This window comes from Anas acuta, chromosome 4 (assembly GCF_963932015.1).
Source record: "Anas acuta chromosome 4, bAnaAcu1.1, whole genome shotgun sequence".
NCBI classification, from domain to species: Eukaryota; Metazoa; Chordata; class Aves; order Anseriformes; family Anatidae; genus Anas; species Anas acuta.
The window spans coordinates 72496458-72612885 of record NC_088982.1 but is presented as its reverse complement, the minus strand read 5'-3'; the positions used below and the strand labels follow the sequence as shown (position 1 = coordinate 72612885).

General features: G+C 45.2%; 2 protein-coding genes and 4 long non-coding RNA genes across 11 annotated transcripts; 3 read left to right on the top strand and 3 right to left on the bottom strand.

The window, feature by feature from the left end:
• Positions 1-5566: 5566 nt before the first annotated feature.
• Positions 5567-19787, top strand: PITX2 (paired like homeodomain 2). Of its 4 annotated transcripts, none has more exons than XM_068681977.1 (4): positions 5567-5637; positions 10810-10865; positions 17375-17580; positions 19040-19787. In XM_068681977.1, the coding sequence occupies exons 2-4, from the start codon at positions 10820-10822 to the stop codon at positions 19601-19603; spliced, it is 816 nt and encodes a 271-aa protein (XP_068538078.1). In that variant the 5' UTR covers positions 5567-5637; positions 10810-10819; the 3' UTR covers positions 19604-19787. The 4 variants fall into 4 exon arrangements, with proteins under 4 accessions (XP_068538078.1, XP_068538077.1, XP_068538079.1 ...); XM_068681976.1 differs by lacking the exon at positions 5567-5637 and adding an exon at positions 8440-8580; XM_068681978.1 differs by lacking the exon at positions 5567-5637 and adding an exon at positions 16080-16330 and having other exon boundaries at positions 10810-10881.
• On the bottom strand, positions 7267-8392 carry LOC137856521 (uncharacterized). Its single transcript, XR_011096535.1, has 2 exons — positions 8211-8392; positions 7267-7995 (listed from the first exon to the last, which is right to left on the bottom strand). It is a non-coding gene; the product is annotated as an uncharacterized lncRNA (long non-coding RNA).
• Positions 17853-21107, bottom strand: LOC137856522 (uncharacterized). 2 transcript variants are annotated; one of them, XR_011096537.1, is made up of 3 exons: positions 20831-21107; positions 20581-20724; positions 17853-18082 (listed from the first exon to the last, which is right to left on the bottom strand). It is a non-coding gene; the product is annotated as an uncharacterized lncRNA (long non-coding RNA). The 2 variants fall into 2 exon arrangements; XR_011096538.1 differs by lacking the exon at positions 17853-18082 and adding an exon at positions 20176-20477.
• Positions 21108-21123: 16 nt separating this feature from the next.
• On the top strand, positions 21124-77231 carry LOC137856523 (uncharacterized). Its single transcript, XR_011096539.1, has 3 exons — positions 21124-21340; positions 75956-76039; positions 76205-77231. It is a non-coding gene; the product is annotated as an uncharacterized lncRNA (long non-coding RNA).
• On the bottom strand, positions 47415-81206 carry ENPEP (glutamyl aminopeptidase). Its single transcript, XM_068681974.1, has 20 exons — positions 80257-81206; positions 75269-75410; positions 72674-72805; positions 68544-68664; positions 66284-66438; positions 65542-65655; positions 64083-64217; positions 60341-60406; positions 58431-58496; positions 57276-57427; positions 53776-53855; positions 53295-53422; positions 53124-53179; positions 52127-52277; positions 51480-51553; positions 51271-51372; positions 50987-51157; positions 49614-49754; positions 48598-48676; positions 47415-48347 (listed from the first exon to the last, which is right to left on the bottom strand). The coding sequence occupies exons 1-20, from the start codon at positions 80931-80933 to the stop codon at positions 48186-48188; spliced, it is 2904 nt and encodes a 967-aa protein (XP_068538075.1). The 5' UTR covers positions 80934-81206; the 3' UTR covers positions 47415-48185.
• Positions 81207-85293: 4087 nt separating this feature from the next.
• LOC137856517 (uncharacterized) lies at positions 85294-114672 on the top strand. 2 transcript variants are annotated; one of them, XR_011096534.1, is made up of 2 exons: positions 85294-85505; positions 112470-114672. It is a non-coding gene; the product is annotated as an uncharacterized lncRNA (long non-coding RNA). The 2 variants fall into 2 exon arrangements; XR_011096533.1 differs by having other exon boundaries at positions 85294-85509.
• The last annotated feature ends 1756 nt before the right edge of the window (positions 114673-116428 follow it).

Genomic DNA, 116428 nt, shown 5'->3' with positions numbered 1-116428 from the left:
CACGGCTTGACAAAAGGAGAAGCCTATTTTTCAGGCTTCCCATCTCTTTGCAGAGACAGTGCAGTCTGCTACTGAGCGTACTCAGAAGAGATCTTATCGTGCCTTTTAAAAGGATTTTTCCCCCAAACCAAGCAAAGTGGGAGTGGCCAGTGTCATCTATATTCATGCCATGTTTTATAGCTCAAACATCAGATTGCTCCTGCTGTAACTCAGTTTGTAAAGAGTGTTTGGGGGGAATGAAAACAAAGCAAAAAAAAAAGTTATTTTTTTCACTGCTTGTAGATCAAAAGGCTTACATGCTGTACTTTTACCACAAAGCAAATGTTTGTGCTATGTAAACTCCCAACAACTGAGATTATAATGAAAGCACTAACAGACATTTTTATTGACCTACAGCTCACTTATAATCACAGGTATGTTCAGTAGCTTTTAAAATCCAAGAGGACAGAAATAACTTCCTGGCTGTTCTTACTACGCAATGTTTTCTGAGCCTCCCTGCTTTAATTTGGGCTTTCATTTCATGGCGAGGTGGTTGCCACAAAGTATTCATCGCCCCTGTGTTCCCAGTGCTCTGAGGCAAAAAGGAAAATAAATTAAAGTCAAATGGGCTGTGTGAAAATGTTTGGTCTCAGAAATCAGGAGGGGAAACAATAACCAGAATCAGCTATAACTGCCCAGGAGCAGGCAGAGACAGAGAAATCAGCTGCAGAAAGATCTCCCTATGACCCCTGCAATTTTTGTCTGCCAAATTTAAAAGGCCTCTTTCTTTTCTCCCCAAAGGGTACATGGGGAATATGGTCATTTAAGGAGCGCAGCGCTAAACACAGGAAGGCAGCGTGACTCTTATCCCCAGAAATGGTGGCATGAGTAAACCCAGTCCAGGACGGGAAAAGCCTGCAAAATAAGGGCAGTAGACAGCAGACGGAAAAAGTGAGATACGCCCGTGTGGAAAGAGTTCAGTCGCGAGATCGATGGCTGCAGTTACCGCGAGCGACTCCATAAACACACATTCCTCGATAATCCACGGAGCATAGTTAGTTACGGTCGGCGGATCGGGGATGGCCTGGCTGAGTGGAGAAGTGTTTTGCATGGCAGGCTGTCCTCACAAGGCTGCACCAATACCGCCAGCGAATGCAGCAGGAAAGGAGCGGGCTACGCATTGTAATGGACCTCACGTGTGCTCAGGAGGGCAGGGTAATGCTGGCACCTTGCTGTCCTGGGAGGCAAGGCTCCTGAAGGGAGAGAAACCTGCTCAGGGGTTCTCCTCTTCCCCTTCCTTGTCTACTCGAGTGGTTTGGACACACCAAAAGTTTGGGTCATGGGGTTTTGTTGTTGTTGGTGGTGGTTGGTTTGTTTTTCTCGATGCTTGCCAAAAAGGAGCACTAAGAACCCTTTATCTGTCCTCTTCGAGTCAATGTCTTTCTGCCTGGGGGAAACGAAGACACTCCTATAGTCTACCTATAAACTTGTCTTTCAGTTTATGGCTTGGGTGTTTTGCTAGTGTTTTTTTTTTTTTTTTTTCATTTTTTTTTAACCAGGATATCTTTCCAACTTTACCCTGCATTTTATTATACCTACATTCTGTTTCCAAACACATTTTGATAAGCTGTCCAAACATGCCTAAAAGTATGGCTTTATGTGATTGCCACGATGTCATCAGGAGCCATTTTATCTAACCTACCATGTTAAGCTAACCATAAATTTGAATAACAGATCACATCATAAATTCCATCAGAACAAATATTTTTCTAAAAGCATTTAACATTTTCTCTGATGGGGGATGCCAGAACTGCTTCATATAAAAGTAGTAAACGGGGAAGGAAAAAAAAAAATGAAGCAGTGTTGAACTGGTGAAGAAAATTTACCACTACTTTTCCAAGCGAAACACTTTTTAAAAGCGCTGTCTAATAAGGAGCCAGCTCTTTGACACGCTACGTTACAGCGAGTAAGCGGGCTTGGCCGAGCTCCCAGACAGAGAACAACCCTCTGGATGCCACCGCATTTGCCCTTACACGAGCGATTTCCCCAATCGCCGCTTAATATTTTAACCTTTTCGGGGCATTCTGGGGAAGGCCGAGGCACTAGGCCGGGCCAGTGCTGGGTGCTGCTCTTCTCTGTCACACCCAGCAGGAAACTGTTCGGCGATGGCATGCCCGCACCCGTTTCCCCGTGAGGAGGCACGGCGGCGGCGGTGGCAGCGAGGTGGTGGCGGTGGCGCCATGATGGCGGCAGGTTTGCCAGGCAGCTGCCCGTGAGGTGATCGTGAGCCGGCCCAGGCCGGTCACGGCTGGTTCCAGACGGGCAGCGGGACCTGGCCATTGTGCTTCAAAATCTTCTGCTCTGATACTTCAGAGTGTCTCAAATGCACGCAGCACCCCTTTCCAAACATTTTTACCAAGAAAAGATTGCAGCCATGGGGTGGGAGACGTACTCTGGGGCCTCCATGGTGAATGGGGAGGACGTGCGCCTGAGAGACTGTGGCCATATTGTGACAGGGACACCCCTGAGGGGCTGTGGTGACCCACACCAGGCAGGGACAGCCTGAAGAAACTGTGTCTGGGGGATGACCCACACATTGTCTTGCCCCACCACAGCCAGAAAATGGCTTTCAAGGACGCCCAGTGCCATTTCCCTCATGGACTTGCCATCCTGACAGTGAAGGTGGCCACATCCATGCCACACCGCCTGTCACCTTCCAGCACAGGGGGTGTTTCGGCAGAAAAGGGTGTGCAACCTGAAATGTCAGCTTTTTCCCTCCACAGCTGGTGGGAGGTGAAGCAAGGGAAGGGAACGTGACCACAGGCAGAGAAGACCCTCAATACTTTATACTGTGTGGTTTAAGCTGCAGTTGGAGCACTACCGCAGTGATCTCAGTGACCAAGGCTAAGTTCGAGGTGGGTGTTTTATAAGGACAGTTTCTACTTTTGCTAAGGAAAAAAAAAAAAAAAAAAAAAAAGAGAGAGAGAGAAAAAAAAAAGCTTAACTCTCAGCAAATCAACTAAGTTTTGAGAATTTTATTTTGATGCTATTTGCTCAGGCTTGTCTGACCCTTCAGCAAGAAATTGTGTGTGTGGGGAGAAGAGATCTGTGGTGAGAGATGGAAGATTTCTGACGTATTCTTCAGCCCTAAGTCGTTTTACACAAAAACTAGTGGCAATTTGAAGATGTTGGAAAGTAGAAAGAAGAGAAAATTATTTGCTGTGAGGGACAACATGAAATGAGGTGGATACTTACTGTGCACATCTACCTTTTTGGCCACAGCAACATACGGTTCAGCAGACACCAAAGGCCACAAACAGACTGGACACAGATCATCACACTGGATGAACACAAAACTGTATGAGAGGAGAGCGAGGTGTAAATGATGCAGATATACCTCATCTTCTTCAGTGTGCTTCTTCATAGTTACTTCATGTTACCCAATAAACAAAACAAAAGTAAGAAGAAATACTCTCTTTTGGAACAAAATAATATTTGGATGATTAGGGATCATCACTTTCCCTCTTCTCCTTCAGAAGCATTTACAGCCCACAGCCAGGTACCACACACGTACACTTTAGGCTGAACATTTTGCAGCTTGTGGGATGGAATGGCACCAAAAAAAAAATCAAGCAAAATACAGGAGAAGCGGTTATGTGACAAGCGTGACAGAGGCTCCCTGAAGAGGGTGAGCACAAATACTGCGAGCACTCACAGCATGAGGAATGAGTCCCTGCACGCCGTGGCAGACAGAAGGTGTGACATCTGCATGCTTTCCGGACAAGAGCAAGAGAGAGGCCGGTAAGCTGGGACACTCCAACAGTAGCGGCTCTGTTGCTCTATACCTGTTTTTTGAAAAATGTGACATCCCCTTCAGCCTACACCTGCAGCGCTTAGCAGAAGGTCTAATTTTACCAAGTATGGATGAAAATGAATTTAGCAACTACAGAGAGATCCCAGGTTTCTGTAAGCTTTGGAAGAGATGTTCAAAGCAGCATAGAAAGCCACGTCAAAAAAAACTCTAAGTGGCACCCCTTCTAGGGTTTCTCTGCTAAGCTCCCAAATCCCCCAAATTTGGATCCAGCTCCTATAAAATAACAAGGAGTAGTTTCATTCATTCCCTGGGCTACAACATGACACTATTGACAAGGAAGTCCAGTGACAGTATTGCAGAGTCAGACACGTAGGGAGCAGACAGACATGTTAAGTATACTGTGCTGGACACGGGATATGAGCAAGCTATGGGCTGAAAAGTCCTGTCACAAATGACTGAAGCCATACAATGAGGCTTGAAAACTAGTGCTAGGCCGCCTAATCCTTATTGATAAGTGTTGCCCCCGTACAAACCAGACTTTGAGGAGCTGAGGCTCAACAGAGAATGTAAGGCTTGGGTCTAAGCAGGCAATTCTGGTTGCCATAGCTCAGCAGCTGACCCACTGGAGGGGGACACACACCGACGGGTGGCACACACCGACAACAGGGAAGTTACCAGCCCTGCTCAGAGGGGAGACATGAACTGGTTGGACTGGCATTTGCTGAGAAAGGACAGTGCCCCCACAAAACTAACAAGGGTGGCCAAAGCACTAAACAAAAGCCAGCTGAGCATTCCCAGCCTGGGTCTGGATGCTGCTGTGGGGTGGACAGAATGAGAGAGGCCAAGGTAGGTGCTAATCCCATCCCACAGCTTCCTTACACCGAAATAAAAAGCAAATATATTTGAAACAGAGAAGGGAAAAAAAAAAAAAAAAAAAAAAAAAAAGGAGTGAGGGAGGGGGAAGATGCCCAGAAAGGATGGTTTGCATTGTCCTGGAGAAACAGCAGCCAGAGCAGGAAGAAGAAGGAATGTGCCTGTGTGTGCACACCATGTGGGACAAAGGCAGCGTATTTCTCTCCAGCCCTGCTGAAGAGCCCTGCTGACATCTGTCAGCGCTGTATGTCTGCCTACAAGCAACACTGAGCACGATGCTCGCTCTGGTGCCGTCGGTAACAGGTTTCTCGTGTCGATTCCCTCATCCCAGTCGTCCTTTTGGCTCTCCTCCTCAAGCCCTGTACATCCAGTTTCAGTGATACCCCCTGCAGACGCGCACACGCACCCCGTGTCCTGACCTCTCCCTCTTTTTAGTCCTCACCCCATCACCCCGCACCCCTGGGACCCCGCACCCTTGGGACCCCGGCTCGGGGCTGCGGGGGAAGGGGGCGACGGCTGCAAGGCTGCGGTGGCAGCGGGAGGCAAGGGGAGTTTCTGAATGGTTAAAAAAAGTTCTCGGTGAGCAAACTGTGCTGCTGTCAAAGATTCTCCCCCCCTCACACACACCACCCCCCTTCTTCTTCCCTTCCCTCCCCCCGCTCCGTTTTTATTTTTAAGGCAGTTGATGCGGTAATTAAGAATTTGGTGAGAGCCCGGTCAGGTCACCTCGTTTCTCAGATCAGAGCCCCATCAGAAATTCTTTCAAGTGTCCTTCTGCGTCGCCAAAGATGACAACAGCAAATCAATAAGCGCTTGAAATGAAAGGGGCTGCCGGCTAGCCCCCGAGGCTACAGATTTTCGCACCGCCGCTCTTTCTATTTTTTTTTTTTTTTCTTCTTCCCTGAACTTCTCTCGCCTTCGCACTGCCTCTCGCCGAGGAGCTGCCTTTTCTTGCTGGTCTCATGCCGGAGGTAAGCTCTCTGCTCGCAGATCTGTCGCCGTGCGGCTGCCACCCGGGGACACCGGCACCGGGCTGGCCCCGGGGAGCAGGGGCTCCGAGCAGCCCTGCGGTGCTGCCGCTGCCTCTTCTTCCCTCTCCTTCGGGAAAAAAAATAATATATATAATATATATATATAATAACGGGAGAGGGATCGAAGCGAGGACAAACAAACGCAGGAGTGGCGGTGCGGAGCTCGGGGTGCTGCGTGCTAACGGGGATCGCCCCGCTCCGCTTCGCACCCGGTCCTGGCTCCCCGTGCGCCCCGGTGGAAGCAGCCTGCTAACGAGCGGCAGCAAAACCCGGGACCTTTTAATTAGGGGACTCATTAGGGGACTCAATACGGACGTTTATACGTTCCTTTAGCTCGAGTGGTTAAGCGCTAATTTCGCAACGCTTATAAAAACCCGCCAGGCGCGGTCTTTTTCATTTATATGCAAATCGGTGGGTCCGCACGAAACGCTGAATTTTTGAACAATTATCGGCCGGCCGGACCAGCGGGTCGGAAACCAGCTCTGGGCAGGGAGAAAACCTGCGGGCAGCCCGGCAGATCGATAATGCCTGAGCGCGTTAAACGCGGCGAGCTGTAGGTATTTACCTACTCCTCCGCCGGCAGATAAGGAGCTCGGAGGGGTGGGAGGGGAGGCTGAGGGGGGCAGAGGGATAGGACTGCTTGCGAGGGCTGCGATCGCGGTCCAGGGATGAAGAAAGTAACTGGTGGGGAGCTGCCCCGCACTGCCCGGGATAACTCCCCTGTCCTCCGCTCCCTCGGCCGCTGGATGATGCCGAGGGATGCCTGAAACGCGGCGCTCCGGCCGGGCAGCGCCTGCCTGCTTTGGGTGGGTGGCCCGTTTCTTTCCTTTCTTAATTTTTTCTTTATTTTATTCCCTTCCATTTCCCCCGTTCCCGGGGCAAAACCCCGCCGGGAAGGCCGGGCAGGACGGAGGGAGGCCGGGGAAGGAGGGAGGCCGGAGAGGGTGCCAGCCCCTCGGGGGTGTCGGGGCCGGGGGGGCCGGGCTCTAAATACCGACACCGCGGCCTCCGCTCGGCCGGCCGGCTGCGATCACATTTATCGCCTCGACAGAAGGGGGGAGGAAAATGGAAATCCGGGTATTAAGTCGGCTCCGCGGTTTCCAGCCACCCTGGACCCCCTCTTCCCCGGCAGCATGGCTAATGTATTCCCCGGTGACTCCGGGCATTAATTAGTTGTTTAATAGGAGTATGACTAAAAATGTAAAAGAAGGATTAGGAGCGTGGAACGTATGTCCAGCTCCTTCCAAACCCGCTCTTGGAGGCGATGAAAATCCCCCAATCCCCCCCCCCAGGCTGATGTTTTCCCCGGGAGCCATTTGCATTGCCCACCAGCTGCTCTCACTTGGGCTCCGCGGGCGCGCAGCGGGGCAGGGGGGCGATGCGCCCCGAGGGGGCTGCGCACCCGCGCAACTCGTTGCCAGTTCTCGGGAACAGCCCGGCAGGAGCCGGGAATGCCGCCCGCTCCCTCGCCTTCCGCAGAAAGCGCCGGGAAAATGGATTTGGCTCGGCGGAGCGGCCCCAAGGACAGAAACGCGGGCAGCCAAGGACACGCTTAATTCATTTATTTCCTCCCCCCCCCCCTCCACCCCCATCCCCATCCCCACTGAAAACTCCCGTTTCACGTTTGCGCGGCCGGCGAGGGGAGCCCAAAGCCTCCGCTCCTCCTGTGCGTGTAAAATCTCTTTGCCCTTCCCGGAGGGAGGCTCGGCTTCCCGGAGCCCCCCTCGGGCAGCCTCCCCGCTCCTGCCCCTGCCCGACGGCAGCTCCGAGCCACCCCCGGCCGGGAGGGGTTCAAACGGATCAGGTGCAGCCTCCGAACTGGGAAAGCTCCTGATTTCTTTTTTTCCTTTTTTTTTTCCCCTTTTTTATTCCTTTTTCATTCATTTTTTTTATTCCTTTTTTTTTTCCTTTTTTTTTCCTTTTTTTTTTTTCCTTTTTTTTCCTTTTTTTTTTCCTTTTTTTTTTTTCCTTTTTTTTCCTTTTTTTTTCCCTTTTTTTTTTCCTTTTTTTTTTTTTTTGTTTTTCCCGGTGGTCCCTCTAGGAACAAAAACCCGCTGAAAAGCGCTGCGGGAGAAGCGATCGCTTCGCTCGGCTCTCAGCGAACACCCCCGGCTTCGTTAGGTTGGGAGGCATCGAAAGCGGCACGGAAACGAAATCGGCTTCCTCCCCGGCGCAACGTCGGTGTCGTTTTTGGGGGGGCAGAAGGGGGGGGAGAAGCAGCCGTGGCATTTTCTCTCCGGCATCCGTGAACGAGGCGCGGCGAAAGGCGCGGGGCAGCGGCGGGATTGCGGCTCTGCGCTGAGCGAGCGTGTCCGGGCGACACCCCGGGGGGGGTTAAAAATAACATCAAATAGAAAAAAAGTAAGAAAGATTAAAAGAAAAGGGGGAGCTGTGGGGCACCTCGCCACCTCGTCCTCGCACACACCTGGAACCAGGAGCGGGGAGGCTTTGCCCGCAGTGATTTGAGCCCCCAGGCGAGGTGCGGGGGGGGGGGCGCGGGGGTCCTCGCTCACCTCGCGTCTCCTCTGCCCACCGAACGCTGCTCCGGCCGCTGCTCCGCCGCCTCCTCGCCTTCTTCCTCCTCCTCCTCCTCCTCCTCCTCCTGCTTGCTGCTGCTCCTGCCCCCTTCGCCCTGCGCGCCCCGCGCAGCGCCGCGCAGCCGGGCCTCGCCGCGGGGGAGGCTGGCGGCCTCGGAGGAGGCTCCGTGACGTCAAGCCGGGGGCGGGGCGGGGGCCGGGGCCGGAGGGAGGCCGGGGAGGGAGGCCGGGAGGAGGCAGGGAGGCGGCGGAGGCTCCGCGGCCCCGCAGCCCAGCGCAGGAGCCCGCCGCGGCCCCGCCGCCCCCCCGGCACCACCGGCAGCAGCAGCGGAGCGAGGCCGGCCCGGTGAGTTAAAGGGGTAGGAGGGGGGGCAGAGGGGTCGGCTGCTCGTCCCCGGAGGCTGCCCGGGCTCGGGGGGTAGCAGCCGGCCCGCTCGAGCTTAATTTTGGCTTTTTTACCCCGCTCCGTCGTGCCGCTTGACCCCGGAGAGGAGGGCGCGGGGACGGGTCCCCGCCGTGCCACGGGGGGCGGGCAGCGGGGAGCCGGCCCCGCAACGCACAGCCCCAAAAAGCGGCCCTCGGAGGGCTCAAGGGGGGCCTGGGCCCGCTGTCGCCCCCGGGGAGCGGCGGGGCCCGGCTGCGGAGCGGGGAGGGCCCGCACGGAACCGACCCCCCCCCCCCCCCCGGGCAAAGCCTTGCGCCGAAATCGCCGGCCTCGTTATTTCGGGCGCCGCTGAGATATTTGCCGGGGGTGCTCGGCGTGTTTGTGTGTTTATTGATTTGTTTTCCTCGAAAGAATAGCGAAAGGTACGAAAAAGGAGGGGGGTGAAAAGAAGAAAAGAAAAAAAAAAAAAAGAAAAGAAAGAAAGAAATGTCGTGCGGCACCGCTTTGTTGTTCGCGTCCTGCAGTTTTTATAGTGGCCGGGCTGCGAGCAGGTTGTTCCTGAGCGGAGCCGGCCCAGCAAGAAGGGAAAAGGGGAAAGGAAGGGGAATGGGAATGGGAAAGGAAAGGGAAAGGAATGGAAAATGAATGGGAAAGGAAAAGGAAAAGAAATTGGAAAAGAGTGGAAAAAGAAAGGGAACGGGAAAGGAATGGAAAAGAAATGGGAAAGGGAAAGGAACGGAAAAAGGAAAGGAAAATGGATAGGAATTGGAAAGGAAAAGGAATAGGAATGGGAAGGAAAATTAAAAGGAATAGGAAAGGGAAGGGAAAAGAAAACGATTAGGAATGGGAAAGGAAAAGATAAAGAAAAGGAACAGGTAGGGAAAAGGAAAGGGAAAGGAAAGCTCGCCCGATGTGTGCGCTCGCTGGGGCTGCGAGTGTGGGGCTGCCGAAACGTTGAATTGCGAGCGGGGAGCGCACGAAATGGAAATGGAATGGAAAGCGGCGAGCGGAGCCGCTTTTAATTGAGGCGCCGGGCAGGAGACAATAGGAAAATGTTTCTCGCTCCTCCCGGCCCCGCTCTGCGCTGCGCTTTCCAAATTAAAAAAAAAAAAAATCTCAAATAAAGGGGGCCTGGAGGTGAGGCCGGAGCGGGCGGTGGCAGTGGCACCCGGCAGGGCTGTGCCCTGCGGGGGGACCGGGGAGCTTTGCAGGGCTCCGGGGGGACCGGGGAGTTTTGTAGGGCGGCGAGGAGCCGGGGCCGTCCCGGAGCAGGGGCGGGCGGCGCTTTTCTCGCCGCCGTCCCAAATAAATCGGGCGCGGCTCCTGCGCTAGGCCCGGCTGCCGGGGGAGCCGAGCTGCTCCCAGGCCGCGGGTAGAAACGCTGTGTCATATCGGGGCTCTCGGGACTCCCCGTTTTCCGCCCCTTTTCTTCCTTTTTTTCGTTGCTTATTATTTTTCCCCGGCCCCCTCTCCCCCGTGTGCCGCCCGGGGCCGCTCGCATGGCCGGGCAGCAGCGCGCTCCCTTCACCCGTCGGCAAGGAGGCGAAGGAGGAGGCTCGCCGAAATGATGGTGCCATGCAAATTTCCCCCCGAAATTACCATAAGTAAACATTTGAAGCCTGGGCTAATAAAATCCCATCTGTGTTACTTCATATCGAGTTAGTAGGGAGCTGCGATAATGAATTTTGTAATATCTCCCGAACAGACATCTCAATCAGGCGCTAATCCCGTGATTTTACTCCCCAAGCCTCGCCGGCCGGGGCAAGCACGGAGCCTCCGCGGCCGCGCATCTCCCTCCGGGCAGAGAGCCCCGCCGGTACCCTCGCCAGGGCTCCTCGGGCTGGGGGGCTGGCGACCCTCCTCCTCCTCCCCAAAAATTGAGAGGCGGAGGGAGGGAGGCCGAAGCTGCTTCCCAGCGGGGAGAGGCCGCTCGGGAGATGCGCGGGTCGCGCTGCGAGGCATCTCCTGGGCAGCTGGGCTTCTTGATTGCTGCTGCTACTACTATAATTGTTGCTGTTGTCGTTGTTATAATTATTCTCGTTATTATTATCGTTGTTATTATTATTCCTATTGTCGTTATTGCTATTATCGTTATTGCTGCTATCGTTGTTTCTTATGTATATGCCTTTTTCTTCACGGAGAGTGAGGAAAGCACACTTTTACCAACCCAGCGCCCTTCGTCTCTTGCAGATACCGGGTGATGGAGTCCAACTGCCGTAAGCTTGTCTCGGCCTGCGTCCAGCTAGGTAAGCCACACCATTTGCACCGCGGCCCCCTGCCCGGCCGGTGCGCAGCGGGGCGCGCAGCGCGGCGGGGATGCTCCGCTGCTCGTCGCCGCGCATCGGCCGCCGCTCGCCAGCCCGTCCCCCGTGTCCCCCCCTGTCCCCGGGGGTGCAGCCGGCCAACCCCCGGTCCCGGTGGTCGCTCGGTGGCCCCTCCGCGCCCCTCCGCGGGCCGGGAGGCTCCGCTGCGCTGCGCGCCCTCCTGCGCGGCACCACGGCGCCCTCTGCTGCCGCGCAAGGGGGGCGATGGGGGGGCTGCGGCTGCAGCTCCCCAAAAAGTGCGATCAGCGCTCCCCCCCCCGCGCACACGGCCGGTTTGGGGTTTTTGGCCCTTCCTTTCGGCCCCCAGCTCCCCAGCCCCAGGGGTCGGCACCCCCCTGGCGCAGGCACCTCCCGCGCCCCTTTTTGGGGAGCCGGGTGGGCGAGCCCGAGGGGCGGTAAAGCAAAACAGCAATGCAAACACATTACAAAGAAGAAAACAAGCGCTCTGTATTCCGAGAGACTGTTTAATCCAAGATAAACGTAATTTTGTTTAAATAAAATATATTAACCTGAATTAATAATACGGGAAACTAGACTGAATTAATAATGTACGTATTCCTGGTCTCGTGGTTAAACACTTCCTCGTAAGAACACTGCATTAACCCTGTTTGGCCAAACAGCTCGCTGTTGCTCGAACAACATGCAGGCGTTTGGGGAATAGCCACGTCCCATCCCGGTCCCACCCTCCCGCCGGGACCCGGGGCGCGGTTTGGGAGCCTCTCTGCAAGCCCCGGGAAGGGGAAGAAATGAGGCTAGAGGAAGGTTAGCGAGCGAAATCCGGGGTAATTCCAAACGGGGAGGCATTAGGAGCCAATAATTTTTAATCCCGGAAACATACGTGATATTAAATCGGGCGCAAATAGGCTTTACCGGGCCCTGGCAGTTCTTCCCTCCGCCCGTAATAAGTGTTAAATAATGTGGAAAGGAAGGGTGACATCGCTTTATATATGGTTTGGAAATAAGAAAGGCCTTTTTACCCTCCCCTGACTTCTCCTCCCGCTGAACAGGTGGTCTTAATCAAAGCCCTTAGCGCGATCTAATGGGAAAGTGGGGACCTTTCTGATATAATAAATTTATGAGCCCTTCCACGCCAGCTTTATTCGGCTAAGTATTTATAAAAGTAATAGCCACATACGCTCCCTGACATGGTAACTTTTACTTCCCCTGCCGAGAAACAAATGGTTATTTTCTTAACCATCAATTATGAAGCCGGATTATTGTCGTACACGTAAAATTTCCTGCCTCGTTACCGTATCAGGCAGCCTGCTTTTCTACCCGTCGGGCTGGAGGGGAAATCTCTATCTAAACACCTTTAATGCCATTCATTAGGAGAGAAGTCTGGAGTAACGCCGGGCTGCCTGGCCCCTAAAGCCTCCCGATGTGCGCCGCCTGGGCACAACCAAAATCGCGATTTTTTTCCTCCGATTCCGAGAGGGTTCAGCCGCGTTTTGTTAGTTTTTTTTTTGTTTGGTTGGGATTTTTTTTTTTTTTCGCCTCTTTGCTTCGCTTTGCGTTTAATTCCGGAGCGCCCGTTGGTTCCGCAGTGCCAGGACTTCGGCTTGAACGTCGGAAAAGGAAAAAGTCTCGTCCGTCTGTCGGCCCGATATAGGGGCAGGGCAAGCGGGCAGGGATTTGGGGGGGGGTGCCCTCTTCTGACAGCGAACCTTTTGGGAAATTGCCGCTGCGGGGAGGTGATTGCGCAAAACAGGCGCACAAGGCAGGCAGCCGCTCGCCGGCGCTATCGCTGATAACGGGGAAAATGGGAGATTTTGGGGCAAAACAGCGCTTCTGCGGGAAGAGGGAGAGAAACGGGGTGGGAGCTCCCCGGAGTGCGGCGAGGCTGCGGGAGAAGCGGCCCCGTGGCCGTCCGTGAACGGGGGGCACCCGAAATGCGGCGGGATGGAAATAATCCTGCGGCGAGGGGGTCGCCAAAAATCGGCTTCTGGGTGCCCGGCCCCGCACGGTTACGCCTCGGGAAGCACCCAGCGGGCTGGCAGGTTTCTGGGGGTTTTATTCCGACAACTTTGAGGTGGGGAAAGGGGGACGCCGAAATTATGGCCGTGTGCGCGGAGTTGTGCGTGTGGGAGCCGAATTCGTTGGGTGCCCGAGCTGTGCCGGAGGAATCCCTGCCAGAAATCGATAACGCGGGGACTGCTGAAGCAGCAGCCTCCCGAGATAAAGCGCTGAAATTACACACCGCCTTGTAGCACCAGCCGGCATCGCGAATTGATTGTTTCAACTCTTTTTAACAAAACAAAATCGTTCCTCGGGCTCGCTAGCCACTAACTTAGCACCGCCTTGAAAAATGAAAAAATAAAATAAAATTAAATTAAATTAAAAAAAAACAGCGCTGATTCAGCTAGAGCTCCGGAGAGAAGGTGCCCGGTGCCCTGGTGCAGCGGGGACCCGGCGGGCGCCCAGCTTGGCCAAAATAGAAATGCAAAATAGAAGTTATTCGATGCGCTTCCGACGTGTAATTTCTTTTTTTTATTATTATTATTTTTTTTTCTCTCTCCCCGCCGGCGTCTGAGGATAATATATGCAGCAGTTGTTAGCCTCACTCCAGGGAAAACTAAATGTATAACGAAAGCTTATTCGTGAGTAGGAATATACTAATGGAACAATCTGATGTCTTCTTAATCCTATGTAAAAAGCTCTGTAGTCTTCCTAATATTGACTGAATGGGTAATTAATGGCTCTTCATCTCGGAGAATACCCGGTAATCCGAGCTAGGCGAAAGACAACAAGCCAAAGGTAAAAGACAACAGGACTAGCTGGAGACTCCACAGAAGAACCGATTTATCCATTTAGGAGAGTATTACGCCTCGAAACAATGATCCCATAAGTAGATAAAGGAAAAGTGGGAAAATAAATACCTGCGGGCGGCCCCGCACCCCCCGGCACGGCGGCAGGGCTGGCACCGGCGGCGGGAGCTCGGGAAAACCCTCGGGAAAAACAGGATAAAGTAGGGGAGGGGAGGGGAGGATAGGATAAAGTAGGATAGAGTAGGGTAGGATAAAGTAGGGGAGGGTAGGATAAGGTAGGGTAGGATGGGATGGGATGGGATGGGATGGGATGGGATGGGATGGGATAGGATGGGATAGGATAGGATAGGATAGGATAGGATAGGATAGGATAGGATAGGATAGGATAGGATAGGAGAATAGAATAGAATAGAATAGAATAGAATAGAATAGAATAGAATAGAATAGAATAGAATAGAATAGAATAGAATAGAATAGAATAGAATAGAATAGAATAGAATAGAATAGAATAGAATAGAATAGAATAGAATAGAATAGAATAGAAGCAAGCACGGCCCGGTCGGTATGTGGGTGAGCCGAGCCCAGCAAGAGAAAAAAAAATTAAAAAAAAAATAGAAAAAAATAGAAAAAAGACTTTTGACGTTTTAATTGAAACCTTTACCGCTAATATATTACTTGGGCGACTACAATTAGGTTGTTTTTCGGTTGGCTGACAGCTTTTAAAATATGATTTCACTCGGGAAATAAAAGCTTCATGTGAGCTTATAGGTGGGTATTTTTGGATTTCCGTGATTTATGGTCACCATGACAACTACCGCTGCCGGGTGGCTCCCCTCCTGCCCGGGGTGGAGGAGTTTCGCCCTTCTCCCAAAGGGGAGGCCGGGGCCCCGTGTTACTTTTCCCAAAGTAACTAAAGCTGTATGAATACAAGAAAAAAAAAATAGAAATTGGGCTCGTTCGAAAGCTGCCGGGAGGGCTGCGCTCCTTACCTGAGCACCCCAAAAAGAAAGAAAGGAAAGGGAGGGGGGCACCGGATCCCCCATCCCTGCCTCCCCCCCTGCCCGGGGGGATGCCCGCGGCCCCCATACGGTGGGGAAGGGCCCGGGGGGGGTCTCTGGGTGCAGGAGCACGGCGGGATCGGGAGGCTGAGGAGAAACGGGGATCCGGTTGGTAAACAACTGGTGCGGAGCGGAGCCGGATTCATATTGACTTAGTTATAGGTCATCTGCTGCCGGTGCAAAGGGAGGAAATATTTACTTTACACATATACTTTATGATCTTGGGGGAATTAGAGGAAATTCAATAAGAAAACGGCTAGAATCATTTTAAACCCCCTATTTAAAAGACTTAAGCAAATTAGAGTCTTATCAGATTAAAATCCACTACAAATGTAAGAGCATTGTCTCCGTCGAAACGCTGTGGGGTCTGAGGGAAGAGATTCTTTGCCAAATCTCAGGGATAAAAACACGTCATTTAAACACCAGATAATGAGCAGAATGTAAATTAATTTAACCTTCTTTACTAACAGCCCCCGCGAAAGTAATACGGCTAATTCGGCGATAAGTAAGGAGGGAAGGGGAGGATGCGGATCTCCCGGGGACGTCGGCGACCGAGAGGGGGAAAGGGGAAAAACAGCGGGCGCGGGTGCGGTGATGGGGATGGGAATGGGAACGGGGACAGGGATGGGGACAGGGATGAGGATGGGAACGGGGTTGGGGCTGCGCTGCCCACCCGGGGGCGCCCAGCCCCGCGCCCCCCTCCCGGCCACCTCGTCCAGCGCCTCTCCCTCCTCGCCCCGCATCCCCCGCCGGGGCGCACACGGGGTCCGGGCTCTGGGGGCCGGCAGCCCCCCGAGGGGCTCGGGGCTCGGCGTGGGGATGCCCGGGGGGGCTCCGGCTCCCCCCGGCGGGGCGCGGGCGAGGCGGGGCGCGGGGCGGGGCGCGGAGCGGGGCGGGCGCGGAGCCCCGCGGAGGGGCGGAGAGGGGCGGGCGCGGGTGACGTGCCGAGCGGGGAAGGCCGCCGCCGGTTTAAGATGTCAGGCCAAGAGGGAAGCGGCTGAGCTGATGCGGTGCGGGGCTGGGGGGCGGCGCGGCGCGGGTCCCCGCCGAGCGCCCCGCCGAGCGCCGCCGAGCCCCCGCGGCGGGACGGGGGCCGCCGGCCGGGGAGCAGCGGGGGCGCCCTGACGGCTCTCGACGGAGCGGAGCCCCCCGATAGCTTGCCACCGTGTCCGTCCCCCCCCCGTCCTCTCCCCCGTCCCCGCCAGCGGGGGCTCCCGGCCGCCCCGCCGCCAGCCCCCCGAGCGGCCGCGGGTGCCCCCTTGCCCCCCGCCACCCCTTGGCGCACGCACGCCTCCTCCTGTCATCCCCCAATCCGGCGTCCTGTCGCCGATGAGCTGCATGAAGGACCCGTTAAGCCTGGAGCGCCTGGGAGCCGGGACTAAGCTGTGCTCCTCCTCACCTTCCTCCTCCTCCTCCTCTTCGTCGTCTTGCCACCACCACCACCAGCCCGCGCTGGCCATGGCGACGGCGCTGGCGCCGGGGCAGGCTCGCTCCTCCCTGGAGTCCGCCAAGCACCGGCTGGAGGTGCACACCATCTCCGACACCTCCAGCCCCGAGGCCGCAGGTAAGAGGGGGCGAGCGGCCGCGACCCCCAAGTCGCCCCCCTGCCCGGGAGCCCTTCGCAGAGCCCCGGTTCCCAGCCCCGGAGTGTGGGGTGGCGGCGGGGACACGTCTAGGGTGGGCGAGGGGTTTGGATGCAAGGGGAGAGCGGTGTGCGTACAGACGGGCGAGCAGTGTCCATGTAGAGGGCGAGTAATGTGGATAGAGACGGGCGAGTAATTTGGATACAAATTGTCGAGAAGTGTGGATGCGGACAGGCGAGTAATTGGGATGCAAATGGGAGAATAATGGGGATGCCGACGGGCGTAATGTGGATACAGACGGGCGAGTAATTTCGATACAAATGGGCGAGCAATGCGGCTACAGAAGGACGCGTGATTTGGATATAAATGGGCGAGCAGCGTGGATGCAGAGGGCGAGGAATTTGGCTACAGAAAGCGAGTAATGCGGATGCAAACGGGCAAGTAATTTCTACACAGAGGGCCAGTAATTTGGTTAAAACCGTGTGAATAGTGCGGGTGAAGAGGCGAATAATTTGGATACAGACGGGCGAGTAGTGTCCGTGTAGAGGACGAGTAGTGTGGATACAGACGGGCGAGTAGTGCGGATGCGGAGGCGAATAATTTGGATTCGGACGGGCTAGTAGGGTGTACGCGGGGGCGAGTAGTGCGAATACGAACGGGCGAGTAATGTGGATGTTGGGGGCGAGTAATCTGGATTCAGACGGGCGAGTAGTGGGGATGCGGGGGCGAGTGATTTGGACACGGCCGGGCCGCAGACGGGCGAACACCGCGGGCTCAGGCGGGCGAGCGACCGGGGCCGGGGGGCGAGCAAGCCACCGAGCCACGGGGCGACCCCGGCGGCTGCTGGCGCCCCGCGGGGAGCCCACCCTTGGGTGCCGGCGGCGGAGGCCGTCCCTGCGGGTTAATCATTTACCCAGCCTCTCTCGGGGCGAGGCTTCGGGGGCCGAGGTGAACTCGGTTTGGGTCCCGTCGTTGGTTTTTTTTTTTTCCTACACCCCCCCTTCTCCTCCTCCTCGCCCTTGCAGAGAAAGAGAAGAGCCAGCAGAGCAAAAGCGAGGATGCGGGGCCCGAGGACCCCTCCAAGAAGAAGAGGCAGCGGCGGCAGAGGACTCACTTCACCAGCCAGCAGCTGCAGGAGCTGGAGGCCACCTTCCAGCGGAATCGCTACCCGGACATGTCCACCCGGGAGGAGATCGCCGTCTGGACCAACCTCACCGAGGCCAGGGTTAGGGTGAGTGCCCGGCTCCGGCCGGCGGGGGTCGGGGGGGCGAAGGGGAGGGGGCCGAGCCGTTTGCAGCTGCTTTCGATTTCGGGTTGTGCGCCAGCTTCAGAGCCTTTGCACAAAAGCAGCGCGGAGCGGGACGTTTCTGTCAAGGCGAGACAGATTGGGATCTTTCTCTCTCTCTCTGGACTCCGGCTCGCTGCACGTTTCGCCCTCGCCGTGCGCCGCGTCCTGCTCCTTTTGATCGAAACCCTAATGAAAACATTAGCCAAGAAAGCGACTTGGAACAGGCTGCAACCTGCGCTGCCTCTAATGAGAAAAAGATGTAAAATACACAAGGGCTTTCGCTTCACTCGGAGGCGCTCCCGACGTGCCCTTCCTTGCGTTTGCTCCCGCGGTTGGTTTCACAATTCGACGAGCGCCTCGCCGCCCTTTCCCCCCTCCGAGATTTATGGGACCCAGCGCCGCGCTGCACAGATCCCCCAGGCCAGATCCTGCCCGCGTGCAAACGCTGCAGGGAAGAGGAAAAAAAATATATATTAAAATCATATTTTTTTAAAAAAAAAAACAAAAAGGGCCGAACCCCCAGATTTTCGGAAATCCCACCTCAATCCTTCTCTCCGCTTGGAGCAGGGCTGCAGGACAGGCGCCGGGGGCTGTCGGCTCGGGGCAGCCCCGGCCCTCCTGGGACCCCCCCCCCCCCAGGCCAGGGGGGGCTCGTGTAAACACCCGGGGGGGCTCCAATACACACAGCCGGCGGCTGCCCGACGGATCAGACACCCAGATGTGGATTGGGAAAGGGCACGTTTCCCCCATTGTCTGCGGGGAGGGTCCCTTAGATCTTCCTTAGCACGTTGTTAAAAGGCGATTTTCTTCTTCTCCCTTTTTTTTTTTTTTTCTCCCTTTTTTTTTTTTTTTCCTTTTTGCCAAAGAGCAGTCGAACAAGTTTGTTTAGAAGTGGTTTTCGGCTCTGGAAGCTTTCGCTCAGGAGGAACTTGTAGCTTTAACAAACTGAAGCAACGATTTATTAGTTGCTGGCTTCCCTCTCCCTCCCCGTAATAGGAAACATTGCCTTAAAATTCCGCCGCTTTCCAGGCGTTTTGCCCTCGCTTTTGCACTTTTTGTGTTTCCCCTGGACGACTGCAGTTTGGAATAAGCCAAGAAGGGAGGAAAAAAAAAAAAAAGAGAGAGAGAGAAACGAACAAAAAGCTAAGGAGCAGAGAAAGACGCGGCGCGGAGCGGGGGGCCCGGCCGTGCCCGGCGGCCCCGGGTGCGGGGATGCTCGGGGCCGGGGCAGCGATGCCGGGCTCCGTGGAGGAAGAGGAGGAGGAGGAGGAGAAGCCCACGGCCACCTGCGTGTCTGTAGGGCACGGAGACGCGGGGACGCGGCCCGGGCTGTGCTGGTTGGTGATGGTTTCCCACTAACCCGCGTCTCGCATCTCCCTTCCCTCTCCCCCCGTTCCCAAAGGTTTGGTTCAAGAACCGCCGAGCCAAATGGAGAAAGAGAGAAAGGAACCAGCAAGCCGAGCTGTGCAAAAACGGCTTCGGCCCCCAGTTTAACGGCCTGATGCAGCCCTACGACGACATGTACCCCGGCTACTCCTACAACAACTGGGCGGCCAAGGGCCTGACCTCCGCCTCCCTCTCCACCAAAAGCTTTCCCTTCTTCAACTCCATGAATGTCAACCCTCTGTCTTCTCAGAGCATGTTCTCCCCTCCAAACTCCATCTCCTCCATGAGTATGTCTTCAAGCATGGTACCCTCGGCGGTCACCGGGGTCCCCGGCTCCAGCCTCAACAGCCTGAATAACTTGAACAACTTGAGCAACCCCTCCCTGAATTCTGCCGTGCCAACGCCAGCCTGTCCTTATGCTCCTCCGACACCTCCGTACGTTTATAGGGACACATGTAACTCGAGCTTGGCGAGTCTGAGACTTAAAGCCAAGCAGCACTCCAGTTTTGGCTACGCCAGCGTGCAGAACCCCGCTTCCAACCTGAGTGCGTGCCAGTACGCCGTGGACAGACCCGTGTGAGACGCAGCAGCACAAAACACTGCATGGGAAGCCCTCCCCAAACCCCCCAGAGACTGAGAAACGCGCTAGAAAGTGATGGGCACTGGAGAGCGGAGAAAGGAGGAGAAAACAGAGAGAGGAAAAAAAAAAAAAAAAAAGAGAGAGGGAAAAAGGAGGGGGGGGGAGGAAAAAAAAAAAAAGGAAACCACTGAAATAAGATAGTTCCTTTGTTTTCAAAGGACCTCCTACAGATTCTGAGATCTTTCGCTAAGAGTATTTCAGCAGTTACAAGGACATATATATATATATATATGGACAAATGTTTGACTGGATATGATATGACATTTTAATGTTACTATAAGCTTGTTATTTTTTAAGTTTAGCATTGTTAACATAAAAATGACTGAAAGGATGTATATATATCGAAATGTCAAATTAATTTTATAAAAGCAGTTGTTAGTAATATCACAACAGTGTTTTTAAAAGGTTAGGCTTTAAAATAAAGCATGTTACACAGAAGCGATTAGGATTTTTTCGCTTGCGAGCAAGGGAATGTATATACTAAATGCGGCACTGTATGTTTCTAACATATAATTATTAAAAAACAAACAAAAAAAAAAACATTGTGTGAATATCAGTTTTAGAATAGTACCTCTGGTGGATGCAATGATGTTTCTGATATTGCAATGTAAAACATGCCCTGTGTATAACATTTCGTACAATATTCTTGTTTTCCTTTTCAGCGAACATGACAAATGTGTTTTATTTCATGGGAGTAAAAATATACAGCATACGCTTTTGTCTGGATTTTTATTTTTTTTTTCTTTCCGAGGGGCGCAGCGGTGACTCGTCTGCAGGGACTGACTTAGCTGCCACGGGACCTCGTCCCCCGAGCCTGATTGAGGGGCACTGGTTTAGGTTGTGGGAATAAATGGCAGCGTTTTTCGCGTGGAAAAAAAAAATATATATAAAAAAATAAACGTATAGGTAAAACTCACGCTGAGGTCGCATGCGAGAAGCGCTGCCTCCTGTGTGCGCCGGGCGGCCGGGCTGCCACTGCTCCCCTGCGCAGCCCCGAGAAAATGGATTATTTGACATCGCCAGCCCCGAAGTTGCTGTATCTCGAGCATAAATTTCTCCCGCTGTGAAGGAAGCTTTTATTACATTAAAGGAGAGGGAGGAGGGGAAGGGAGAGGGGGGGGGGCGAAGAAAGAAAAGAAAAAAAGCAAAGCCAGTTTGCAAACAAACCGCTCCCGTGCGAAATCATCTGTCCCCTCGGCCGCCCCCTGCGAGCACCTTCTCCCCGAAGCGGGGAGATCCTTCATGTAATATTACATTTCTGCTTCCAAATCCCCTTGCAGACATTAAGAGAAACAAAGAGCAGCCCAAATAACCGCAGCCCCGCCGAGCGCGGGGGGTGAGAGGTTAGCCCCGAGTTTCCTGCGCCTCGGCGCTGCGGCGTGTAGTTGAAGGGAAAGGTCGTGCTCTCGCGTGTTTTGTTTTAAATAATAGTGACCCATTAATTCTAAACCTGCTTGTTCGTGAAATTATACAGGATTATAGCTCGCCAGCTCCGGACAATGAAGGCAAATCAAGATGAATTGCCGCTCGGCCCTCCCATCGGCTCGCAGCCGGGCGGCCAGGAGGGGCCGGCGGGGGCGGGGGGCGGCCGCAGGGACATCGCCACCACCACCGCCACCACCACCGGCAGCGACACCGACACCGGCAGCGACACCGGCAGCGACTGCACGGGGCGAGGTGCGCGGGGGGCGGCCGGGAGCGAAGCCCCCGCGGCCTCCCGGGGGCCGTCGGGGCGCACGGGGGAGGATGGGGTGCGGGGAGCGGGGTGCGGGGTGCGGGACCTCCCCGTCCCCTGTTCCCTGTCCCCTGTCCCCCGTCCCTCCCCGCGGAGCTGGTTTCGTCCCCGAGGCCGGGGAGACCCGGAGGAAGGGGCGGTGGAAGGGGGGTGCCCGCCGGGGGGGGCCCAGGATGGACGGGGAGAGGAGCGGAGAGGGGAGAAAAAAGAGGGGAGAGGAAAAGGGGGAGAGGTCAGGCCCACAGAGAAACCTCTCCCCAACCCAAAAGCGGAGTCCCCAACCTCCTCTCTTCTCGTTTTCCCTTCTATTTATTTATTTATTATTTCCTACTTTTTTTTCTTTCTTTTTTTTTCCTTTTTTTTTTTTTTTTCCTTTTTTTAAATTTTTCCCGGCCCCCCGCCTCTCTCCGTGCTCTTTTCCCGTGTGCGAGCTGCGGGGTCGCGGTGCCGCTGGAGCTGCAGCCCCCGTGCTGGGGGGTGCGGTGGGGGGAGTGGGGGGAGGAAATTTGGGGTGTCCCCCCCCTTCTGAGGCCGCCTCTCCATGCCTCGCCGCCTCCCCGGCGAACTCCGCTCCCGTCGGTTTTCCTGCGCCGTGTCAACACCTCGCCAGGGTGAGTGCCGGGGGCTTGCGAAAATGTCCCCCTCCTCCTCCTCCTCTTCCTCCTCCTTCTCCTCCTACCGGGGCCGGGGACGACACCGGGGGCCGGAGCCAGACGGGTGCCCTCCTGCAGCCCCCCCCGAGCCGGGGGTGTCGGCTCCCTGCCTTCGCCCCGCCGCTCTTCTCCGTGCCATCGGCTATTTATAATCCTCCCCTCGCTCCATAAAATGCCTGTATATATATTTAGAAGACGTGCGTGCACGGAGGAAGAATATACATATCTTATATATATATATATCTACCCGTTTGGAATAATATATGTACCGTTTCCGGACCAAAAAAATATTGGATCAGAGTTTTCCACTCTACTGTGTAATGGCTCAAACGATGAAAAATCAACGTGACCGCTCAGAGAGGACATAAATCACTCCGAGTGTAATCTGAATTTCTCTTTCTCCCCCTAGCTGAAGCCTTGAGGGTCATCATTTTTCTGCGCCACTTGACCAAAGATATAATGTTTTGATTAGGTCGTAAATCAAAATCTTGGGTTGTGTGGTGTGTTTTTTTTTTTTTTTCTTCATTCTTTCTTGCTTGCCTTTTTTTTTTTCTTTTTTTTTTTTTTTTTTTTCGGGGGTTTTCCTCCTTATCAGCGGTGGCAGTGTGAACCTGGAACAATGGAGGCCGTAGAGAGGAGGTTGGAGGGGAGGGGTGGAAAACACAACGAAATGGGGACTCTGCACAACGCCCGCTGCGGGAAGCAGGGGGCGGGGGGCTCAAACAACATCCCCCAACCCCCCCCGACCCCTAGACACCCCCCCCGGCCTTCGGGGAAGGCCGCTCCCGGCCTCCCGCTGTGCCGTCTGCCCCCAATCCACATCCCCACATCCCGGCGCGCAACCCCTGCGCAACCCCCGCGCAGCCTCCGCCGCAAAGCCGGGGGGCTGCGGGGCTGCGGGGCGCTGAGCCCGCTGCTCTCTTTTGTTTTCGGCCGCCTCCCTGGCGCACTTTGAACCCTGGCGGTGTGCAGGGAGCAGCCCCGCTCCTGTCCCGCCGCAGTTCCCCCGGTGCCCGCTGCCTCCCTCCTTCCCCCTCTCTCCTCTCCGCCTTATTTTCCTGCCGCCCCTGGGTTTTCCCAAATCCCTCCCGCTCTTGCCCTACCTGCGCTTCTTTTTTTTTTTTTTTTTTTTTTGTCTACCTACGAAATAAAAGAGTTTTTACCCCCCTCGCTATAGACGCAGCAGCATTTTTGGAGGGAAGCCACCTCCTCGGGGAAACGGAGGCGCGCACCGGAGCCCGGGGCAGGGCTCGGGGACCCGTCCCGCGGGATGCGCGGCTGCGGGGCTGGGGCCCGAGCAGCCCCCCGAGGGGTGGGGATGGGGATGGGGCCGATTTGGGATCGAAGCCCACCTTCGCCTTGCTCAACGCCCGCCGTGGGACGCGTGTTTTGCGGGGGGACGTCTGAAATTTGCGCGCCCGGCCGAGGGGGTCGGTCAGTACAGCCCACGAAGGGTTTCCACCTCCGGGCTAACCGGCTGCCAAATTTTCATTTTCTATCTGCGAGCCCGGATCGGAATTAACCGCTCCGGACGGCCGCGTCTTCTCCTCGAGGAAGAAAATAGAGGGGAGTAGAAAAAGATCCTCCCCAAGTACAGGCAAAGCCTTTATTCCCAGCACTTTTATTTCGGAAGGTCTCCGAGGTCGGGTTTGGGGAGCTCGGCCGGGCAGCGCAGGGGATGCTCCGCGGCCAAGGCACCGGGACGGGGACAGGGGACAGGGACGGGGAAAAATTAAAGGAACAAATTAAAAGCCCCAAAGCAAAGCCCCCAGCAGCCCGCCTGCTCTTCTCCACCCGGGGTCCAGAGGGATGCTCGGTGGGCGCACCCGGACTCGGACACGCACCGGGTTCCCCTAAAACCCTCCCTGTCTGCTTCCATGAGATCTCGGCGAGGTTTTTCCCCTTCTCTCAGCCCTGCACCCGGTCGGCCCGAGGTGAACATCTACCGGCCGGAGCGGCCCCGCACGCTGCGGGGAGGAACGGGTCTTCTCCCGGCTTCCAGTAAAACGTCCCGTAAAGTCCACCTATAAATCTTGGTATGCGCTTCGCGTCCTGCCCTTGCGACGGGGTATTTGCCACCCCCATCCCCCCGCTCCCACCCTCCCCCCAAATCCCTCCTGCGGTCTTAACCCCGGCCCCGCACGGCCCGGGTGGGGCGTGGGGAGGGGGAGAGCCGCCCCCCGGTCCGGCACGGCACGGCACGGCACGGCCCTGCGGGGCTGCCCCCTCGCCCCCCTCGGCCCGATTGGGTGTGTGTGGGTCACGAAGAGATGCCCCTATATAGCAGCCAGACCCTATACGGCTCGGCCGGGCTGTCCGGTGCAAATTCGTTAGGTGGTTTTCTCTGGGTTAAATAGAAAAAAGAAAAAAAAAATGAAAGAGAAAAAAAATAAAAAGAAAAAAAAAAGAAAGAAAAGAAAAAAGAAAAAAAAAAAAAGATTATAAAAAGGATGAAAGGAAAAAAAAAAAAAGACAAAAAGGAAAAAAATAAATTAAAAAAAAAAAAAGGAAAAAGGAAAAAAGGGAAAGAAAACGAAAAAAGATTTATTTATTTTTTTTAATCTGGAGTTGCACAGCCTCAGTGGTCAAAATCGATGAGCGCGCAGCGATCGATGCCGCCAGCAGCCCAAGGCCGTGACCGAGGTTTAGGCAAGCGGGGAGGGAGCCGCTGGGCAAGGCCCCGGCCTGCTGGGTGTGCGTGTGGGGCAGTGGCAGCGCCCGGGGAAACACGAGGGTGGAGCCGGGCTCATCACTTGATGTGTATATTTAGTGCGGTGGTAGTCCCACGGGCTCGCAGGGGACTACTTCCATGCTTAAAGTTATTCGCATGCTTGAGTGATTTGCTGGATTGTGGCCATATGTAAAGCAATAAATATAAGTGGCTACTTCTGTGCAAATAGAGAGCCAGAGGTCTCGCAAGTAATTTTCCAGCAGATCCAGACCCCGTACTGTACAGATAAAAGCCAACGCAACTCTTTTCTTTCATTCCATTCAAATAAAATAAAATAAAATAAAATAAAATAAAATAAAATAAAATAAAATAAAATAAAATAAAAATCAGCAACACACGCACCCCAATTAAGGTCACTGGGACAATGCAAGCATAAAGGAGCGTGAAACTTTTCCCTTATGCAAACCCTCACAGAGCACTTCCGAGGCTGCATTGCAGGGAGAGGAGCAGTGATCTGCAAGTCCCGCACCCAGGCTTTAGTTCTGAAACCATTCCCAGTCTTCCCAGGCACAAAATCCCACACCAGCCTTGCTGGACGCAGGGCCCGAAGAGCGAGGCAATGCCTTGGGTGGCATGTCGGTGTGAGAGGGGACCGGCCCCCATGGTACTCCTTTGAAGTCCGCAGAGGCTGAACTGGCAGCACGGAGTGGGAGAGGAGTTCCCAGGCAAGCAGGGACTCTCCCTCCAAGATTTGGGGCAGCCGGATCCCTGTTGTGTCTCCAGGGAAGGCCGTGTGTGCTTCCCACCCCTTGTGGGGATGGGAAGAGCCATGGAGACAGAGGTGGCTCTTCTGCAGTTTATCCTCTATCCACAGAGCCCAAATCTCTAGCAATTCACTTTTTTTTTTCTTTTTTCTTTTTTCCTAGTGCAAAGTAAAACAGAGTTTGATTAAAATAATAATATCCAGCTTTTGGCAATGCTTCCTATAAATTCATGGCTTTAGCCTGGACTGTCTCATGGCCAGACTGTAAATTTTTGCATTCTAACTCGCTGTGACAAATCTCTAGCCCCAGTCATTGTTATTTCCTTCAGCTTTCACATCCTGCTGGCAAAAAAACCTCCAACTCTGGTATTCTTCCCCCAAAACAGAAATTCCTACCACAAGGGCTGTTACCCTGAGAACATTTTTTAATAAACATATTTGGAAAATGAAAACAAGACACATAAAATCTATGAGCACGGCTAGCATCAAATGAAGACTTGGAAGCAGTTTCAAGTAGTGTTACAAATAGGAAATAGCTTTCCAGAGATAAAAATGCACCACGTGTTTTGTTAACACCAGCATTCGGCCGAGCTTTGCTCTCCCGGCTTATGAGGAGGTTGAGGGACACCTTTGTCCTGGCTGAGGGGCTTGTGACTGCTGGCTGAGCCGTGAGGGCAGGGATTCGAGTGATGTGGGGGTGGCTGGCCACGGCCCTGTCAAAACACGGTGGCATGATGCCATCGGGGTGACAGCCATCCCCACACATCAACAGCGATGGCCTTGTGGTCAAAGTGAGGGAACGGAGAGGGACACTTGGTGGCATTGGTCCTTTCTGCAAATTCTGGCCCAGGCACCTGGGGTGCCATGCGAGGCTTCAGCCCCTGACAGAGTGGACAAAATGGCTCCCACTGGCAGCCGTGGGTGTCGTGGGGTTTGTTGTTTTTTTTTTTTTTTTTTTTACAGCAAAAAGGGGTATTAATTACCCTGAGAAGCAGCCTCATGGCTGACTTAGTGACAGTCGCAGGCTCTCAGCGTCTTACAGGGTGTTTCCTTTTAATTGTCTAGGGCACAGGGAACGTTGCATTTTTCTGTCTTCATAACAAAAAGGCTTCAGAAGCTGGAGCGCAGCTCCAACAGCTCTCCCTGTGACAATAGGAGGCTTAATTCTTGCGACGGCCAGACACTGCCATTGGAGACGGCCCAAATCCCCTCCGGTGGAGCTGGGAATTCTGGGGACATAAATAACGCGGCTCCGGGACCCCGGCGAGCAGTGTTTACACGGCCGCCTTACAGGCCCGCCGCACTCAGCGCCCTGCCTTCCTCCTGCTCGGCGGGGAGAAGGGGCAGCCATGGGCTCGTGGGTCCGACAGGGCTCGGCAGGAGCAGGCCGAGCATGGCTGCAGGCTGAGGAGGAGCGGAGCCTGGCCTGGGCTGCAAGCAGGCCGCGTTACGCGGAGCGCTCCTGTCACTCTTCTCCTCCGGTGGGACAAATAAAGGCAAAGGAGGAGTCAGAAGAAAGGGTGAAGCAGCTTGGGAAGAGGCAAAGAGGTCTTGTTTCTGGTTCCTGTGAGACTTGTAGCACAGAGGCTGTCACCTTTGTCGAATACATCGCCACAGAGGCCACTGCGTGGTCATATTAAGAAGAGCCTATGTGCTGCCCAGATCAGCTTAGCACGCTGTGCTACAGGACAGATCATTATGAATCTCATTCTGTGCTGATAACACCCAATCCATTGTGATTTACAAATAATTATTATTTTTTAATGTCAGCCTTTACCTTTCTTCAAAAAATATGGTCAAAATAACCTTGTGGAGGGCAAATGGAGCAACTGAGTTGGTGACCCTGATGCAGTTTCTGTAACGGTGATGATGATTCTCATCATTTGATTATTGTTACTCTATATGGCACCTGAGTAATCTCACAGCAAAATTAAGATTATACAAACATGAAAGCGGAGTGTGTGGGGAGATGTGGGCAGAATGCCCACCACGAATACCAAGACCTTTATGAGGAGAATTGCAGAGCCCAGTGCAGGCCCTGAGATGAAAACCCGGGGTTCAGCCCCGCCACAGTTTGTGTTATAGGGACTTGTGGGGCCCTTCCCTCTGCGAAGACCCTGCCCAGGGGGCCGGCCTTGGTGCAGTGCAGTCTCCAGCAGGGCAAAGAAAAACCCGGCTCTGCCCCTCAGGAGACGCCCAGCTTGAGGCTGCCAACATGGGCCGTAGCCAAACCGGCAGGAAGGATAAAATCACGGAAAGCAGTCACTGATATCCCAGAGAGGGATTCAAGGCTGCTTCTGAGAGTCCTCTGTGCATAACGCTACTCCGACGGCACTTAACTCCTCAGGGCATTAGCTACAGGGTCCTGGCTGGGTGGCCCTTGGGGTTAATGTGCTCAGGTCCCTCACCACTGCTGGGGGAGGCTGCACGACCCCAAAGGGCACTTTGTGCTTTAGGCTGTGTTTAGACACTCCTGCAGGAGTGGCAAGTGTACTGACCTGTCTTGCAGGGACCTCTCTTTTCCTCAAAAGTGAATTCTTCTGCCCCAATTCCCTCTGAGGACAAGCAGCGCAACCCCAAGCTTGGGTCCCTTATGCAGCGAGGACATCTGCCAGCTGCTGGGCCTGATGCTTGCAAGTGTGGGGTGACCCCATATCCTCAGCGTGAAGAGAGGGTCAGGTGTGCACACCCCATCTCCTGGACCCTCCTACATGCAGACTGCTGGCCTCTCCTTCGCAGCAGCAACTCCTAAAGCTCATCCCAGCAGACTGGGTGTCCAAGTGGCTGTGCATCTGCTGAGTCAGCCAAATGCCAGACGCCAGGGCTGGTGCCTGCTTCAGGCACCAGGACGAGGTGAAGCCAGCGAGCTGTGTTTAAGGCGATGGATCTGGGATGCTTCCAGACCGGCACCCGGAAAGCACTGTGTGATTCATATGGCATACAAGCCTGGTTCAGATGGAGTCCATCGTGTACCACTTTTGCCTGCTCTCACCTGAACTGGAATAACGATTGTTTTCCACATGGTGTGAAGATAAAAGCATGTGAGTAGTTGTGAAATGCTCATCTGACATGGTGAGGAAGAGCATTTCGCTATATGGACATTTCATCCATAATTTCTACCTAGCAATGGGTACTTATTGGGCATAATGCAGGCATTCGTTTTAGTTAATGTTTTTTTTTTTACTGGCATACGTAAGATTAGCACTTTCAACTCCAGGCTTTTACACAGGTAAGAGCATAATCTTCATAAAAGGCTCTACAGACAAAGTGGCTTGTTGGCCCGTCAGCTTGAAATAACCTACCTGCACTAAGCACCACAAAAGGTTTCGATCAAAAAGGTAAGCGTAGCTGCAGGAGCAGCTGACTCAGAACGAAGCAGCCACCTCACTACAGCATCATTAAGGAAAGACTTTAATAGGCTGGGACAGATTTATAATAATTAATACAACTCACTCATTATCTGAGACAAGGCATCTACAGCACACAGCATGTCTCTGCGTGAAATTTTAGACTTATTTGCACAAGTGCGGGCTGATTACATTACATGTAAGTAGCAGGGTGAAGCAGGACATTTGGTCCAAATGCGTGTAAATAGAGTACCTAATAGTTTAAAGAAAGCCGTGTCGCGGGTGATTTATGCTTCCCTACTTTGTCAAATCACGTAGACCAAGTTAGACACTTTCATTTCATCTCCCTGGGGAAAAGAGCGCAGCGTTTCGGAGACTCGTCTCCAGAAAAAGTGCCACAGTGTTGGAGATGCCAACTTCTCATTTTCCCAGTGGGTGGTCTGCTGCGAAATCCCCAAAAGGCGAAGGATCTCGAGCTAGCCAGGGCCTCCCTTAAGCTGAGGCGTTTAAGAGATTTTTATGTGTAATTTAAGATGTTTGCTGAGAAATAGAGACTCTGATTTAACTATTTGCAGCTTATGATTTTTCCATTAGAAAAATCTTAAGGAACCATCAGCACATTCCATATTTGACTGACCACAAAATCACAATTTTTTCCCTCAAATCTATTGCCCCACAGCAGCGTCCTTTGTTCTTCCCCTCTCTCATTTGGTTTGCACTCATTTGGAAATTGCTGGGGAGGACACTCGGCCACTGTTGCTCACACTGAGCAGTACGAGTCCCTGAAAAGATCGCCACTAGCTTCTCCTGGGACAAATCGTGAGGCAAGGGCTTCATCTGTGAGGCTGGCTGGGCTGGCTTCCCTGCTCAGCATGTCGTGCAGCCCCAGAAAACACTCTGAGCTTTCACCCTGCCCTCTCCACGCAGGCAGCCCTCCTCTACACCACGGGAGCTCAAATTGGAAGGAAGGCGAGCGGCATCCCTGCACGTAACCTTCCCCTAAGTGCCAGAAATGCTGGAGCTACACGGCAATAGACAAATGCGACTGCATCTCCTCATCAACCTTATTTGTGCGCTGTATTTTCGTAGGAAATAGAGAAGCGTTGCTTCTGTGTTTGTTGCAGTGCAGCAGGGTGGTCCTGTTTAAGCAGTGCAGAGAACCTCGAGCCGGTTTCCCCTCCCGCTCCCCCCAGTAAGGTCTTTGCAAGGAAGTAGATGTGTGAAGGAGCAGCAGACAAGACAGAGACCGGAGCCAGATGTTCCTCCGAGAGCTGCCTCCCGACTGGGATAGAAACCCAGCTGTTCGCTGACTCAGGGGGATCGCAGGCAGAAAGCTCTGGGATTTGCCGTGTGCGCGCGCCAGAGGAAGGCACAGCCCCAGCTTTCCTACCCTGACTCTTCCCAGCTTGCAGATGGAGGAGGAGGCGTGTGCTTGGCTGGGAAAAGGATGCTGCTGGGACGTGAGCCTCGGCTCCCCGCAGCTTGCTGGTGAGGTAGGTGGGCGCATTTCTCCCTGGACTCGGTTAAGAAATCCTGCTCTGGGCAGTGTGCTGCTGCCTTAAACAGTCTGGCACTTTGTCTAATTTAGAGGAAAAATGCCGAGGAAACTGCTGTGCTATAGATATGCCGTAGGCTGACAGCTTGTGCCTGGCTAGTGAAATGTATTAGATATTTCTGGGCATATTTACAAACATCTCCTAGTTAGGATAATAAGCCACTTGGCCAAAGTCAACATTAGCTGCAGCACACATTATCCCCTCGACCGAAGCATACCTTCCATCCAAAAATCATGGTTCAGCCCCCAAAAGCCTCCCTGTTCCGACCTGCGTTTAATACCATCGATCTAGGCTGAATTTTCCTGCAGCACTGGTCCGTCAGTGGCGGTCCCTGACCGAGGAGGCTGTTTGCTGGCATGGAGACATCTACCAACAACGTGCCGTGAGGAATGAAGAAAAGCCTGACCTCGGTGTGGTTTTCTCTTTGTACTTTTCCCAACATCCAGGAACAGGTGCCATACGTACAAAAGCTCCACTAAATGAACATCTGAGGCTTTTGAGTATAGATCCTGGAGACGTGCACCATTGCCCAGAGGTCCATTGCCAGCGTCAGAGGAAAGTCTTGGCGGCTCCCCGGGCACACTTTCACTCACGGCCAGGATTAGGAGCACCTCTCGTCCTGCTTGATAAAGCCCAGCATGGGAGCGGATTCGACCTGCTCCTAGGAGGAGTGCAGCTCAGCAGTCACAGCATGGCCTGCCCTGCTCTGTGCTGCCCCCGAAAACCTCGCTGGAAAGCGGCAGCGTTGGTGATGCTGTCTCACAGCTTCAGCTCCTGGATAGGAAGAGCATCAGGGCTGAAATAACTGGAGAAGGGGACTTTACTGACCACCACGGAGATCCCTCTGAAAAAAATAACTGATTGGGATTTTATACTAATTCTTCTCATTGGTAGCACAGCGTGCTAGTTTCGCAATGCAATAATCCCAAGGAAGGCGGCTTCACATTCAGCTGAGCACTGCTAGCCAAGGCAAGGTGAGAAATTCCCTGCTCGGAAAGGCTGCCATTTAAATAGATAAGGCAAATTGTAGGAGGAGAAGCAGAGCTAGAGAAAAGTGAAAAGACTTGCTCAAGGTCACACGGCAGATCAGTGGCAGATCAACAAAGCTGTCTGGTTCTCTGACCTGCCAGTCTGCTGTCCCGCAAGGTCCTTGGGATAAAGGCTCTAATAGCTCCTGCTGTCCCCGTGCCCACGGTGAGGCTGTGCAAACAATATAGCACAGCGTCACCTCTGGCATCCCAGAAATGAGGATTCCATATTTTATATGCTCAGAGGAGGAGTCCCTAAGGTGGCTAATTTGAAAGCGGAATGGTTTGTTAGATTAGTCATTTGTTTTTAAAAATTAACTTTTGGAAAGCGTAGCTATCCCAAAGTCTATTTCTTTCCATGGTGAGACGAACACGCCGGTGACCATAATCGTGGCGAAAATATAGGATAAGGAGCTCCCCCCCCACCCCCCATGTGCTATTTTAAGTTGGCATGTGTTTACAGAGATAACATTTGATGTCATAGTTGCCACATTTGACAGAGAAAAGCCTGAGAGAACCATTAACTATAGGACGAGTCAGCAATCTAAGGCATCTTTGTCCTTTGCTAAATGATTAGCTCAAAGCAATGCTTCTTCTGAAGTTTCCACCCCAAGAAAATCCTGCAAACAAACACTCTAATAGCTATTATAAAATAAAGAATCATTTATACATAACTGAATTTTACAACTAGGCAAAATCAACTCATCTTTACTGCCCACAGGAAAAAATATTTATTTTCCCTTCATTTCTAAATGCGTTACGGTGATGTTAACTACAGATTTGAAGGCATCAGAGAATGAGAGAATAGAAACCAGAGACAAATAGGAGTCAGGGTGCCAGATTACTTTTTCTGCTCTACCACGTTGTTGCTCTGTAGCCCTGAGCATGGCACTTAACCTTCTGCCTCAATGCATCCCTATGCAGAAGGCAGTGACGATTTCTAGTTCACACAACGATGCTTCTTCTGCCAGAGCCCCTATTCCTTGAACCTCCTCAGGACAGGATTCAGGAGAAAGAGATCTGCTTGTGAAGATCTGGGAAGAAGCTTTTCCTCAATAAATCCAGGTAATCCCCAAGAAGCTCAGCAAATCCTAAGGGATCATATAATGCAGTGGATTAGGCATAGCTGTCAGGAACCACGTTCCCAGCGGGCTGCTGGCCACAGCTCCCTCAAAGCCCCTTGAAGGGAAGGGCGATGCTGGTCCACCCAGTCCATGGGACTTCTCTCAGATCCCTCCAAGGACCAGAGGAGCCAGTGATATTTTCACCTGCAGCTCAGTTGGTTTCTGGACTGGAAAACTCCCTCGCCATAGCTGAGAGAAGGGGAGGACAAGAATGGGACAGGGACAGCTTAATTTGTCTCTGAGGGGAAGGCAGCACGCAGATGGTCCTCTGAGCAAAGGGATCTGAGCAGCTGGGGGGAGATCCCACCCTGAAGCATACTTAACTGCTAATGGGTTAAGAAGAGCAAGATTATTTTTAACTCACTACTTGTGAAACATTTTTCCTTTTCCTTGAAGAAGTACTTTGGCAAAAGGTGTGGCACAGATGCCTGTAATAGTAAACGCGGTTACTGGGAAACATTGCACTCCATCGCATCCGTAAGAATGCAGAGTTTCCTTTTGTAAAAGACTATTTTAGGCACTCAACATTTTTCCATGCTTTCCTTCCTCCTAAAAACATCCCTGAAGGCTGTCTATCTTACGGTTGATGATTTATTTATCTTTTGGTTAAAGATTCAGCAGAAATGGCTCAGCCATTATTTTCCAGGGGTAATGAAATGAATCTGTCATTCGGCTCGTTTTCTAAAGGGAGAAAAACACCTCCGCCCCACTGCAGAGCACTCGCTTGCATGTGCTCGGGAGCAGGGATGTGAATTTGCTGACAGGGTTACTCTGGTGTCAGGAACATGCCCTTTGCTTTCCTAAATAATATCAGCCAAAACCGTGATATTCTGGTTTGGACGTACTCTGGAGAGCCTCGTTAGAGCCGGGCAGCTCAATTCTCTGAAGGTTACACGTGCCGTAGCCCCCGCCAGCTCTCATCAGGCTACGGCTGTTGTAGGAAACACAGATCGACGTGTTACGGAGCCAAAACGCCGCAGCACATCCCAGAGGGTTCCCCGTGATGATGGCGAGCTGGGGGCTGCTGCTTGCTTCACTTTCTGGACCCAGCCAGTAATCCTTCAGACAGCCCCCGAGGCTGCACTTTTGAACCCCAGCTCTCCAGTGCGGGCTTGGAAGATCTTGAGGAGAGTTTGTGGCCAAGAGACCGCCGGCATCGCCACTCGCGTGCTTGTGGGAGGAGGCCAGCTGAGCGCAGCAGGGAGGCAGATCGCGGTGGGCATCTGGAGAGACACAGGCAAGGGGCATGTAATGCTGCACTTGCCAAGAGGATTAAGATACCCAGGCCAGGCTGCGATTGAGGGCTGAGCGCTTTCTCCACAGAGATGACAGAGAGCTGGAGGTGGATGGCCGTGCCCAGCTGGGGACCGTGGGAGGCAGCCCAGACTCCATGGCATTAAGAGGGACCCCAATGGATTGCATCCCCTCTGGAGTTTGTGAGCACTAGCAGAGGGCAATCGGCGTGGGTAGGGCAGGTGAGGGCACCGCTTGTAGTTAGAGGACATCCTCGTTGACATGGAAAAGAGCATGGAAAGCAGCTCAGCCGAGTGGCTTGCTCATCAGTCAGGGACTGGATCGACTGCTGTGAGGCCTTTGGTACCCAGGACTGTGCCTACGTGCTCAGGTCTGAGAGTGGTTTAGACTTCCACAGCACAAACGTGGGTCCCAGGCACGTCCCCAGCCCACGTCAGGACAGGCTACCAGTTTTTGGAATCCAGTTTTTGGAGTCAGCTATCCAGCTCCTGAAGGCTGGCAGAAGGGAACCCCACATTTTTCTTCAAAATCTTTTCTTGAAGCCCTGTTGAATCCAATGGAAGTAATTGCTAGATGTGTTGCTGGTAAATAATAGCAGCAGGATTTGTACCATGTAGCAGTGAGTACCCCAAGAACAGGGTGTCACCTCCGAGCTATCCCAGTTTTGTGGAAACTTCCTGACTTTAGCCTCTCTGTGCTCATTTCACCAAGTTAAAAACAAAGACAATACTTTTCCTTTCTTTTCTTCACCAGGAAAGTTTTATTCACCCTCTACCCTCAGGAAAATAGAGTCAGGAACAAAAGAAAAAAAAAAAAAGAAAGAAAGAAAGAAAGAAAAAGAAAATGAAAACAGAATTAGATTTTTTTCCTTAAAAACTCTGAACATTTTCAAAACCAAACATTTTTCATAAAAAAGCTCACATCTGTTATTTATAAAATTCCATTTTTATGTGTTTTTTTTTTCTTTCTTTTTTTTTTTTCTTTTTCTTCTTTTTTTTTTTTTTTACTGGCTCCCATTCAGATACCAACAAAACAAATCAGACACAAGTATTACATGTTGTACCAGTAAGTGCTGGAGTCCCTGGAAGAACATAGCAGCGATTACTTTTTTTCGCTAAAGACTTGGCAAGGGAGGTGTGCTTGGAGGAGGGATAGAAGGAAGAGAGGTAGCCTGAGAACAAAGACAAGCGTGATTAATAGAGTACAACCCTCTTTATCTTCTTTGTTCCAGATACCAAAAATATTCAGGTGAGTAAGGAAAAAGGCAAGTCAGCGTTACATCTCTGATGAGAGCCGGAGTCAAATGAAGCAGGCTCCCAGATAAACCCATTTACTTTTTCAAATAAATATATTCAAGAAGGCACAAGCTCGTCGGCTTGGGCACTAGGCTTATTTTTAAACATTTATCTAGTCCGCATGCCAAGCTCCTAGATATGCTCACCAGCAAAACTCTTAAGCCCGGTGCGTTATAGCTGCAGACTGCCTCTCTTGTCTTTCTTGGGGAACCCACCATTTCGGCCCCAGCTCTGCACAGAAGCTGCATCGCTCCGACCGCTCGGGCGTAAGGGCAGCGGCACAGCCTTCCCCCTCTCCCCCATGTCGTGTCTGCCATTATACCCGCATAAAGACCCCATACCAGTATTATTATTCCTCGCCAGGAAAAGGAATGAATTGCAAGCACCTTCCTGCCACTGTAAGTGAATTGATACCAGGAGCTGTAGATGCAGTTAAAAGACCCCCCAGTGCTTCCCCCCCCAAAGTCTCCCACGCAACCGACACAGTTCCACTTGTACAAAATCTACCTGTAGAGCAGGCTTTTATGGGCCAGGAGCCTTTACCCTTCTTTAATCCACTTAGATTACCAGCGGTGCACTGCTAATTCACATGGCAAAGGGCAAAGGGCTTTCTGCAAAGCACAACTTTTTCTTGTAGCAGAAATAGATGAACCCACTTGCCTCTAAAGAATTGATTACTTGATGCCTTTGTGGGTTTTGTAGAGCACTCTGCCCGTGTGAATTAGGTGTAGTTTGGTGAATGTGAAAGCTTAACCCCCCTCTCTCCCCCCAACCACGTGTGGGGACGGCAAGAATTTGTGTTTAAGTTCAGGACTGTAAAAAATACAATGAGATGTATTTTTTTAAAATATAACTTTTCTGCTTCTACATGCAATAACACACATTTTAAACTAACAGAAATACAAAGCTGTCTGAAGTTTTATGAAAATGTCTGTCATGCTAAGAATCTCAGTCTCCACTGAACTGGCAACACACATTAATGAGAAACATTAGATTATGAATAAAATCATAAATTTGTTATGTTAAGGGCTAACTTTGTCCTGTAAACAGTGCTGCTAGTCCCAACAAGCCTTGGTCCAAATAGAAGTTGCTTATGAAATAGACAAGAAAATGTTATGGATTTATTACATATTAAATATGCTTGTACTTTACGTATAGAACTTGATTTTTTTAGGCACTCTGGATTTTCATTAATAGAAATCAAGCAAATCAGAGTTCAAGCTGTTGCTGTTGCTTGAGTTGAGCTATGCTGCTAAAGACATTTTCACATGTGACATGCTCTATGTACTACCAACCGTTTGGTCACATCAGTACTGTTTGACCACATGCAATGAAGAGAATGGAAATATATACACTGTGATTGGTGTCACCAGGAATGATGGAAAGCTGGAGGGGGGTAACACACGAAGGCAATTTGTGCCCATCTTTATTTAAATTTTTTAAACTTCCCTTGGTATTCAGATTTTTCTTTCTGCAAATTTTCTCAAAACAGTGGGAGATCCCTGAGCAATTAACCGAAGCTGCTAATATTTTTAAATTTCTAACACTGAACTCAGTTGGTGGCATTATTCATGTAGTTAAAGTTAAGCTTGCGCTGCAGTACCTTGCTGAAAGAACCAAATAGATTTTTCCCTGCTCACTCAGCAAAGGAGTTACGTCAGTGTTAACAAAAAGGCTTTCCGTATGAACCGATTATTAGTCACGTTCTTTTGGTCTGTCAGATTTACTTCCTCCTTGCCTGACGCCACATCTATTAAATCTCCATTCACCTGTAGAGTAAGGCAAGTAGAAAAAAAACAGACTTTGTGTGTGTGTGTGTGTGAAGTATTACCAGAAAATCTCAGTCTGGACTCAAAAAAAAATATGGTGGATTAGTAGAGATTAAGACTACAAAAAGTTATTTTCTCCCACTATTCAATCACATTCGGGGGCAGCCCTAATTCTGCATTTCCTTGTGTTTGCTATTCTTTTAAAAGCTTCCAGCGAAAACTGAGATTTGATTCTCTTGACAGCAAAATGTCCATGACTGTAAAAGAAAGGCTATTTTTCTAGGCTGTGATGGAGATAAACATCGCACAGCCCTTCTTTTCCTCTTCCCTTCCTCAGGCTCTGTTTCAGCTCCTTACGCTGTGATAAATGGCCCTTAGATCCAGGATCCTGCTGTATCGCAAGCGCAGCTTCCTTAAGTATAACATCATGCTCTCTGTACCAGCATGCTGCTAGCGCCTAGTGTGGAGTGCATACCTCCATCCTGCCCGTGGTCGGCCTCCTGAAATGCAGCGAGGCTGTGGTTGTAGTCTGTTAGCTGCACAATTCAGATCTGAAGAATAAAAATTGATCGCTATTCGGGTAAAGCACAGAGCCTCCATCATCACCAAACATAACTTCAGTGCTGATACTTTCTTCTAATAGTGATAACATTGCTCTAATGCCGTATTTTACACAACATAGGGGGCAGCTATGTTAATGTGCCCACTCACATGTGGACCTTTTCAACTCCAGCCCTTCAAATTTTATCACACGGCTGCTGCTCCACAGAGAGAAGGCTCTGCTTCAGCTGACTGAATGGCAGGTTTATGGCTTTTAAAGGCTGCGTCCGAAACACGCTGAAGCAAACGCATTCAGAAATTCTGTATTCAGTGACTCTTTGCTCAGTACATGAAACAAAGAGCCAGCTTCTGCACTCCCCCAGATGCACAAAGTTTTTAATTCTGGACATGCAGAGAGACCACATCCCTACATTTTGTCCTGACACAGAGGCAAGGCGTAGCCAAGGCAGACAGCAAGACCCGGGAGCAAAGAGGTACTTGGGGTCAGGCTGCATAAACACGGTCAGTATTAAATCTGTATTATTTGCTTATGCCTCGGTGCCTCGGGTCTCTGAGAACCTCACTGTGCTAGGCACCATACAAGTCCAGAACAAACTTACCCAGATATAGACTTTGAATAAGGCAAGCATTGAATCATGACAGATTTAGAACATGTCCGCTAAAGACAGCATTAAAAATATTTTAAAATCCTGTTTTTTTGAGCAATACCACCCCCACCCGCTTCAGAGGGGAGACCTTGTCAGGCACTAAATAAATGTTTACAGAAAAGTGTTTATGACTCAACATTAAATAATGATTTAAGGTGAAAATGTTGACAGACCCTGAGTGCTAGCGATACATCTAAAAATCTCGATGCATCTGGGAATTGATTTCCTTTTACAGCCTATGATAAAAAAGAGAATAGCTCTATGCATGTTTTGAAGTAAAGGCACAAAACTTCACAGCAAGTGCCAACCAAAATGATCTGCAATCCCTGAAAACAAGGTTCTCTACTGGAAACAGGGACAAAAACTCTACTGTTGATGTTTCAGCAGGAAAAACAACACAGAAAAACATCTCTGTATGTTGCATAAATACCTTTTTTCATTCATAACTCATTGTTTCCGAAATCAGGACTGTTAACTAGAACTGGCTTTTCATTTCTCCATTCCCCTTGTCGCTTTATCTTAAAATGTCTATTTGCTTCAGAAAAGCCTTCTTAATTTTGACCCACTGGTGGCCCAGCTAAGCACTGAGCTAATATTGACTAATATTTCAAAATAAATTGCTCCCTCTAGTGAGACCGCCGTAGTACTGATGCCTGGCAGACGTGGCGGGGGGCGGCCTGGGTGAGCTCCTCCGTGCTGCTCCAGCAAGCCCTCAGCCCCTCGCTTGGTTTTTGCTCCAGACAAGCTTACAAGGAGCCTTCCCTGAGCAAGGACTGCTCAATAAGGCCTTCTGCATTTAAGATAAAATTATTTACAAAGGCTTATGCCTCCTACACTGTTAAAACCTTCCCTAAAAGAGCAGGCCAATTAACCAGCAGACCTTTGGAGAGCCACACGAGCTCGCCGAATGCTGAAGTTTTTGCTGTGGATGAGTTTCATACAAACAACACTGCCAGCACCCTCTCCTTCTCCTCTTTCAGCTCTGGGCTATTTAGAAAAAGAAAATCCAGTTAAAAGTAGACCTGGCTTCAAATATGAGCTGAGTTCTTCAGGACACCTCCCTACACCCAGTGGCTTTCAAAGTAAAAAATAATAACTTTGCAGGGTCTTCAAAAGACCCCTGAAGCAAAAAGACATTGAAAGGAAACAAAGTTAGCTCTCCTTTTGGTACCTGTCGAGAAGGTGCCACCAGATGAGGCCCGCTGCCATGAGTGACAAGGCCAAAATTCTGCCATGCTCCCAGGGAGGGGCTTTTTCTTTAAAAGAGTAAAAATTCAAACTCTGTGCAGCACAACTGTAATAAAGCAAGGATTTGGAAAAGGCCACAGGCCCTCCCAGGACCACATCAGGGAAAGGCCACCTGGTGGGAGAGGCAGGCCTGAGGGATATGGGAGGGCGGACATGTTAGAGTGCTGGCAGCCGCGTGCTTCATGCTTGCTTTTCTGACAGGGCAAACTCGACGCCCCGCCTTTAGGATGAGCCGTTCAGCACAACTCATCTCCAACATCCCTCCTGGCTGTTGAGCAGAGCAAGGGGCCCTTCTCCTTCAGTGCCCTGAGGCACCATGGTGAGGCCCTGCCAGCTGCCTGGCGCTGCTGGCAATGGGTGAATGATGGCTGGGGGCTCTTCCCCCTGCGGGTCCTGGTCTCCCAGCCTCTCTCTTGCTCTTCACCCTCCCCTGTATGACAGCACAGAAGTCTCACAGAGTTGCCAGGGCTGCAAACACGGTGGTGAACGTGGGTCCCGTTTCTGACAGCAAAGCTCAGCTCATCTGAACGGCTCTTCAGAGGTCAAAGCAGACTCATACTTGTGGGAGAACAGCCATGGACAGTGATGGTTGAGCTGTTCTTCTGTAAATGACATAATGACTTAAAGGCAGGTGGTAAGGTTTGTTAAATAAATATTTCTTAACTTCTTTTCAGCGAGGAATGAAAGAACATATCAATCTTAAAAGCAATGGATTAAAAAAGACAAACACAAACCTGTTTTGGAAATACTGAGCTCAGACTGAAAGCGCTTTGTTGCGGGCTACTGGCAGCTGGGTGGCGTGGTCCTGGACAGGAGATGTCCTCTGGGGGAGGATGCGGCTCCTCAGCCCAGGCTCTGCCACGCCAGAGGCTGTTCCTGCAAGCAGCACGGCTCCTGCTGCAGCCCCACCATGTTTTGCTGAGTGCAGGGGGTTATCCAGTCACATCATTGGCAGGTGCTTTTTTTCCAAAGCCCCCTGAAACACACACACGTGTATGTTCGTAAAGAAAGTCAAGCTTGCAAGGAGATGTAATATCTTTTTAAGAAATCAGGTGATGTAAGTGGAAAGAGCTAACAGATACCTGGCACAGAATGGTCTGAGTTTATGTGCGTTTCTCATCGCTGCAAATAACACCTGCCTGTTTTTGCTAAAAAACTTTATTTGGCTGAAAACAACTCCTTGAGGTAAAAACCATCACTCTCAAGCTCAATTTGCCTGCTGAGCACAGGCGTGCAAGCCAGTTCTTTACAACTGTCAGGTTCTGAGTGTTTGGCTTCTTGGTCCTTTATAGTAGTGCCCTGCATTTTTTGGAACATAACTTGCATTTCCAGCAGTTTCTAAGGAATTGAATGGCTAAACAAAATTTTCAAAAGCAACATAGAACCTTATCTTATAGGCATTTTATTTTTTGTTGTTTATTCGTTTGACTCGTATGATTACAAATTTTAGCTTAACGATTGTCATTTATTCTAGGTTAAGTAGTCTTACGTGGTGTTACTTAGAAGTGCCTGCATAAATGACTGGTGTTATTCCTAAGATCCTTAAGACAGCTTTATTTTCTTAAGGTGTATTTCCAACAGTTAAGCACGCTGTCTTAAAGCAACTATAATTAAATGCAATGACCGCTTACCGTCACTAGAGGATGCTCTTAATACACTGTGGAGAAATAAGAATAGGAAAATCTTTTTCACTGCATGTTCTCGTCTTCGACCAAGGAGTATGGTTTTTGTTGTTGTTGTTTTCCTTTTACGAGGGGGAAAAAAGTTCATTTCTATCTCCATGATGCTTCTGCATGATTATCCTATTTATTTCCATCCTTTTAACCATAAAATCATTCTAGCTGTTACAACCCCGTGAGATTAGGAAATGCACAGACAAACCACATTTCCCAGATCACCATATTCATTTTTTTTTTTTCTGGTGCACACAGAAAACAGATTATAATTTTCGAGTTACCTGTTAAGATGTATTTGAGCAATAGCTCCTAATTATAGTAGTAAACATTTTAATATTTTACCTTTACTTTACTTTTTACTACATTTACTTTTTACTTTACTACAAGTTTATGTTTTACTTTGATATATGTTTTGGGGGGGCAATACCTTTCCCATAGCAAAATGCTATTATTTTTCTAATATGTTTTCTGGTGCTTACTCTTTCTGTCCTAATCTTCCCCATCTGATTTGTCTTTGATGGGTTGCATTCATCTCCTATGTAAGGAGCTACATCTCAAACAATTTTAAAAATACTTCAGTATTTTGCCAAGAACTCTTCAATAACTTGTGCAGAGCTGTTAATGTCGAAAATAGGCATGTTTAAACAAACAACACCCAGGATAGGACGTGTGTCACCAGGACATGTCTATCAAACTACTTTGGCAACTTAAATGCCTCTCTGGTCCCCTGTCCTGCACATTGTTTCTGTGTTCACTTGGACAGCCCAGAAGGTACTCCAGAAATGTTGTGGTTTTAATTTTTTCCCGAGTGGAATCACCTGTCCATCAGATCAGAATAAGCAGATTGTTTTGGACTGATGTTGTGTTCTCCAGCCTTTCCAAATGCACAGATGACCAAACATTTCTCTCTTTGCTCTCTTCCATTGTAATCATGCCTGTACAGATGCGGCCGTGGGGAGCAGTCTGTCTGATGTTAGCATTGGCTTGTTAGCATAGCGTGCTCACATGAACAACGTCCTTCATCCTAGCCCCGACTTTTCCGGCCAGGCTGCTCCGATGCCAACTACGACATGCTGTTTGGCTGCCTACCTGATTTCCCTCTCCTGCAATCTGATCTTTGCCGGGGCTGACCTTCCCCTAGGTTGTGTTGTTCCAATGCAAATTGCGTGTTGTTGGCTCTGCTGGCTGTTCCGTGTTTGTAATAAAGCAGTGACTGACTCAGTGTTGATGAAAACCTGCCCCTGCTTGCATCGGCCTTTCTCAAATTGCGCAATTGTGCGCTTCTGTTCTGTGGCTAGGCCGATACCTGAGGGTGTAGTTTGCTCTGGTTCACCTCCCAGTTTGTGTTGGTTCACTTTCCTGCCTGGAGCTTGTCTTTCCTCCCTTGCAGTCTGGCCGGGAAGCTCGGCAGCCCGCGTGTGAAGCCAGCAGTCATGTTATTTTGGGGCACTCGCTAGGGGAGCACATTTTTGTTTGTTTGTTTTTCTCCTGAACTAGGGAGGAGGGGAGTGAGCCTATGCGGCTTGAATGGAGCTTTGTTTTGGGCAGGGGAAACGAAAAGCTGAAATCTTGCCTGGCCTGACAACTGTGCCCTTCCACAGGACTCAGCCTTTTGCTTTGGGGTCCGTGAAGTGGTAAAGTACAAGAGGGGCTGCCTTTACCGGAGTGCCAGAGCAGAGGAACGCCCCTTACGTGCAGCGGTCGGAGACCTTGTGCGGGAGGTGGACGACTTGGTGAATTATTGTGTCTGCTGGAGAGAATTTCAAACCGCATGCCTTCCCTTTCGGGCTGTTGCTCAAACCGCTGTGCTCGACAACTCTGATCCTACACGTTTGTATTTGTGTAGGGCCTATTAATGCAGGTCTGAGCTTATTAGCAGTCTCCGTTGAGGACATCCATCTTTACTTCACGTAATAATAAAATACAGCAGCCTGGCATTCCTGTGTTTTCAGATGCTCATGTGAAGGACCAAACTAGAAAGCTACACATTTGCTTTTAGTCCTGGCTATTATTTAAGTACCATGTGGGAATTTGAAAGACCAGGCCTGGGATATTGTCACGGGGAAGAATTCTCTTGCATTTCTGTGGAGGAGATGGAACAGAGCCTTGAGCTGCTTGCTTTCTTTGTAAGTGCTCCAGCCTAAGAAAAAGGGAGCTGATGACTTTTCATCAGTGATTTTGTAGCTTCAGGTCCACAGTGTTTTCTCCATCTGAGCTTGCTTAACGAACCTGGGTGGGCCGTAATTTCAGTTTGCTGAAAGAGAGCATTTGCTAAAATAAATGAATCAAATCTGGTTTTGGCTGCCCACCAGACACCTGCAAAATCTGCCTCCTAGACTGCCACAGCAACTATTTTGGCTCATAAGAACATGACCTACGGCGTTAACAACTTCTTGCCATAACGTCCTGCAACTTTTTCTCTGGCTATAGCTACAGTGACTATCCTCTGAAGAGAGTCCTGCAGCTGTTTTGTGTCAGGCTCCCTCTTTGCAAAGGACATGAAAATACCCTGAAGTTGCAGACCTGCTACAGGTGTGAGATCTGTAGCTCTGTGATATGCAGTTCCTGGCTGGATTGGCTTCTTCACCAAGCTGTTTGAATGAATTTGACAGCAGACAATGCAGAATGGGAAAGCTGCTGTGGCAGGACCTCATGATATGCAACTGGCCTTGCACTCCCTGGAAGAAAATATATCTGTGACTAGACTCTTGTCCACTGCAAGTTGTTTAAAAAAAATTCAAGTTGCCGGAAAGGATATTTAGAAGTCACCTGGGCATTTCATCCATCTCCAAAGAAAAACTAGCATTGATAATTTAAGCTAAAGCAAAGGTTGTATGGTAGATATCACACATACACCTCCACCATCTACTTAAAATTAAGGTTTAATTCTTATTAAAATTAAGAATCTTGTATCCCCAGCCTCCCTTTTGTGGAGTTAGGCTCCAGTGCTCTCTCATGCCTGAATCTCTTCCTTTCCCTGTCTGCCTGCTTCTTGAGACCACCTGTACACATTGCTTCAGCATCATTAAACCACCAGCAAACAGACAGAAATCCCTGAACATCAGTGTGTGAAGAACAGGGGGTTGATATTGAAAAGATTTCTGTGTGTGAGAGATTACTGAAGCAGCTAGTGAGTGCTACTTAAGGGCAGGGTCTCTCAGACACTGTGCCATGGTCTTGTTTCTCAGGATTTGTTCTGCACTCACAGCTCTTCAGAATATACTCTGTGAAGCCAGAACCTCTCAGATTTATCTGAACCTAATACAATTCAGGTGCTTTGATAAATAGATTTTTTTTTTTTTCCAGAATGTACCTTGGAAATGCTCAGACACCTGAGCAGCCGTATGAGTCACTGCGGTACCTGTGAGCTGGAGAACACCATAGTCTCATCCAGCTGTCTGTTCCTGTACCAGTTTTCCACATACAGGCATACATTTAGGTGCTGTAAATGTGGGTGTGAAGTTGGAACACCTCCAGGTCAACTGCCTAAACACTAGGGAAAGCAAACACAGCCTTGTTTGACTAACTTTCATAATTGGATATGTATAACAACACAAGATGAAGTCTTAACCTGACAGCAGAGTATTGCTGCTGATAGCAATGGGATGAGGCTCTGTGCTTCTGATCCCACTTGGCTGGGCTCTCCCGTGCCCTCTACAAAATACTTTTCGCCTTGAGTCCCCCAGACTGCTGGCAGATGCCATCACCCAACGTGATGGTAGCTAGGAGATGGCACTGGTCGTTGCAGGATGACTGGAGGGCTACTTCCTAATCGTGTCCTGTTTCAACAGAAATACCATAGGCGCATGGTGGTTTTTATGTATGTGTACTGTGTAGTGATCTTAACTGCTGTTTTAGAAACTGACTCAGCTGGGGAGTTGTAGACCCCTTGGCATTTGTTTTCTTCTGTGCAGCAATGTGATGTTTTCGGTCCCTTCTTTACCTGAATCAGCAAGATAAAGCATTTTCATGTGCCTCTCAAATGTACAGCCTCGCGGGGCACACAGGCTCAGGCTCTATAGGACACACAGCTGTGGCTGATACGAAAAAGATTTGTAGGGCTGGTGTAAGGCAACACTACAACAGTCACAAGCGGCCCCTCGTTAAGTCCACCACACCACACTTTGGTTACTCAAAGCGTCTCTTTACCTCTCTGCATGCAATAGCCTTTGCTTCAGTGCAACAGCAGCAGCAGAGCCTCCAAAGCTGTGCGGGTCTGAGGGGCCAGCCAGTTCTGCACTCCCTCACTTGGCTTTATCAGTGGAAATTCCTTCCTCGCTGATCGAATGACCGAGGGAAAATTATCTCTTTTTAAAACAGTTCACATTTCTTTGGATTCAGTTTCAAATTGGCATTCTTAAGCTTATCACAGACCATTTGTAAAGGCACTAGTTCCTGACCGAAAGATTTAGCATGTACCAGATTTGTTATCCGTCTAGGACAAACAGTCTGAGAGAGGCACATGCCATACACTACATTCTCCATGAACTGTTTAGGGTAGCAAGAGCACCGCATAATCTAGAGACCATTATTTAAAATTGACAGAACCTTTATCGTGCTATAAAAGCAGCCTTCTTCTGGGGCTTTTGGGTTTACTTCCACATTCACCTACCTACTTAAGATCAGTGCAGACATCCAACAAACCTTTCTGGAACATCAGAAGCACCCAAGCACTGGCCAAATGTCTCTCTGATCAAGTACCACTCAGGCACAAAAGCTGCACGTGGTCCTCCTGTCTTCCTGAGTGGGGCAGGACTGCAATGACAGGAGGCAATCGCTTGGTTCACTACTTTAAATCCTTCTCTCCTCCATGCACGCAGGGTCATGCGCCCAGTTCTTGCTCAGGCTTGTGCTCGGCTTCCTGCTCTCTCTTTGCCTTAGTGGTATTTTTCTGTTGTCTCTCTCTGATTGACCTTTTTGATTTTTTTCTGCAACAGCGATGCACGGTACTACCGATATGTGCCTTGTCTTGCATAGTGCTGTGTCTGTGGGTTTGGGATGAAGGCTGGTTTTGTTAGAGCTTTCCAGCACCGCAGCAAATCCACGTGCCTTCTTGTGCTTTCCCTGATGAGAGCCTACCCCTGTAGCTAACAAGGAAGGCAAGTTTGAGCCCACTCCATGGTAGCAGCACCTACGTATAACAAAGGTTAGAAATCTCTTAAGGTAACTGCTTAATCTTAGCCCAGCCACACGTTTCTGCAAATTGAGGCAGAAGCATAGGCACAGTTAAAGAATCAGTTCTTTCTGCCAGATTTCAGTGTCTGCTCTTAAAGGGAAAACTGCTGAGCTGGCTGCTTGAGCATCCTTGTGTCAGTTCTGCCTTGTTCCACATGGCGGTCAGCAGGAGTTAAATACCTGCCACTAAAACAGGCAGCACCTGCAGCCCAAGCAAAATTCTGTGGGCTGACCGTACGTACTACAGCCCTACAACCCCCTGACAGCATTACAGTGTGGGGTGACCAAACCTTGACACCAAGAGAGGTGTCACTCGCTTTTGGGCTTCCAATTCACTCACTGAAAATGGAGGATGATGGAGGCGAACCCATTCATCTCCTCCTGAGCAGGCAGCTGAACAAGGCCAGCCCCACGGGCTGACCTGCTGGTAGTTTTGCTTCACTCTCGCTGTCCTCTGTGTATCAATCCGAAAATAAGAAAACCTGGCAGAAATTGCTTGGCCCTTTGCTGCCTCCTGGCCTTGAAGAGAAGCTGGTGCCTGTAACCAGTTGTCACCACTGTTAGTCAGCATCCTGTCATGTTTTGTTTGTGGGAGGCAAGTGGCTGCTGACATTTTCCTTTGACAGGATGGCTGACTTGGTCACCAGATCAGTCTGGGCTTGTTGCAGCTATTTGGGTATCTAGGGAGAGGCCCAAAACTGTACCAGCCCTGAATCTCCTGGGGGAGTAGGGTAAAGTGTTTGTTTCCACCTGGATATGTGCTTCTCTGGAGCCCCCTGTGCAGACCAGCAGCCCAAAGGCGGGCAGAGCTTGTTCCCCAGCATTTCTGTACATCAGAGACACCTCTTCAGCATCTCCAGCTTTTCCTTTGCATAGCATCGCAGGCTAAAAGGAAGAGAAGTGCTTTTCCGTGCTTCTGTCATCCCGACTCACTGCAGTTTCCAGACAGCTGTGCCTCACCTCTCCCAGATCTACCTACGGGGAGATGCCTTGTGGTCCTGCTCCCAGGGCGTCCAGCTCCAGCTGCTTCCCTTCTGCTGCTCCTTCCCACCCAGGAGACCAGGGAGAAGGGGCTGATGCTCACATCTGCTGCCTGTATGGTGTCAAGACACAGCTCAGAGGGAGTAAATGTTTTCCCCTTAAAAGTCACTGAAGCTATATGTAGCCCATAGCTGGGCTATGAAATGGCTGCTTTTCTGTATGCCATGCAGTTTTCCCACTTTATTAGAAAGAGACTGAGACTTTCAGGTAGATTTTCTAAATTTTATTTTTCCCTAAGAAAAGAGACAGCAAGTACCATCTGTCTTGTTTGCAGTAAAGGCTGCTGCAAGTTCTTTTGACAAGATTTAGAAATAAGGCAAAAATAACTAGGACAACCCCTTCCCCAAGCTACAGAATCCCAAATAATAACATTGAAAAAGAAGCTGATAATATCGATCCCTCATGTACCAGTAGTTAAACTTCAAAAATCAATGGAGATGGAAGCTTAACTGGCCTTTCTGTAGGACAAGAATGCAAAGCTAAATCCCAAATGTAGATTTTTTTTTTTTAATGAATATAAATATAGGGGGCGATTCTCAGACAAAGTTTAAATCACTGCCTAATTCCCTTTTCTCCAGAACAAAGCTCCCACAAGGTGCACATGGAAAGGAATCCCTGAGTGTAGTAGGTGTACTTCTGTATCAACCACAAAGTAGGTTTTCAGAGTGGTGTACGGAAGGCCTGAGAGCCACTTGATAAGCAAGGACCCCAATTCTGCCATCATTTCTGCCTTGAGTAACTTGAAATATTTGTCCTGTTTATTCAGGCAAATGAATCTCTCAAAATATAAAGCTATTCATATGCACAAGCGCTGGCAGGATCCAGGATCAGCAGCTACACAAACATTGCTCTGGCAGTGGTCTCCTGAGTGGCTGCAGAAAAAATATCAGACCTCGGTCCCCTAAGGTACCTAGGTGAGAAATCCGCATTGCTAAATATCTCCGAGGATCTGCACACCCAGAATGAGGGCCTGGTATTTTTAACTAAATCTTGAAGAGCCTTTCCATGAGTCTAGCCATCTTTCTATCTCCTCCTTGTTATCTTTCAGCCATTGAATATTAGTCTTCACCTGCTCGATTGACTGACTCCGGGATGATTCTCCTGCCCCAGCATCAGGATATTTCTCAAAGAAATTTTCCATCTGGAAAAGAGAGAGAAAAAGAATTGGCATGAAGCAAATAACGCCACCATCGGGCAAGTAGGATTTTACCGGGACCTGATCAAGTGCAGTTGGGGGTGAGAGCAAAATTTAAGCTCCAGCTAGTAGCACTGGGAAAGCTTTACAATAATTCCTACTGCTCTAGATACTTAGGGAATAAAAAGTCCATTTTTTTGACCAGTAGCTTTTAAAATGTGATGGCTTGGAACCAAGAGAAGTGCTGGCACCATACCTGCCAAAGCTGGAGTTCGGTGTTAAAGGTTTGGCTGATGGTTATTATTCGGCCAAGGGTTCTGTCATTTATAGTGAACCTAGGGGGAAAAAAAAATGTTTGATGCAAAGCTGTTCTAAATAAAAGGCAGAAATAATTATCTGAAGCTTAAACTTCTAACAGCTCTATAATAAAACATGCACCCATATTTCAGCATTTTTGGAAACATGTGAAAAATGGTACTCCTAGAGAATATCTACACTGTTCTTAAGTAAGTCTAGTAATGGGATGATTTCTTCTTGGGGATTATTATTATTTTAATTTATGGTTTATTGTCTCACATTGGAAATTGGGTGTTTCGAGACATTTTGGTCCTCCCAGGTCTATCTCCTGCTGTGGAATGAACTGCTTAGTGATACACTGTCTGGTTCACAGCTCTAGGCTAGCAGGTGGGTTCTGCTTCTGTGCCCTCACCCAGCACTTAGAAAAGGGAAGGAAGGAGAGGGAAGTCACTCCAGCAGGGAGGAGCAAAACTAAGAGGTTTGGTATTCCACTGCTCGTCTGTACCTCCTGCTGCTTGCTGTTACCACCAGAAGGGTTTTAATTCTAAAATTACTGCTCTGTACACTGTCTTCTCGTTATGAAATCAACAGAAGGAAAACTCTACATCAGAGTGGAGACATGACTGACTACTGCAGAGCATTTCCATGCAAAAACAAGAGATTTCTACACGCTTAGGGAACTTTCTGTACTTTTTCATCACCATTTATCAGTAATGGTCATTTAGGGAAAGAATGGTTTTTGAGTTAGCAGCCAAGTACTTTTTCACAGAAGGTGGCTATAATTGTGTTGGTTATGCTTTCGGTTTTCATTATGAAAAGCAGCTGAGCAGAAGAACTGCTTGCTTTTACAGAAATGAAAGGAAACTCACAAACTTTGCCTTTCCAGAGAAAAGTAGAGGCCAGTGATTATGGCTGTACAGTGACAACAGAGGAAGGCCCATAGACATAAACTGTTCCATGAGATCATTAGCGTACCTGTCAACTAAGTATTCCCAGTTAAGCCGAATCCAGTCCCAGACCATTGTTTTCCCATAGGTGTTATAGGAGATGTATCTCAGGACTGTGAACACATCTTGTCTTTTGATGAAGTTGGTGTCGTAAACATATTTTATATACCTAAAGGAAATCCCGTCAGAATCAGTGCCTTTCATGGTTGTTACCAGGGAAAGCAAATAATAAGTTAACACTTTCAATGCAGACTTAACTGATGACAAAGAGAAATAATGCAGTGCTAATGCCTTTGTTTCTTAAGCATTTGCCACCACAATGTACAGTCATTTCCAAGCAGGAACATTATTTTTGTCGAAAGCATTTTCATGGTGAAGTACACCAATCTAAAACATAACTACCTGTTGAAAACTGTATTAAGACATCATAGAGTATTGAAAGTAACCTGGACAGTTGAGCATCTCTTTAGAAAAGAAGTAGAGTTCATGCCTCTAAGTTACTTGAAAATAGCCCAAATCTTTTATTTTGTATTTTTTGAACAGTTTTGATGGCTACAAAGGGGGGATCCCTCAGCACTCACGTGTGCAGGGCAATGAGGAGCATGTTCATGGCTTCTCAGCAGCAGAGCCTTTGGCTGTCATGTGTTGGGATTATGATTTGTCTCTTTTTTTCCTATATGCAGGTGGCAGGAACAATTTGTCAACCCGTTTGTTCTTTTTCGCTCCCTTAGTATTTTAATAATAAATTAAGAGCCAAATTTTCCCTGCTTTAGGAGGGATTCTTTATTTTCTGCAAATTTAGGTTGATCTAGATAATTAATTCATGCCTTCATCATGTCAGTGATTACCTATAGAACGGCTTTAGGTTATGGCTCTTGTGGCCACAAGAATTTATGAATACAGCTGCCTCCTACCTCTATTTTAATTACTCTAACATCCGTTTGCTCTTCCTGAACCTCCTGTACTTCCTTGTTTCATCTTGTCTAAACTTGGGTCTCATTCATGCAGACACTGCTCCTTTTTATGATATTTAGACAGGGCTCCAGCAAAGTGGGGTATGGTCCCAGTGAAGATGTTTGCCTGCGGCTCTGCTCTGTGGTACAACTGCACGCAAAGGTATCAGATAAGCTTAAAGGGGTTGGTGTGGCCATGCAGAGTGAAGGCTGATGATCGCATGCAGCAACAACCACATGTTCAACATCTTTCCACCAAAGGAGCAAGGCTTTTTTTCTACTATGGTACAACCTCAGTGGGGGGTGTTAGATAACTGCTTGAAACCGTGTTGCATTCCTCATGCTGTAATCTGACAGAATGACAGCACAGGAGAGAGGAGAGGTGAAGGAGCAAACGGTGAATAGTTGCGTCTCAAGGGAAAGGATAATCTTTGTGTATGTAAATCACCTGTCCAAAAGGCTGATGTTACGCACTGACGCCAGGCCATACAGCATTTTTTCTTTTTCTTGTGCTAATGAAGTATTCTGGTACATCTTGAACATGTAATTCCACGATGACTCATTGCCGGAGTTCTGCATCCCGTAGCGATATACCAGGAGTCGGAGGTTTGCAGCAATGCTAGCATAAAGAAAAGAGCACTTTAAGATTTTTCCCCCTTCCCTGCTTGAGATCTGTGACCGCGTCACAGGCAGTGTTATTCACCAGCCCCCCAAAAAAACATGAGCTCTCACGTTGTTCCTTGTAGCCATTGCTCGAATTGTTGAGAAGCATTGCTCAGAGACTCTGGGTCATTCATGCTGCATGCAAAGTCGAGAACAGATGCACGTAGAAGCCTTTAAAAGAAAGAGAGGGGAAGAGAGAGAGAAATATTCCTTCTGCTTAGCATTCTTGGAATCCATCAATAATATGATAAAAAAGAAAGAAAGAAATACTGTTCAACCTCTCCAAATGGTCTCCAGAATCATTCCAGCCCAGTTTATTCACAATGGGTTTTACCAGATGGCTAAAATAGTCCTGTAGTAGAAACAGAGTTTGGTTATTTGTATAGATTTTATTAAAGAACAGCGTATTTATCTTCATAGGTTATTCTCATTCATTTTCCCAGAACTAGCATCTCTAAAACAAAAAGTAACACGAACACACACACACAATCTTTCCAGATCACTACAGCATGTCAAATGTGAACATGCTCACACACTCTTGCTTGTAGGACTGAAGGGCAAAGTCAGTCAGAACGGCAGAGTCTGCTTCTCTCGAACTTTGCCCATGCTCCAAAATAAAAACCAAACTTTTTTTTTTTTTTTTTCCCAGGGGTAATCCTGGGTTCCTGAGTTCAGGAGACAGTTATCTTAGTGACCATTAAATTAGACATCATTTCTTTCCTCCAAGTACATAGACTTGAATTGATCCAGGTAATTCTGAGATTGATACTAAGCAGCTTTCAGGACTTTTTTGAGTATAGTAATAACAAGTAAATCCTGATAGTTCAGCAACATTTAAAACCACTTGAACTTCAATATTATTGCCATTACAGATCCTGAACTGTCAGATCCAGTAGTGCCCTGCAGGAATGTATTTTTGCTTCACCTGAAACTTGGGATAGAGATCTGTTTCGTCTTCAAGCATATTTGCGATGTAAGATACAGATGATATAACTCTTTGCCAAGGTAAATAGTCTTCTTCATTTGTTAAGTATTTTGTGAGCTCCAGGGGAACAGAGTAACTCACAAGTCCGGCTCTGAGGAAGGAGAAAACATAACTTCTGTTATTTTAATGAGTCTGGAGAACTCGCTTCTTTTAAGATGCTAGATGGCTACTCACTTTAGAAGGTCCTAAATAATAAATTTTGACAGGGGGAAACAGACTGGTGTGTAATGTGGAGCGCATTTTCCAACGAGATCACTGAGGACCACTGTTGGTCAATGCCTAACTGCAGGAGCTCTCACTGTAATGAGAAGCTGCCCATGTTGTGCAGCAGCCCAGTGCACCCACAAGTGGGCAGCCCTCAACTGAGTACATTAAATCCTGTCCCACAACAGAAATGGCTAGTTCTGGAGACATCCTGAAAGGCTGAGGAGCTTCAGACTTAATGGGCTGTCACAGAGTTCACCTAAAGTTTATCTGCATCAGCATGGCTGGGAGCAAGAGCTAGAAGTTTCTAAGCAAGTTTCTAAACAAGGTAGCTGAGGTGGGAATTTCCTAATGCCATGCTGTGCCTTGTAGGCATACCTCTGATTTTCTGGACACCTGGCTTCTTCTGGAGTGCTTCTATCATTGCTTCCTACATGCCAAAAGCACCCCTTTCTAAGAACTCCTCCTTTTTCTTCCACTGAGCAGAGAGGGAGCATTTCTCTTGACTATGTTGGTACTGCAAGTTACCAATGCATACTTGTATTTGTTCTTTTGAAATGACAATATAAGTAAAAACAAAACAAAATTTAAAAAAATGTAAAAAAATCAGAAATTTTCTTTCAATTTAATTCTAATTAATTCTAAGTTAATTCTAAGTTTAATTCAAGTTAATTCCAAGAGGCAATGGAAAGTGAAAAAACTGTGTTGAAGTCTCTGTGGGGAATTAGTTTACCTTGCTAACGAAAAGGCATCATCCAAAATCCCTGCACGGCTAGCAGTTGATAAATTCTGTATGAAAAGAGGAAGAGGATGATCATGAATGTGTAGATTATTTGCAGATACAAACTGTCTCTACAGACTTCTGTAAGAGACCAACAAGACAAGTTAATGTTATGACACTCACGCCGTGGCCATTGAGCAGAAGAGCACTTAATGTGGTCCAGGTTTGATTATCATAATTCACACGATAAAATCCAATGTGGTCTGGATTCACGTTCACAAAAGAATTGGGAGATGATGTTATTGTAATTCCTGCAAAACAAACCAACAGTGATCAGTTTGTGCGTCTTATGCGGAATAGGACTTAGTGGAGATGTCTTGGCTCCAAAAGTAGTATTTGGTTTCAATGAACATCAAAATGAGATCCAAACCTCAATTATAATTATTATAATTACAATTATTGTTATTATAAATGGCTGGGAGGAAAGATGAGTTATTATAGACATTAATGAATACCAGCATTTGTGTTAGAATAGTGAATTGTGGTAATTACTTGGGGCTAGCTAGTTTTTAAATTTAAAATGGAGAGCTCTGTGATTAGGCTGAAGATTGACATTGAAAAGCTTTATCGGGGCATTGCTAGTAAAAGAGTAGGGGAAGTTTACCTGCAGAATCTGATGTGTTGTACAAAGTATAATTTGTTGAATTCCCCAGTCCCCATTTCACTGGTATATTCCATTTGTAGCTGAAATTATTTAAAGGGAAAAAGAATCAAATGACATTTGAAATCAAATGCTAAAAATAAAACTCCAGTGTATGCTTCTAATGGGCTTAATGCGTGCACCATGTTTTGTGAAGCCAACTGTGTATTTATGCACATATAAATATACCAAATACCCCTTGTAAGCCCCCCCAGCTTTTTTTTTTTTTTTTGATTATGTGTCTGCACAATCTGCCAGATTCTCTCTCTCTCTTTTTTTTTTTTTTTTTAATTTTATTTTATTATTTTTTTTAATCAATGGAACTGCTAGGGCAGTTCATCATTCTTCATCTCTTGGTAACAGTGCTGGAGTGAGTAATTACCTGTAATCAGAGAGAGATTGTGTGGATGAATTTCTGGTGTACTCTACTTTGTAGCTTATTATCATAACTCTGGAACACGCAGCTTTAAGTAGTATCTGTATGTCATATCAGGTAATAATCTAGCAGGGCACACACCAATTAATTTAGTAAAAGATAATTATATGTGGATGGTTCATGTCAGTGTTAATATGGCTAGGGTTCTCTGCAGACACCAGATAACCTTTATAACACGCACCTGAAACAAGTGGTTAAGTGTTATTAAACCCTTTTTACAGATGGGAAACTGAAAGAGCTTAAGCAACCACTGCTGCACAGTCAGTACGACCTCTTGCCATTTCCTCTCTCTTCTCCTTCTCTGGGACAACCGTAATTCCTTGACTGTAAAGGACTGAGGGCCAAATGTGACCTTACCTCTTGCTCCTCAATCCCACAAACACCCCAAGTGGCCAAGTGCCGGCTTCTCAGCCTGGGCTATGCCCTGTGTCCAAGCTGAGTGAGGACAGCCCAACACTTAGACATTTGACCAAGAGTATGACCGGACAGACAGAGAAGTAGGAGAGCAGAGCAAGCCATGGGCACACCTGCAGTGCCACCTACATAGGGCTGCTAAAATTAATAAGCTATTTTGTTCCATGTTAGAACATTGCAGTCCATCCCAAGGGGATATTTATTCCAGCTGAAGTGCCCTGGTGACAAGTGCTACAGGGAAACGTGAGCCTTCTTTACAGCCCTGGATTAAGTGGCTGGTCGTTAACTTCTAGGAAATACCAAAATGAGGGTTATGGCATCTCCTGCTGCCTCCAGGAAGAAACATCAGCTATTGTTTTGTATCTTCTAAACAAAAACATTTTAACAGATTTATACACTTCGAGTTTTTACTAGTACTCTTATGGAGCTTACTGCTGTGGAATTTTGAAAGGTTCTTGTTTGGCCAGAAGCCTCAGTATTGTGTTTCCTCGGGAGAAAGCCCATAAAAGACAAAAAAAAAAAAAAAAAAAAAAAAAAGCGCTTGGAAATGCATTTAGTAGTGGGGATTTTATTTAGTTTCCTTTGCATGTTCTTGAGATTACATGCATAAATACTTTTCCTGAACATCGGATACAATAGCTATGTCCTCTTAATTGTGCACATTGAGGACGTGTTCCTGACATGCTATGCTGCAGCTACATTTTTGCCCAGCAGCACTATTGTAAGAGCACAAGCTTTCAAACTTCTATTTCTTCTGAGTGCCAGCATGCAGCAGAGGACTCTTTCAAACCAAACAAACTTGAAACAAGCAGGCAGCTTATGATACCATCCCTGCAGGGTTCAGAGAATAAAGCATATACAAGACTTGGAGTCTTCACTGCTTAAATCAAAACCCTGCATCCAGATGTGAAGTGGGCTGGCCCCATCTGGGGTAGGATCTCTTTAAAACCTTTCTCACTCTCATCTCCGAGGGTTGAAGGAGGAGGTAATGACTTTCAATGGACTTTTAGGCAAGGGAGTAACTCTGTCCCAGGATAGATAATATCAGCATACTGATATGTATTATTACTGCCTTTCATTTCTAAGTCATTTATAAAAACTGCACATTGAGAATCAAATTTCCCTGTTGCTTTAGAAATGGCAGGTGCAGTGCACAGTTCAGGTTCTTGACAGGTTAAGGTAGGAACCATGCTGGGATTTCTTCTCAAAAAATAACAAATGGCAAGGTACTGTAAGTCCTGAAGTCAGGCAAAAGTCAGATTTCTGAGTTTACTATCTCAGAGCATAGTGCAATAAGTCAAGATTTTTAACACAAAGAGGTAATTTTTGTTTGAATAGTCTGTAACATCAGTCTTCATCTGGCACAGGGCTGGAGTTTGCAGCTAGTAGTGCTTCAAAACCAGCAAACTTTTCTGCTTGTGTTGGGAGAAGTACAACATTGCAAATGCTTGGTTAATAATCTCATCCCGACTCTTTTGATACCTATCCAAAACTGCCAATGCCATGGGCCTTCCCATTGCTCAAGTGTTTTCTTTTAAAGCAGAAACACAATTGTTTCTTTGCTTTCTCATTGTTCTTGCTCTTTGTATTAAAATAACTAGTAGAAGCTAGTGGGAAATGCATTTGGGTTGACTTGGTTCGTGTTCATACATGCAATTTTTACTGGTTTAGTTGTACGGGGCTAGTTCAAGGAATGAGCAAAACTTTCCTAATGTGGGGTAATTTGAATCTTTTTCACTGAAGCATTAGCAAAGTTGCATTGCCTCAAAATTGAGGCTGGCTAGGAATATACACAATGTCAGTTTGGAACAGTAACTCAGTTGGTTAATGCTATGGTGTAGCAGGGTCATTTTTCCATGCTGTTCCACCACCCCACAGGCAGGGTTCATCTCCCCTTAAGTTGGTCATCTGGTAATTAATAAATATGCTTCTCTTCAGTATCCCAGCTGTCTTGAAGAGGGTAGATGTATATCTAGAGCTGGTTGTCTGGATGTATTAAGTCTGAGGAAGCTATTTTTGACTATTGTTTATATGGTTAAAATTAAACAAAACCACTCCGAACTAAACAGGAGGAAAAAAACAGCTCTGGATGAGGTTTCGTATCATTTGTACATGACCAGCTATTTTGCAGGAATTCATGTTTTTAAGAGATGTAGAGAAGACCCTGTACTGTGATATATTGTACATCCCCTGCCATACCAGAAAAGGAATAAGCTTTCATGGTCTAAGATACCTGGTTCATGGTATCTGGTTTCTGGGCACAGACAATTTTGTGCCATTTTCCTTTGTTCTGGCAGGCAGTGATTTGTAGTTGCTCAGTAGATGCCTTGCAGTCATCTGAGCTGTCCATGCATGGGACTGAGATCTTGTGAGAGACCCTGTCCAGTTTCACTCTGCTGTGTTTGAGAATGAAGCCCTGAAAAAAGGTCTGATGTCATGCTAAATTTGAAATATTTGCATCTAAATCCCTGTTAGTTTCTTTTAAAAACAAGCTCTGAGAGTAAGTTTACCAATAATGTGCATTAAAATGCCTACTTTCACATCAGTAAGAGAGGGTACGTACCTCTACAGTATTTCTACCTGGTTTGGACAGACATTTACAGTAGGCTCTTACCCCAGAGCAGAGGGAGGAGAAGAAGGATCTGCACTGGGATCCAAGAGGAAACGTTTCTGGCTGAATACTGAATTACTTCCCATCTCCAGTACAGGGTAGCCCATCTGCCTAGTCCATGTGTCCATGACTTTGCTCACAGCTTTGTTACTGGTCTGTGAATGGTGGGAGAAGGTTGCAGTGAAAAAGCAAACTCAGGCCAAAGAGGAAAAACAACAACAAAAACAACATAACAATCTCTGAAAGAAGGAATGATCTAGAAACTTGAGCACAGCCAGAGCAAATGAGAAGTACATGGAAAGGAGACTAGCTACTAACGCAGACAAGAAATAGTGAATATCTTTTGAGGCACGCTCTTAGTCTCTCATTTTTTTCTGAGGAAGGAACAGAAGAGGTCAGAAAGGATATAAAGAGCCTTTTCTTCAATGCCAGAAGTTACCTTGCAGCATACCCTGTTTTGAGTGTGAAGGAGAAGACATTATTATCACCAGCAGCTACAGTAAAATCAAATTTGATCCCTACTGTGGAGCGCAAACTTCTACACTAGAGACAGGAGTTGGAGAAAGCTGCCACTGAGATAGATGGAAAGGAAAAGTCCAGACAAAACAAAAAAGAAAAAAAAAAAAAAGAAAAAAAAAGAAAGAAAAAAAAAAAGAAAAAAGAAAAAGGAAAGAGCAGAAAGTGATGGCACAGAGAATGACCCAGCTGGGACTCAGAAGCTGGAGATGGAGACAAGCACCAAAACTTCTTGGTAATGGATACTGTTGAGAGCTTTCAAGCTGATGACTCTTGTTAGAGATGAAGGGAAATATGGGATGTAAGTGTGTGGTGAATGTGGAGTGTTTTCACCCATCAAATGAGTTTGGACTGGAGGGGAGATGCTACAGAAGCAGTCCGTTTGTTAACAAGACCTCCTTTTTTTTTTTCTTACTCCACTCCTCACACTCTTCTGCCAAAACTGAAGAAATAATTTATATTTGCTAGAAATGAGTTGTGTTGGAATATACTGAGAAGCTGCCTAGCTTGTGATCGCTCATTGACAGAAGAGCTACAGAATAAAAAAAAAAAAAAAAAAAAAAAAAAAAGGTTGGGAAATTGAAATCAGTAGGGTGAGATATGAAGCTTGCATTAGTGGGGTTTGATTGCCGCAAAACATACCGATTCCAGAGCTGCCCAAAAATCCTCTGTCTTGGCATTCTGGAAATAGTGGTTCTCCAAATATACCTAGAGAGAGGTAGAAGACTATGAAAATACTATCAGCTCGTTTTCTTCTCCTATGAAAACAATACACACATTCAAATAGGATCAGTTGTACAGAATATCTGTGGGGGTAGTTGTTGAACCCGGAGGGACTTTGAGTTACTAATACACTGGTGTATTTCTCTGTCTTTACCGGCCACATTCACCACACAGGGTTCCTGTAGGATATCCTACAAATATTTTAGGCTGTTCTAAAAAAAATAAATATTAATAATAATAAAAAAAATCTGTTGTCTTAATTTGTTAAGTTCAGGAGACAGTTGCTTTAAGCAATCCTTGTAGCTTTGCATATGCTGAAAACACGGAGAAGGTCCTCAGAGAAATACTGAAAAGGTCATTCTGTTGAATAAAAAGTATTTCCTAGTGATGATGTTGTAGGTGGGAAAGTATTGAAATGTTTTAAATCACTCATAACATGGTATGATTGATTTTTACATACATAGACAGACATAAATACACCAATTTCCCAGGAGACAACTTCACTTCTTATTAACTATTGTTTTAAATATGTTCATCTCAAAGAGAAAACCAGCAAAGACCAAAGTGCCATCAGGGAAGATAAAGTTGCTCACTGAAGAGATATTTCTGGCTCTGTGCATAAAGCTCCCCAGCACATTCCCCCTGTGCTACCATGGGAGGTTAAATGGATCCACATTCATCCGAAAAAGCTCCTTTGCCTTCCAGTGTGTCCCGTAATGCTGCAAACCAGCAAGTTCCAGTGTGACTCACGTATTTGTACTTTAAGGGTTCTTTGCATTTGATTTGAATGGACACCTGTTGCAAATTTCTGTCTAACGAAAGAGGTTGTTAGGAGGAGGCAGCTATTGCAGGTTTCACGACCTGGGGACTCCTGTAGCAGGACAGGCTGGTCACCTCTAAGCTGGGATCAAACTGGCCATTACGAGGAAAAATGGTATTTAGGCAAGTGTCTGCCCATCCTAAACACTGTTCCTGTCTTGAGCCTTACCTGCCTGTCGGTAAGTGTGCTTTCCTACCCTGTTAACTGGGTCCTGGTGAGGTTTAGTCAGTAGATGGTGCTGTTTGTCTCACTGTTAGCCTCAGCTACCTGCTTTTGTGTTCTTGAAAGCTCTGAGTAAAGAGGGAGTATTTGTCTTTTGTGGACAAGGTGGCTGCACTTTCCCATACTGTACAACTGTCCTGACTGAATATATGAAAGGAAAAAATACAAGGAAAATGCAAGTTTCCTGTTATGGCCAAAAAAGTGTTTTCTAGAAGGGGGGGGAGCTAAGAGCAAGTTTGGTAAATCTGCACTGTAACTTTTCAGGGATGTTAGATGGTGATTCTGAGGATGAGATTACCTTTCAGGGGGCTCCTTTATCCCATTTTTAATTTCTCTAATTTTATATCACCACATTTTAATTCTGCTCTCTGGGGCTGGGTGCTCCGTCAGGTCTTAGGGCCTGGATGATCCTCCATCTGCAAGAGTCTCCCTGCATATTGGGTTTGGGTGGATTGCAGGACTGAGGCCATATAAGCTTCAGACATGCTTTACAGCTGAGTGAGGGGATCCTAGCTGACAGCAGGACAAACAGCTGGGTTGAGGAAATTTCTCTATTATCGGCTGTCATGAATTTAGGACCTCACTGATGGGCTGTCAGATCTTCCTGCAGTTCCCGTTCCCATTCTGTGGGAGCGTGGAGCGTCCCCTTGGCATTGTCCACTCAGTACTGCAATGAGTTACATATTTCTGCTACTGACAGAGAGCCTCTGGCATTGACTTTTTGCACAAAGGCTTTGTTGTTGCCACCCGAGGAAGCCTTTCTGCTGTGTTTAGGTGCCACTCATACCTGACACCCTTTCTGGAAGAGGTCCGGCGTAATCCAGTCTCGAAGCATCCTGAGAATCGATGCACCCTGAGGACAGAGGGAAAGGGAAGAAGGTCATTCCATTTTGCTCTAACACTGCATTCCCAGTCACCTAAAAAGCAACACGTGAACGAATGTTTTATAACGCCAAGGCAGAAACCATCCATCTGAATAAGGAAGAAATCAGATGCCCACCCCTGAGCCTTGCAGCTGGGGGTAACTGTCCCACTCCTCTGCCACTTTGTACAAGCAGGGTTCCCTGTTTCACTTGCAACAGGAGCGAGGGCATCTGGGGAACCAGCCCCATCCTGCCTGAGCAACGAAGAGAGCTCTGCAGTGTGCCCAGCAGGTAGGGAACTCCTAAAATGCTGCAAGTCTGGGGCACCACTTGTTGGGGGAGCCAGCTCCAGATTCAGAATGAGCTTTGCTTAGGACCAGTGTAAGAGCTTTTGTCTCTGACACAGGGTAGAACTGGGATCAGAGAAGTGACTTATTTGGGTCGAGGAAATAAAACAATTACGACCTTGAAAGAAGAAAGAAACCAAGGGAATACAGGAGAGAGAAGCAAACAGGCATGTGGGACAAAGAACAGAATAGGCACCAAATGAGGAAAAACAGAATCAATGCAAACCAATTCTAAAATGCAAAATATGATTTGAAGATTAGTATGTTTTCATTTTCCCAACTAAATCAAAGGGCAGCTGAAAGCCTAATGCTATGAACGGTTTAAAAATCCAGTTGTCCCATGAAAAAAAAAGAATGTTATCTGAATTCTTAGTAAATCCTGTCTCCTCCATTTGTGTGTCTGAGAATAAAAAGTTGGCTGCACGAGTAACAGGATAGTATCTGAACAGATATGCTTCAGACTGCTTTCCAAACTATTGTAGAGTCAAGCTGGTCAGCAGATGACTTTTCTGATACAGTAATTTAATGTGTTTGCCATGAAATATGTTCAAGAAATGATTGAGTAGAACTTAGAAGAGATATCCATTAGTGGTTATCAAACAGCTGCTAATGATTAATAGTGATTGTAAGGACACATTTCTGCATTGTGATATCTCAGTTCCTCAGCTTTATCTTTCAGCCACTTCTTATCTGATACCACCTCTCATAGACCATCCCCTCTCATTTATATTAAAAGTAAGAGTAGAACTGTGCACTTTTGCAGGCATTTAGGGGCAGCAGAGATTTCTTTTCCTTTTTGCAATATATAGTTAATTTCTGCATCTTAATACAACTGCTCTTCAGTCTCTTTGACCACTGTGCGTCCTCTGAAGTTAATGACTGAGTGCTTTTGAAAAAAAATCATGCTAACAAAATCACTAGTTATAGGAACCCTGGTGTTTTCATAACTTTCCTTTCTTTCAAATATTTGGGAAGGTTCAAGAGAGCAACCTTGATTTGAACAGCTGACCTCATCTCATTGTGATGCCTTTACTTATTACCGAGATGTATTAAGTGCCAAGTATACGACGAGACTGTACGTGGTGGAAATGTGCAACTTTTAAGCTTAACCTGCTCCAGCTTGGAAGTTCCAAAAATGCAGAACTCCTAAGAGCAAATTTCTATCAGAACTGCTAAGTAGCTGTTTTCCAAACAGGTAATCAATGCTTGAACTCCAAGGACAAAGAAATCTCATTGTTATTTTAACACAATCTTTCTAATGAAGGGAGATGGTTAAACTGGAAAGGTGAAGTGAAATTTCTTTTAAAGTGTCGATTGTGTATATTAATTGTGTATTCACCAGCTCTACTCTAGTACAGCTTTCCTACATTCCTAGTAGGAACGTTTCCTAGTATGTTCGTAATGCCATTGTGATCGTGCAGCAGTCAGAAGTTCACTTACAGAACACACTGCAAGGGCTCCACAGACCCTTAGGCATTTCATTAGGGTTTTAGGAGTGTATAAGCCCTGTAATTGCTCTGGTAAAACTAACAGAGAGCATTCCAAATTATACTTTATTTGTTTATTGATGAATAGTATCATGAGAAGATTGTTTTTATAAGAAAAATGCTAAAGAGAAGCCAAAATAGAACCAAAAAGAAACAAGTTAATTTTGTCACGCATTTATGTATAAATACCAACAGCAATTTGAGCTAAATCTATGTGAAGACTTTCTCATTCAAGCCAAATTATATCCCACGCCAAATTATATCCCAAGCAGTCTATTCCCAAACAATGCACGAGTCCTCAAGTGTTTTGCTAAAAAAAAATAAATAAATAAAAAAATCATGTAGCAATTATCTAGGCACAAAGAGACGAGTTAATGTTAGGATTTTTTTTTTTCTCCATTGTGTTTTCAGACCATGCAAAAGTGTGCCACTTGCTTAGCTCACCACTAAAATACATTTTGGTCCAGAACATTTGATTTAGCTCTGTATGTTTCTTGACTTTTGTTAGCTTGATTTAAGAACATCAGTGCTACACAAAGCAGGTTTTCACATGGTTTATGATTTGACTGTGAGGCATTTATGATGCAATAAATACTGATTGTATTGTTGGACAGAGGATTTAACAATTGAAAACAGAAAACTGATGGAAATGGATGGATCAAGCCTAGCTAATAAAAGTAATACTTATGGCTACGGATTTTAGCTGAAGCACAGCTAAAGCTAAAGTCAATGAAATGCATACTTCTTGTTTAGCTGATAATGGGAACTTAGAGGAAAGGAACCAACAGGATTTAATAATGGTGGATTTTGCATGTTCTGTGGAAAGTTGCTGTAACATCAGATAGGAACCCCTGTCAGCCATACAAGAAGCTGCTAACACAAACACGGTGTATCAGGGTCATATGCAACACGGTATGGGAGATGGCTTATTGAGGAGAGAGTGAACAGAGCCCCAGGACTGGTGTAAGGGCCCAGAAGTTGGATGGCACAGGCATCCTGGAGTCTCACTGGGCAGGCAGACCTGGGGGATTCTCCCAGTTGGTTCCAGCTGGCTCCAGAGAGACCCTTTAGAGGCACAGGTCCCCCCCTCCACTGACAGGAACAGCCTCAGGATGAGCATAATGTATGTCAAAGACCTAACAGGGGTGTCCTCTACCACCTTCTGGGCTACAGACTTAGTCCAAGTCAGATGTGAGCTCCACAACTGGCAGTGAAACATGAAGCTAACATCTCCCAGTTTAGGGGCGATGCCACTAGAGGCTGGTGTTGCCCATCTTTGCTAAGGCTTCTAGGGAGCCTGAGATCCTGTGAGCAACATGAGACAAAAAATCGCTTTCCTATTCTCACTGCTTGATTTGCTGCCTGGCTTCCTAAAAACAGAGGTTACGGTGCCCCAGAGGTGCAATGGAGAAGGGAGAGAGAGGACACCTGGCCATCTGCCCTTGCTTCAGGTTGTGTGGCTTGGCAGAATTGGGCTACATCAGCACATGACGTGATGGGAGAGGAGTGTGCTTAGTACCTGGCTTAGGATAATTTTAAACCCAACATCTCTCGTAGCAGGCACTGCTGACACTGCCATTTCCATGCTCCTCTGTGAGAAGATCTGCCTGGAACAGGGTGGCCAACCAGAGCTCTGGCTGCATCGCTCCTCTCACCATCACTTTTGGCTGAATTATCACAGACAACAGCAGGGAATGTCCTAGAAATGAGCTCTGTGCAGACACAGCCCACACTGGCTTAGGAACTACGAGTACGAGCTCCCCTGACTTTTGCCTCCTCTCCCAAGCCTCCACTTTCTGTGCAGCCCACGTCACCTCAGGGCGGCGTCCTACCTTGCTGTAGGAGATCCCATCAAACACAGCGGTGATTTCAGCTGGAGTTGACACATTGACCACAATTGGGTGGGAAGAAAGCAAAGAGTCATCCGACATAACGGGAAGCACATCGTCAGTTAAAGCCTGGTCAAGCTGAGAAGGAGAAGATGTTAGAATAAAAACAAAGACACCTAACTTCACAAAATCGGTAGCTTGAGGTGCAGCTTCTCTAGAGGGAGGCGGCTGGAAATGGAATGAAATTTCACCTCCTTTAAAGAAGACTTGCAAATCCATGCTTTACCTCTGAGAGGGGAGGGATACATTTTTTCCTGAACTATGATAAATCACCTTTTGTGAGTCCTATTTTCCCATGCGTATCATACCACACACACACACACACCAAAAAAAAAAAAAAAAAAAGAAACAAAACCAAACACAAAACCAAACCAAAACAAACCAAAAAAAAATTTTTGCAATTTCAGTAGTGTGCCAGTATCTCAAAGCCTCAAAGCATGGCTGTATCTCAAAGCATTACGGGCTCCTCTTGCAAAAATGGGGAGGGGTAAAGTAAGGAGGGAAGAAGGGAAGAAGGAAGCAGGCTTCTCCATCCTACAGGTGATTATCATTTTTTTTAAATATGAAGTAACCTATGGTTAAAATCCCCTTACTTCTTAATCAGTGTTGGTGAACAAAAAAAAAAAAAGACAAATTTTCTATTTAGTTTTCCTCTTATAATGCTCGATAGGATGAAAATACTGAAATGGTGCAAGGTCTTAAATGAACATGGGATCTACATTGAACGGCTTTTAAATTCTAGGCTCAGTAATGAAATTTTTGCTTACATAGGCAGATCTCCTACTTCAAGTGGAAAAGAAGTGATCCAGGAATGATTTCATCCTCAGCCTCACATAACGCAATGAGAAGAGCGATTTGTGGGAGGCAGGGGAAGCGCAGCATTTTACACCTAAAATGCTGGCAGCAGATAGAGGGGGAGTTGATTTTCTCCTTGACGCACAGCTCAACCTGTGGGACAGGCTGGGGTTCCCAACCCACAGCAGGTCGAGCAATGATCCTAAGGCAGGCCCTGTGAAGAGAGACTACAGTCCAGCTAACTAATTAAGGGGATTCTTCATCTTTTAGGGCTGGACTTTGAACAACCTTTTAAAAACTGCTAACACTCTGCCCAGAGTCCACCTACGTTTTATCTGCAATAACAATAACCAAGCACTTCACTCACTCGTTAAAAAGGATGACTCTTCACTGCAGACAAAACCTTTTCAAAGTTTACTTTGATTAGTTTCAGACCACAAGATAGGGAGGTGGAAAAGCTTAAGCCAACATTTTCTTTAGATTGCGTTGCACTACATTTTAAAAGTATAAATATATTTTAAGTCCCCGTCATTCCTGTCTAATTTTCACACCCTTTCAAAATGCTCCCCCCAGCCCCCCCAACCCTCCACAAGCCAGAAATAATTACCATTTCCCATCCTGGTTCCGCAACATTGACTCCTATGTATTCAAAGTAACTCGCAAATCCTTCATTTAACCACAGGTCATCCCACCAGTCCATGGTCACAATATTTCCAAACCACTGTAATTTATCAACATTGAAAGATGTGGTGTTAGCCAAACAGTACATGTATATCTCTGTATCTCACATCTCCACGTAGAACATTCATTTGTTTACATTTCTTCCCGTTACCAGATGAAAATTATCCTAATGCTGGGGTTTAAATAGGAACTGAGGCCTTGCCTGATGTTAAAACATCACTTTTATTATCAAATTACATATTACTGGGGAAATTGCTAATGATTCATGTGCCACTGAAAATATTTTTAGTTTCTTCCTCTTGATTTGCTGATTTGTGCTTGTACAGATATGTTTTCAGACAGCCTCCACAGTGTATAGCTGTCCTTATTTGCTTGCCCAAAAGAGACATCTGCACATGCAAATGAGTTCCTTTAAGACATTTCTGACAGATTTTTCGTAAGCTGCCTCACCGTCTGGACCCGAGCATCTAATGTACTGAGAAAAATTCAAGGCAGTAGTTCTGGTACTTTAGGTCTCTAACAGGGAACGGTTTTAACACGGTATTTTGCAATCAAAGTGTGAGCACATGTAGATCCTGAGTTGTGATTAATAAGAGTATTTTCCTGATTAAATAATTGCTACTACACATTTAAAGAACTTTAAAAATGAGTCGCGTCCTAAAACGTACCTGGTGAACCAGCTCGTGGGCTATCACAGCTGCTACTCGCTGTTTGTTGGAACTGGCAGACTCGTTGGGATCATAAAGTAGGTTTGTTTCTCTGTATGTGATCAGCCCCCAGTTCTCCATAGCACCTGTCCCAAAATCTGGAATAGCTATTTTATCTACATTGAAAGAAAGAGAATGTGGTTACCGCTGTATCCTTTAAGCCACTTAAATCACCCTCTTTTCTGCTTATTCATGGCTGGCTTTGCTTGCCATATGTGGTTCAGGCTTACTGCTGTGGACTGCAGCCTATAACCTGTGTTTAAGAAGCAGGGGACTGGCCTACAGCTGCTGATAGCAAGTGCCCAAGCTCTGCTGGGATTAGTAGAGCTACAACCAGTTGCACTAGCTAGGATCTGTACTGAGAGACGATGCTGTGCCGCCTCCTGGGAGCGTGCATATGACACAGAACTTAATTTGGGCTCCCGAAATTAATAGTATTGTCTGGGGATGTGTTCTAGGCAGTAAACCACCTGAAACTATCTGTAGCATAATGAGGCATGTCATTGTTTGTCACACTGTCGCATTAAAAATATTTATTGACACGTTAACCGAAGTAAATCCCCCATGCAGTGAACAACATCTGCTTCTATTCCCAGCAATTTGTGGGGGTCACTCCTTCATGGTCAGTAATCAATACAGGTTTAAACGAGAACTGTAGACTAAATTGGACTGGCATTTTCTTCTGCAAATAATGACCACAGCCTTTCTGTGTGAGTTAGTGAAAAAGTACAGATGGATTTAAAAATGAATAGAACAAACAACCCTTACCCCACCCTAACAGAAGACGGGAATTAATCATTTTAATTTAAACAACTTGATTATAGAATCTAAGCTGGTAGTCTGGCCAGGGCTCCACTGAGAGTCAAAATGAGGATCACAGCGGGAATGGCAATGCCAGAAGCCATAACTCAATGTAAAACATATCTAAATATTTTGCAGAAATACTTTTGATTCATCAGGTTTGATCTAGGTGACTTCTAATACTGAGGGAACAACATAGTGCATCGGGAATTGTGATCCAACAAATAGATATTCTCAGAAATACAATATACAAGCTGCAAGAGCATCGGCCCTCTTATACTGCTGACCTGGGGTTGCCAGGGTCTGCAGTGCAGACAGACCCCTGATGTGGCAAAATCATCAGGCATTTATGGAAATGAAAGCTTGGGTATGAAGCACAGTTAAGATATAGTCCCAGTTATTAATTGGAACTGGTCTGCAAAAGGGCAACATCTAGCTTCCCTAAAACTCAGGTGTTGTTGACGTGCAAATAGATATTTCCAATAAACTCAACTGATGTTTTGAAGTGAGGCAGAAATCTGTTGCTAAAGTAATACAGGTTGGACTGTTAGATATATTTATTTGTAGTTTTTTGTTTTGTTTTTTCTTGATCCTTACAAGTTTATCAACATGACTGCATTACCTCTTGAGGTCATAGGAGGGGGCATTTCCAGCACATTTTCACAACTCTGATTACATTCCCTACTTTACCAGTTCAAGCTGCACAAATCAGATCCAGAGAGCAGATAGCCCAAATTAAAGGATGCCCAAATGCACTACTTTTCTTTTATATATATATGTATGTATACATTTATATATATAGCTTATATATATAGCTTATATATATATATATATATATTATTTTGTAACCATGGGTAAAATTTGATCCTATACCCAAGCTCTGTGTCTTTATTCAGCCCAGCAGTAGTAACTACAAATTATACACTGGACCACATTCATCTTTCTAAGAAATGGTCACACACCCACTTTGCACTAAGCTTAGTAAATAGTATGACATACTCTCTGGCAATTTGCATCTTCACTTATCTCATTGCTGACTTTTGTCCAGAAGTTCCCATGGAAGTGCTGCTTGTTTTTCTCAAACTTCATCTGGCTCTATTTTAGGTCATAATGTTTTTTTTGCTGATGTCACCAATGATTCCCCTGATTTTCCACAAAACTCTCTAAAATATCCATGCCAAGAGCAGTTCTTCAGTTTATTTTTGAGAACTGCTAATGGGACTGTTGCTGAGACCAACACTCCCGTCATGACACTTAAGAACATCTCGAACTACATTGGTACAATCTTAAAGCATCCTGACATAATATCAGCAGGTAACAACCAAACAGTTTCATACTCTGTTTACCATCAAAATACAGGAACTCGTAGGAGAAACATACCCACATCAGTAAATTAACAAAATGAAAAGGTAATAATCACCTAGTTTTGGAAGAGAATAGTTCATATTAAAGTACTCTTCGAAGAAGTCAAATACAATTTTTGTTACATTTGCTGCATATTCTGCCGTGTGTAATTGCAGTGGCTGGGCATAAACTCTCAGCTGTAAAATATAGAGAGACAATTAGAGCAGTCTTCGGTTAAGAGAAACTAGGAGGTGTCGAGCATTGAAAAGTCATTTAACATACATACCTACAACACTGCAGATTTTCTCTAAGAGATTGGCTTAAGCAATGACTTCTGTTCCCTGACCGATTTATTCAAAAAAGTTTTTTCAAACATCATGCATAGAAGAAACCAAGTCAACATAATATGTGCATGCTTCCTACACCATGCCTGAACTTCAAAACTGGCAAGACCCATGCCCAGAAGCTCACAGTGGCCATTTCCCAGCACCAAAGCTTCGAGCAAGACCTAAGTGCCTACCAGACACTCTTCTCCCAAAGTCTGGTTTTCTCAAGAAGGAAACCCGCACAAGCACAAGTGAAAGGAAGCCACTTGTTCTGAGCAGCTCATTGATTTAGACTCATCTCAACAGATCAATTTCAGGAGGCACATTTGGCATCCCTGTGCATGATGGCTGACCATTTCTGTGCTCTTCTTGAGTATCTGAGCTTGCAATTTTGCTGAAGGCAAAAAACATTATCTTGAGTGCTGACCCTTCCACCCCAAAGGTTTTGTGTATTAGCTATTACTGCTTAAGCCCAGGAGGACTAGAGTCTGTATGGCACTCATAATCATGATGAGGAGGCCTACAACTCGTGGAGCTTTTTTGGGGGGGGTCTTTGCCTCAATCTCTTTGTCCCAAAATTTCCAGGTCTCTTGCCTCAGACCTGAAACGTAGTGCTGCACTTGCAGGAGCTGTCAGCTGCCCCCTTCCTTGTCCCCCAATATCTCCAGCGTGGAAAGTGAGAAATCTTTATCTGAAGTGAAATCGCTGGCTTTGGGATAACCGATCCATCTTTTTGCAGGCACTGTGTCTCGTATGAATGGCCCACATTCTTCTGGCTGTGTTGGCGTGGCTTGTTTACTCCTCAATCCCGTCTCATAGCCAGGCATTTAGGGTCCAAACTTAGCAAGGGAGCTGGCCTACTCTAGCAGCCTCTTTTGAGCCTGACAGTACATTTATTTCAATACCATGAAATTACACTTCCTCCAACAAGAGAGGAGGCTGGGACAGTGGTCAGAAATAAAGATGGAATGAAAAAAGCAAAACCAAAAAAAGCTTATGAAATTCAATCGGGAATCCATCCCAGCCAGGGGATTTCCCTTAGGGTCAGTTTGCAATTACAATCTGTAATTTCCACTTCAGTAAGCTCTTTACCCAATTTAGCAATCTTTGGTCCCCTAGCTGATCCATATTAATGGGTTCCAAAACCTTTAGCGTGCACTAGACCCGACTTTGGGTTTCATTTGTGTAATCTCCTCTGTGATTTTCCAAAGCAGACATTTGGTACCTGACAGGTAATCAGCTCAAGAGTGTTGTTTCCAGCTGTGGGCACATTTTCCACCATCGATTCTGTCAAGGTCTTTGTCAGGGCAATGATTTTCAGAGCTAATGGCAGAGTTTTTAAATAATAGATCGTATCGCGTGAGTTGCATGCTGTTGCTGTTGTTTACGCAAGCAATATATGGATTACACGGATAATTTCTGTTGGATTTATGATTTATTACTAACAATTTATATAGCAAACTATAGAATGTTTTTTCTCAACAATCAGCAACTCAATATCTCATGGCTTGGCAATGCTTCAAAGTTTTTTGCATGGAAGTGTTTAGTTAGGAGAAGGACTTTCTTACTATCTGATTAAAAACTCTAAAGATGACCTGCTTTTACTGGTAAAAACATCATTTTTAGTGATGATGCTTATGTGGCTTCCTTAATTTAAAGCAATCTTATACATTTCCCTTATATTGCTAAAATATGTCCATACTAAAAGAAAGGGAGCAGTTATGGTTTACTTTACTAAAAAATAAAAATAAAAAAGAAAAAGGAAAGAAAAAAAAGTTTTCTAGTGCAGGCAAGTCCTCAGAAATCGTTTAGTGAATATCATTAGAAACAAATATAATAACCAAAACCTGAACTAGGAGGAGTTTCTTCAGGCAACCTTTATACTGACACAAATACCCCCACTTCTACACACACTCAAACACACGCACACACATGTACATGCACACACTTTAATTATTACATTTCAGTGAACACTCTCTTCTCTTTAGAAAAGCTACAACTGGTCAATAACATTTTGTGCTTTATGACTTTGCTTGAGTCAAAAAATAAACAAGTATTGGCCTTATGACCATATTCTGGAGTGTGGTGTGGATGAGCAGATAATAAGCTAATTTTTATATCTATAAAATGAAGTTTTCTGCCTTCTTCAACATTCAGGTCTTCATCATTTTTTCTTTTCTTTTTTTTTTTTTTTTTTTTTTTTTTTTTTTTTTTTCTACAACACTATATTCTATAAAGCTCTCTTTTTTTTTTTTTTATTTTCTCAGGTAACAAGTGATAGGATGTGAGGAAATGGTCTCCAGTTGCAGCGGAGGGGGGGGTTAGATTGGATATTAGGAAGAATTTCTTCACAGAGAAGTTGGTCAAGCATTAGAATGGGCTGCCCAGGGAAGTGGTGGAGTCCCCATCCCTGGAGATGTGGACGTGGCACTAAGTGACATGGCTTAGTGATGGGACTTGGTAGGTCAGGTTGATGGTTGGACTTGATGATCTTGAGGGTCTTTTCCAACCTAAATGATTCTGTGATTCTAGAGCTGCACAAATTCAGTTTTTTTAAATAACTAAACTCTAGAGAATATCTATTGAGGCCAAAGAACCAAAATCTTGTTCCTGACAATAAGTGGAGCAGCCAAGCCAAACAGCATCATGTTAACAAAAATACATGGCTGAGTGGCCTAAAACATTCTCCTGTTTTGCAGCTTACTCAGCCAAACAGCAGGGATCTCAGAATACTGCATCACTATGTCAAGCCAGGCTCCATTTCCTTGGCTAAGTGCAATTTAGCCTCAGTTGTTTGTCAGGAAGTAAGGCAAGCGTACAGCACGATGTTAGCAAAGGCGTTGAGGAGGGAGGCCTCGGCACAGCGCTCTGCCAGGAAGTCTTTGCTAAGAGCAGGCTCAGCACTTCGGAGCTTTATACAAGGCAGCTTTTCACACCAGCAGACAGCCTGAATGTGCCATGCTTTTTCAGGTAGGGAAAGGAAGGGGAAGCATCAAGGGCACGCAGTTGTGGCATCACCCTCTCTCTCAGGTGAAAGGCAATGTAAACCAATAAATAATCAAGAGTGGGTTTAGCATCCCAGACTAGTTGTAGGCTAAATGAGGAGCTTAGGCTGAGGAACAAATTCTCTTCAGGCTTTTGGCTATTCAGTAATTATCTTACCTGCTTATGCCTGTTCAGCTGCACTGTCAGGAAATTTTGATTGAATCCAAGCCAGAACTGGATTGGAACAGTTGTGTCTGTTGCATCTAAACCAAGGAGCTACTTTGATTTTATGGATTCAGATTCAAACATAATCCATCAGAGCACCTGCCAAATACCCAGGTCCTGTCACTTCTGTATGGTTTAGTAAAGTATTTGTACGGTGGCAAGTTACCTTTAGCCACTGTTGCAAAATAAAGAATATTATAGCCAATATCCAATTGTACATAACATTGTAGTCCTAAGTCTCCGTGACTGTAAATAGGAAAGACATCAAATGTAATACAGATTCACACTTTTTAACCCCCCCAAAAATGTAAAGTATTTGTATCCAGGGCCTGTACCCTCGTACCCTTGGATTTGGACATTCCCTCTGGCTCTGGGCGTTAAGTTAAAGATGAGGTTATAGCAACAGTGCTCCTTCCTCAGCCACATGCCTGTATGGGATGTGCCAGCTGGGATCTCACTGAGATAGGAGACAGGGAAAAACTGCAGAATACTCTATGTACACAAGGTCAGAGGGACCACTGTGAACACCTAATCCGATCTGCTGCCTAAAATACATTTTGGGAAAGGGAAAACTCTTGTTTGTATTATAAAAACAGCTGATTTGTTAAAAAAAATGCAAATCACTGTGCATCTGTCATCTGAACCATGTTCATGCCGCAACAGGACTTACAGGTATTCCTCTGTTAGACGTTCTCTCTACAAACTTGAACTGGTGCACTGCAAAGCATACCAAGTAAGTGCTCATGGGAACTGACTTTTCAAAAGTTGTCCGATTCCAGCCATCTTCCACCTGTACAGTTTGCTGTAGAAATGGAAAAATAATTAATTTGATTTTGACATTGCAAACATGCAAAATTAGGTTCCATATTATTATGAAGGCTAAAGCTACCCAGGAATGACAAATCACCTCTCCAGATTCACCCCTTCTGGCATCCCACTGCCAATGGCATGAGAACAGACAAAATACACAAAATGAAACGTTGATTTTCTGCACTAAATAAGTTCACCTGGTTGTAATTTTGCATCAAGGATTTGAAACCATTCAAATGTATGAGAATTTTGCCAATAGTTTTCCAGTGTACATTTTGTTCTTGAAATAGTTGCATAAAATAACATCACTCTGGACAGATCAAAGAAGAGACTGGATTCTGTCCTCTTACATATGTGCATCACTCAGGAGTCAGGGGGTGCAGCGATGTTAGTAAAGACCAAATTAATAAATCTATCCTGAACTTGCTCAGACACAAATTAGCACTGCTAATTGGTGGGCTGTTTAAATGTACATAGGGCTTAGTGATCATAGTTTTTATTTTGTTAAATCGATTTAAAACCATTCCTGGTTTTCTCAAGTGAACTGTAAGACCAAATCTACAACCTTTTCTATGCAATTTATACTCTGAAAATTTCTTTCTGCTATGCATTGTCTATCACCTGTCTAATAAATTTTTTTGCTTCTATCTGGATGTCTAAAATAGGAGAAAAGCACGCTTTATATAAAAGACACTAACCTTCATCTAGATACAATACTTCATGAGATTCATTTGTTATAAATACAATGTAAATAAAACATACATGTCACTGGTAATATGATTTCATGAGCTAAAAAATCCTTTTCACAGATATATTCACTATCTAATTTTTCATTATTTGACTCTAATTTGGTATCTTTTGGTCTTTCAACAAAGTCAGAATCTCAGTGGAAAAAAAAAAAAAAAAAGAAGGGGGCTTTTAAAAAAAATCACTCCAATAAAAAATGCAAATAAAATGTACAAGATCCTGGTTTTGCTGAACTGATTTTGCCACATGGACTCTAAAGCATCCCAGCACCAAAACTACTACAAAATGTGTAACACACAACTTGCATTGCATTTGCAAACTACTTTAACTTCCAGCCATTGAAATGATTCCCCAAAGATCCTTCACTACTAAGAACAGAGCAACCAACCTTGTGACCACACCAGATGAAAAAGGGTCCTGCTGTCATCTGTTAGTCAAACCCAGGATAATCTGTATCCCTTCCTGTACTTGCGTTTTAGCAAATTAATTAACAAGCAGTAGCTAGCTCTTTGAAAGCTTATTTTTTATGTCCATTTTAGAGACAAAACCACACCTAGAGATGTAAAGCAGATCTCAAACCCCACTAAATCTTGATAACAGCTAGTTTTACCCCCGCACCATCCATACCCTCACTTATCTGAGATCTACGTATAAAAGTACCACAAACACTCTTGATTCATGTGTTGTTCATCAAAGTACCTGCTGCTCTTCTAGGTATCATAAACATATTTTTTTTTAAATAACAATAGATCAGAGCTTTAAATTTGCAAAGGGTCTGGGAGGCAGCTGTATCACAGCAATAATAGTTCTCTCAGCCACATTGCTGATGCATAGTTAAAGTTTGGGGACTCTTTAAATAAAACAGTACACAGCAAAGCAGATCTTTGTTTATTTTCTGGGTGGGGAGTGATCGGGAAGATGCAAATGTCAACAGCCTGGAGGCTGGAAGCTTTTTTTTAAACTTGGCACTTTATCTCCCACTTCAGAACGTAGTCATTAGAAATTAAACATTGGACGACACATTCAGTTAAACTATTCATTAGAAACTCTCGGCTAAAAGCTATTCAATCTTCTTCCAGAGTGCCCAGAGGTAGATAATTGGTGCCATTGAATTTCATCCCAAACTTGGAATTTGACATAGCAGGTCCAGAAATAGATTATTTAGAAAATTACAGCCATAGTGGACTAAAAAGTGTCCGCACTCATGATCTGACAGATAGGATTTTAGATTCTGTGTTATTATACACAATAGTCCTATACTATTTCTTGCTAGCAGGATCCTTTGCTGTTAGGTTGTGATCAGCAGGCTCTTGCACTGGAACATAATGCAGTTTCAGTGATTATTATGAGACTCCCGATCTGGGAAGCAGCTGTCTCTCAAAGCATTTCTTCTCAGAGTCCACCTGGTTTGAAGAACCTGGTGTTACCTATTTATGGTTAGTAGGGGATGCTCATACATCATACCTGAAGAGAGGGCCATCTAGCTGAAGACAGAGACACGTTTCATTTCTGATTTGGATTTGGCTCTGCATTGCTGTCTTGTGTACTGACTGGCCACTGGGAGTCCTAACCAGTCAGATTTCATGGAATATTTATTAACGATTAGCTTTACAGTGCCTGGGTGGTAGTCTGAGATTGCACAAGGACCTTGTGTCCAGTGGCTTTACAGAACCATCCCTCTTAGGCAGTAGAATTGGGAAATACATACCTGTACTGGCATGTTGGCAAGTGCTTCATACGTGTTTTGATGGATGATAGATATATTGTAAGTTGCCTTTTTGTTGGGTTCATCAAAGCAAGGAAATGATTTCCGTGCATCTGTTGGCTCGTGGTCAGTAGCTGCAATGCTCCTTAAATAAACAACAGATTGGCAGGTTGTTCCAAACCTTCACCGCATACCTTTCAAATCTTATCTGCACTTTCTAAGCATAAGTATTTAGCAACTTTACAAACTAAAATCAAGTACAAATGTTTTGTCCATTCATAAAAGTAGGTGACATCAGAAATGCAGAAGATAACATCATATAGGCATGTGGAGCATACGTACCTCAAACTCTATCATCAACATCCTCTAGGGTTCAGAGCAAAAACTAAAGACAATTACTTATCATGAAATATTTTAGGAGACAGGTTGTAAGATACAAATGACCCCTCCTGGATGGTAGACTTTTGCTTGCCTTCCTTATGAGTATTCCCATTGATTTCTGTGCCTAAAATGATGTTGGTATCTATAAAAGGAAATATAGGTTGTGATATAGAGCTATTTACTTAAGTAATTCCATGTGCTGTTTACCATCTAGAGTTCATCTCGGGATTGGCATCTCCAAGAAGACACTTTGGAATTCTTTTAGTATCCCTGAAAACTCACCCTACCTATGTGTTTCTTTCTCTGCAGTGACCACATACACTTTTCTGCTGGTTCTGTTACACTCCTCTGACTCCAATAAAGAAAGTGCTTGAGAAAGCATGGGAAGTCCAGGTAAACATCCTAGCACAAAACTGATGCTATGTTAACTGGCTCAAGGGGGGTTAGCAAGCCATCTCACTTAAATAAGAACAACCGGAAGAACTAGAGAATAAGGGGTCACAGAAGAAAATAAGATGAAGGTTGTGAAAGTTCCTATTGTGTGCTTGCTTCTCACAGTGACATTGGGCTTCCCCATTAACGAACCATTCAGTGGCAGAACGTATTCTTCAGTGATTAATGGTGAAAGAGATCACAGATGCTTCTTCAATTAATCTGGAATGTTGAGCATTTTTGACAGCACTTCTACAGCTGCTCCAACTATATTAAGGTAGTTTTTCTTTCCGAAACGTAATTAAAAGTGTACATCGTAAATTACAGATCTGCAGCAGTCCTACAAGCTCACTTGACAACCAATTTTTCACTGTTTCTGTTGCCCTTGGCTGTTCTTTGTGGTGGTTAAATACTAAACTGGTCATTAGGAACTTGTAGCAGCAAGGTTCATTTACAAGCCTGATGAGGTAATATGTCTGGGTTCTCACCATTCATGTTCATTGGAATAGTAACTCTGTAGTTCATGAGCAGAAAGCATAACGAACCCTCATCTTAACATAACTTCAGGCTCAGTAGAGTTTCGTTTGCTCAGTAAATTGATGTAACTCTCTACTTTTGGTTGGATTTGAAAGCTATTTCACAATGAAGTTAACTTCAAGTCCCCAGGGCAATGCTTCACATCTATTGCTTAAAAATTTGGCTATATATTTTGACACATTTATATCTCGTTCCTAAAGATGGATAACACTATGATAGCTCTTCTGATTTATAAGGTGATTATCTATCCTCATCTATTTGTGGAGGCAGACAGACAGCAGCAGTGCAAAACTGCAGCACTACCTCTCCAGTAGTGGATGATCAGTACTCCAGGCTATGGCATGCAAGTGGCACTAGAAACATGAGATGTTGTAACTTCCTCCCAAACTGTATAATGTAGTTTTTAGATAAGATTTTCGTTGCTGCTTGATGAAATCCACCCTTCTACTTGCTGTTGATGTCCAGACCTTTAAATATGAACTTGAGGTGACAGCTGTAAATATCCTAGTAATAGGGAGTGAAGACCTGGCTGAGACTGCATCCAGCTGTTGTTTCCAAAGTAAAACAGGTCTGCATTTAGAACTATGATTAATTTCCATTTTTTTCCCACTGCAAACACAGGGTTTTACTGCAAAAAAAGTGCTCCCCTTGAGCTGAGTAATGCTTTTTTTTTTTTTGTACCTAATGTTACATTAAATTCATATCCATTGCTTCTTCTGAGAAATTTTGCTCTAGAGATGCAAGAGCGCTACTTCCTTGTAACAACAACAACCTTGCCTTTATCTAATCAATAAAATCCTAAATGAAACTCTTCTTATCTGTTAGAGATGTGCCCAGCTGAGTATCTTTTACAAGCCTTTTGTTCTCTTATGGAGGACAGAGAGAATTCCTATAAAAGGGAAACCATACATTGTCACAAACAGTAATTCAAAATCAAAATCAGATGTCTTGACATGTTTGTTTTATCTGTAATATCAAGGTGAAAATAAAGGAAGGTATTAGCACATTCCCTTTCAGGAACCAGTGAGTTAAAAGAATCAATATTACCAGGTGGAGACTCTTATTGTGCTCCCTTCCTCAATATTTGAAAATAACACAGTTGTGATATATTTTTACTCACTGCATCATGTAAAGTAGGGGAGGACTGTTATTCCCCTTTCATCAGTGAAGAAATGAGATTCACAGAGACAGTGGAATAGCCTTACAAAAGGACTCCAGTGCTTACCGTTGGGTTCAGGCACCCTCAGGAGGATCTAGACAGGTCTGTCTAAAATCTGCATTCTCAAAATTTCTACTTTCCTGCTCCCTACCTGCATGCTCACATCGATTTAAATAGTTGTGTTCCCAAGGTGTCTCAAGATCCATTTCTGGGCAAGTCCAAAAGTACCTTAAAAAAAAAGGGGGGGTGGGGGATTGCGCAATCCATCTGAACAGGATTCACAAATGAGGTGTTCTCCCTAAGCCTCCCAAGGTTCCTGGACTTGCAGGCATGTTCTGCACATATCTCCATGTTTTCCACAAAATGTGGTGGGAGATTCGGATCTAAGCAACAGCAGAACCTGGACTTCTGCCTGCTTTGTAAACAAAAGTCATTATAGCAATGCTTTGGCAAACCTTTGCCCTCACAGATAGACAGCTGGGGAGCAGCTCGGTCTGGAAACTGAATTTACAGTGCCCTTTATTTTCTCAAAAGGTCCCACTGCTTCTAATACTGCCCAGAAGGGATGGGTTGGTTAATTACAAATTGGCTCTCATTTTCACCTCAGCCCTCTTCTGTCTAGCATCCACTGCTATTAGTAGACTTTCTTGACTTCTGCTATTACCTGATCCAATTTGTATTTACTTCCAACATAACAAAAGGATGAACTATTTGGGCTGAAATATTGCAAGGGTGATAATCTGCCTCAGGCAAAGGTAAAGCAAAAAGCTAATTTCAGTCAGCATTGTTTTTGAGTAGAAAGCCAAGGGAAAATGCACTTTTAATAAGTAAGAAAACCTTTCCCTCACCATCTTTCCTTAACCCCTTCTACCACCTACCCTCATGCCAAGTAGCAGTATCTTGAAATTTGACTAGTAGTTGCTTTCATTTCAGAGCTTTACTTATCACTATCACATACATCACCTCTTGCACCTCAACAGACTTTCTACACAAACTTAACCCTATCAGAAATCACCATTCACTTATACTTATTAGAGCCCATCTCAAGCCTAAGAAACAAACTCACACACTCAAGTTCCCTTCGTTACTGAGCATTTGCAGACTGCTAGCTAGGATCAATCTTGCAATACAGTAGCTCCTAGCATCCAAACCAAGGAGTAGGAACTCTCTTGAACTGAGCTCACTTCATACTTTCTTCAGCTTATGAAGTTCTCCTTTCTTCCTGCCCACAGACGCTCGGTCCTTGTCTTTCTACACTGTCTGGATCAGAGGGATAAAATGGAAATAACACACCCTGATTTATAAAGAAGCAAAAAGGTTACACTTTAAAACTCCTGTGGGGTTTTCAGATGCTCAAAGTATGAAACCAAAATGCCTTCCAAGTCAAAGCAATACTGAGTGGTACTAGACAGAGGAACAAGAGGGAAGGAGCTGGCAGGAGTTCAAGTTATTCCCTCCATGGCTTCTTCACAGACCCAATAACCATGTTTACACATAAAAACGAGTACTTGCTTTTTCCTTTGCTTCCTGGATTTGCTGCTGGTGGTGCTTGTCACTGCTACTACTCCTAGCATTGCCTGCCAGAGGTTGAATGAAGCTGATGCAACTCTCACTCATGACACTGTTGTCCCAGGAGGGCAAAAAAGTGCCATGAAAACAGACCAATGTTTGGCTTTGTGTTCCTGAAACAAGACCCTAGAAGTGTCTAACCAAGTTTATCTTCTAGCTTTAAAGGATGGCCTAAGTCACTTCAGAAATGCAAATATTGTAAAATGGATGGTATTGTGCCCTTTCCATACATTAAGTGAGAAGTTTTGCCCCCGAGCACTGAGAAATGGCTTTTTCAGGCTTTCCCCTTGACTGGGAAGTGAAATGGGTTAAACGAACCACAAGAAGCTTATATCATAACTATAGATATGTTAAAAAAGAAGAGCTGGAGCAGAGAAACTTCAAGTCAAAGATAACCTTCATAGTTTGGATCTCCCTAACTTATAATTTAAACCAGCTGCAGAAGGGACAGAGTTTGGATATTCCTCAGGCTTGCAACATCAAGGAAGCACAATGTCAGGAAAAGTATCACAAGAGCATTTTGCACCAAAACTACTACTCTGGGGAGCATCCGGCGTGTTGTGAGAGCTGTATGCTTTTTATTGGACTATGGAGCTAAAAAACAGGCCTCAGTCCCTCTACCTCTCTGAGGGAGCCTTTTGTAAAGCTCAAGGGTAACCTGGGACCAGTAGAATCTGGAAAAGTTTTTCAAAATAATAACAAAAGCCCCCAGCTCTCCAGCGCACTCTTGTCAACAGCCAAAAGATTTTGAATACAACATCTTCCTTAGGGGAATGAGAAAATTAAAGAACAGCCCAGAAATGTCAGCAAGTTGGTGAGAGACAAGACTGAGAAGCTGACACAGGAATAGAGCAGGTCTGAGCAAGTAGGAATAGAGAAGAACATTTAATAAATAAAAGAAAATTTCCTTTACTTGGTCACTCCGTTCTCAGTGTAGGTGGTCCTATAAAAGCCAACCAGGGAACCATTCAGCCAGCCTTGAAACTTCAGGGTGAGTATGTAAGGGTCATTGTTATTAGCGACAGGGAGCTCCGTTTCTGCCTTCATCACTATGTACTCTTGTGCTGTGTACTCAAAGCAGTCGGTCAGAGCAATCTGCTGTCCTGAGGATTTCTGGAGCGTGGGCTTTTCTGTAATCTTGGTCTCTCGCAGATGGAGCCACAGGTGGGTGGTAGGGTTTTCCAAAGCAATATAAATACTGACTGTCCCGGTGTAAATGTCTTTCTCCATCTCAGGCTTCACTTCCAGGTCGTAGTGCAAAGGCTTCACGTAAGTGGGTAGTCTGAAATGGCTCCACTCGCCAGATCCATCATTTCTAGGAGGACAGGGACCTGCATCCACTGTGGGAGGAGAGGTTGTTGGCTGATCTGGCTGAGTTGGCTGAGTTGGCTGAGTTGGCTGAGTTGGCTGAGTTGGCTGAGTTGGCTTATCTGTTCCATCTGAAGACTGCTGCGATTTAGGTCTGGTCAGTCCCACACCAAGCCCCACAGCAAGACCTACAATGACCACAACGCCACAGATGATAGCCACATGCTTTGTCTTCATGCAGTACTTCTTGGGCTTCTTATCGTCGAGATCCATGTCCTCCATCTCAGCTCCCAGGTCTGTTCTCAGAGCAAAACGTTAACCATATAAAGCTGATTAGTCAATTCAGCACTTGCTTTCGGTAAACTCAGCAGCCTTGGTTTGTACGTTAATTGTGTAGCTATAGCTGTTCTCTCTCTGTCTCCCCCACCTCGCTTTCCACGAGGCACTCAATTAATTAAAGATAACATGCATTTAGAGGAAACATGAATGATCAAAAAGGAGTGCAGCTGGGCAGGGAGACTGAGGGAACCAACACAGACGAACATTGTTCCCACTGCACTCCCCTTATAAGCCGCGCAACCCCACCCCCAGCCCCTCCTGCTGCTCCGGCCTGAGTTAAATATAAAACAGTGCTGTGTTAATCAGCAGTTAGGAGATCAGATGCCAAAGCTCTGTCAGCAGCTTTCAGAAGGAGTTTGCAGATAGAGGTGTAACTGCTCCAAAACCTCAACCTTTGCCACTGCCTCTTCCTTTTTTTACCGTGCTGTGTCTTGCTTGTTTTTTTGAGATTGCAGGTTTTTTTTTCCCCTCTTACTAGGAAGGATTTCCTTGAATTTCCACCCTATAGTTTGTGAGATGACGTCTCTAAAGTCTCAAAAATCCAGCAAAATCACATACATCTTTCAAGGCCTTTTGAACTGTTTCCCCCCTTTTCTAGGCTCCTTTACCTCTGCTGTGTAATTCGAGGCAGTCGCAGGCAGAAGAATGTACAGCGGAATGATAAATCTTCATCGCTGACTTCAAACTTTAAAACACGTCCAATTCTTCTTGTCTCATAGGGCCAATTTTCCAGGAGACTGCTCATGACTGTGCACGCACAGGCAGCCTGGGATATGGCTGCCTTGTTGGTCAGTGCCATTGCAGAGCTGCCTGTGAACCCTCGCTGTGAGGGACACTTCTAAATATGCAGTTGGATGATTTATGTACTAAACTCAGCATTTACTGCATGTCATCACAATGTGGCGCTTCACTGAAACAAATTAATTGAACAGAGCCCAGTTCTGCCTTGAAAACCTTATTATAAGTAATGCCTTTGAAGCTTGCAAGCAAGGTGTTGCTAATGTAACACCAAACCGAGTCTTGACCTTGTTTGACATTGAACTAAAGGAAAACAAAGTAGAATAGAAACCTCAGTCTTCAGCTCTCTTAACCCTTTTTCTCCACTTACAGAGCCCATTTCAGTAGGTTTTAAATCAGGCACATCGGTTTGGCTTCATGCCTCCTGTTTTAGTTTATAATGAGATAGATTAACATTGCTCTTCACATCAGTTACGATTCTCTGGCTACTGTGCCTTTTTTTTAATTATTTTTTTTTATTATTTTTTTTTTAGGATAGATAAAGTTTTACCTGGACAGGGAGATTTAGTGAACACACGCTCCCAGTGAGACACACTGTCTCAGGGAAGGAGCCTTTCCAGAATAGACTTCATCCAGTCTATTCAGTCTTTTTAGAAATGAATCTGCTCCCAAGCTTTGTAAGTCTCCCTTTGAAATATCGCCAGCTACCACCAGGAACTTCAGCCACCCAATCCACATCAGCACTCTTATAGCACACTACTATTTATATTGCTTCTTCTTTTAAGGGCAAAGTTTTCCATCGGGAATTGAGAAAATAAAAGGTCTTTTTTTTTTCTTTTTTTTTTTGTCTCTTTTTTTCTTTTTCTTTTTTCAGAGCATCAAGTTAACTCTTACTCAGATATTTTCAAAAGTAAAAAAAAAAATCAAGCAGAAAGCAAAAAATCTGTTTCATATTATGTCTGGTTTTATTGTTTCCCATTTCCCTCTCGTGATCAAAACTAGATATGACATGGGAAACCAGTGCCCTTTAATGGATTGGGTAAGAATTTAACTTCCAGCAACAGAGCCAGCATTGAAGATCATGGTCTTAACATTTAAAACCATTTCTGCTTTTCTTTTGTTCTGATTGAAGACGACATGAAAACAGAGTGAGAATAGATTTTAAATAAGACATCTTAAGCCAAAGCAGGCCATAAGTGATGAGATAGTAAATGTGTCTTGATTTCAAGCATGCTTTTTACATCAATATGATTTTCCTCCTCCATAGCCAAGAGGTTTTCTGCTAAATGTTAAGTCTATAGGTTGCAGAACAGGTTATTTATTCTAATTATGAAGAGACTTACAGATTTCTTCCCTGCTAACAATTACCATCCTCAGGGAAGAGCTAGAAAACGTATCTGGATGAGCTGGTCCTAAGTAGCAGAAATATATGTATCTCTTATCCAAAGCCCTAAAAACAACAGTAGCAGTAAAATCCATTACAAGCTAATGAGGAGTGACAAATGTATTAGCTCAACAAGTAGCAGAGATTATTAGTGTCTTTTTGCCAGTCAAGAGCAGTAGTGCAGTTATACACGAGTTATCAGCATTGATATTCTCTTAATAAACACCGAGGTTGACGCCTAGCTGCCGCCAAAAATTGGTATCTATATTTCTGATACTGGTAGTTAAGAGCAGGCTTATTCCTCCCATATCAGAAATATGCTGATTTCCTAGCTGGCACCAACGGGGCAGGGAGAGAGAAGGAAGCAGCAAGCAGCTGTGCTAAGATGCTGCCTAGCTGCCAAGGCAGCTGGGGAGCAATAACCCCATGTACTTATCCAGGGATGGGAGAGAGCTGGAGCTATCAATTCCACAGAAGCAATAAATGAGGGCAGAGCACGCCAGGGCTGTGCGAGTGCACTTGCTGCGTGGTTGTCCCTATGCAGAAAGGGGCAGGGAACAGGATCTGCCTCCCCAGAGAGGAGGTTGTGCAGACTAGCACCATGACCCCTCAGCACAAAGCCACAGATATTTTGTCTCTGCTCTTCCCACTGGTCTAAGATGATGAATATGCAAAGAAAGCTCACCCCAAGGTACCACAAGCACGACTGTTTTGAAGCTGGCCAAGCTTGGAGGGCTTTAAATTGGTTTGGTTTCATTCTAGAAAACTGGAAAAGGATTAAAACAATTTTGTCGGTCACCTGGACAATGTTAATAGCTGCAATCATTCGTTTGGTGTTGATTTTTAATTGAAGCAATTTGACCTTAAGTTAGGATTTAGTTCTCAGTCTGAACTGGAGTTACCACACCAGTTCAGCCCTGCCCCTTTGGCAACCTATAAAAGAGGGGGGTATAAAGTCACCCTGCTCTGTCTTGACATTGCTGGTGGGGACACGCACATGGCAGTAGGAACAACGTCCAAAGATCTTTTCAGACAACTACCAGGAATGTAAATGCATCCTAATTTTTATCCCCCAAATGGTCAGCCTCTCATTTCCAAGATCATTTCCAATTATAAGTTCAGAAAATGGAATAAGATTTCCGCAAGTGACAGCCAAGAGCAGCACTAGCACAGGCCTGCTGCAGGCTTTCAGCGAGAAGTGACCCAGTCCCAGGAAATCCTTAATTGAAGCTGACAATGCGCAAAGAGCTGCTCTGGAAAGTGTCAGAGACATGGAAATAAACAAAGCATATTAGAAAATAATAATAAAAATCAAACTCCATGGCAAATCACAACAAAAGAAACTCCCCCGAGCCAAGTCCATCCTTGGAATAACATGAAGTACTTACTGGGCCCATGCCAAGGATGTCTTGGCTCCCTGTGCCCAAGGACATTAAGGCAACATGATGGCAACAGAATCAAAAGACCTCTAATTTCCTGCCTGTTGCTCAGCTGCCCCGCTATGACATTATGGGATGCTGCAATAAATGGAGCCCCTCTACCCCTCCATCAGGAGCTATTTGGCTCTCTTTCCATTAAACTGACACTCCTCATTAAATCTGTGGCTTCAGGAAAAAAAATAATAATAAAGGCATGAAGCAATCTGCTGTAGTGACTGCTTTTTGGCAGAGCTGCTCTTGTAAACTTCTCCCCTGTGGCTCCCTACCCCCAGGAAAATGTTCAGGACATGGATTTGAGAGATGTGAAGCTGATTGTGGTGTTCCACCAGGTCACAAATGAATTGTACAAGAAATAATTCCCCCGTGCTGTATTTTCTTATGTCTGTAATGACTGATTACATCTTCATCTTCAGCTTTGAATACCCTGGAGCTTCCATGAATTCCCTAGAAGGTTCTCAAGTCTGGCTTATGCTGGTCCTTGTTCCACTCACAGTCTGTTCTATGACAGTTTTTATCTATAAACCAGCTCATCCTGGATTTGCGCTTTGTGAAAATACAAATGTTTCAAGCTAGTTTGAGATGGACAGCTGGACTTTCTTCAGTCCTTGCTGTTTCCCCCCAGTAAAATCTTTGGAAGCTAGCCTCAGCTGTGCCAGATTAGTGGCTTTGGGGCCTCAGGAGGATTGTGTTATCTCCTGCTGCAGGCTGACGAGCTCTGTATATAACACTTGCAGTCCCACCACCCTCTTTTGGTGGCTTTCTCCAGTGTGCTGGTGTTGGCTGTTTTATCACTTGACACAGGGCTGAAGGGCTTTGCCTCAAAGTCTATTCACAAGGGGGAACTATGAGTTACCATTACAAGATTTTTTTTTTCTTTCCTGTTTCTATCTTCTGGATACAAATTCTGTGCCTTGAAATGTGAATGTCATCTCTTATATTCCTTGTGTTATCAAGGTAAGTGAGACAATTCATGTGTTTTGCTCTATAGTATTGCTTAATCTTCTGCTGCCTTGCTTGGGTCCCTTCATGCAAGTCATTAATTTCTAATCCAAAACCATAATAGTTCCTGGGATCCTGGTGAATGCTGTTGGTATTTAACAACTCTATTATGCTTTATTGTTGTTGCTCCTTGGTACTGTGGTTCTTGTTAGCATTGGTCATTAAAGGCGTTACAGATTACGGCAATGCACTTCAAAGGCTAGCGTCCAGTATGGAGTTTCCTTCTCGTCTTTAAAAACCTGCCTGAGGTGACTTCTGCTGTATCAACAAAATACAGTTAAATTTATATGGGCTTTCTTTCAGTCTTACTCAACAGATCATCTTTTTGCTACTTTATACATTCTGTTTTACAACTTCCTAAGCTAAAGTGAGAAAAGCAACCAGCTTTTACAATGCAGTCTCTAGGATGTGCTGTGACACCAGCAGGCCCACAGGAAAACCAGAAATGTTCAGAGGGAAATTCCCTGAGGAACTTGTAGAGGCATGTTATCCTTATACCGAGAGACTTGCTTTCTTTTCTGTTTGTGAATGAGGGTGACAGCAGTAGACTTTCTCTCTGCTTGCAATTCAGGGCAATCATTTTAATCTATTTCACAAGAGTTGCAGTTCCCTGAGGTGCCACCTCTGCCCTTGAGCATTGCTGTGTCACTTGGTGCACAGCTGCATTGATCTGCTTCTGTAGCTAATGGCAGGGCAGGAGGAAAAAAGCATTTTTCATGGAGGAGAGTTAGAACATCCTCTTCCCACCTTGACTGTCTGCAGCCTGAAACTGTTGACCTTCAGGGCAGGCTCATTTGTGCTGCTCCCCTCTTCTAGAAGCAGAGCAGGAGCTTGGAGGCCAAATGAATAAGGAAGTATTAGCCAGGCCTGTAACAATGTCTGCTCAGATGCAGTGATAGTACTAAACCCAAGTAACATACTAGCTTCACTCAGCAGGTGATGGAGATGACTGTGGAAAATGTTATCAGCTGATGGCATGTTTTAACTTCCAGTAAATTATAGGCTTCTCATTGTACTGAAAAATGGAAATATAGTAGAAATGAAAAAAAGCATTAAACTAACTGGAGACAGAGTGGAATGATCAATCATCCTTCTAATCACTAGAAGAGATTAAAACACTGCTTTCTCTCACAGCTGTGTGCACTGTGAGCAATTCCATAACAATCAATAGCAAAGAGCTTGAAAATCTGCAAAAAAAGTAATAATATATCATATGTCAAAATAATGGATGGCTTACTTTAAGGTAACTCGCCTATCTGGAATATAATAACAAGGAGACTCATACAGTTTTCAAAGGAAACAAGTTTCTCACAGATTAGAGAACCTTTCAAGTTACTCTTGTATATCACTTGAGGTATCTGTAATGAGGGGTCACGTGCTGCTTCTGACGTATCTCATATGAGTCACTGCAAAACAGTGGACTGAGGAGACCTTTGATTAGTTCTGCTGATAAATTCATGTGGTTCTTTGCTGAAGATACATCAGAAGTCCTGACAAGTCACAGAAAACTTGCTTATATGATTTCTGGCACAAAAGGAGTCCTGTGAGTGAAACCAAGTTAATGTAAGAGGAAAAAACTGTACAACTTTACTTAGTTGGAGGTATCTCAGGGGAGTTTGCCAATGTGTGTTTAGATTACTTGCAAGCCTGTTACATCTGCATTTGACCTTGGTTTCATTTTCTTGGCCAGGATGTTGAAGCTGATAAAACAAAGCAATTGCAGTGTCATAAACTTTCTCATTTGTCTATTATATTAAAAAAAATAAAATAATCCTTTTTCCCCTTTTTAAACAGGATTGTGGCTATATTAATGTATTTGAAAATGAATGGAGATTGGAGGATGAAAGTAATCAGTTACAGATCTGGCTTCCTTTCCTTCCTCCCCTTTAAATGATTTTATTTTCCTGCAAAATGGAAATAGAACAAGCTATGTCTTTGGGACTTCAGCCATGTTTACTTTGTTTTGCCCTGTGCAGAATCTTTCTCTCAAGAAAGTTTAATTTTCATCAATCCTTATCTCCTTGCCTCTGCAATGGTTGAGTAGAGCAGGAGATAGGGATCATCACCTTATGTCACATGGATGGGGTATCAGAATATCCTAAAATGATGAGGTGTATGATGGGGAACCAGAATAAAGCATGATGTTAACTGTTAAAGTTTTTTTTTTTTTTGCAATGGCTGTAAGGACAAATAGAGGGCAGGTGTGTTAGAAGCCTTTTCACTGAAAAGCTTAAATCTCTACAGTTCTGGAGTTTTTTCTGCATTTAGCTGGGATAACTAACAGATCATCTCCATCATTTAATTCTGGATAACCACTTAAACTTTGCAGAAACTTTGCATTCACATTGGTAATCAAGAAGTACCCTCAGTTTCTAACTGATGGAAATGATTGTGCCATGGGGCTCGGGGGTAGCACTAAGAACTGTGCTACTAGAAAAATCTTTTGCTGATCAAATTGGTAGTAATGATGAAATCATTTTTTCCTTCTGAGACTAAGAAAGGTTTGGGAGTCTCTAGTTTTCCCTAGCAATAAAAACATTGTCTGGAGGTCTAGACACTACTTAGAAGGAAAAAGAAGAGTGGCAAAGTAATATCTTTAATCTGAGGTAAATACAGTAAGGATAGCTGAGGCAGGGGAAGTTTAGACTTGACATCAGGAGGGGGTTCTTCACAGAGAGAGTGGTTGCACACTGGAACAGGCTCCCCAGGGAAGTGGTCACTGCACCGAGCCTGACTGAATTTAAGAAGAGATTGGACTGTGCACTTAGTCACATGGTCTGAACTTTTGGGTAGACCTGTGCGATGTCAAGAGTTGGACTTGATGATCCTTAAGGGTCCCTTCCAACTCAGGATATTCTATGATTCTATGATATCTTTCACTTAGTAAAGGACCTTGATGTTTTTTTTTGCTTTATGTAGGACAGCCAGATCTAGTGGTTAACCCTACCAGTATCCCAAAGTAGTATTGTGAACAGCATCCTACAATGTTCTATGTCTTTCCAAGGGGGTTTCAAATATATACTACTCGAATTTAAATGAGCTAAAAGTGTGCATTTTTTTCCCTGTTGGGAAGCATGCTTTGTTTTCACCCCTTTACATCCCTAGCATGGCATGTAGAACTACCTACAGTCCACCATGATTGTCACCCATTGTTGGTGCCCACTGTATCAGTGGGTTCCACGCAAAAGCTTTCCATGCAGTGAAGTGACTGAGCTACCAAGTGATGTTTTTTTTCCTCTGGGCATTAGGGGAAAAAAAAAAAAAACAACTTGCTAAATTATTGGCTTTCTGGAAGCTGCCAGTGTTAGTCTGTCTGCATGTTACAGGCCAAGGGATAAAGGAGGGATCTTTGGAGCAAAGGTGTTTTGCAAAGCAGGGAGAAGTCTGCGAAGAAGGGTGGCTCAGAGCCTGAAGATCTTGTACCAAAGAAGATGCATCAAAGTAAGAGGCTTGTGTCGGTGAATGTCTGGTCAGATTATAATATTTTAATCTCCAAAAGCTTTGTCATTCCACCTGGTTCTGTAGTTACAACATTCCAGAGTCTGGGAACCTGAAGTTATGGACATTAATTCCTCAGTCTAATGCTGGATGAGCAGGTAGCTTTAGACCCAGGATTAAAGTCAATTGACTAATTCCCAAGGAAGTTCCTATATCACTCAATTTTGAACTGCTGTGTAGGCAAGGGATGGTGAGGTATATTCTCTGAAGTATGAGTTAGTAGGTTAGTGAATTTGCCTGAAAGGAGGCCTCATGTAAGGAGGAGGGATTTGACATGAGTAATATTTTTTTTGAGATTCATGCAGACAGCTAGCCCTGCAAAACAATGACTATCCAGATCTCTTCACACTGAAATACTCTAAAATACTTTGTACTACTTTAGCAAACACAGAATAATCCGGGAGTACAATTTTATGGGCCAACAGTTAAGTCCTCACATCTAAATAGATTTATTATGAGCAGCAGCAACCAAAGTAGTAAGTTTCTACAGAAGAATGAGGGCGTCTTTATTCTTCAGGCATATAACATATTTGAGCTTGTGTGCAGCAGTACAGCTTGCCAAGAGCATAAAGGAACAGACCAGCGAAATTTAGCACTTGATAAAGATTGCACTTTTTTAAAAAAAAAAAAAGAAAAAAAGGCAGCAAAAGCAATGAAACCCAGGAACTTCTTATCCTACAGATTATCAAAACAAAATTTGTCTTACAAAACCAGCTAAGGAGTTGCATATTTCTTGGCTCCATTGGGTGTTGGATATGGAGGCTTAGACTTGGAAATGATCAAATAGAGTCTTGGTCTGTCTGGATCCAATTCAGGGTTTTAATCCAGGGCCTTCTCCACTGATAATCTAAATTAGTGATTAGAGTTTAGACTGTAATGTAACAATTCACCTAAAATTGTGTGATTACTGCCTCTCCTTTCCACAGAGGAGTTCAAGTACTCCTGCATATTGTTGCAGGATGAGATACTGTTGTACAGCCAGGTATTTCCTGCAAGGCCTTCCTTTCTCACTTTAATTCACTCTTTTCCTTTCCCTCAAACCTCAGTGATAGATTCTAGCAGGAATTTTCATATTTTTTTTAGAAGCAACTTCCTTTCCTAGAAATTCTGGCAACAGAAGACACAAAAATATCCATTTTTGTTTATTGGTATAAAAGTTAATTTGTCAATTTATGTCCTAATGTCTTTTAGGCACTTATAGTACTACTTCTGCATGCTGTTTTCAGCCTATTTCTGGAGTCAGTATTTCCATTCTCTGTGGAGAGACAAGAAGTAGAACAAAAGTTCAGGTCTATGTTAATTGCCAAGTCTGAGGGAAGAAAGGTTTAGACACAGGATGTTTGCTTCTTCCCCACAGAAATTTTCTCTATTTATATACTTGCATTCAAGAGCAACCTAATGGTTTTAGACAGAATAGAGACTTGGTCCTTGCCCAGAGAGTACAACTGGTGTTAAATATGACCCCAAAAAAGTAGGGCATTAATGAATGAAAAGGGAGCATGCAATGAAGTGATAGGATGACTGTGTTGGTGTAGCTGTACAGGCAGGTAGATATGTGCTATTTGTCTTGATTACTTGTAATCAACACATAATTCCTATAATATGAGAATAGGCTCATTCTGTTGACTGGCATTTCATAAAGCCATAAGCCTTTAAGTGAAGCTTTTAAAAAAAATTCCATTATTTTGTATATATCTATCTCTTCATCTGAGAAGAGCACTTTAATTAAACTCTCAGACAAAGCAATCTCCAGCTAAATTACCAGCACTCATCTATGGTGCAATCAACAGCATTCTTCAAATTTGCTGAGTCAATCTCAAGGTTAAAAAAAAAAAATGGCAAGCTGTTTGCCATAATTCTACAGATCATACTTTATTTTTCCAAGAAAACAAATTTGTTTCTGAAGCATATGCTTCGGGTAATAATGTAAGGTTTGATCGAGTTAATTCCATCTTGCATCTTAAAGTTCCATTTCATTTTAGAAGTGACATTTTTTTGGGGAAGGATACACTACTACAGTGATTCACAACAAAAATCTGACAGATCACTTAAGTTTATATAAAAATTGTGCATGAAGATGTCTAAAAGGGCATCTTGGCACAAGCTGATCTCAGTCTCCTCGCTACAGTTGGAGGGTCAGTAAATATTTTCCAGGAGCTATGCTGCCTTCTTCCATCTAGTTTGGTCTTTAATGTGTTATTGATGGATATTCAAATATTCAGATATGGCCAGCAGGAGCAGGGGAAAGCTTGGAGAAGGAGTTAAAGGTAAACAGAAATCAGAGGCTCAAAATGGTACTGTCATTGCCTGTTGATGCAAAAAGAACCAAAATCTATTTCCATCCACCAGTCCTTCCTGTCTCTTTGAATTGTCTGTAATCCTGGATTGCTGATATTCTGATGCTACTTTACCTAGATTGCTGTATGGAACACTTTAACAGTGGTATTTTAAAAATAACAGGTGAAAACAATGTTCTCAAGAGCAACAGAAGACACTTCTGCTTTACTAAGGGGAGGAAGGGGGGCTGGCTTTCCTAAGCTGTATTTTCCTATAATGTGTAACTGCACACAGTGCTGGAGAGAACGCAAAGTTCACAGCCTTGCTTTCAGGCAGCCTTGCTGCAGTTTAACATGCTGCACAAGCTGTTCCCTATTGTTCTGTGGCAATATTTTGGCATGTATTCAGCTGAGACTCCCGGATTCACATGAAGCATTTAAACAAGTGCCCAGTTTTCAAAGTGCTTGATTGTGAATTTAAGCACCTAATTTAACTGTCTTCAGGGGAAAAAAATATATTTTTGAGGAAACAGTGAATATATTTTTTTTAAAGCACCTTCAGTACCTGCTTTCCAAGGTTGTCCTGAAAGCTTCTATGTGGTACATGCTGCAGCTCTAGGCTCCTGGAACCCTACCAAGATATGTTCCTGACTGTATCTTGACTTGCAGGGAAAAATGTAGCCTTTTTTTTTTTAATAAAGTGAGTTCTCGTTATGCTCACCTGATCACTTGGCTTATTGCTACGGTCACACTGGACTGGGTTTCTGTGTTTGTGTTGTGCCAGCCTTTCCCTGCAGTGCAGCAGGAGTCAGGACTTGGTCTCCTGCAATACACCGAAAGAGCACTGCAGGGAGGAAAGCTGTTACGTTGCTTCAGGTGATGCGCGTGTTCAGCAGTGGTGTCTTGGCAAATTCTTTCTATGGCCTGTTAGTCCTTCATAACTGATGACTGCAAGTGCAGTGCACAGAGGAAGGATCCTGATACCTGTCTCTCCCATCCCACCAGGAAACAGAAGTCAGCCTTAATCTACTTGGTGGCAGTGAGAAATACAACTTCCCAAAGCCTTTGCACTCTTCCTTCAGGCTTGACAAAGCCCCACCTGCCAATTTCTTTACCCAGGGGAAAATTCTAAAAAAAAAAAAAAAAAAAAAAAAAACTTGTTTCTTGGAGGTTTTCTAGACCACACTGTCAGCTTTGGGAGTGTCAGAAATCATTGTAACAAGGGAAAGAAAGTGCTTTTAGGCAGCAAATCACTAAAGCTGCCTTCCCCCTGCAAACATGATGAACTCGTCTCTTAAATACGGTTCCAAATCCCTTGATCTGATGGGATTTACTGGCCTTACCCGGAAAGCAGGGCGTGAAGCCAGGCAATGACCAGGGAGCAGAGGAAACTGCCTCAACTGCTCTGTATTCAGCAAGCTGGGGAGAGAGTGGGCAAAAAGGAGGTGGTGGCAAAAGGAACTTGCTTTCTAAAGTGCAGCCTGATGACAGATTTCTGCATAGCTGCTGTCAAGGGTGGATATGTTATAAAACAAAAAGAAAACTTCCCTGAATGGGCAGTTAATGAGGCAACCCAGTAGTTTTTGGTTGGTTTATTTTTGGCATTGCTGTGACTCAATGACAGATGTGTAACACTTCAGATTCACTTCCCTCATGCTAACACTACACCCGCGATCCCTTGTGTCTGTCCCCTATCAGCACAAGAGCAGCCAGGGCCGGGCCTGTGTTTATGTTGCTCCCCGAAGCTGTGTGATTATTTCTCTACTTCAGATAATTGAGTTTCGAAAGCCCTGAGCTAAGTGATGGGGAGGCAGGGGAAGTGTGGAGCTGAGGGTTTTTTTGTAACAGATTATGATTTACTTTCCTGTTCCAGCAAGTGGAAACCCACACTGCGTCCCTGTGCTGCCTGTCCCAAAGGTACGGGTGCTATTCTCACGAGGACAAGCTTCCATTGTCTTACTCTGGGGCAACTTCTCTGCTTGCCTATAAATAGGAACAGATGTTTCACTTGGAGCAATGAAGAACAGGTGTGGAGAATGAAATTATTTCCTCCTGATTTAGTATTGTTTCCCTTCACACTAGCTTCTCTGTGAAGATAATCCACTTCCCTGCTGCCCAGCCACTCAGGCTGGAGTGGTGGCTGTGGGGTGCGCTCCCTCCCATGTGTGCTGCCCCAGAACATCTGGATTTAACACCCCTGTCCTCCCCAGTGCCCAGCAGTACACAACAGATGACTTCTTGCAGCTGTAAGAAGGTGGCAGTGAGGGAACCTGAGTCAGTGTGCTTGATTGTGCAAAAGGTGTCAAGGCACAGGCCGGTTTCCTTATGTTGATAGATTTGCACCATTTTCAGTGTAGATAGCTGCAGCTGCTGGCTCTGAGAGCAGCTGTGGCTTAGATGGAAAGTGGGTGTTCATTTTCAGAGGGATTCCTGGGCTTTGGTACTGCAGTTAGTCCTCTAGGTAGAGGCTGGTTGTTTACTCAGTGCTCACCGGTACAGTTTTAAATGATATAGAAATGGTTCTGCTATGTTCTGTGTTGGTGGACTTTATTCCTTCGTAGGGAGCGGCTGTAATGGTCATGAGGTCGCACGAATAGTATTAGTGTTCTCCCATACAGAAGTGGGGAAGGTAGAAATGATTGGTATGAATGTTTATTACCAGAGGAAGATTTCAAGTTAAGTTGAGATAAATAACTGCAAAATTGTAGGAACAAGACACTAAATTGAACAATGCTATTTTATTTGGGAGATTACCATGTTACATGACTTACTGTCTGTGCTTTGTGTGTACCCTTTGATCACTTTTCTTAAATGAAACCAGAAGGCTAAGAGGACAGGTACTTAGAGCATATGTGACATCCCTGCACTGCTGTAAACAGCAGAATGTTTTTCTGCCATGCTGTTCTGAAGTTAAATGCTTAATATTTCTAATAGTGAAGGCATTCTCACTCCTGATTCTGAAATGGCCTTTTATGAAGTGAACTGTGCTATTTCTCTTTAAACCACGACTGTTCTTAAAGCCAGACTCCAGCATTTCATTACTGTGTAACTTCAATTGTGCTCTTGCTTGTGCCTGATAACTAAATGATTTCTCCGGAATTAAAAAGGAACTTACTCCATTAAAGTAAAGGTGCTGACACACACAGGACTTGTTTGCAAGACAATACACAGGCACCCAACAGCTTAGCTTTTTAGATCTTCCAAATCAATCCTGGTACCATCCTAGAAGTGCTGTGCTGTCTAAAATGACTGAGGTCTCAGTTCATACTTTGCTGACACTATTCCTGTTGCAGTCAGCTTTCCCAGGCTGTGGGAGGTACACTTCAATTACTTTATCTGATCTGAAGTCACTCTCCTCAGCTCCATTATGCTATGACTGCCTCTGAATCCTGGTCAATAATATACCTGTGTAGTACTTCTTGTCAAGGTCTTCATTGTATCTGTCTTGGTGTTTTCCAGCATGCAATCTTAATATCTATTTGAAGAGCTATGGGAGGGAGCAATTTTTGCAGAAGTGCTTGGAAGCTTTTCTCTGTGTCTGTGGCAAATGCTATCTTTACTGGCAGTTCCAGTGTGGTATATCAGAAAATGACAAAAATCATCACCTTTAGGGAAGAACAAGGAGGAAAAGCCTGCAGGCTTTTTGTATCAGGCTACACAGCACGAAGTACAGTTTGCCTTGCCATAAAATGCTGGGCTGCAGGCTGGCAAAACGTGCTGGTACTCTGGGTTAGCAAATGAGAAGTCTTGTAAGGAAGATTACATTTTTAATGGGGTTGGGAGGGTGTCAAATGAAGATTCATGGTCATGTTGACCAACTGATATGATAGTGAATGAGAACTTAGTCTAAGTGAGAAGGAAACTGTGCTGTGAGCAGAGGCAATGTGCATTTTTGAGAGCAACATGAGACCACTTGGCTTGGGCTGCTTCCAAGAAATAGTGAAGTTACTTGACATACTATTTTTCTAAAGTTATGCTAGTGGTGATTAATACAGCGTTCACTTTTTGCAGTGAAGCTTCTAGAATATGAAGAGAAGAAATTTTAGTGATGTTGATGGTTAAATGTTCACGACTTGAGAGATCTGAATACTGTAGCCTTCTAAAAGGCAAACTCAATGCTTCCATAAAATTATTTCTTATTACTATTTCTGGGTACAAGACTAATGGTACAAGATACCAGTTTCAATGCCCAGAAAGTTCCTAGATTACTATTTAACTTCTGTCCATTTTGTTCAGTGCATAACTTCTGTTGTGAAGTATACAACTGTTTGGTTAATATCAAAACATAGGTGTCAGTGGTCTCAGAGCCACTTGTAAAATTGGTACAAAGATGAGCCTTTCAAATGAATGCTTCTTTCCACAGCATGAGGCATCTTCGTGAGATGTCACACTCATTGCTGGTGTCCTGCAGCTCACTGCGTGAATGCGTCTGCTGAGACAAGACATTATGTGAGGTATTTAAAATCAAACTAGCATCATCTCCAAGTTAAGTAATGTTAGCTGAAAAAAAAACAAAACAAAAAAAAAAAAAACAAAAAAATGCAATAAAATGTTTTATTGTTCAATAAAGCTAAGTATTAGAGCATAGCCTTGGAGTTTGATTGCAGGTAAGCTTGCAGAAAACATTTCTTCAACCTGGAGGCATCTTAGATTCAAGATTGAAATCCTACTGGCCTACTCCATCTCCAGTAGAAAGCTTGCAAAATTCTGGCCACTGAAGTTATCCTGTTTCAGAACTGGCACTACTCAAACCTTAAGTACCTAACTTGCTTCAGTTTTGGACTCTAGAGCAGACTGCGTTTGATGTGAAGGAACAAGCTGTCTTTGCTCAAAAGGAAGCGAAGCCACAGACATCCTGGGAATAGCACCAAGACTTCAGCATCCCTTGGAGGAATGTCTTCCTCCTTACAAATGAGATTCCCGATGGAGCACCAGGGTACCACAGGGGCCAGCTGCTCTCTAAGGGATGGGGGAGCAGGGAGATGAGGCAGCTGGCAGGGCAGGGGCCTTGGGCCACCCCACAGGCAAGCCCTGGGGTGGTAAGGGGTCAGGTGAGAGCCCTGTCACCGTGTGCATCCTTGGTGATAAGGCAGGGTGAAGGTCTAGCTGGGAAGCCAGTCTCAGTGCTATGTAGGGTCCACGGCTGGGCTCTGGCTGTGACAGAGCTGGAAGGGAGTAAAGGGGACAGTGCCATTAGGGCCTGTTGGTGCACCTGGGGCCTTGCAGGTGCAAAAATTTACTTTTCTGTCTTGGAAAGCTTTGAAATGGCTGATGTGTGCTGATGCTGGGGGGACATTCTCAGGGTTTCGAACAGTGAGATCTAACACAACACAATGACTGAGGAATTTTTTGGTGAGGAATTGGAAGGGAAGCTTTGCCACAGTGCTGACTTCCATGACCAGCAGTAATGACTTCGGAACAAGAAAGCAAAAAATGTAGTTGCTTGTTTAGCAGTGAATAGGAAAGTGATTAGCAGGAGACTGCTGTAAGAAACTCATCTCACCTTTAGCTGGGTAGCAACTGCCAAGTTCTGAATTACACATGGGAAAGGCACTGGAGATAAGAAAAAGCAAGCTTAGTGAAATGCATGATGTCCAAATGACTAACTACTGCACACGTTCAAATACCTATCACAGTAATTTCTGCATGGCTATAGTGTACATGAAACAGCGTTGCAAAAGGATTCAGCTCCATAAGGACACAGTGAACCAAGAGGCTAGCAGCCTCTCTGGTGATAATTAGTTGTGGGTTGGACTATGCAGTGCTGGACTGAGCTTACACTGGGACACTCCTGCCAGCTCTATGTGACCTGGTGGGTAGTGATCTACCTACTATAGTCATGTTCAAAATGAACTCTCTTGATTATACCCCCTGAGCTGAAAGACTGCATGGATGCCCAGTGCAGTTTCTGCAGCCTGCAGAAGTAGCTGGACTGACTGAAAGAATAGCTGCTTGCAGGGTATGCCTTGTCAGGGATCTGTGGAAGTTGCAAGGGTATGAAAGTACGTGGAAGACACAGGTGCCAGAGAACTTCTGTGAGTGCACCAGATGAATAGTGACTGAAGACATCTGTTCTGGCTGAGAAAAAGCTTTGGAAGTGTCAAGACTTCAGGGCCATGGGAAGAAAATGTGAATGGGTGCAGTAGGACTGTGTATGTGTGAAGTTCTGCATGTATAACACTTGATGGGAGGATCTGTATGACCTGCACTGCACTAGCAGCATGGCCTGGAGAGGTTATGGTTCAGCTCTGTTACCTGCAGGAAGCAGGGACTGCACAGGCTGTAGAGAGGAGAACACTTCTGTAGCAGGCAGTACTTCTGACCTCAAAGTGGAGGGGCTGCAGGAGGAGGAAATAGAAACCAGGTGGCTTACATATTCCAAAGGATGCTTTTTGACCTCTGCTGCCTGCCTAGGAGGTGAACTGGGTGCTTCGTTTCCCACCTTGCATGTGGGACTAATTCTTCCTAGAATTCAGTGCTGGGGCTCATTCTCCTGCCATTGGAGTAGGAGCAGCACAGGAAGGACATGGTCCTCTGCAAACCTCGCTTGCTCACGTGGCAGCTGGGAATAGCTTGGCCTTTGATACCTATATGCTACGTAACAAAGGAGAAACATAACTAGTGCTTACAGTGAACGTGAACACAAGATAAGGCTAAATCTGACCCATCAAAAGAGTTCGTTTGTTGGTTAGCTCTTCCAAAGGAGCCTAATCGCTCGCATCCCTCTTCCCCACCACACCCTTAGAAATAAGTGCAGTATTTTATTTCCAAGGACAGTATACTGCTTTCACTTCTTGTATTTTTAGGGCTTGCCACTTTTGTTTTTATTACTCCTGTCACTATAATTTCCCTTGTTCCTGTTCTGGACTACAAAGTTCCAAGGAGTGTTTTGGGTTATACTCAGTCAGTGCAGCCAAATCCTTATGCAACCCCTTCTGTTAAAGTTATTGGTGCTCATTCTCACCACTTTCCAGCTTTTAACTTTTCCTTGTCAGAATTACTCTTATTAGCTGGAGTAGTCAAGCCTGGTTTCACTCAGTCTGCAACCGATGTTTTTGTTTTGGTATCTGTACTTTCCCTACTGAAAGGGCAGAGAGGCCTTGGAAGTGAAATGCTGATGCTTTGGCTTGGTTTCAGGGCTTCTGAGCAGGAAGTCTTAACAGTCAGATTCTGCTGTATTGGTGGGAGCAGGTTTTGGGATTCTGGGAGTGTTGGCATGAAGGGGTTCCTGTCATCTGTTCCTGGAGACAAAGTGCTTTTCTTACAGTGTGGACAGAAGTGCTCAGCTTCTACCTGCTCCTACATCTTGTTCTGACCTTGAAGATGTTTACTTGTATTTAATTATCTTATTGCAAGATTTTAATGATATAATGATCTCCCTTGAGAGTAATTTTTCTAAAGCACAGCAATGCTGCAAAATAGATGCATTATATACTATAAAATCTACCAATGCCAATTGCTTCTGAACAAACTACATGAGTATTTTTTGTCTCATGACTGCAGTAAAGACCAGTCAGATAGGGTCACAGTTGCATCACTTGAGATACCAAGGCCATAGAAGACATAAGCAATAAGCCTGAAGTTGCTGCTGAAGTGCAGAACAAAAGCTAACCTATATACTAGATTCTTAAAAGAGGTTTTTCACTGAAACTGATCCCATTTAATCAATGGGACCCCCATCCACCTACAGGTTGCTGAGGGCAATAGGAATGTCAGTTTTCTCTCTGGAAGGAAAAGCTCTCACATCCTAGTGCACCAAGTTTGCTCCAAGGTGCCTGAAGACATGTTTATAAGTTACTGAGTTCTAAACAGGTGTTATGCTGGCAGAAATTTCATGGCTGCTATCTTAGTCTCTGCAGATATTGCGGTGAAGAATGTTATAGCACCGCTGTCTTTGGCACACCTGTATTAAAACAGCATTTATCTCTAGCCAATAAATGTCAATATCTTCATGACCTCTGGATTTAGACTATTGACCCTACACACCTTAACATTTAATTGATTCAATGTACTGTTGAACTTATGAGAAGTCCAAGTGACTGGGAAGATCAGACAGGGAAAGCATTATCTATTCTTGAACCTGAAGTGATAATAGGTGAACCCACAATGTCTCTGTTACAAGCTGCTCACTTGCAGATCTCCTTTGAGCTTGGACAAATTGTAGAACGTAACCTTTCAGGATTTCAACAGTGTCTAAAGTTTACATGGAAATCTGTCAGACTACCATACACTGAGAAACTGGGCAGACACCTCTAGGTGGTAATATAAGTAATGTGATGTTTGTGTTGTAGACAGGTTACTTAAACAGCAGTAATCAGCCTAATCTGGCAGGCTGTCACTTGATAATGCATTTTCTATACTGTCTTTTGATAGCAAGTAAGTGTACTTATTGCATTGCATATGCAAGCTTGTTTGAGCAAGGAAAATGCCACTTATTCCACAGTTGTGAACAAGATCTTTTGTGTACATAAAAATAATTATTTTTAACTGCTTTTCAACTTATTACCAGGTTCTCCCTTGTCAGTACACTTGACAGGAGTATCTCCATAACTTATCAGTGCTCAGCTGAAGTTGTGTTGGGATATTGCAATTGTACATAATCCATTGGGAGAACTATTGCAACAGTGCTTCCTGGTCCATATCTAAGGCAAAATTAGCTTTACATAACCCTAATTGTTCCTATCTTTGATTTTAAGATAGGATGTACCCTGGGTAGATATCTGGGTATTTACACCTGTTTTTACGTGTTCTTTAAAATGAATTTTTGATCATAGAACTGCAGTGTCTTTCTGTTCTCATTTCCAAAGTGCCATATTGCCCCAGCTTGCAAAGACGACTGGCAGGAAGTTTTCCCATTTTCAGCTTTCCTTTGGCTGGCAGAGGACATAACAGGAATAGGATAATACAGTTTCTTGTACTACAGGTGAGAATTTGTGTTGGGGCAAATGATGAGAGCTGGGTACCTCTTGCTTGTGGGGTTTGTGCAGGCTCCTAGCTGGAGGGTATTGCTGTCCAAAGGGGAGGAAGCTGTCTGAGCACAGGTGAATGCTGAAGTGGTAGACAGATTTTTTCCCTACTAAAAAAAAAGCTCACAGTTGTTGATTAGTAGTACTGCTCCTCTGTAAAAGTGAGAGGGCTCTAGATCATAGAGATATAAGAGATTGGAGCACCCCATTGCACTGGTCTGTGTTGTATGTTCCTCTTGAATGCTGCCTTCTCTCCCGTGCTGTTACTAGCTGAGGGGCGTGATATCTTTGAATCCAAATTTAAGGCTAATGAGAAAGTATTCCGGAGGCAGAGGCTAGAATTTGTACAGGTGTTACTGTGTTAAAGCTCTAATGCTTATTTTGATGTACTTTGGTCCTCTTACAGCACAGTAGCTAGAGATATCTGGAGGATGCAGGAAGATCTACATGGTGCAAAGTAAGATATACACTTACTGTCAAGTCAGCTTTTCTGTACTGTCTAAGCTAGGCAATATTCACATAGTACAAACTTCTACTGGAAAGTTATATTAAATTCTCATACTTGATTGCATCCTTTAAATCTAGACTACATTTCTTTAATGTTTGATTTAGAGCACGTCCTGCTCCTTCTTAGATATTTTTGAATTAAAGGTCAGTATTATTGCTAGTGCAGGTTAGCCTTAAAAAAATGAAAGGTAGCCATAAAGTTGTTCATGTAAGACAGCTCAGGAAGAGCTTCTGCAGCTGCGACACCAAGAAATATAGAGGGAATGGTAGGCTTAGATGAAAAATTAGACATTTTAATCTGCTCTGTAATTTGCTGCTGGCATCAATTGGATGGGAGATAATTATTAACAAGATTAATGCAGTAAAGATTATAACTACTTGATTTTTTTACTCTTTCCCTATCATGACAACCTTTCACCAACTTCTCTTGTCGAAGACCAATTCAGTTAATAGGAAAGGTCCAGGAAGTATTCCAAGGCATGGGCCTATTTATTTCTTTTGTCAGTCCACTTCATTCCCTATAACAAATCTTTCCAGCCTAAGGCAGAGCTCACATAAGCATCATTCACGCCACTCATGGTATACAGTCATTTCCATGTGGTGATGGCCTGGCGCAGGGACAAGGCCTCTTATTGTCAATAGTGATCTAAAATGCTGGAAACATGATCATAGTGGCACGACAGGGTCAGAGAACAAATTACAAGTAAACATTCTTGTTTGTGTTTCCAGGGCCCTCAGTGAAAAATGTTCTCTGTATCTTCAGAGGGGTTATTAGCAGTTGCTCAGTTACCTGCTGAAGATGTGGAATCCCAGAGCTAATGAAGTCCTGGTGGATCCACTGAAATAAGAAGTGCTGTAACTTTGCTAGGAAAGAGGATGGTCCTGTAAACACTGAGGATGCAACAACTTGTGCTTTGTCACTGAGTTTTTTTTTCCCCAAGAAGGCCAAAAATTCAGTGACAACAATCCCATTCTCTTTGAGAGAGTCAAGAAGCCTTTGTTCTGACAGGTGTGTATACCAAATATTCAATCTGCTTCAGCTTCAGTCTTCTGTGTCTGAAACTTATGTTCCTCCTAAAAGGAGAATTTTAGCACCATGTACAAAAATCGCTCTTCCTCATGTCAGTAGTCGTAAGTTCAGGTGCAAAGTAAGGAGTTCTTGTCATGTACGTGGAAAAAAGTACTGAGATGCAAGATCTCAAATTGCGTTGCCTTCTCATCATGGGTTTGGAGCAGAAAAGGGTCTGGACAACACGATGTTTAATCTTTTAAAGAGTTTTAAAGTCTCCAAATTCAGATGAAGGGGCTTTTCTAAGCATGTTCTTTTTACTTGTTTCATCACCTATGATTCCAACATGCTCTACCTTGGTGATAAATTTTCCTTATCTCTCTTAAGCTCTGGCCCTTAAAAGAGGTTTTGTTAGTCTTATGAGGTTTTTAAGATTCTCAGGTTTGAGTAGTTATCAAAACCCTCCATCCTTGCAACAAACTCTATAAGCAGGCCATTTTTAATCCTCTCTGAAGTTTCCTGATTAAGGTCATAGGCCAGCTAATGTTGGTGCGTTTCTAAGGAGCTCTCAGCCTTCAGGCTGGGACAGGAACTGTAATTCTTCCTATTCTCACCAATAGTGGTGACCTGGTTAGACTATTTGAGAAGTGGATTTGTTGCTACCTCAGCGTAGTATCTACTTAGGGTAGTAGATATGGTTGTCTGATTTCTTGATGTGACACAGGATATTTTACTACTTGGAAATAGGACTTCATCAAAACAAAATGGGAGTAGTCTGGAAGCTTTTTATTGTTGAAATGCCAGGAATCCTTCATTCTGCCAAGGGGCTTGACAGGTTCTTGTGTATCCCCTGTAATTGTTAGCTGAAGCTGATTTGACACTGAGTTTCCTGACAGTGCAGAGGCAGGAGTGGTTAATGCTGTGCCCACTACTAATCTACACCCGATGCTCATGCATTAAATGATCTGCAAGGTCTGTTATTGTAATAATAGAAGCACTATTTCTAATACTTAATGTGGAGTTCATCACCTTCTCTTCTGAACTGATCTTCAGACCCCCCACAAAGCCTTGTTAATCTGCAGCCATACAAACGAGATGAGAGTTTTCCTAAAATGGCCCAGAAAGCACAAGATGCTGCTGTCACAGATAATGTTTTCCTTCAGACTGACAGCAAGCATGGCCTCAGGTAACCCAGTCTGATGTACGGTGGTGGTGACTGACACTTTCTGGCAGTCTGTAGGGCAACATATAGCTATGGGAGCACTTGTGGATGGACCACGTAGCCAGCTTCCTGGAGGCAGATAAATAAGAGTGATTAGCAATAATTCTTGTGGCCACAATTATGAAGGAAGGCACTGAGGTTTTTCCTTATTGCTCTTGCAGAACAGAGCTGTCATAGACATTTTATGGTCAGTACACTTCTAATCGTACGTATCTTGCTATAATTGTAACATAAATATTCCCACATGAATATTTAGGAAACGGCTTTCCTGTGGTATTGTATGGCATTTGCATAATTATCACTGCAATTCCTGGCAGATTCAAACTGTCAAGTCTGTTTACATTGCAGTGGAAAAGTATTTACTGATCCATACAAATGTTACATTTGCATCTGTAACAGAAAATGCATACCTCGTCAGTTTGCTAATGAGCAAAATTATACATCTGGTTAAAGGAACTTTATCAGAGGCGGAGCTGGCATTTCCCCGTACACCATTAATATATGGATACACTTCTTTCCCCCCCGGAATTTCAGCCAACTGTGAGACCATGTTATGGAGGAAATAAAGCGGTGCCAGAATTTATATGAAGTATTAAACCCCAGGCTTCTGAGCTGTTGACTTCTTATAGTCACAGCCTCATTTGGCTGGCCAACTAACAAGCACAGCATTAATACTAGATTCCAAACTGGGGGAGCAAAATCAATGGAACATTGTCCTGGCCTTTAAAGGACTGAACATTTGGGGCCTCAGTACCAGTGGGGGTGGGTGCTGAGTGCCTGACAGGGTTTGGTACCGGAGCACTCAGCTCTCCACTGCAATTGCTAAATCCCTGACTGGTGGAACTGGGTGCAAACCCGCAAGCAGGCTGTGCGAAGCCCTCAGGTCCAGTTATTGAATGAGGCAGCACTGCTCCAAATCTGGCTTTGAGAGACTGTAACCTCAAATCTGGGAAATATGGTGGAGCACAAGTCCAGCTGGGTTTGGTATGTCTGGTTTGGAGCTGGTGATGCTAGCTCTCAGCTCGTGGTGTGCAGAGCAATTCAGCATCTTTGCCCTGTGTTTCTGTGTTAAGTGAATGCAAGAGGAATCCAAAGGATTTGGCTCCCCATCAGCCTAAGTAGGGGACTTTTGGCTGCGACTCAGTGTTATTCTGCTAGGTGCAGAAGAAAAATGATGTACTCTAGGACTCTTCATACTAATTCCTCAGCTTTCTTTTACAATGCAGAAGTATAAAGTGTTTGAATATCAGAGGTCAGGTTCCAGCTACCATAGGGCTGCAATAGAAAAGACAAATGCTTTAAGATATGTCAGGTTCTTAGGTCTTTGGACATTTCCAGGTGCATGTGTGATGAAATTCTGGACTTGTCCCTTGAATTAGAAAAGCTACAGGTTTACTTGGCATTCCTGTTAGCAGGAGCTGTGGTGCTACTGCATCGATATCTGTGGGACTTGAAATAAAACCAGCACTGCATCCATCTGAACCGATGACCCTGCTTAGTCCCAGACTTCTTGCTTTACTGACTGTCTTAAGACATTTATATGATGATTTTAGTTGGATAGGTCAAAGATAGTCATCAAAATGTCTTGTCACACTTCCCATATCAGTAGGACAGAAATCGGGTATGAATACTGCTTTGACATTAAGCTGCTTGAGGAAAAACATACTTTAGACCTAGGGTTTTATTTTATACTACTGTCTGCAGTAGACTGAGGTGTTTGATCACTTCAGTTTCACTCTCTATAATTTAAAACAATGCTTTGTAAGTATTTTTCCATATTCCTAACTCTGGTCTAACTAACAACAAACTTAATGTCCTGGAATTAAATAACTGAGGAATGCTTTTCTATTACCTAGAAAAGGATGAAGCTGCTTTTTGACCCCAAACTCTAAGTTCCTTCCTTCTCTGGCTCTTCCCTTTAATAAATGCAGTTGCCTTATTCAAGCCATTAAAAGCCTGAATGAATAATTAGAGCTTTTCTACACAGGAATTATGTGATTCTCCATAGATTAGAAAAGATAAACAAAATGCATTTCTTCCTGTCTTGGGTAACCAGGCTTTTAAATATGCTTGATACTTGCTCACTACACCACTATATATATATTTACTTCTAATTGTGCCCATGGAATTGTGTATAATAGGAATTGTCTCTGAAACACTTCTCTGGGGTGGATATTTTTCATCTGTGGGCATATTCACATGAGGAACCTATTTTATTGAAGTTTTAAAACAAAACCTTCCTTCAGTTTTTTTTTTAATACAGGTGCTATTTACATCTGTATTTGCCAGTGGCCTTAGGTTTATGTAACTTGGACGTGTGTTTAAGTTAGATTGACCTAACCTTTACAATCTTGATCTGAGTTTAAGGAATTTTAAGGGGGATTCAGTGATTTGGTTTGTGTCCTCTGAAACCCTGCGGTTAAGTCTCCTCTGCATTTCCTCCCCCTTTTAATAAAAATGTCATATTTCACTTATCTGTTTAACAAATGGGAACAAATCTTTGAGGTTTCAGGTGTTTTTTCTTTTACATCATTGTCTTGGGGCTTTGGGGAAGGACTTCTCTAAAATCTGCCCCAGATGATTTTGTGCTGAGCACATGTTCTTCAGCTTCTCTGGCTCACAGGCTACAGAGCCATTGAGGCAGAGTATCCACATATACAATTTTTCTGCTTGGCATATGAAGCTGGAGATGAAGGGTGCTGATGAGTTCTGCACAGCAGACTGCAGAGGTTGACAATGGGCTTCGGTCTTGGGGTGGGAGGCTGAGTGTGACCTGAGGACAGATGAGATGTGGCAGGGCACAGATGTAGGTGCACATAGGATGTCAAAAACATGTAGCTGTTGCTGTCTGAAGCCTTAGAAGTAAACCTCTTCTGATTTGGTTGTGCTTGATTTATATTATAGCAGTCTAAGGACATGGAAGGAGAACTTCAGGTGTTCAGGGCTTCTCCTATGATCCTAAAATTCTTCAATCGCATATAGCTGTAGGAGTCAAAATCCTTTTTTTTTTTTTACTTTTTCTTTTGGTTCATGTTCAGGGTCAATATTAATGCCACCCAGTGTTTAGACCCCAGAACAGTAAATATGGGATGAAGCTAAATTTTAAGAGGAGGAAAGTAGAAAGCAAATTCAGAAAACCCAGGTTTGAGAATTCAATTGCTCACCCATGCTCTGGGAAATGAACTTATGTTAAGGTTACAGAGCGAGGTTTGGCTTAATTGACTGTTCTAATTTTCCCACACCCTTTGGTCATAGGAATCTGACTCAGTTTGGATGCCTGCAACATCAAACCAGGCATAGTCTGAGGTATGAGAGCAACCAAAGCTTGCTAACAGAGCCATGTGGTGTGCAGAACTGTGTGTATATTGTCTGTACCTCTTAACCAGAGTTACAAACAGCCAGGCTGCATGCAGTGCTTTTTAGGAAATAGGGTTGAATATCCCTAGGTGGATGTTTTTGTCTTTCCCATTAGTTGTTTGAATGACAGGTGTCCACACATTTGAAGAATTGGCTGGCATTGAAGTATAGGTAAGGTCTATACTGAAAAATATAAAAGCTAAGTTCAATTATCCTTTTCCTCCTTTTTGAAGTAACTTATTTTTTTTCCAGATAGATAAGTTTATATTTTTTTCAAGAAGGACTAATTGTAGAAAATGAAGAGCTCAAGCTTAGATTACTAATACACTATTATCATGCTTGAGATGCTGTTGTACTAATAAAAATTTGTCAAAATACTTAGAAATAAGAATACTTAGGAATAAAAACACTGTGTTGCAGCCATAATAAATGAACATAAATCTGGAGAGGTGCAATCTTCTGAGTTTTCAAGTTAATGTTGTATGCATGTAACACTTTGTTAGTGTTCAGTGGGATTTTAACTTGTGGTACAAATTAGCAAACTTCCACAAAAATTTGTCAGGGAACAGCCTATGCAAGTGTAAACAAATTTGAACTGCTTCAGGATGCTTGAGACAAAATCCCTAATTACAAAAAATGCAAGAACAAAATGATCTGAAAGTAGCAAGTAATGACTTTGAGCTTAAGTCCAATGATTATTATGCTTCTGTCATTGAATGAAATGCATATAATCTTCTGAAAGTGGAGCAATTAAATCTTACATCATGGAGCATGTTCAGTTACCATTGTCAATTAATTCCACGGCAGCTTTCTCAGTGCTGCTGAATTTCAGGAAGGCAGTTGTTTAAGTGAACAGCTGAGAAGCTAGGAAAAAGTACTTAATGGAAACAGCAGACACAGTTATTTCTTCATTTTATTGCAATAAGCTGGCCACGTACCCCAAAACCAGAGACAAGCAGGTTCAATCACCTTTTCACCAGGATGAAAACTTTTTCCCACTTGTTGGAGCACGTGGGAGTACAGCAGTGTGTTAGCAGGAGAACAAATCCTGTATTGTCAGCGTGTGCTGCAGGAGTGCAGGGCATGGCCACTCTGCTGCCTGGAAGGAAAGCAATTAATGCCTTCATAACCTCACACTTCTTACTGCTTTTATTTTTTTACAGCAGCCAAAATTATGACTGGGATGCTATTGTGATGAAATCATGCAGGCATAATATGGCTATGCAGTAATATGATATTTACAAGGTAATTCAGGCCCTGCTGATGAATTACTAATTTAAAATGTCAGCAGGAATGCACCCCTGCTGCGAGGTGGGGGCCACCACTTGCATATGTTGTTGCGTGAAACTTAGTTTTCTCCCTGCCTCCCTCTAAAATGGAAGGATGCCTTTGAATTCCCTTCAAATAGGCGTTGCGATGAGGACCTGGAGGTGAGCATTGCTGGGTTTTGTTTCTCGAGGCCTGGAGAGCACCGGAGCACCAGCCATCCTTCCTTCAAATGCAGCCAGCAGCTGTAAAGTGCTGCCCAAGGTGACGCTCCTGGACCTCACCCTGGGGACTGTGCCAAGTGGGACGTGCTGAACTAGTGTCACTCTGGCCCTTCTGCCAGCTTCTGAGCCTCCAGGCATCGTGGTGGGCTGGGAAAGGCAGGTCTCCTGCCCTCCCTCCCCTCTATGACTGCTTGTCTTCTCTTGCTTCAACTGCACACAGCACCTGGAGCCTTCCACAGCCTGAACTTCTGCTTCTCCATGGCAAAGCCCATGGCACAGGCAGCCTCACAGCTGCTGCTTAAGAAAAGCTTGGTGCAGTGTGAGCTCTGCTATGGCAGTGTGGATGTGCACCAAGAGCAAGAGATCCCACAAAGTGGGACCAAGATTGTCTAAATGCACGTGCGCCTTTCCCAAAGGCCATGACTTACCCTGGTGTGGTCCCAAACTGACTCTGCTGTCATCAGTTTGGGTTATTCGAGAGCGTGTTCTCCACATGTGGGTATTTCTATGTTCTTGTCAGGGCTTTGAAAATCTGGATATCCTTCTCAGCTGCCGGTAAGCCAAACACAATCCCAGCTACTGAGATGTGCTTGCTGCTAAAGGCTTCCTCACAGGCAGCAAAGCTAGCTTTGTCCAAACTTGATCTCTGGAGATGTCAAATTCTTCCAGAGTACACTTGTCAAATCCCTCACTGAGACTCTGCATTACACGTGCAGGCATATGTGTGCTTCTATCCTGACATGGACTGACTTTGACCTGCAAGTGGCAGTATATGGCTTAAAATGCTTCTCTCTTCCTTGGCGCTCTCTCTTCAGGCTCAATGACATTCGGAGGCGAGGATAATCGGAGCTCTGACTGAATCCTACTTGCTACCAGACTCAGTCTCAGACAATCTTCTTGTCTGAACGGTGTCATACAGCTTCCTATTATTCCTAATACTTTGAATTGCTTTTTCTCGAGTTGTTTTAAAGCTGATTTACATAGCAGTCAGACTTCTTCCTGCATCTTTTGAAGGCTTTCATTTACCTGTGTGAACTTAGCTATGAAGTACTACTTCAAACTGCTATAATGCCTGGGTCTCGCCATAAATAGGCATTTACAGGTAACTACATTCAGGCAACAAAAAGCTTAATTTGCACATGTCATATCCTTTGCAAAGCTAACTTTTTTTTTTGTTAGGAGAATAAACTTTTTACAACACCTTTAACACTTTTGTAATGCTTCCCAAGTCCCTCTTCTGACCCAACATAACAGTGACACGATTTAATCAGATCCCATAGCAATGCACTGACCATAAGCAGATGACATTGCTTCCTATTTCTGAGATCTTCTTGACCATAATGTGTGGCTGCTCTTCTGTGAGAATTTGCTGAAATAGTAGTGCTCAGGTGAGGCTGACAGCCCATGCCCTTGTGACAAGGGGCAGAAAATGGGATCTGTCCCAGCACTGCTCAGGTGTTGGGAGCTGGAGAAGGCAGAGGCACCAGGGTTGCTTGCTCCCCTTGAGGGCAGCCCCATCTTCAGGTAGGATGAATAGATGCCTGCCCAAGTTGCCAGAAGGGATAAATACCTGTACGGTGGGTTCTGCTAAGGATTTCTTAGCTTGTGTGCCGATGATGTGGTTCAAGTGCAAAGGTTAAGAACAGAAGATTGGCTTCCTCAGCCTGGTTTGTTTATATGTAGGTTCTCACCTGAAGCTTGAAAAATAACCAGTGACCCCCTACAAACTTGTGTTTTGCAGACGGAGTAAGGAGGTGTAGCTTATACATCCTGGCTCTCGTTGTGCTGTCTCACCGTGAGTCCCCCTAGGACTGAATGGCAATCATAAGAAGTGCTCTCTTGTTTGCCCTCCTCCCTCTGTTTTATTGTGTAAAGGTGCCATGCTTCAGCCTTGTCAGCTGCAAGCCTGGTGCTTTTTCACAGTCTTTAAAAATAAATCTTAAAAGAAACTCTTCTGTTCTGTTTGGCTATAAAGGACACAAAGTCTCATATACAGCACATCATGCATAAAAATAATCGCTGCAACTGCAGCGTACAAGTACTTATTGTTCTGAGGTAAAATCAAGAAGTGTCACAAGTGAAAAATATTACTCTGGGAACAGAAGTCCTTGCTTTAAGGAGTAGAGGAAAACAGCTATATCAGTGGAAAGCCAGAACACAGAGAGGGTTTTATATATGTCAGCCTTTTTATGGTACTCATCAGAATCCCTTCAGTACCTCATAAATATGAATTAATTTATGCTCATAACTCTTCTGTGAGGTATGGAAATATTATTCTCTTCTGTTCAGAGAAGGAAAATGGGCCAAGGAAAGATCAAATGATTTGCCCAATGTTACAAAGATGACCTGTAGTAGAGCGGAATATAAATGCAGATTTCCGGAGGCCCAGGCCACTTTTGGCCTCAAAACAGTCTTTGTTTCAACGATGATTGTTGGTGTCTATCATGCAGAGAGGGGGAAGGCCCCACTTTCAGGAGGAGACAGGCAGGCTTTGAATGAACCATGGTGACGAAGATGAATTGCTACATCTGGAATCTCTGAGATTTGGAGGTGTTTGTATGTTAGCAATGTCTCAGTGGGGTAACCTCAGATTCAGCTGTGTTCACGAGGTAACAAGATTTTGAAAAGTAAATTATGATATTCCATAAATAATAGGAATTACAGATAAAGAAGGAAATCACAAGCTTAGTTTTTTGTTTTTTTTTTTTTTTTAAGGCTTTTCAAATATACATCTGAACCTCAAAGGGTTTGAGAATGCCTTATTTTTAGCACCGTGGGTCTTCATCTCCTGTCAGTTTTATGATCCCCAATTTTGGAGATGATGTAAAATGCATTCTTCACTCAGTTTGCTGACAGCTCCGTTCCCGTGCTGGTTCTGCCTAAACCCTCATGCTCTGAGCACGGCAAGGATGACCCTGAAGCATTGAGATGTGTAGAATTATGAATATTTCTGGTTTAACTTCCTCCAGGCACACCAAATGTGTTTCAAGTGAGCGAAGGCCTACCTTTGTGCGGTTTCCTACCTGGAAAGTGGGTTCTGAGACACTGTGTAGGGCTTCTGAGCTGGTTGCGTTCACCTCAGCCCCACCTCCTTGGTGTCCTAGTACCGAATGTAATGATTTAGTTTTAAGACTTCTGGGATGTATGCCCCTGTGAGGAGGAAGTCCCCAGGGTGATATCACCGTGGAAATTAAGTCGAAGGAAAGGTGGAGGAGAAGGTGTGTATGTATATACTGTGACTCGCTGTGAGCAGGGAGAAAGCAAGGGGGCGAAGGCCATACCTGTAGAGTGGCAGTGTCACCATAACAAAACACATCCTCCTGCAGGCCCTGTCCCCCAGGGAGAGGGGCTGCAGGACTTCATCTCCCCTCCTGGAGGGGGACTTCTCCTCCTCCTTCTCCTTCTGGCCCGTCGCAGGCCTCATAAGCAGTCCCTGTGTGGCTGCACCCAAGCACAGCTGAACCAAGCCTCAGCTGCTTCATGCTTCTTTCTCTGACCTCTCCTCCCAGGCATGTGTGCTGTGTCACATCGCATAATGCCCCGTTTGATGCTCCCTGCATAAAAGCTTTTGCCTTCTGTCACCGAGTGATGTTAGCCTACAGGTACTTCTCGCGTGTGTCTGTGTGTGGCGAGAGGCTGAGATTAGGAAACCTGAAAGAGCTGCCTCTTGTCCTGCAAGAGCACAGAGCAGAGCCACGCAGTGTCTGCTTGTTTCTGCACCTAGCCTACTGTTATCTGTCAGTCCAGGAGGCAGGAGGCACATTTTTACAGTAGTTTTTCCACTGAAACCTGACAATCCAGGCTCCTGCTTGAAGATGGGGTTGCTGTGCTCAGCACCCAAGCAGAAACCGTTTTGGAAAACAAGAGGCATGGGGCATCTGGCTGACTTCTTGTGGCACCAATTACTCAGAATATTATCTCATAATAGTTATATAAGGAGTGGGGTAGTTCTAATCCCGCTGTGCCTGGGCTTTTTTCCTCTGACCATCTGCAAACAGAAGTGTCTCTGCCCTTGGTGCCAAGTGAGGGAGGATTTACCAGGTGGTGGAGACCACACAAAATGACCCAAGAATGGGGAGAAGGGAATAAGGGCTCTCTGCTCTCAGCATCCTTGGGGAGGGTGGGAGGAGAAATCCACCTTCTCCCAGGGCAAGAAGCTTGTGGGCACAATGAGCTGTCAGCTCTCCCTTTTCAGAGCATGAGCAGCCTGGAGGAATAAAGTCTTAAGGAGTCTTAATGACATCTGAAGTTGCAAGGACAAAGTGGAAATGGAAGAAGAAAAATTAGGTGGAGAGAAAGAGGAAAATGCGTTCAAATAACATGGAGCTTAGCAGACATCTACATGATGGAAAGAGGAAATTAATGAAAGATATGCAAACAAAATAAATGAGAAAGAAAAGGCTCATGACAGGCCTGTAAGGAAGAGTGAAACCAGAAAATCAGTGCCTCCCTTAAATGTTTTTGGAAGCTTTCTTGTCTTAATTCAGTTCCATATGCTTTGTGCTGATCCCATCTTTAGAGCTGATGGCTTATGCCTTTCTATCAAGCATTTTTTTCTCAGCTGTGCTAACAAGTTTTTTTTTTTTTAAAGCAGGAATGCAATGCTGTGTTTAACACAGAAAATGGAAAAGCCTGCTTTAAAGACTCCAGATCTTCCTGAGACTCCTGCCTTTGAAAAGCCGTTTGTTCCAAGATACAGACTATTGAAGGACAATAAACTCAGACCAGCTGTTTGCTGTTCGTGGCAGGTTTTATAGCCATGAGTAGATATCGGCCTATTTGCTGAGAAGCAAGCAAGAACTGTTGCTCAGGCTCTTTATCAGCAAAAATAGGGCTCCTTACGCTTTGTGCCACAGCGCTGCCCTGCAAAAGGCATAAATAAAAACTGGGCAGTAACAGATATACTCTACATGCTTTTGAAAAAAAAATCTTAAATCCTGCTTTAAAGCTCTTCTGAGCATCCCATATGTATATCCAAATACAGGGGAAGCATTTTAAATGCAGCAGACTGAAGTGCCCTACCACTGATGCTAAACTTACAGCCAAGGAAGATACGAGCATGCTGTGTGCGTATGTCTGCTGTCAATTTGGTGTGCACTGACGTATTTTCCTCTGACTTCTCCTTTCCTCTTTTGAACTCCGAGCCATCGCTCCCCCACATTGCAAGTGACAACTTAAACACAGAGGATCCTGTCTGCGCTCCGAAATAAGCACAGGCCCTGTTTCCATTTCCCCACTGCTGCTAAATGTGGTAGGATGTAGTTCAGAAGAGCTCTCCCAGCTGCAGCCTGCAACCTGACTCCATGAAAATCTCTGCTATCAAACCCGAGCATGCCTAAACCAGTACCTTTGACTATCTAAATGCAGGGTGGGATTTTTGGCTGGATGGATAAATGTTTTCAAAGAAGTAGGTGGAAACATAACATAAAGTAGGAAAATTGCTTGAAAACTCAGACGTCTTTCAGGGTTTAGGTTCAAATCCTCCTATTCTTGCTTCTGCTGAATGACACTAATTAGCTTCCCTGGTGTTCCCCCAGCAGTGTAGGAGGAGAAAGTGAGGATGTTGAAGTCATGCCGCTACATCGTTTTGCACCTGGAGGTGCTGCTTCAGCACAAGCAACGACAGCAAGCTGTAAAATCTTGTGTCCCTTCTGATGCTGGGAACCCTGAGATGATGCAGCATCAGACCAACCTATGCCTAGGGCCCAGCATGCTGCATGGACTTCCCATTTGGGATGAGGTTTGCCCTCACTCTGTGCTTCAGAGTTCTTAAAGGACTTTCCTAGAAGTAACGCATGCAGCTTCCTTTAAAGATAGAGCCAATGACATGCTGGTGGCATCACAACCAGTGCCAAGCAGGTGCCATCTCCAGGCTTTTCCATGGTCCTTAACTGCCTGTGTTTAAGTGTAAGGGATGTGTGCAGGACAGCACAGACCTGAAGGCCAAGCAATGCATCCTCAGGTCTACTATTAACTCAAATCACAATCCCCTCAATGTACTGTAGTCTGGTTAGGGCAGATATATAAGTTCTGCAGTCCTAAGCAGATGCAAAACAGGCCCAGGGGGAAGTCATCTCCAATCCTGGACAAAATTTGTAAGTGGCTTAGGTTTTGTGAAGTCTTCTGGGTAAAGAGCTGCACTTACAAGAGGAGTATTCTCCCATCTTTCACTCTAGCTGCGTGTCAGTGAGAAGTCCCATTTTGGCCAAGAATATGAAATGCAAAACATCCTATTGGTCTCTTTTTTTTCCTCTCCTGCTGCTGTGCAAGCACATATCATAAGGCTAAAATCTGGGCTGTGCTGAGGCAGGTGGTAAAATGCCTATTGACTTTAACAGAGTCTGGGTTATACTTCAAAAATAAACTGCACAGCTATGCAATAAATGAATTCAATGTCCCAGATGCAAACTTGTACATTTAAACTGGTTTAAATTTGCATTACTCTGCATTTATAGCAGTACTATGGGACTATAAGTTATTCCAGTTTTTCCTGTATATTGTTTATAAACAGATGCCAAACTAAATCCACCTAAACCCCCAAACTAGGGGCACACAATTCAATTATCAATTGTGTGCAAGATGTGCAAGCTGCCAGAAGTAGCTTCTATCAAATGTGTGCCCAGAGGCTCAGTAATGGATAGTGTTTTGATTGCTAGTTTGGTTCTGTAGCACTGTCCATACTTCCCTTACGCATACATCCTTGACTTACATTCCTGCATAATTGTAGGCTCATTTCTTTGTTCCTAAAATACTTAGAAGGGAAAGTAAAGGGAAAATTAAAATCATTGTCTAATTTTGTATGAGCAGAAGGTTTTTTGGCATAGATCTACAGTGAAAGAGGCATTATTGACAGCTTTGTCAAATTTCCCATATGGACGGTTTCTCCTGATTTCCAGGCAGTTACAAATAATGGGCGTGAAAGATCTCTGCAGCTTGGCTGACAAGGCTGAAACAAGAAACATGTACGTGGCTTACTTTGGAGAGCTTATAATTTATGGGGCCATTGTCTTGCTTGCCCAAGGAACTGACAGGTTGTCTTTCACCACAAACCAGTGCAGGCTGAGTTGGGACCACCACAAATAATCACAAAGTGACTTTCATGAATGAGCATGTGGTGCGGCCCAAGGAAAGCTTGCAATGTCAGGGAGGATGGAGCAAAGCTTTATGTTCAGAATGTGTTCAACACAGCCTGTTTCACCTGGTTTTGCTGTCCTACAGTCTCATTTTCAATGCACAGTAAAAGCGGCTCTAAGGAAAGGGAAGCTTGCCAGCTCGACTAGACATCTTTTATATGGTGAAGATGGCTGTGGCAGTGACAATCTGTTTATTAAAATCTCTGAGTGTGTGTAATTATAGAGTACTGTGTGATGAATAAAGATGAAGTTGGGCACAAAGTAAATGGTCTTTTAGAGACTTTGAGTCTGCAGTAACTGTTAGATTCCTGGAAAGCTTCCTGGCTCACATGGATGATATATGAACAAAATGGACTTCCACTGATGACAAAAAAAAAAAGGCAAAATTACACATGATTGAACCCAATGAGCATATTCACCAGAGCGATTATTACTATTATTTTTATGTGATGCGGTTTGCATTGTGTATTTTTTATGCTTGCACTTCTCTTCTAGTGAACTCAATAGGGGCAGGAACAAGAATCTGCTGATAACTGATCTGTGTTGTAATTGTGTTGGGTCTGGTTTATGTCTAAGGATAAGATTCCTGTGTTTATGTAATTCAGACACCTGAAAAGAAAAATGGGAGTTTGGAGCTGCAAGAACTGAGATTTGCACAAGAAGGGAGTTTCACTTTCTGCTGATTCACAGAAAATAATAGGGATGAGGGTTGAGAGGTTATCTAGTCCACCCTCCTAAATCAGTGTAAGCCCAATGTGTTTTGTGCAGCTGCTGTGGATTTGGGAGCAGATGAAGAGCATTTGTGTACTTGGAGGCTGCTAACACGACCCTTCTTCAGCGCTCTCCTTTCAGGCTGATGCAGCAGTCTCTTCTACACCAGCCCTTCTCAGTTTCCCTTCTTCCTCTATAATATTTATTTAAGGAGAAAAAGGTCTAAAAATACCTTCTGTCCCTGAAAAAAAAATAAAAAAAAAAAAATCCGCTCTTGATATTTTTACTGAAAACTGATTTAAAATCTTAGATTTCTGCATCTTTAGTCAGTAAGCTTAGACCTGGATATTGGACCAGTGCATTTCTGGAATGTCACAACCCACTGCCCTTTCTAGTGGTCTATAAGATTAGCTGGTCTTTGCTACAATAACTGGGTGGGGTTTTTTTGTTTGTTTTTTTTTATTCTTCATTTGACACACAAATACTCACTGAAACTCAGGTTTGTCTCACTGGTGCAAGAATAGAAAAGTTCAGTTGGAAGGGGCCTTCAGAGATCATCTAGTCCAAAGGTACCTGGTAAGCTTTAGGCCATATTAGAAAGGCCCACCTCCCAGTGATATCAGTATGATGCATGTTCTCTCTGAAAGAAAAGCTCTGAAGTATTAATGTTTGCTGCTTAATGTTAGAGAGATGTTAGAAGTATGTAGGT

What these genes read in the sequence shown, in the direction of transcription:
- PITX2 (XM_068681978.1), top strand. Translation starts at nt 10,820, where the DNA reads ATGGAGTCCAACTGCCGTAAGCTTGTCTCGGCCTGCGTCCAGCTAGGT. An exon ending in CTCCAGCCCCGAGGCCGCAG is followed by an intron (nt 16,331 to 17,374) that starts GTAAGAGGGGGC and finishes TCGCCCTTGCAG; the next exon opens with AGAAAGAGAAGAGCCAGCAG. An exon ending in TCACCGAGGCCAGGGTTAGG is followed by an intron (nt 17,581 to 19,039) that starts GTGAGTGCCCGG and finishes CCGTTCCCAAAG; the next exon opens with GTTTGGTTCAAGAACCGCCG.
- ENPEP (XM_068681974.1), bottom strand. Translation starts at nt 80,933, where the DNA reads ATGGAGGACATGGATCTCGACGATAAGAAGCCCAAGAAGTACTGCATG. An exon ending in TTGCCAACATGCCAGTACAG is followed by an intron (nt 72,806 to 75,268) that starts GTATGTATTTCC and finishes CCATTTCTACAG; the next exon opens with CAAACTGTACAGGTGGAAGA. An exon ending in CCGAACTCCAGCTTTGGCAG is followed by an intron (nt 48,348 to 48,597) that starts GTATGGTGCCAG and finishes TCTCTTTTCCAG; the next exon opens with ATGGAAAATTTCTTTGAGAA.